General features: G+C 38.0%; 1 long non-coding RNA gene across 1 annotated transcript; it reads right to left on the bottom strand.

The window, feature by feature from the left end:
- Positions 1-48,349: 48,349 nt before the first annotated feature.
- On the bottom strand, positions 48,350-131,781 carry LOC128662258 (uncharacterized). The gene is made up of 3 exons (XR_008402730.1): positions 131,732-131,781; positions 48,580-48,678; positions 48,350-48,500 (listed from the first exon to the last, which is right to left on the bottom strand). It is a non-coding gene; the product is annotated as an uncharacterized LOC128662258 (long non-coding RNA).
- Between the last annotated feature and the right edge of the window lie 12,398 nt (positions 131,782-144,179).

Genomic DNA, 144,179 nt, shown 5'->3' with positions numbered 1-144,179 from the left:
ACTGTCCCATTAACTGATCTGTTTAATCAGTCACTATTAACAGGAGCTGTCCCAGATGATTGGAGAATAGCAAATGTAATACCCCTTCATAAAAAGGGCAGTAGAGAAGAATCTGGCAACTACAGGCCAGTTAGTTTAACTTCAGTAGTAGGGAAATTAATGGAAAGCCTCTTAAAAGAAAGAATTATGACTTACATAAAGACAAACAATTTAGAGGACCAAAATCAGCATGGTTTTACTTCAGGGAGATCATGTCAGACTAATCTAATTGACTTCTTTGATTATGTAACAAAAGTATTAGACAAGGGAGGAGCAGTTGATGTAGCATATCTAGATTTCAGCAAAGCATTTGACACCGTCCCACACAATAAACTTATTCACAAACTATATCTCCTTGGTCTAGATTCAAAAATTGTGAACTGGGTGGAATGCTGGCTTAAGGACAGAAAACAAAGTGTCTTAGTAAATGGAGTTCATTCAGCAGAGGGGGCTGTTACTAGTGGTGTTCCTCAGGGGTCAGTTCTGGGGCCTGTTTTGTTTAACATATTTATCTGCGATATCAGCAAAGGGCTACAGGGGAAAGTATGTCTCTTTGCAGATGATACAAAAATTTGCAACAGAGTGGATGTTCCAGGGGGGGGTAGACAAAATGAGAAGTGATATACAACAATTGGAGGATTGGACAAATGACTGGGGTCTAAAGTTTAACACAGCAAAGTGTAAAATAATGCATTTAGGGAAGAAAAATCCAAATGTTAATTACAGACTCAATGACACTTTACTGACTGTTACAGACGAGGAACAGGACTTGGGAATTATTATTTCAGATGATTTAAAACTTAGTAAACAATGTAGTAATGCAGCGAGTAAGGCTAGCAGAATGCTTGGATGTATTGGTAGAGGTATTTGCAGCAGAAATAGTAAGGTTCTTATGCCACTTTATAGATCATTAGTTAGGCCTCATCTTGAGTATTGTGTGCAGTTCTGGAGACCATATCTTCAGAAGGATATTAACAAACTTGAATCTGTGCAAAGGAGGGCTACCAAAATGGTACATGGTCTAAAAAATAAAACTTACCAGGATAGGCTCAATGACCTAAATATGTATAGCTTAGAGGAGAGAAGGGAAAGAGGTGATATGATAGCAACTTTCAAGTACATTAAAGGGTTTAGTAAAACTGAGGCTGTGGGTATTTTACATAAAATGGAAAATTCAAGAACAAGGGGTCATGAGCTCAAGCTAAAGGGTAGTAGATTCAGAAGTAATTTGAGGAAGCACTTCTTTACAGAAAGAGTGATTGATTTATGGAATAAACTTCCTCAAGAGGTAGTAGCAACAAACACTGTGGGGGACTTTAAAAATGCATGGGACAAGCATAGGGCTATCCTACGAACTAGATAAGTTTATACTGTTAGGTAAGGTCGGGCAGACTTGCTGGGCCTATGGCTCTTATCTGCCGTCAATATCTATGTTTCTATGTTTCTATATGTTTCTATCTGAATCACAAAAGAAAAAATTTGGGTTCAGTGTCCCTTTAACGCCTGTTTTCGGTTAAACCCTTTTTAAATTTGTGTTTTTTGATAAAAGCGTTTAGGAGAGCTGTCTAAACCTCTATACCACTTAAATGAAAGCCAAGCAGAATGACACATCCCCTTATCCTCTGAGGGGAACTGGAATGGTAGAAATGTTGTGGAGGTGGGAGAGGGAAGGGGATTGTCACACTGTTTGGTCTATGTTTGGATTCTGTAGAAATCCGTAGGTAAATTTATACAATTTATAATAATAAAATTAGATAGATTAGTGTTTGATGTGTTTACTTGTTTAAATGTATAATGAACATTATATTTAGCTGTATTTTTTGGTGTTACAGATTTTTATTTATTATAGCTCATTTCTTTTACCATTTTTTTTGTTCTTCCTATTAAATTAAGATTAAAAAAATAGGGCTAGATTATAGGTGGAGTGCATAATATTGCTTCTGCGAAACGGAGATTTGCTCTGCACTTTGTAAAGCCAACACACGCAAATGTGCGCTGGTATTACAAGTTAGGTGCAATGCAAACACAACCTCACGTTTGCATTGCACGGAAGCTTTGCGCTCACAAGACCACACTTCCATATGCTCCAATGGAAGCCTCGTTCACATGCTGTGAGACACTAGCGCAGCAAAGGGTGTAAATCACACAGAGATGGGCAGCAGATTGTAAATATATCTGTAGATTAATATATCCATATATATTTATACAACAATATAGAATATCCCCACACATTCTATATGGGGTATTTTATATTGTTGTGTAATATTTAGGCTCCTTGTACTGGAGGGAATTAACTGTCCAGAGCATAAGTTGCTATCCTTGGTTATAATTTACATATTTATTTATGTTTTAATATGTGTATATACACATATTAACACATAAATATATATGTATATACACATATTAACACATAAATACATATGTATATACACATAAATATATATGTATATACACATATTAACACACAAATATATATGTATATACACATATTAACACATAAATACATATGTATATACACATATTAACACATAAATATATATGTATATACACATATTAACACATAAATATATATGTATATACACATATTAACACATAAATATATATGTATATACACATATTAACACATAAATACATATGTATATACACATATTAACACATAAATACATATGTATATACACATATTAACACATAAATATATATGTATATACACATATTAACACATAAATATATATGTATATACACATAACACAAATATATATGTATATACACATATTAACACATAAATATATATGTATATACACATATTAACACATAAATATATATGTATATACACATATTAACAGATAAATATATATGTATATACACATATTAACAGATAAATATATATGTATATACACATATTAACACATAAATATATATGTATATACACATATTAACACATAAATATATATGTATATACACATATTAACACAAATATATATGTATATACACATATTAACACATAAATATATACGTATGTATATACACATATTAACCCATAAATATATATGTATATACACATATTAACACATAAATATATATGTATATACACATATTAAAACATAAATACATATGTATATACACATATTAACACATAAATACATATGTATATACACATATTAACACATAAATATATATGTATATACACATATTAACACATAAATATATATGTATATACACATATTAACACATAAATATATATGTATATACACATTAGCACATAAATACATATGTATATAGACATATTAACACATAAATACATATGTATATACACATATTAACACATACATATATATGAATATACACATATTAACACATACATATATATGTATATACACATATTAACACATACATATGTATGTATATACACATATTAACATATAAATACATATGTCATCTAGATTGTAAGTTCCCACGGGAACAGGGCCCTCAACTCCCCCTGTATTTGTCTGTAAAATTTTGTGTCTTATCGTATTGTTTCTCCACTGTACTGTTATCCTTGTACCCATGGGCAGCGCTGCGGAATCTGTTGGCGCTTTATAAATAAAGAATAATAATAATAATAATAATAATAATATGTATATACACATATTAACACATAAATATATATGTATATACACATATTAACACATAAATATATATGTATATACACATTAACACATAAATACATATGTATATACACATATTAACACATAAAAATGTATGTATATACACATATTAACACATACATATATATGTATATACACATATTAACACATAAATACATATGTATTTACACATATTAACACATACATATATATGTATATACACATATTAACACATAAATACATATGTATATACACATATTAACCCATAAATATATATGTATATACACATATTAACACATAAATATATATGTATATACACATTAACACATAAATACATATGTATATACACATATTAACACATAAAAATGTATGTATATACACATATTAACACATACATATATATGTATATACACATATTAACACATAAATACATATGTATTTACACATATTAACACATACATATATATGTATATACACATATTAACACATAAATACATATGTATATACACATATTAACACATAAATATATATGTATATACACATATTAACACACAAATATATATGTATATACACATATTAACAGATAAATACATATGTATATACACATATTAACACATAAATATATATGTATATACACATATTAACACATAAATATATATGTATATACATATTAACACATAAATATATATGTATATACACATATTAACACATACATATATATATGTATATACACATATTAACATATAAATATATATGTATATACACATATTAATACATAAATATATATGTATATACACATATTAACACATAAATATATATGTATATACACATATTAACACATAAATACATATGTATATACACATATTAACACATAAATATATATGTATATACACATATTAACACACAAATATATATGTATATACACATATTAACAGATAAATACATATGTATATACACATATTAACACATAAATATATATGTATATACACATATTAACACATAAATATATATGTATATACATATTAACACATAAATATATATGTATATACACATATTAACACATACATATATATATATATATGTATATACACATATTAACATATAAATATATATGTATATACACATATTAATACATAAATATATATGTATATACACATATTAACACATAAATATATATGTATATACACATATTAACACATAAATACATATGTATATACACATATTAACACATAAATATATATGTATATACACATATTAACACACAAATATATATGTATATACACATATTAACACATAAATACATATGTATATACACATATTAACACATAAATATATATATATATACACATATTAACACACAAATATATATATATATATACACATATTAACACATAAATACATATGTATATACACATAAATATATATGTATATACACATATTAACACACAAATATATATGTATATACACATATTAACACATAAATACATATGTATATACACATATTAACACATAAATATATATGTATATACACATATTAACACATACATATATACGTATATACACATATTAACATATAAATATATATGTATATACACATATTAACACATAAATATATATGTATATACACATATTAAGTATAAAAAGGAGTAGAGCCACTGTTTAGATAAATAAAATGTCTTTTATTGAACCAAGTTAAAAATTCAGAGAACAGCAGGAAACATCCCAACAGAAAGTAGGTGTAGCACAAATGCTGACATGTTTCAGCCCTCAGGCCATAATCATAGCATGCAGTGCTATCAAGAGATGTGTCTTAAAACAGGTAACATGATACCTGATTGGATACAATTAAAAATGGGAGTAACACCTACAAATCTTAACAAAATTTATGTTTAAATCTTTTATTGGTTTTGAACATAGATAATACAGGAAAATAAGTCAATAAAGCATATCAATATAAATAAGAGCATAAACACAGGTCCTGAAACCTCCACAAATATCCGTCTTCTAGTAAAGACATCTATTCAAGACCTAATATCTATAAGACGATATGCGAAAATATACAAGAGTATAAAGAAAACAAACGAGAAAGAGGTAAGAAGAAAAAGAAAGAAGAAGACCCAAAGAATAGGTGGAACTACATCTATCAATTTCTAGCTCATAGGTATGTTACCAAGTTCCTACCTAATATGGGATAAATGAGAGAGTTTAAATAGAGTGGGAAAAGGTGAGGTGGGGTGTATAGGAAAGAAGTAGAAAAGGAATGAAATAGAATAGGGCTCCCGGACTCCCTCACCCCCCCCCCGAACATTGCGGCTTATGGGTCTTGTGTTGCTACTGAATCTCTGCGGGGTTTATGTAGCTAAATTACTATTAAGTGTCCAGTAAAACCAGACTCTCTCAAACTGGGTTTGAGTATCTAGAATTTTAGAAGCAGATTCATACATACGGTATGTCAGGTTCAGTCTATTCCTCACCTCCTCCCACGTCGGGGCCTTCATTTCCAGTATCTTGCGATACTCATTCTAGTGACCGTACAACCTATCTTAATAAATGTGTTTATCTGTTTGTTGTATTGCGGTAACGGTTCATGTAGCAAGGCTTGTATCAGTTTTAGTAGTATTTGATCCTCTAAGATCACACTTAGGAGGGAGGATAATTGAATCCATATAGGTTGTATTATGGCGCAGTCCCACCACATGTGAAGATATGAACCCACTTCCCCACATCCTCTATAACAGAGTCTATTGTTTGCGATAGTCATGTGATAGGTTTTAGTCGGGGTTAAATACCACCTATAGATAGTCTTAATAGTGTTTTCTCTTAAATCGGCGCTTAGAAGGCCAAAGCATGCTGAATGTAGAATTTCATCCCATTCTTTTTTAAGTTTGTGCGTGTTTAAATCTTTTTCCCAGCGTAAGATTATTGAAGGTTTAGTAGAGTTATTTTGGGATTGAATCTCCACATACAGTCTGGATATCATCTTTTTGGGTCTGTGAGCTGATTTCATTAAAGACTCTATGAGTGAGAGGGTATGGGTCTCAGCTGATCTAATATAGTGTTGAATACCAGAGTTGACTTGGAGGTATTGAAACCACATCAACTTTAGAGGTGTTATTTGAGTTTGGATTTGTGTAAATGTCTTAGGTTTTCCCCCTTCCAACCAATCTGCGACCCTGTAAAGTCCCTTATTTGCCCATTTATCCACCATCAGCTGGATGTCAGAAGAGAAGAGATATCTAATTGGACGCATGGTCGATTGTGTAGAAGATAGTTTGAGTTGTTTACTTACTAGGGACCATAGGTGTATGGTGTGGTCAGAGATATGTGAGCGATAACTAACTTGTGTTATGTCTGTCGGTTGTTTGCACCACAGTATATCATCAGTGTGAGTGGATCCCCTTAGGTCTGCTTCTAGTTTGGGCCAGAGGACTAGTTTTTCCCTTCCCCCCAAGATTAATGTTTATGCTAGTCTCGCCGCTTTGTAATATTCAACTATATTGGGAGCCCCTATTCCTCCCAGACTCTTATGTTTTGTTATTAGTGTGGATGTTATCCTAGCCATTTTCTTCCCCCTAATAAAAGTTCCACCTGCATCTTTTTCAAGTCTGAGATCGGGACCTCAATGGGGAGTGTCCTAAATAAATATAATAGCCGGGGCAGAATCGTCATCTTTACTGTTGCAAGCCTGCCCAGCCATGAGAATGCATGCATCCTCCACTTAGTCAGGTCTTTCCTAATGTTTTTATATATGACTTCATAGTTATGTTTATATAATTGATTGACTAGGGGGGTTAAGTAAATCCCCAAGTACTTGAGAGAGTGTGCGGGCCACTTCATATCAAAATTGGCTTCAATTAGTTTTTTAGTGTGTTGTGGGAGTCCTAATGATAATGCTTCACATTTGTCGTGGTTAACTTTGTATCCTGAAATTTGGGAGAATTCTTCTAGGGTTTTGTACAGATTGGGTAGGGAGATTAGTGGTTTAGTCAGTGTAAGTAAAATGTCGTTAATTTGTATTCCTGGTCTTTAATCACCACTCCCGAGATATCTACTGTCTGTCTAATTTTGGCTGCCAATGGTTCTATACACAACGCGAAAATAAGGGGCGACAGGGGGCAACCCTGTCTTGTACCGTTTAGGATAGGGAAGGATTTAGATTTGTATCCTGATATGGATACCTGGGCCGTTGGTATAGAATAAATCCTTCTCAAGGCTGTGATAAAGGATCCCTGAAATCCCATCCAACGTAGAACTGCTATCATGAATTTCCAATCTATTCTGTCAAATGCCTTCTCTGCATCCAACGAGAGGAGCAGAGAAGGCATCTTGGTTTTTCCCGCATATTCTATGATGTTGATTAGCCTACGTACGTTGTCCGGTGCTTCCCTGTCTTTAACAAACCCCACCTGTTCCAGGTGGATCAATTTCGGCAAGATAAGTTTTAGGCGGTTAGCTAATATTTTTGTAAGGATCTTCAGATCCTGATTAATGAGTGAGATGGGGCGATAACTTGAACAAAGCTTGTGGTTTTTCCCTGGTTTTGGTATCACCACAATCCTTGCCTGCAAAAGGTCTTCTGGGATATCATGTCCCTCCAGAACACAATTACAGAAGTCTGTAAGATGGGGTACTAAAATTCCCTTAAATGCTTTATAGTATTCGCTAGCAAATCCATCTGGGCCTGCTGCTTTTCCTGACTTAAGGTCTCTAATAACCCTGAGAACTTCCATGTTAGTTATGGGGGTATTTAAGCTATCTAGGTCTTCCTGTGATAGGGAATTTAGTTCTGTCTCCTCTAGAAATTTCTCGGTTTGAGAAGCTACCTGTTGTGAGTGTATTACTTTGGTTCCGTCATATAGTTTCCCGTAAAAATCCACAAAAGCATTCACTATTTGTTGTGGTTGAGAGACTAAGGTGCCACAAGGAAGCATTATGGATGACACCGTGGATGCCCTGCATCTCTCCCTGAGTTTGTGAGCCAGAAACTTGTCTGGTTTGTTCGCGTAAATGTAGTATTGTGTATTGAGTCTCTGAATCGCTCTCATTGAGTGGTCGTTTAAAAGTTTAGCTAAATGTGTTCGTTTGGATTCTAATATGGGTAGTATGTCTTGCCTATGAGTTAGTCTATGTCGAGTCTCCAGGTCCTGTATCTCGTCATGAAGTTGTGAAAGTAGAGTTCTATTTTGTTTGTTGTGTAGTGCTTTTTCCCTAATAAGTAGCCCTCTGAGATATGCTTTATGCGCTGCCCATGGGGAAATGGGGTTTGATGTGGACTCTGTTGATGTCCCAAAATTCTGTGAGTAATGTATGAAGTCTCTCCCTTATCAAGGGATCTTTAATAAGTAGTGGATTGTAGGTCCATGTTCGTGTTCTAAAAGTATCAACAAAACCTTCAAGGTGTAAAGTGAGGACAGAATGGTCCGACCAGACACAGGGGTGAATTTTAGAGTTGCCATAGAGAGGTTGCAATATTTGGCTTGTATAAATGTAGTCTATTCTCGTGTATTGTTTATGAGCTGAAGAATAAAAGGTTGTGTCTGATGATTGTCCATATAATGTGGACCAAGAATCTATAAGTGAGTGTGGGGTCAAGTGTTCCTGTATGGCGTTAACTATTCTATTATGTCTAAGCTGTTTGGGTGATAATTTGGTGCCCTTATCAATATGTTTGTTCATTGTTATATTGAAGTCTCCCACTAGTATTATTTTGTGTTGGGACCAGTTGGTAAGTAAATCAGAGATATTTAGAAAAAAAGAGTGTTGGTTTTCATTCGGTGCGTATATATTACACAGAACCACATTGGAGTCTTGAAGACGGCCTTTGACTAAAATATATCTACCCTCTTTGTCTGCTATGGTGGATTCATGATCAAATGATAAGCTAGAATGGATCAGTATCGAAACTCCTCTTTTTTTAGAATCTGTAGTGGCATGATAGTGTTGTGTGAAATGTTTGGCCCAATATTTTGGAATAATAGCTTGTGTAAAGTGGGTTTCTTGGAGAAATATGATATTTGCTCCCAAGTGTTGGTATTGATTCATAGCAGTGCGTCTTTTGACATTAGAATTTAACCCTCGAACATTATGAGATATCAAATGAATCTGGGGTATCATGGATATGTTGTGGTGGGGGTGCATAACATTACCAGACTAGCTATAAACCGCTGTGATTTCTCTGAGGTTGCATGGGTCTCATCGCCAGGAGGGGGAGTGTGGTTGTCTCTTAGCAGAGGGGGGAGAAGATAAGCCCCAGGGCCCTTGGGAGATGGAAAAGATAAAGTTAGAGCAGAAGAATAGTACAATAGATAAAAGAAACAATAAAATAAACAATAATACAAGTATAAAACAAACTTATGCCCGTCTCGCGGGTCCTTTACCAGCACAGAATCTAACATTCCTATGCTAATGGTGATAAGGCTGCCTGCATATTAATATATCTAGCTTTGATAAGTCAGCATTGTATAAACTTTTCAAACTCTGTTTAACACTAAACATTACAACAATAATTCTGTTCAGTCCTTGTCAGGGATAGGTTTCCCTTGTGTGACCTTTATAAGATCCCTGCCTAGGAGTCTAGGGGTGAGGATATTTAGCAAAAGTTAACTTGTCAAGAGATTAATCTCTCCGGTAGTCCTGGGTAAACCTTGTGTAAAAGGCCTCCTGGTCTTGGGGAATTAACTCTCTGGTAGTGAACATCCACCTATCCTGGAGGTGAAGTTTAGAGGTCTTATTTCTTTGTTCCCTTTCGGTTCACTTTTGTCCATTTAGCTTGCTTGGTGGGGCCCGCTTGTTTTGATGGTTGGTCTTCTGTGGGGATGAGGGGGACTCCAGTCCTAGGAGTTTACACGTTTGGTCAGTTTCTTCTGGCTCACGCACTGTAAAGGTTTTGTTGTCTTTCAAGATATATAAGGCGAAGGGGAACCCCCACTTATACTTGATTTGATGTTTTCTCAAGAGGGAAGTGAGTGGTCGTAAGGAGCTTCTTCTTTGAAGTGTTCGAAGGCTAAGATCTTGAAAAAATTGTATTACAGTCCCTTGAAATTTGAATGTTGGCTTGTTCCTGGAGGCTTGAAGTATTTTTTCCTTATCCTGGAAAAACGACATCTTGATGATGACATCTCTGGGTGGTGCCTCTCCTTTAGGCTTTGCCTTTAATGCCCTGTGTGCCCTCTCTATGTCATATTCTGATTCTTCTGGGTCTCCGGTGATATTATTGAATAGTTGTTGCAAATATGTATGTAGATCTGGACTAGCGATGGACTCTGGAACTCCTTTGAGTCTGATATTGTTTCTGCTGGATCTATTTTCTAGGTCATCGACCTTATCCTGCAGATCCGCAATGGACTGTTGTTGTGTTTGGATAGTTTGGGAGGACGCTGCTAGCTCATCTGTAATAGTGTCATTTTGCTCTTCCAGAGCATCTATTCTGCCTCCCAAATCAGCTAAGACAGATCGTATGTCTGTAAGACTAGAGGTTACAGCATTATGCATAGAGTCAATTTTATCCCATAACTTTTCAAAGTTGTTAGTGAAATCTTGCTTAGAGATTAGGTTTTTAAGGTCAGCTTTTGTCACTGGATGCTTGTCCACATCTATGGTGGGGGTACAGATTCAGTTTCTGAGTCTCCTGTGTCCTCCATTGCTAGTGATTCTGAGGTCTTAGATTGCTTAGAGGGTTTAAAAAAAGGAGCTCACTGTTGCAGGTTTGAGTAGCTTTTCTCCCCTAGGTGGTTTTCTAGCTGACATAATAGCCAAGGTAAAAAGCATAGGGATAGCCTAGTACCAGATTCAAAGTCCCCAGTACAGATTCTATAAAGTATTCGTATGGCGAAGTTATTAGACCTTGGAGAGTTCAGGAATTAGCTAGTAAAATTAGGTGAAGGGGTAGCTCAGCATAATTCAATATCACCAGCACATTTGTATGAATTAATTGAAGCTCCAGCTCCTATTATATGTCAAATCTGTCTTTTCTTTTTGTCCCCTCCTCTGTGTATCTTTTATCCACCTCAGTCTGATCTGATATATACAGTCACTTTTATACTTTAGGGTAGTTTTGCCCTCTCCAGGCCTCTATAAACTTAGATGGTTTAAACTTCTTAGCGACTTTTCCCAGGGTATAAAGTATCAACCTCTTTTCATTCCTTTATATAACTTTCATACAGCAAATAACTCTATGATGGGTGTATCCCCATCCCCACTCAGGTATCAGTTAGACCCCCTCACACCCTCCGGTGTTAATATGGCGGCTCCATGTGTTACCACAAAAGTTCACAAGTCTTTGTAATCACATCACCTGTCTTGCCGCTTTATTATTTATCTTTTTTCGCCCCCCCAGGTTTTTCTCCTATGTGCTGCGTATCGCGGCTTTCACCCGCTCTGCTCCATTATGTCATTCCGCTTTCGCGGCCTACCTGGGAGTTCTGTTGGGGCCGGAGAGAAGCAGCTTTAGAAAACCTCCAGCGCTCAGAGTGCCTCACGTGTGTAGCGCGTTATGGATCGCGGCCCCTCTAAATGTGAGTCTATGGATGAGATCGTAGGGCATGTGGTGCTTTCATTGAGAGACAGGGTGAACTACTGGGACTTGCGCCTCCTTCCCTGTATGTTGATTTGGCGCGAATATCTTGGATAGAGTAGCAAAGTGTAGAAAGCTTCCCTATAGTTTGCGAGTGTCACATATTTCTTTTGTGCCGGTTAAGACACTCTTGCAGCTTTAAAACTGTAGTCTTGGCTTGTAGTATATTGTTATAATACTGGCTTTTTAGTATTTGCAGCACGGAGCTTGGAAACTAGGCAGCCATTTCCAAGCTCAGTCAGGCTCCGCCCCCCATCTTAACAAAATTTAAAGGGACAGTTCACCCAAAAATGTTCTCACCTTTAAACTGTTCCTAATGATTCATTTTACCTGCTGGAGTGTTTTAAATTGTTTACAAGTAGCTTCTTTACCCCTAATTTGGTATTTGAAATAGCTGATTTTGCTTGTGGTTTCCCAACCTATACTGAAAGTTTCTATACTGGAGTATATTCTATTGAATAGCCTAAGTAAACACAGCCAGCAGAAGAGATTACACTCTCAGTGGGGGCAGGATAGTTAAGTAATAAAATGATAATGTTCCATTGTCCTTTCTAAGTATTGAGCTTTGCTTTACAAACAGATATAAGATAAGGAAGCAAGTCTGTGTGAATACAAATGATAACATAATGAGATCTGATATTACCTGAAGCTCAACCCATTGTAATAGGCTGTGGTTTAAAAGCACTAAACCAGCTACTTCATATACACAAATAAACCGAAAAATGCAATTTCTCATACATTTTATACTCTGCAGCTGGTATAACAAGTCATTGAAAATACATTCATATAAAAAAATTTTTACAGTGTACTGTCCCTTTAATTTAACCCATGAATGCCTGATGCCAAAGCTAAACATTTTTCACCAAAGGATAGAATAGAGAATAGAAAGAGAAAAAGAAAAAGAAATTGTGCTAATATTAAAGGGACATGAAACACAATTTTTTTCTTTCATGATTTAGAAAGAGCATATAATTATAAACAACTTTCTAATTTACTTCTCTTATCTAATTTGCTTTATTCTCTTGATATTCTTTGCTGGAAAGCATATCTAGATATGCTTAGTAGCTGTTGATTGGTAGCTGCACAGAGATGCCTCCTGTGATTGGCACACCATGTGCATTGATATTTCTTCATTAAACGATATCTAAAGAATGAAGCAAATTAGATAATAGAAGTAAATTGGAATGCTGTTTAAAATTGTATTCTCTACCTTAATCATGAAAGAAAATTTTGGGGTAAAGTGTCCCTTTAACAGTGCAGACCATAACATAATAGCATCAAATATTGATATTATGTCAGTTTTGAAATGTGAAGCAAACATCACTGAATTAATGCACATAATAAATACCAAGGATATGAGAATGTACATGTTCATTAATTCAGTGATGTTTGCTTCACATTTCAAAACTGACATAATATCAATATTTGATGCTATTATGTTATGGTCTGCACTGTTAATATTAGAACAATTTATTTTTCTTTTTCTCTTTCTATTCTCTATTCTATCCTTTTAATTGTATCCAATCAGGTATCATGTTACCTGTTTTAAGACACATCTCTTGATAGCACTGCATGCTTTGATTATGGCCTGAGGGCTGAAACATGTCAGCATTTGTGCTACACCTACTTTCTGTTGGGATGTTTCCTGCTGTTCTCTGAATTTTTAACTTGGTTCAATAAAATACATTTTATTTATCTAAAAAGTGGCTCTACTCCTTTTTATACTTGATTACCACCAGTCTACAGAGCCACTGTCTTTACCTGCTTTGCTTTACCTGGCGCTGGGCTCTGCAGCGTCTCCCCCCTGAAGACAACGTCACGTTTGACATCACCGCATTCGACAACCCGGAAACCACATGCGGCACAGAAGGACTCACGCCGGAAGAACAAGCTGAGTGCAGCTGCCGAGGACGCTCTCGGTCCGTGGGATACGGTTAGTGCCCGGTGAATGAGATCAGTGCCTGCTTTGGGACCAGAGGTATGTGAAAATGAGGAATATGTGATATCTTCTATCAAGGCTATATATGGAAGGCCAGTGTGGGATTATCCCATAGTTATTTAACGGTCTGCAGTTTGTGGCAATTGGAATCTTACAAAGGGGGGAGGGATACGCTCCCATAAGTCCCAGTAGGAGACTTTATTCTCTGTGTATATTAAATTATTTATATAGATTGCCTCCACTGTTTGCTCTACGCTCTGTGTTACTTGTTATACACATATTAACACATAAATACATATGTATATACACATATTAACACATAAATATATATGTATACACACATTAACACATAAATATATATGTATATACACATAACACATAAATATATATGTATATACACATATTAACACATAAATACATATGTATATACACATATTAACACATAAATATATATGTATATACACATATTAACACATAAATACATATGTATATACACATATTAACACATAAATACATATGTATATACACATAACACATAAATATATATGTATATACACATAACACATAAATATATATGTATATACACATAACACATAAATATATATGTATATACACATAACACATAAATATATATGTATATACACATATTAACACATAAATATATATGTATATACACATTAACACATAAATATATATGTATATACACATAACACATAAATATATATGTATATACACATGTTAACACATAAATATATATGTATATACACATATTAACACAAATATATATGTATATACACATATTAACACATAAATATATATGTATATACACATGTTAACACATAAATATATATGTATATACACATATTAACACATAAATATATATGTATATACACATATTAACACATAAATACAGATGTATATGCACATATTAACACATAAATATATATGTATATACACATATTAACACATAAATATATATGTATATAAGCATATTAACACATAAATATATATGTATATACACATTAACACATAAATACATATGTATACACACATATTAACACATAAATATATATGTATATACACATAGTAACACATAAATATATATGTATATACACATATTAACACATAAATACATATGTATACACACATATTAACACATAAATATATATGTATATACACATATTAACACATAAATATATATGTATATACACATATTAACACATAAATATATATGTATATACACATAGTAACACATAAATATATACATATATACACATATTAACACATAAATACAGATGTATATGCACATATTAACACATAAATATATATGTATATACACATATTAACACATAAATATATATGTATATAAGCATATTAACACATAAATATATATGTATATACACATTAACACATAAATACATATGTATACACACATATTAACACATAAATATATATGTATATACACATAGTAACACATAAATATATATGTATATACACATATTAACACATAAATACATATGTATACACACATATTAACACATAAATATATATGTATATACACATATTAACACATAAATATATATGTATATACACATAGTAACACATAAATATATATGTATATACACATATTAACACATAAATACATATGTATACACACATATTAACACATAAATACATATGTATACACACATATTAACACATAAATATATATGTATATACACATATTAACACATAAATACATATGTATACACACATATTAACACATAAATATATATGTATATACACATATTAACACATAAATACAGATGTATATGCACATATTAACACATAAATATATATGTATATACACATATTAACACATAAATATATATGTATATAAGCATATTAACACATAAATATATATGTATATACACATTAACACATAAATACATATGTATACACACATATTAACACATAAATATATATGTATATACACATAGTAACACATAAATATATATGTATATACACATATTAACACATAAATACATATGTATACACACATATTAACACATAAATATATATGTATATACACATATTAACACATAAATATATATGTATATACACATAGTAACACATAAATATATATGTATATACACATATTAACACATAAATACATATGTATACACACATATTAACACATAAATATATATGTATATACACATATTAACACATAAATATATATGTATATACACATATTAACACATAAATATATATGTATATACACATAGTAACACATAAATATATACGTATATACACATATTAACACATAAATATATATGTATATACACATATTAACACATAAATATATACGTATATACACATATTAACACATAAATATATACGTATATACACCCTCCATCTTTCCTGCCTTGTCTTTAAGAGCCTTTCTGGGAAGCTCGCACCCTACCTGAGCAGAATGCTCTCCCCTGCTATTCCCACCTCCTATAACCTCCGATCCAATACCAGCACATTATTTAGCTTGCCTCAATACAAAAAGAAAGCAGCTCGATCCTCCCTTTCCTACAGAGCGCCACAGTTATGGAATGACCTCCCTCACACTTTAAAAACTTCCCCAAGCCTAAAATCCTTTAAGAGATCCCTCTATACATATCTCAAAACAGAATGCTCCTGTCATGGTTGATTAAATATTTCATACCTGCTCTATGTTAAATGTTTGCATCTATTGTGTATTATTATTGTTTTTGTATTTTATTGTACCCTATGCAATGTTTTGTGATCCCAGGACATACTTGAAAACGAGAGAAATCTCAATGTATCCTTCCTGGTAAAATATTTTATAAATAAATAAATAAATAAAATATTAACACATAAATATATATGTATATACACATATTAACACATAAATACATATGTATATACACATATTAATACATAAATATATATGTATATACACATAAATATATATGTATATACACATAAATACATATGTATATACACATATTAACACATAAATACATATGTATATACACATATTAACACATAAATACATATGTATATACACATATTAATACATAAATATATATGTATATACACATAAATATATATGTATATACACATAAATACATATGTATATACACATATTAACACATAAATATATATGTATATAAGCATATTAACACATAAATACATATGTATATACACATATTAATACATAAATATATATGTATATACACATAAATATATATGTATATACACATAAATACATATGTATATACACATATATACACATATTAACACATAAATATATGTATATACACATATTAACACATAAATATATATGTATATACACATATTAACACATAAATATATATGTATATACACATATTAACACATAAATACATATGTATATACACATATTAACACATAAATACATATGTATACACACATATTAACACATAAATATATATGTATATACACATATTAACACATAAATATATATGTATATACACATATTAACACATAAATATATATGTATATATTTATATGCATATATATTTACAGGGAACACACAGTTCTCATAGAACGCTATGTAAAGGCACTTTACACACCCGCCAACTTTAACCTCTCATAACTGCTTTTTTGCAGTTCTTTTATATCATGCCATTTAAAAACACTTTTACTAGAATCATTTTTGCCAGCGGAAATAAATTCACCTAGATTACGAGTTTTGCGTTAGCCTTAAAAAGCAGCGTAGAGAGGTCCCAACACTGGTATTACGAGTCTTGCAGGTACAGGTGTACCGCTCACTTTTTTTCTGCGACTCGAACATACCGCAAATCCACTTACGTTAATTGCGTATCCCATATTTTCAATGGGATTTTCCCAACGCCGGTATTACGAGTCTTGGAAAAAGTGAGCGGTAGACCCTCTCCTGTCAAGACTCCTACCGCATTTAAAAGTCAGTAGTTAAGAGTTTTATGGGCTAACGCCGTAACATAAAAGTCTTAACTAAAGTGCTAAAAATTACACTAACACCCATAAACTACCTATTAACCCCTAAACCGAGGCCCCCCCACATCGCAAACACATTTTTAAACCCTAATCTGCCGAACTGGACATCGCCGCCACTATAATAAATATATTAACCCCTAAACCGAAGCACATCCGCCTCGCAAACACTAGTTAACATTTATTAACCCTTAATCTGCGTCCCTAACATCGCAGACACCTACCTACATTTATTAACCCCTAATCTGCCGCCCCCAACGTCGCCGCCACTATATTAAATGTATTAACCCCTAAACCTAAGTCTAACCCTAACCCTAACACCCCCTAACTTAAATATAATTTAAATAAATTGAAATAAAATTACTACAATTAACTAAATATTTACAATTAACTAAGAATTCTATCAGCCAATCGGAATTAAGGTAGAAAAAATCCTATTGGCTGATGCAATCAGCCAATAGGATTGAGCTTGCATTCTATTGGCTGATTGGAACAGCCAATAGGATGCAAGCTCAATCCTATTGGCTGATTACATCAGCCAATGGGATTTTTTCTACCTTAATTCCGATTGGCTGATAGAATTCTATCAGCCAATCGGAATTGAAGGGATGCCATCTTGGATGACGTCACTTAAAGGTACCATCATTTAGTCATCTAATTAAGACAGAAGAGGATGCTCCACGTCAGATGTCTTGAAGATGGACCCGCTCCGCTTCGGATGGATGAAGATAGAAGATGCCGTCTGGATGAAGACTTCTGCCCATCTGGAGGACCTCTTCTTCCCGGCTTGGATGAAGACTTCTGCCCGTCTGGAGGACCACTTCTGCCCGGTTGAGCTTATATCCTATTGGCTGTTCCAATCAGCCAATAGAATGCAAGCTCAATCCTATTGGCTGATTGCATCAGCCAATAGGATTTTTTCTACCTTAATTCTGATTGGCTGATAGAATTCTATCAGCCAATCGGAATTCAAGGGATGCCATCTTGAATGATGTAATTTAAAGCACCCGTCATTGTTCCAGTAACCGTCGGATGAAGAGGATGCTCCACGTCGGATGTCTTGAAGATGGACCCACTCCGCGCCGGATAGATGAAGATAGAAGATGCCGCCTGGATGAAGATTTCTGCCCGTCTGGAGGACCTCTTCTGCCCAGCTTCGATGAAGACTTCTGCCCGTCTGGAGGACCACTTCTGCCCAGTTGGGTGAAGACGTCTCAAGGTAGGATGATCTTCAAGGGGTTAGTGTTAGGTTTTTATTAAGGGGGATTGGGTGGGTTTTAGAGTAGGGTTGGGTGTGTGGGTGGTGGGTTTTAATGTTGGGGGGGTATTGTATTTTTTTTACAGGTAAAAGAGCTGATTACTTTGGGGCAATGCCCAGCAAAAAGCCCTTTTAAAGGATCTTTGTAATTTAGTATAGGGTAGGGATTTTCATTATTTTGGGGGCCTTTTTTATTTTATTAGGGGGATTAGATTAGGTGTAATTAGTTTAAAAAATTGTAATTATTTTATTATTTTTTGTAATTAGTGTTTGTTTTTTTGTACTTTATTTTATTTTATTGTAATTAATTTAATTTAATGTAGGTAATTAATTTAATTATAGTGTAGTGTTAGGTGTAATTGGAACTTAGGTTAGGTTTTATTTTAAAGGTACTTTTGTATTTATTTTAGCTAGGTAGCTATTAAATAGTTAATAACTATTTAATAATTATTGTACCTAGTTAAAATAAATACAAACTTGCCTGTAAAATAAATATAAACCCTAACGGCTAGATTTAGAGTTCTGCGGCCAAAGGGGTGCATTAGCTACGAGTGCTTTTTCCCCCCCGCACCTTTTAAATACCGCTGGTATTTAGAGTTCACAGAAGGGCTGCGTTAGGCTCCAAAAAGTGAGCGTAGAGCATTATTTACTGCCACTGCAACTCTCAATACCAGCGGTGCTTACGGACGCGGCCAGCTTAAAAAACGTGCTCGTGCACGATTCCCCCATAGGAAACAATGGGGCCGTTTGAGCTGAAAAAAACCTAACACCTGCAAAAAAGCAGCGTTCAGCTCCTAACGCAGCTCCATTGTTTCCTATAGGGAAACACTTCCTAAGTCTGCACCTAACACCCTAACATGTACCCCGAGTCTAAACACCACTAACCTTACACTTATTAACCCCTAATCTGCCGCCCCCGCTATCGCTGACCCCTGCATATTATTATTAACCCCTAATCTGCCGCTCCGTACACCGCCGCAACCTATGTTATCCCTATGAACCCCTAATCTGCTGCCCCTAACCCCCGCCGACCCCTATATTATATTTATTACCCCCTAATCTGCCCCCCCAACGTCGCCGCTACCTACCTACAATTATTAACCCCTAATCTGCCGACAGGACCTCACCGCTACTCTAATAAATGTATTAACCCCTAAAGCTAAGTCTAACCCTAACCCTAGCACTCCCCTAAGTTAAATATCATTTTATCTAACAAAATAAAATAAATCTTATTAAATACATTTTTTCTATTTAAAGCTAAATACTTACCTGTAAAATCAGAATCAAGTTCAATCCGATTGGCTGAGCCGATCAGCCAATCAGATTGAGCTTGCATTCTATTGGCTGTTCCGATCAGCCAATAGAATGCGAGCTCAATCTGATTGGCTGATCGGATCAGCCAATCGGATTGAACTTGAATCTGATTGGCTGATTCCATCAGCCAATCAGAATTTTCCTACCTTAATTCCGATTGGCTGATAGAATCCTATCAGCCAATCGGAATTCGAGGGACACCATCTTGGATGACGTCCCTTAAAGGAACCTTCATTCATCGGGAGTTCATCGTGGAGGAAGGATGTTCCGCGTCGGCGGGATGGAGATGGAACCGGAAGAAAGAAGATTGAAGATGCCGCTTGATAGAAGACTTCAGCCGGATGATGGACCTCTTCAGCCCCCGCTTGGATGAAGACTTCAGCCGGATGATGGACCTCTTCAGCCCCCGCTTGGATGAAGACATCGCCTGGATAGGAGGAAGACTTCGGACCCTCTTCTGGACGGATCGGTGATACCCGGCGTGGTGAAGATAAGGTAGGAAGATCTTCAGGGGCTTAGTGTTAGGTTTATTTAAGGGGGGTTTGGGTTAGATTAGGGGTATGTGGGTGGTGGGTTGTAATGTTGGGGGGGGGTATTGTATGTTTTTTTACAGGCAAAAGAGCAGAATTCATTGGGGCATGCCCCGCAAAAGGCCCTTTTAAGGGCTGGTAAGGTAAAAGAGCTTTTCAATTTTTATTTTAGAATAGGGTAGGGCATTTTTTTATTTTGGGGGGCTTTGTTATTTTATTAGGGGGCTTACAGTAGGTGTAATTAGATTAAAATTGTTGTAATATTTTTATAATGTTTGTAAATTATTTTTTTATTTTTTGTAACTTAGTTCTTTATTTTTTGTACTTTAGTTAGTGTATTTATTTGTAGGTATTTGTATTTAATTTATTTATTGATAGTGTAGTGTTAGGTTTAATTGTAACTTAGGTTAGGATTTATTTTACAGGTAATTTTGTAATTATTTTAACTATGTAGCTATTAAATAGTTATTAACTATTTAATAGCTATTGTACCTGGTTAAAATAAATATAAAGTTGCCTGTAAAATAAATATTAATCCTAAAATAGCTACAATATAATTATTATTTATATTGTAGCTATATTAGGGTTTATTTTACAGGTAAGTATTTAGCTTTAAATAGGAATAATTTATTTAATAAGATTTATTTTATTTCGTTAGATAAAAATTATATTTATCTTAGGGGGGTGTTAGGGTTAGACTTAGCTTTAGGGGTTAATACATTTATTAGAGTAGCGGTGAGGTCCGGTCAGCAGATTAGGGGTTAATAATTGTAGGTAAGGTAGCGGCGACGTTGGGGGGGGGGGGCAGATTAGGGGTTAATAAATATTATGTAGGTGTCGGCGGTGTTAGGGGCAGCAGATTAGGGGTACATAGGGATCATGTAGGTTGCGGCGGTGTGCGGTCGGCAGATTAGGGGTTAAAAAAATTTGATAGAGTGGCGGCAATGTGGGGGGCCTCGGTTTAGGGGTACATAGGTAGTTTATGTGTGTTAGTGTACTTTAGAGCACAGTAGTTAAGAGCTTTATGAACCGGTGTTAGCTCAGAAAGCTCTTAACTCCTGGCTTTTCTCTGCAGCTGGAGTCTTGTCGTTAGATTTCTAACGCTCACTTCAGCCAAGACTCTAAATACCAGCGTTAGAAAGATCCCATTGAAAAGATAGGCTACGCAAATGGCGTAGGGGGATCTGCGGTATGGAAAAGTCGCGGCTGGAAAGTGAGCGTTAGACCCTTTCCTGACTGACTCTAAATACCAGCGGGCGGCCAAAACCAGCGTTAGGACGCCCTAACGCTGGTTTTGACGGCTAACACAGAACTCTAAATCTAGGCGTAAGATAGCTACAATGTAATTATTAGTTATATTGTATCTCACTTAGGGTTTATTTTATAGGTAAGCATTTAGTTTTAAATAGGAATAATGTAGTTAATTGTAGTAATTTTATTTAAATTTTTTGTAATTGTATTTAAGTTAGGGGGTGTTAGGTTTAGGGTTAGACTTAGGTTTAGGGGTTAATAACTTTATTATAGTGGGGGCGGCAGATTAGGGGTTAATAAGTGTAGTTAGGTTGCGGCGACATTGGGGGCAGCAGATTAGGGGTTAATAAATATAATGTAGGCATCGGCGATGTTGGGGGCAGCAGATTAGTGGTTAATACATATAATGCAGGTGGCTGCGGTGTCCGGAGCGCAAGATTAGGGGTTAATAATATAATGCAGGTGCCTGCGATGTCGGGGGCGGCAGATTAGGGGTTAATAAGTGTAAGATTAGGGGTGTTTAGACTCAGGGTTCATATTAGGGTGTTAGGTGTAAACATTCATTTTCTTTCCCCATAGGAATCAATGGGGCTGCGTTAAGAGCTGAACACTGCTTTTTTTCAGCCGGCTCTGCCCCATTGATTCCTATGGTGAAATCCTGCACGAGCACGTTTAGCCAGTTCACCGCTACCGTAAGCAGCACTAGTATTGAGGTGAGATGGGGAGCAAAATTTTGCTCTTCTCTCACTTTTCTGTGGCTAACACCAGGTTTAAAAATCCCGTAATACCAGCGTTGTCTGTAGGTGAGCGGTGACCATAAACTGCTCGCTAGCCTTACCGTCAAAACTCGTAATCTAGCCGAATGTTAATATGTTTCTACTTAAAATTTAAATGCACCCATGCATTTTAATTTTCACCTTTCAATACCTTTAACATGCAGTTCATCATAGGAGGTGGATTTAGCTGTTTTGTCAACAGTTATTTTAGTTTAATACTACTGCTTTTTATTAATTATTTTAATATTAGTTATACAGTTATATTTTATTATTGAAAGGACACAAAAGGACACCAAGCAGAGTGACACACCCCTTTTTCCTCTGAGGGGTATTGGATTGGTGGTGGGATGGTGTCAAAGGAGAGAGCAGTCAATTGTCAAACTGTATCTTTTGGTTCTTTGGAAAGAGTAGGTAATCTTAAAAAATAGTAGCAGAAGTAGTAATATTTTAATATGTGTCCTCTATTAATCCTTTAAACCTGTTTTTTTGCATCCCGAAATAGCGGGGGTCTCGAAGCCAGAGGCAAGACCGCACTATTATAACCTCCCTCACTCCTGCAACCCTCGTGAAATAGCGCTATTAAAAAAATGCCCCATTGAAAGACCAGTTAAAGGGACACTGAACCCAAATTTTTTCTTTCGTAATCTAGATAGAGCATTGAATTTTAAGTAACTTTCTAAATTACTACTATTATCAAATTTTCTTCATTCTTTTGGTATCTTTATTTGAAATGCAAAAATGTAAGTTTAGATGCCGGCCCATTTTTGGTGAACAACCTGGGTTGTTCTTGCTGATTGGTGGATACATTCACCCACCAATAAACAAGTGCTGTCCAGCAACTGAACCAAATAAAATAGCTTAGATGCCTTTTTTTTCAAATAAACATAGAAAAAGAAAAGAAGAAAAATTGATAATAGGAGTAAATTAGAAAGTTGCTTAAAATTGCATGCTCTATCTGAATCACAAAAGAAAATATTTGGGTTCAGTGTCCCTTTAAGGTGTTTATTTTGTAAATGATAATGTAGCCTTTAAATCTCTGATAGATTTATTTTTACTTAATTCTATTTTTATAAATCATTTACATATTTTAAGTTGTCTGTATATATTATTGTAGGTGTATATATACTGTATATATATATATATATATATATATATATATATATATACATACATATACATATACATATATATATATATATATATATATATATATATATATATATATATATATATATATGTGTTTGTGTGTGTAAATACTGTCTATTTTGTTTACCTTGCTAAACGGGTTTTAAAAATTGCTTACTTAATTTCAAACATGAGGAGATTATTGTTTTCTCCTTTTTTATTAATCTCCTCTTTTGGAATCAATATTTATCTGAATTTTATTAATACTTTTTAAAAAAATAATAATGTTATATTGGTGTAAATCTGTAGTGATTCTGAGAGGAAACTAATCATGTAGCAAATTTCCTCACCCATTTTTTAAGGTTTTTTTTTTTATTTTTGTAAACTAACTTTGTATGTTTTAATATTTTCTAAACAGGTCTCTTTACTCCAGCTTCCAAAGAATTTTTAAACAGAACTGTTCTTCAAACCCTGGAATGGAGAAAGAGGTAAACTATTTTATTTACCATCTCTTTTGTGTTTAACTGTTTTATTTGTGTTATTTTGATAAAAGCATTTAGATATGTTATATATTTTGCTAAACTGACTTTGTATGTTTTTTTTAATATTTTTTAAACAGGTCTCAAGCTTCTCAAGAAGTTATTGATAGAACTGTTCTTCAAACCCTTGGACTGGAGAAAGGGGTAAGCTATTTTATTTTCCATCTCTTTGTGTGTGTTTTTTTGTAAAAGCATATAGGTATGTTTTATATTTTGCTAAACTGACTGTATATTTTTAAAAATATTTTTAAACAGGTCTCGAGCTTCTCAAGAAGTTTTATATAGAACTGTTCATCAAACCCTTGGAATGGAGAAAGAGGTAATCTATTTTATTTACCATCTCTTTTGGGTTAAATTCTTTTGTATTTTTTGATAAAAACATTTACATATATTTTGTCAGGCCCCCTAACCCTTGCAGGGTTCAAAGCCTCTGTAGAGGGCTTGCTGTCTGCACATTTAACAATCAAAAACAACAACATTTTAAAACAAAAGTTAACATTTTATTGGTTGAAACATTTAAAGCATGGATGTCTAAGTTTTTAATCAAATCATGCAATATGAGATTTTGAATGACAAAGTAAGTACACATTTTCACACTTTGTTTAAGGTTACAACCTTTATGAGATCAGAAGCCAAATGGAAAGCCAAATATTATTAAGAAACTTCTGTTTTGCTTTTATTTCCCAACACGAGAAACAAGTAATGCCTTTAAAAAAAAAAAAAATGCAAGTAGAGCATTGTGAATGTAAGAGCCACCACAGTAAAGTGTCAGGACTGTGCCAAAAATATAACTGGTTTGTGACCTACTAACAGAACTGAATGGGCTGCCTTTTGTCTAGAGTTACCACTTGTAGTTCAAGCCAAACCTGAACACTTTTGCATTGCAAACAGCACAACAAAAAACATTTTTTGTACAGGCTATGCATAACACTAATACACAAACTCGCACATAGGCATTCACACTCTCAACCTTTTTGGAGGTGGTTTTCCCGCAACCAAGTAAGCCTTACGAATAGTCTGATTTAGCCATGATGCCGAGGCCACAGCTGTAGACTTTTGACCTTTTCTGGAACCTGAAAAGAGGACAAACAAGCTAGAAGTCTGTTTAAAGTCTTTAGAAGCTGGAAGATAGGATTTTTGAAGTAGGAGGATTTTGTGGATTTTGAAGTAGTTTGTGGAGGATAAGAGAAGGTGAGACCCTAATGAATGAGGGCATTTGGGGCTGAGAGATTTACCTGTGTGAGTACTGACATGCCATAATTGAGGTATTCTTGGAGAAATTATGCTGAAGTCTTCCCTGAGTGAAGATGGAAGAGGGGTACTGGGTCTCAAATCAGATCTGATATCTCCCAATAAATAATTTTTTATAAAAAATAATAAAATCTTGCGTGCAGTGCTCATCTCTCAACCTCTCTTCTTGGAGGCCAAGAACAAACGGAGTAGGGTGAGGAGGTGGGCGGGACTAAAGCTCTTGTGAGGGTTCTTGACCTCCTCCCAGTGGCAGGAAATATATCCCACATCTTATGGACACCTATGGACTCTCCTCATTTTACAAAATAAATATACCTACCTAGCCTGTGTGAGGTGACAGCAGAAATTGGGGTATCTAGTTACCAGCCATGACAATGCCATGTGTGAACTCACACAGCAGGCCTTATACACATTCACAATAGCCACTCTGTGCCTGTGTGCTGCTGCTAGGCCTTAAATAGTTGTGCTTCTTTTCGGGATACATTTGGTCATGCTCTTCTTTAAAAATATTGCCAAAATACACTGCTGCTCTTGTTGCTGCTGCTGCTCCTCTTCCTCTGATGGTGCTATGTCCCAATGGCACCACCAAAATTCTTAATGCATAATAGTCTGTCAGTCTTACTAGAATATTGTTTTATGGATGTTCTAATACCATATCACAGCTCTGTTTGTCTCCTGCCTAACTCTCTTCAGCGCACAGGAGACAAATGGAATTGTCATAGTGGTGTCTTGCACCTGATGCTGGGGTATCCTGTTACAAGCCAGGAAAATGCTGCATCAGTCTACACAGGTTAACTGACAAATATATCTCAAGTTGACATTTAATTTGTTATGCTAGCAGGAACACGTACACAAATTCAGCTTTTATATTAATTGTGACTATGTTCAGTGTATTGTAATGCTCGTGGGATATTCCACTACCAGACCAAACTTGGCCAGTAGTCTTCTTATCCCGGCGTCAAGCTGTAATGATAGGGAATATCCCAGAGCAGAGAAAGTTCACAAAATGAGGTAAGCGGTACTCACAATAGGCAGGGTAGTCTTTGGCGGCAATAGGTAGGGAATCCAGCGGTATGGCAGTTCAAGGGTAAACCAATAGAGGGACCGGAAACAGGCAGGAGTTGGCAACAAAGGAAATCCAATAATTACAGTTCAGGAATAAACCAATAGAATGGTCAGGCAGGCAGAGTTCGGTAACAGTATGCCAATCCAATGGTTTAAGGGTTTATCAGGCAGAGTGGTCAGACAGGCAGAGTTCAGCAACTGTATGGCAATCCAGTATTTTAGGGTTAAGCAAGCAGAGTAGTCAGACAGGCAGCGTTCAATAACGTTATGAAAATCCAGTACTTTAGGGGTTAAGCAAGCAGAGTAGTCAGACAGGCAGAGTTCAATAATGTTATGGAAATCCAGAATACAGTAAAAATCACACCCAGGGGCACATTAAGTAACACCTATACTTGGGCAGTGATAGGTAGAAAGTGAGCAACTTACATAGGTGCAGGACTTGCGCCACAGGAGATCCTGACCAGCTTCAGAATGAAAGGAGCGTGCAGCGATGACATCACCGCAGCACGCACACAGGAGCCGACTCTACCCTAGGCAACGAGCAGAACAGCAGGCGCCGCGTCCCTAGCAACAGCTAGAGCAGCACAGCGTGAAATAGCTCTCCTCTCAAGGGTTCCCTCCGGGAACCAGAGTCGGCCTCAAAGGATGAGCAGCATGGAATCTGGAGACCAAAGATGGAGCATGCACATCACGGGAAGGAACCCAGGAACAATCCGCCACAGAGTAGCCCTTTTAATGTACCAGATACTACAATTGTCTGCGCCTGTATCTAGAGTCCAGGATCTTAGCAACCTCATATTCAGGGTAACCACGGACCAGGAACAGAGGAGGAGGAGCTTGGAGCCAGTTATATCTATTCTTGATGTAAGGCTTGAGTAGTGAGATGTGGAAGACTAGGTGTATGCACAGGGTTTTAGGCAAGGCCACTTTGTAGGCAACAGTAGACAGTCTTTGTAAGGACCAATAAACCTAGGCCCTAATTTGTGACTGGGTTGACTTAGATGAATATGTCGAGTAGAGACCCAAACACGTTCACCTACCGAGATGGCACGTACAGAAGCTCTATGATGACCAGCAAACCGCTTGTATCTAGAGACAGCTGAACGTAACAGAGCGAATACGTTGCCAATGAGTGGTGAGATTAGTAACATGTTGGTCTGCAGCAGGAACCCCTGGGGACTGAGCAGAAAGAGGGAAGACACAAGGTTGATAACCTGCTGTGGCTTGAAATGGAGAACATCTTAGAGAAGAGTACCAATGAGTGTTCCTTGCCAGCTCAGCTAGGGGTAACAAATCAGACCAGTTGGTATGGAGAGAATTAACAAAGGTTCTAAGATAGGCCTCGTTATCCTGATTTACTTTCTCAGTTAGCCCATTAGTCTGAGGATGGTAGCCAGAAGGCAAGGAAACAGTGGTTCCAATCAACTTGCAAAAGGCTCTCCAAAAGATAGAGATAAATTGTGGACCTCTGTTGGAAACAATATTCATGGGAACTCCATGAAGTCGTACCACATGCAAGAGAATCACAACCCAGATAACCGTATGATGGTCAGAAGGAGGGAGGTCCACAATGAAGTCCATTGTTATGTGTGTCCATGGTTGTTTGAGAATGGACAATGGTTGGAGCAAGCCAAGAGGCAAGGATCGGGGAGTTTTGTTGGCAGCACAAGTTATGCAGGCTTTCAAATAATCCTGAGCGTCAGACTTTATAGTAGGCCACTATACATTTCTGGAAAGAAGCTTAAAAGTCATAAAACCTAGATGTCCTGAAAGTTTACTATTATGAGCCCAGGAAAGCAAAGGAATGCGTTGGTTCAGAAGTACAAAAAGGATATCAGGAGCCACGGGGCTTCAGGAGGCTTTCTAGACTAGGCACGTTGCAGTCTTTGAAGAAGGGTGGTGTTCAGTTGAGCAAACACACAGGAGGAAGGTATGATGTGTTCAATAGGAGCTTTAGAGGAATCACCAGAGTGAGGAAACTGACGGGAAAGGGCATCAACCTTCTTGTTTTTGGTCCCAGGAAGATAAGAGACCACAAAGTTAAAACAGGTAAAGAACAAGGCCCACCTGGCCTGCCGAGGATTGAGTCGATGAGCAGTCTCTAGGTAAGTCAGATTCTTGTGGTCAGTGATAATCTAAATGGGATTGGCGGTGCCCTCTAGCCAATGACGCCATTCAGTCAAGGCCATCTTAATGGGTAAGAGTTCACGATTACCCATGTCGTAATTCCTCTCTGCAGGAGTAAAGCGTTTAGAGAAAAAGGCTACAGGGTGCAACTTGGAGGTTAAAGGATTCCTTTGGGTTAGAACTGCTCCAGCCCCTATCTTGGAGGCATCAACCTCTAAAGTGAACTGTAGGTCAGGATCAGGATGGCGGAGCACAGATGCAGAACAAAAGGGTTTTTCCGACAAGAGAAGGCATTTATGGCTTCAGGAGGCCAATGTTTACATTCTTTGTTCCGTTTTGTCAATTCAGTGAGTGGAGCGACTGTTTGGGAAAAATTCTTTATAAACTTGCAGTAATATTTGGAGAACCCCAAGAATCTCCGTCATTCCTTTAATGAAGTGGGTTGAGGCCATTCCAGAACTGCGATGAGCTTAACAGGATCCATGGAAAAACCCTCCTTCAAGATGACATAACCAAGGAACTGGATCTGAACTTGATATAACTCACATTTTTCTAGTTTGGCTACCAGAGAATTGTCTCTAAGATGTAGAAGTACCTGTCTCACGTGTTTATGATGCTCCTCAAGGGTGGAAAAGAAAATAAGAATATCATCCAGGTAGACAATGAGGAGGTCACGGAAGACATCGTTGACAAATGCCTGAAAGACTGCAGGGGCATTACACAGCCCAAAGGGCATTACGAGGTATTCGTTCGTAATGCCCTGATTTTGTGTTGAAGGCAGTCTTACATTTGTGTCCTGGGAAGATACGAATCAGATTGTATGCCCCACGTAGGTCCAGCTTGGTGAAGTAGCGAGCATTCTGAAGTGAATCATACAGTTCAGGGATCAAAGGAATGGCATAGTGATTCTTGATACTGATGTTGTTTAAGGCCCTGTAGTCGATACAGGGTCTGAGCCCACCATCATCCTTACTGATGAAAAAGAAACCAGCCCCAGCAGGAGAGGAGGAAGGGCGAATGAAACCTTTAGCTAGGTTCTCTTGGATGTACTCCTCCAAGGACTTGGTTTCAGCTTTGGAGAGAGGATAAGTCCTCTCTTTAGGAAGTGAGGCTCCGGGAAAGAGGTCAATTTTGCAGTCGTAATAACGGTGGGGTGGCAATCACATCAGGCAGGAGTGGAAGCAGGAGGTACCCTAGGAGGCCAATTGTCCCTGAGCCCAGTCGAACTGTGGATTGTGTATACGAAGCCAAGGAAGACTAAGGATGACAGGCTGTGCTGGGGAATGAATTACCTCAAACTGCATCTGTTCGGTATGAAGGACTCCCACAGTCAGGGTCAGGGGTGCTGACTCGAAATAGATTGACCCTGAACCAAGGGGAGTGCCACCCAGAGTAGTTATTTTGAGGCAATGTATTTTCTGCAGAAAAGGCAACCCATCCTGAATCATAAAATGGTGATCAAGAAAGTTTCCAGCTGCCCCTGAATCAATGAAGGCTTGAGTGTGGACAGAATTCTAAAGGTCTAAAGGAAGGTAAGGGTAACAAGTTCCAGGATCTGAGAGGAGTGAGGGGGCTTAGTAGTGATCATGCTTAGAGGTACCCCAGTGTTATCCTCTAAGCATTGGCTTTTCCCAGCTGAATGTCACAATTCTTTAGTTAGTGGGAGTTAGAACCACAATAAAAGCATAGTCTCAATATCCTTCTTCTCTGTCTTTCAGACTCTGTGGGTTTGAAGAAGGAGAGATCCATGGGTTCCTTTACTGGGGTAACTGGAGGGGTAGAAGATAGTGCAAAGACCGGACGAATAGAAGGACGGGAGGGAAGGATTCTCCGAGTTCTGTCTCTCTCAGCTTGTCTCTCCTGGAAGAGTCTAGACTGATACAAAGTGTTATAGAAGTCATCCAAGGAAGAAGGAGCATCAAGATAAGTATGTTCATCTTTGATGCATTCATGCAGACCTCTCCTAAAGGCTGCCTTGAGAGTACTGCCATCCCAACTGGTCTCACGTGCCAAGGTGCGAAACTCAATGGCATATTGTGCCACAGTTCTATTGCTCTAGCGGAGATCCAGGAGAGAGTACTCTGCAGCAGAAGTACTGCCAGAAGTCCCAAACACGATAATGCAGAAATTAAAGCATCAGCATCATTCAGTAGTGGAGCGTTCTGTTCCAAAAGGGGGAGACCCAGGCTAGGGCCTTGTCTTTCAGTAAGGAAATGATAAAGGTGACCCTTGACTGATGAGACTGGAAGGTGTGAGGATCATTGTGAAAGTACAGCCTGCACTGGTTAAGAAAACCCCTACAATCAGTAATACCTTCATATTTGTTAGAAAATGGTATCCGGGGTATACTTCCAGAAGCAGGGGAAGAAGTTGCAGTACTAGGAGTAGAGACTGGTGGTACAACAACAGGAGTGGTATCCTTTACTGCAACTAGTGAGGAGAGTTGAGCAGTTATAGCCTCTAGTTTGGAATCCACACTCTGCAACTGTACGGTATGGGTTCCCAACATCTGTCCTTGAAGATAAACCGCTCTTGCTACCTCTGGCCCAAGTATAATGTAATGCTTGTGGGATATTCCACTACCAGACCAAACTTGGCCAGTAGTCTTCTTATCCTGGCGTCAAGCTGGAATGATAGGGAATATCCCAGAGCAGAGTTCGCAAAATTAGGTAAACGGTACTCACAATAGGCAGGGTAGTCTTTGGCGGCAACAGGTAGAGAATCCAGCGATATGGCAGTTCAAGGGTAAACCAATAGAAGGACTGGAAACAGGCAGGAATCGGCAAAAAAGGGAATCCAATAATTACAATTCAGGAATAAACCGATAGAATAGTCAAGCAGGCAGAGTTTGGTAACAGTATAGCAATCCAATGGTTCAAGGGTTAAACAGGCAGAGTGGTCAGACAGGCAGAGTTCAGCAACTGTATGGCAATCCTGCATTTTAGGGTTAAGCAAGCAGAGTAGTCAGACAGGCAGAGTTCAATAACAGTATGGCAATCCAGTACTTTAGGGGTTAAGCAAGCAGAGTAGTCAGACAGGCAGAGTTCAATAACGTTATGGCAATCCAGTACTTTAGGGGTTAAGCAAGCAGAGTAGTCAGACAGGCAGAGTTCAATAACGTTATGGCAATCCAGTACTTTAGGGGTTAAGCAAGCAGAGTAGTCAGACAGGCAGAGTTCAATAATATTATGGCAATCCAGAATACAGTAACAATCACACCCAGGAGCACACTAAGTAACACCTATACTTGGGTAGTGATAGGTAGAAAGTAAGCAACTTACATAGGCGCAGGATTTGCGCTATGGGAGCCAGCCAACTCTACCCTAGGCAACGAGCAGAACATCAGGCACCGGGTCCATAGCAACAGCTAGAGCAGCGCTGCGTGACATGTATTACATTTAATTTTTTTTAACTCTTCTTACTATTAACCTCCCTTACACCCCGCCCCATATCCTTTTTCTTACTAATCCTCCTTTCATAACCTTTTTTGTTTTGGTCCTCAACCACCCATCCAAATAACATGGCTAAAGCTTTGATGGGGCTTAGGTGCTCATGTGAGAGGTACATTCAAAATTGAGTTAGCAGCTAGCTAATGCCAGTAATATATAACTTAAAGGGATATGAAACAACAATTTTTTCTTTCATAATTCACATAGAGCAGGCAATTTTTAAGCAACTTTCTATTTACTCCTATAATCAATTTTTCTTCGTTTTCTTGGTATCTTTGTTTAAAAAGCATGAATGTAACTTAGGAGCTGGTATATTTTTTGGTTCAGCACCTTGCTAATTGGTGGCTAAATGTAGAAAATTTGATAATAAGAGTAAAGTAGAAAGTTGCTTAAAATGATATGTTCTATCTGAATCATGAACGAAAAAAATTTAAATCGGATAAGGATTGGGTTAATAGTAACACAAAAATCCTTATTTTTTCTAAATTCTGCAACTCAACAATTTCGTTAACAAACAAATTTTAATAGACAATTTTGGACCAGGTTACCAGTGGTGCACTAGCAGTTATGCTTGAGTGAAAAGTGGTTTATCTCAGGTGTTTGCATGCATGAGCGCAATCGTGATTTAAGCTTCAATAATTACAGTGTCCCCGGCTCTCTGGTTAACTGTTTCGCGAAATAAAAAGTGTCACAAAACACATCAAATATACATTACAAAGTACAGTGACATTTATAATAACACTATATAATTAACATTATTAAAAAAAAAATATTGCACAAAAAAGTTCTAAGGGCTTAAGTGTTAGAAACATTGTAAGGCTTTAACATAGACATACATACATATACAGGGGCATATTTATCAAGCTCCGAATGGAGCTTGATGCCTGTGTTTCTGGCGAGCCTGCAGTTATGAAGCAGCGGTCACAAAGACCGCTGCTCCATAACCTGTCCGTCTGCTCTGAGCAGGCGGACAGACATTGCCGGAAATCAACCCGATCGAGTACGATCGGGTTGATTGACACCCCCCTGCTGGCGGTCGATTGGCCGCGAGTCTGCAGGGGGCGGCGTTGCACCAGCAGCTCAGGTGCAATGCTGAATACGGCGAGCGTATTGCTTTGCGTATTCAGCGAGGTCTGTCGAACCTAATCCACACTGTCGGATCAGGTCCGACAGATCTTGATAAATATGGGCCACAGTCTAAAGATGGATATGTATGTACATATATATTTATATATATATATATATACATATATTTATGTGTTTATATGTGTGTACATTTGTATTTATGTATTTTTATGTGTATGTATGTATTTACAGACATACTTACACATATAAACACATAAAAACATTTGTGCACATATATAGACAGACATAGAAGTACATTGGAGCCCTTTCTTGGCAGTTAAGTAGATGAAAACATGTAAAATATTTTTTATGCAATATTCATATTTAATAAAATATTATTTACTGTAAATACTTTACATTCCAATGTTCTGCTCATATCAGAATATATTCTATGTATTTTAAAATAGATATTCCTATATATTTCTGTATATATCTATACATATAAATGTCAAAAAACGAAGTTAAAGCAAATGGTGCCAATAGCGGTAAAAATGAATTTAATTTGTGTAGTCACACAATTAAAACATGGGGGTAATACAAAAGAACAAATTAAGCAACAAAAATGAGCATGAAATAGGTTGCTGACATGTTTCGGCACACAGCCGTAATCATAGCTAAAGAGTACACCTGTAACCAAGTTTAAGTACCCTACCTCTGATTCTAATTGGTTAAAAACAAGGATGCTCAAATTAACTCATTGATGGAACAAGTTAGTAAATCCAATCATGGAACTAAGAGAATAACCTTATTTTATAATATAAGTGGCTGATGTTCAAACTTGAACTAAAATAACACTCTGCCAACTCCCTATACTGACATATTATAACCAATAGATAGAAAACAGTGGTTTACTTGATATTTTATATTTTATTCTATAGTTACCAATCTTAGTTTTGATTGGATATATATATAGAAATATCTATCAAAAGTACATATAAAGATCCATAAGAATCTAACAAGTACTATAGAAAAATATATATGTGGTATAGGGAATTACTGATAGTAGGGAAACTTAGAAAATACTTTAAATGAACCCTATGTAAAGATCTCTTTACTTAAAAACATGATAAATATGTGTTGTTGAATATAATAAGTCTATCTCTCATAATTAACAACTATAGATAAGATTATACTAATCAATAGATAGGTGTTCTTTTATTTGTTTAAAAAGAACACAATTTAATTTTAAATAAATAGAGAGAAGATATTATTACTTCCAATAATTAATTAAATCATATTCAGAGTTCATACCTTGGGGAACTCTTGTCCCAAGTTTAAAAATCCAAAACATCTCCCTCTTGCCCAGCATTTTGTCCCTATCACCTCCCCTTGGAGGTGTATTCACCTTTTCTATGGCTTGCCAGCGAAAGGTAGATAGGGATTTATTATGTTCTTTAGCAAAATGCTGGACAAGAGGGGTAGTAGCTGTGCCTGAGCTAATGGTAGATAGATGGTTTCTCATCCTTTTGTTTACGTCATTTGAGGTGAGACGTACGTATTGTATGGAACATTCAATGCATGTGATAACATAAATCACATAAGGAGTAGTGCAATTCAGGCAGGATTCTATCTGGAATCTCTCACCTGTGCTCATGGATTGAAAGCTGTCAGTAAAGAGAGCAAATTCGCAAGGTCTGCAAGATCTCTTTCCACACCTGAACATACCTTTATGTTGTAACCATGTACTCTTTGATTTGTTTTTAGAAATACAGGAGGGTGACAGGATATTGCCCAAAGTCTTACACTTTCTGTAAGAACATTTCAAGCCTATGTCTACACTCTCTGTTAGATGATCATCAGCAGCCAGTAATTTAAAGTGTTTCTTTACAATTCTACATATGTCACCATATTGGGCACTGTATTCAGTGACAAAGTATGACCCTTTTGCCTTAGATGTTTTAATATGGTCCTGTTGTGTCTTGTTGCTCAAAAGTTTTTTCCTGTCTAGTCTCGCTACTTGATACTCTGCTCTATCAAGAACTTTGTCTGAGTAACCTCTCTATTTTAAACGTTGTCTCAATTCAATACTTTGCCTGACAAAAGCTGCCTCCTCTGTACAGTTTCTCTTAAGTCTAATGAACTGTCCCTTTGCAACCGCAAAAGGAACATGTGGTGGGTGGCAGCTTTTAGCATGCAACAGTGTGTTCCATGTGATTGGTTTACGATATGTGTCACATATTATTGAACCATCATTATTTCCTTTTATATTGAGGTCCAAAAAGGAAATGTTTTCAATGTTGTGTTCAAAGGTAAATTTTAAACCCAATTCATTGTCATTAATCTTAGTGACAAAGCTCTCAAGTTCTCTTACAGTACCTTTCCATATTAGAAGAAGGTCATCTATGTATCTCCTGTAAAACACAATATTAGCCTTAAATGTGTTTTGATCTCCAAAGATGTGGGACAGCTCCCACCATCCCATATAGAGAATGGTGAATGATGGTGCAAATTTCTCGCCCATTGCTGTCCCACATCTCTGGAGATAGAACTTCTCTTCAAACTTGAAGTAGTTGTGTGTTAGGAGATACATAGTGACCCTCTTAACAAATTCAATAAGTTCTTCAGAAAAATCTGTGAAGTTGTTCAAAAAGTACATAATGGCCTCAACGCCCTTTTCATGTGGAATTGAAGAGTAAAGAGAGGTTACATCTATTGTAACCCATCTATAGGTCTCTTTCTCCCACTTTTCACTTTCGAGTAAGTTGATTGCATGCTTAGTATCTATCAAATAGCTATGCAATTGAATAACCAAAGGGTTGAACATTGCATCAAGCCACTCTGAAAGGTGCTCAGATATAGAGCCAATCCCACTTATGATAGGACGACCTTTTACATCCTCCAAACTCTTATATACTTTTGGTAGATGGTGGAAGATGGGCACAACTGGGTATTTAACAAATAGATAATCTCCCGTGGATTCATCAATATAAAGGTATAGATATGTATTGTACCAAAATACCTTCAGATTTATATATAGAAATCCGTTTTTAAGAATAAATAGTATTTAAGAATAAATAGTACATATTCTGCTATGTGAAGAACATTGGAATGTGAAATATTCATATTTTCATGTTGGGTTAGCACACAAGGAAAAACTTTTTACTTTCAAATTGTAATACGAGCGCTACCCAACGTGTACAAAAACCTTACCTCTAGCAGAGTTAGCTCGCCAGCGGGAGCGTTAAATACGGATTCACTTGTAATCTGGCCCTTCTTCTGAACCTAAATCAAATAAGTAATGAAATTTACCCAAAACTGTTATTTTATTTTTTTATTTTTTTTAAATCTGAACAAATGATTCTTCTAAAACAACCTTTTGCCAGTGCACTTCTTTGTTGGCATGTCGTTTCTTTGGTACCTTTTCATTTCGAAAGGCACCTTTTGCTTTAACCATGGACCCCCAATGAAAGATTCCAAATCATTAATCTCTGCACAAATAAGAGAGCAAAGAGCTCCAAAAACATTTTTAACCCTACCCAATCTGACTCCAGACCAACTAGCCTACATTATCCCCAATCACATCTTTAACCCACTAGACAACCTCCGCAAATAACAGCCCTCTACAAATTCTCCCTATTGCAATATACCCCTCCCCAAATATGTACCCATCAAAACAATCCTCAAACACCCACCCACCCTCCAAAAAGACACTAACAAAACCTTACTTTGCATAGTTTTCCTAGAATGATTTTGTGTCATGTAAAATATAGAAACAAAATATTTATTTTAACAATAATTAGTAGAGATGAGCACAGGTGAAAAAATTTGCTTCATATGATAGATTAACTTCAGATTTTTCAAAACTTTTGGTTTGGCCGAATTTTGTTCTTGTGGGCGTTCGTTTGGCCAAATTTTAGATTCAGATTTATTACTGTTATTTCTAATGGGAACATGAAATTAACAAAAATATTGCATTGTAGAATTTGAACAATTAAAAGAACATATCTTTCAATGCTAACAGAACATACAACTCATTGATTGAATTTAAGTCAATAACTAGCTCACAGAGGTAAAGAAGTCAAACAACTGCACATTCCAATAGCTGTAGTTAAAGTGATTGAAAATATCTGAGCTTCCCCTTGTCTCCCTCCTCCCTATGCTTGGTTAATATGACTAAAATCCAACATTTAGTACTTAACTGGTTGTCCCTAACCAATAATCTATTCAGCTGTTATTGTACTGGGCAAATCGCCAAATCGGCATACTGTACATTCCGACTAATTTTGTATTTTCTGAAGCCGAATGCAGATCTCTAATGATTATTGAGTGTATTTTTAGCCCGTAAGAATGTTCAGCAATTTCTGGTATACGTTAATACATATAAAACTTCAAAAATTTAATACTATGGTAAGATTGGACAGGGATTGATGGACACATGGAAGGTAAGAGGAAAAGCAGCGTCACTCTAAGTTCATGGACGAAAAACTGCAAACGCAATACAATCACAGCAAGGGCTCTCACTAAGGCAACGTGACGCTAATGTGCGCCATGACACTGTAGCAAGGTGCCCACCAATCAGAGGATACAGGCCGAACCAGTCATAACATACAACAGAAGAAGAAAAGGGCAGCACTCCATGAATCAGGATACTTAAAAACAGTCTTTAATGGAACAAATTAAAACCAACACAAAAAGTACAAAAACATGGACGGAGGGGGAGGAGTCCTTATGCGTTTTGTGCTATGCAGCCCTTAGTCATAGGATCAACAATGAAGACATAAGTGGTCAGACCCCCTGTACATCATTACAAACAAAGGAGATGATTAGCCAAATAATATAGCCCCCCTTTCTGGTACCTTTGTGGGCACCAAATGGCACAAACAAAAAACAAATCGACTTGGTCAAACAATCATTCGTTCTTTATCTGTTTCATCCAATAATGTACATTGTGTGTATTTTTTAGAGCATTAGAATGTTCAGCAATTTCTGCTATATGTTAATACATAAGAAACTTTAGCTGTTTAGTAGCAAAATGCACATAGGCATCAGGATTTCTTTATTATTTTATGTTTATGATGACATTTAAAAATGCATGCTACAAAAGGCAAACTTTTTAATGATTGTATTACATTTTATAGTGACATATAAACTAAATGAAAACATTCTAATAGAAAGCTAACTTTTTGTGAATAAACAAGACAAAAACTTTTATAGATAAAAACATATTACAGTAATGCCTAAACCATAGTATGGTCACCTTTAAAAAAAAAAAAAAATAGTAGATCTGATATAATTCTGAAGACCACATCCCCAGGAGGATATAAATATATCAATGATATTAAAAAAAGACAGCAATGACAAACTATAAAATGGCAAAAAAGAAATTACTTTAAGACCTTAAAGGGACCTTAAAGGGACAGTATACACTCATTTTCATATAACTGCATGTAATAGACACTACTATAAAGAATAATATGCACAGATACTGATATAAAAATCCAGTATAAAACTGTTTAAAAACTTACTTAGAAGCTGTCACTTTGGCTCTGTTGAAAAGGTAGCTGGAAAGCCCACTGCAAGTGGCAAATAAGACACTCCCCCCTCCTCCCCCTTCTTTTGCATATGAAAAGACCCTTTACACAAACAGGAGCAAGCTGGAGTAGGTAGTCGAGCGTATTCACATAAAACTTTGGGGCTTGGTTAGGAGTCTGAAAATCAGAGCAATGTTATTTAAAAATAAGCAAAACTATCCATTTAAAAAACAAACAAACAAACTTTATGGGCTATATAAATAGATTATCTACAAAACATTTATGCAAAGAAAAAATGAGTGTATAATGTCCCTTTAAGTTCATTCTTTTACAGGTATATATGCAAAGTATAAATCAACAATGAAGCACTGATTTCCAAAAGACCTACATACAAAACACATGTTTTAAAAGCAATCAAAATGGTTTTAAAAGCAAGCATGTTTTAAAAGCAAGCAAAACACTACACATTGTGTTAATGTTTATATTATCTTTCTCAATTATCAACAATTATGACTAACTGTAAATCAGTGTGTTCACTACTTTTAAGCAAGCCCTATTCTCTGAATAACAGTCATTATTTTTAGGATAAAAATCCCTCGCCTGCCGCTCATCTCTTCTTGCGTCAGCAATGACGAATTCGGCTTCCTCCAATCATGGCTTCCCCCACAGAGCAAACATTGCCTGAGGCCATGCTGTGATTGGAGGAAGCCGGATTCATCATTGCTGATGTAAGAAGAGATAAGCTGTGGGCGGGGGAATTGCAAGAAGAAAAGATAAATATTTTAACAAAAACACTGAAATGTAAACTTTCATGAATGAAAGTGCCCCTGTTTTTAATAGTATTTTAAAAAATTGGGCACTCATTCGTGAAAGTTTACCTTCACTTTAATTATTTAACCCCTTCACGACCGAGGACGTGCCAGTAACGTCCTACAAAAAAATACCCTTCGTGACCAAGGACGTTCCTGGCACGTCCTCTGGGGTTTCAAGCGGTGGAAGCGATCCTGATCGCTTCCAGAGGCTTTTATTGTATTGTAGTGATGCCTCGATATTGAGGCATCCTGCAATACCATTTTCTTACACACTGATGCAGAGAGAGCCACTCTGTGGCCCTCTCTGCACCGGTAGCGATGGTGCCAATCGTTGGTGGGTGGGAGCCTTAGCAGGGAGGTGGGTGGGCGGCCCATTGCTACCTGGCATCCGGTTCCTGTATGTACAATGTGCACGCCGGGTGCCGGGAGCTGTTTGCAAATAATCTCAGTGAGAAACCTAAAGTTTGTGAAAAAGAGAAAATTTTTTTTTTATTTGAACGCATTTGGCGGTGAAATGGTGGCATGAAATATACCAAAATGGGCCTAGATCAATAATTTGGGTTGTCTACTAAAAAAAAATATATATACATGTCAAGGGATATTCAGGGATTCCTGACAGATATCATTGTTCCAATGTAACTATCGCTAATTTCGAAAAAAAAAAAAAATGGTTTGGAAATAGCAAAGTGCTACTTGTATTTATTTCCCTATAACTTACAAAAAAACAAAGAACATGTAAACATTGGGTATTTCTAAACTCAGGACAAAATTTAGAAACTATTTAGCATGGGTGTTTTTAGTGGTTGCAGATGTGTAACAGATTTTGGGGGTCAAAGTTAGAAAAAGTATGTTTTTTTCCATTTTTTCATCATAATTTATAAACATTTTTATAGTAAATTATAAGATATGATGAAAATAATGGTATCTTTAGAAAGTCCATTTAATGTCGGGAAAAACTGTATATAATATGTGTGGGTACAGTAAATGAATAAGAGGAAAATTACATCTAAACACAAACACAGCAGAAATGCAAAAATAGCCCTAGTCCCAGACAGTCAACAAATGGAAAAGTGGCCTGGTCATGAAGGGGTTAATGTATGTGGAATTCAGTTTTGAAATTAATGGTCTTCTTTACTGTGATCAAGCAAAGACTCTGATTTAAGAGAAAACTGAGACTTAATATAGCATTATAAAGAAAATGGGCTACTGTAGATTAATTGACAATTGTAAGGCTGCTGAGGTGGCCTCATTATTAAAGTGAGATCATATTAGAAATTAATAGAGATGCACTTACATAGTAGATGAGGTTAAAAGAAAAGTTCAAACTATACAGAGAATACCTGATTTACAATAAAGAATCTGACAATTGAACTTACAATACACTGACCCATTTAACACAATCAATTATATCCCAGAATTCTGTTTTTAGATAGAAATATATCCAATTGATTTTTAAATGTATCTGAAGTATTGGCAGTCACTACATAATTAGACAAAATGTTTCACAATTTGATTGCTCTTAGTGTGAAAAAAACATTTACATTGCTGGAGATTAAGGGGACGATTTATCAAGCCCCGTATCCATCATAATGCATCTGTTTCCGGGCGAGCCTTCAGGCCAGGGCCGGACTGGGAATCAAAAGCAGCCCTGGAAAATTTGTAGACCAGCCCTAAATGTTGCCGCGACCAAAGAATATACATGTCAGACAGTGGCGGCTGGTGAATTTTGAAGTTGGTGGGGAGCTAGACCCCACCCCTTGAAATTAAGCCCCGCCCATATATGACTTCTTCCATATCACTACAATGAATATATATATACAGTATATATATAAATATATATATATATATTTATACACACACCTCTATAAAGATGTCTATATTATAGTGATATGGAAGGAGCCATGTTTTATATATATATATATATATATATATATATATATATATATATATGTATTCGAAAAGGTGGATACAGCGCCTATATGTCCAGTATACTGTAGAGGTATGTAAGGCGTATGTATTATAACAAAAAAGAGAAAAGTAAAAAGTACATCAATGTAAAGTATACAATACTAAAAGAAAATAAAAATTAAACAATATCAAATATTATAATAAAAAATATATATAAACATACAACAAATAAATAATGAATGAGAGTCCAGCTAAAGATAGCATATCAAATATATGAACTTAAAAATAGTGTTCATAGAGGTCCTGGAGATGATATAATTCGTGATAAATCTCCAGGTGTAGTAATTATGTAGGTTATAGTTGGTATATACTACCCTTACCAGATATTACCTCAATCGAAATGAGGTAAGTATGCCGCACTGGGGGTAGATATAGATGATTGGATTTCCTCCTTGTATTCTGCTATGGTGCCTCTTGTGATGTTCGTTAACCTCTTGGAGTATGCAGGGATAAGTTTCTGAAGGTGAGTTGATCCCTTGTACTTCCTATGGGTTGATGGTTGGCCTCTTGGAGTGCTCTTTCTGTTCTGGTATTGACTTTCTCCAGCATAGAGATACCCAGGGAGACACAGAGAAAATATATAGTGTAATACTGTTTATTTGTTAAAAGAGCATAAAAATACACTTTATATTGCACTCACATTTGACAACCTCAGACAATATGAGGTATGTATATAGCATATATATTTAAAAGAATCTTTCCACAGGTTAGAGAGGGATGTGTAATCCCCAATCTTAAATGCAAGTCTCTTAAAGAATTTACGTGCAGCTGTGGTGTGTTCCAAGATAGATAGTACAAAATAAGGTGCCCACAATCATTTCGATTAAACAATATCAAATATTATAATAAAAAATATATATAAACATACAACAAATAAATAATGAATGAGAGTCCAGCTAAAGATAGCATATAAAATATATGAACTTAAAAATAGTGTTCATAGAGGTCCTGGAGATGATATAATTCGTGATAAATCTCCAGGTGTAGTAATTATGTAGGTTATAGTTGGTATATACTACCCTTACCAGATATTACCTCAATCGAAATGATTGTGGGCACCTTATTTTGTACTATCTATCTTGGAACACACCACAGCTGCACGTAAATTCTTTAAGAGACTTGCATTTAAGATTGGGGATTACACATCCCTCTCTAACCTGTGGAAAGATTCTTTTAAATATATATGCTATATACATACCTCATATTGTCTGAGGTTGTCAAATGTGAGTGCAATATAAAGTGTATTTTTATGCTCTTTTAACAAATAAACAGTATTACACTATATATTTTCTCTGTGTCTCCCTGGGTATCTCTATGCTGGAGAAAGTCAATACCAGAACAGAAAGAGCACTCCAAGAGGCCAACCATCAACCCATAGGAAGTACAAGGGATCAACTCACCTTCAGAAACTTATCCCTGCATACTCCAAGAGGTTAACGAACATCACAAGAGGCACCATAGCAGAATACAAGGAGGAAATCCAATCATCTATATCTACCCCCAGTGCGGCATACTTACCTCATTTCGATTGAGGTAATATCTGGTAAGGGTAGTATATACCAACTATAACCTACATAATTACTACACCTGGAGATTTATCACGAATTATATCATCTCCAGGACCTCTATGAACACTATTTTTAAGTTCATATATTTTATATGCTATCTTTAGCTGGACTCTCATTCATTATTTATTTGTTGTATGTTTATATATATTTTTTATTATAATATTTGATATTGTTTAATTTTTATTTTCTTTTAGTATTGTATACTTTACATTGATGTACTTTTTACTTTTCTCTTTTTTGTTATAATACATACGCCTTACATACCTCTACAGTATACTGGACATATAGGCGCTGTATCCACCTTTTCGAATACATATTTACTCTTACTGTCTAGGGCTTTACAACCCTCCCAGTATTTGTCTTATATAGCAGCCATTATCTCCTATAACCTTTCTGACCAGCGCCCACTACAGAGTAACACTTGTGTCAACTCAGGTTTCTGAGGAGACACATTTTACTTAATCCTACATATATATATATATATATATATATATATATATATATATATATATATATATATATATATATATATATATAAATATATGAGAAAACTTTGCAGACCACAGGGAGCAAGATCAAAATTTATCTATGTGGTCTCATCATAAAAGCAGGTATATAAAAATAAGATAACAGTAATATCCTCAGGATTACCTGAATTTACAATATCATTCTGACCATTAAATGAAGAGCTACAGAAATTAAATATAAAAAATTAGAACATCAGTTTATCAATTTATAGTATATCAGAGTGTATAAAACTGTGACTACCCTTCTAAAACAATGCTATGAAACACTAGGTCACTTGCTCACATAACGCATAGAGGATCCTTTTGCATCCTAAATGAAATAGGCACAGAAATCCATAGTAAAACAAACGTAAGACTGTCAGGTTGAGTTTCCATAAAGCATATATTAAAGTGGAAAACAAAGCAAGGATAGTAATAGTAGAAAGTCATTTTTAATAGAATGATGCAGTAAAGGCACTGGTATTCTTGTTCCCTCCTTAACACTTATACCTTCTATTGAAATAAAAGTCTCAGAGGGGAACTCTGTAGATCCTCTCCCCACACAAATGTACTTTTACCTTTTGACAGGCAAGTAAAGTGTGCTCCGTGTAGTGAAAATAGGAGGGAGGGAGATGACACACAGAACTGCTAGTACTGCTGTCAGCTTAGATTTACTGCTCCTTCCCTTCCATGTTTTTAGCTAGCCATGAGGACTGTAAAAAGCAGCTGAACTGCATTACAACCTATTAGCTGCTGACAGCTTCCTGCAGCAGAACAGATTGTTGTAACAGCCCTCTGCACGCTGTAGCTGCTGGCTGCATGGCAATTATGTTGCAGTCACTGCAGTGCACACACACACTACGGTAGTCTGTCTCAGTGCACAACCGCGTGTGTATATACTGCACACATTATTTGCATTCATAATCATGATGATTGATTCAGGGGCAGGGGGGCCAGGCAGGTACGGTGTGTGTGGTTCTGAGTGTCACTGTCTATTTACCTGCTCTGACTGCTACTCTCCACACTATACTGCTTCCGGCCCGGCCCACCGGGATTTTTCCCGGTATCCCGGTGGCCCAATCCGGCCCTGCTTCAGGCTTGCCGGAAACAGGAGTTAAGAAGCAGCGGCCTTAAGACTGCTGCTCCTTAACTCGTCCGCCACCTCTGAGGCAGCGGACAGCAATCATCCCGATCGGATACAATCTGGTTGATTGACACCCCCCTGCTAGTACCCGATTGGCCACGAATGTGCAGGGGGTGGCATTGCACAAGCATTTCCAAAGAAATGCTTGTGCAATGATAATACGCTGTCGGCATTTATCGATGTGAGGCGGACATGATAAGACAAAGGGGTAGATTTACCAATGTGCGGGCGGATATGATCCGGTGTAACGGATCATTTCTGCCGCACATCGATAAATGAAAATGAAAAAAGGAAATCCATCTTTCCAGACATCCGGCGTGGAGCGTCCTCTTCATATGGTCGCCACCGTACACTGAATCTTCAATGCAAGGGAGCCTTTACAAAAGCCTTTTCAAAATGGCATCCCTTGCATTCCTATTGGCTGATTTGATTTTTGAAATTCAAATCAGCCAATAGGATGAGAGGTACTGAAATCCTATTGGCTGTTCAAATCAGCCAATAGGATGAGAGCTACTGAAATTCTTGTGCAATGCCACCCTCTGCACATTTGCAGCCAATCGGCCACTAGCAGGGGGTGTAAATCAACCCGGTTGTATCCAATTGGGCTGATTGCTGTCCGCCGCCTCAGAGGTGGCAGACGAGTTAAGGAGCAGCGGTCTTAAGACTGCTGCTTCTTAACTAAAATTTCTGGCGAGCCAAAAAGTACGGGGGTTGATAGCAGCATCTGCTGCTTGGTAAATCTACCCCAATGAAACAACACAATACTAATGTTTAAACTTAGCAAGAGTTCAGAAATCAATATTTGGTGAAGTAACCCTGATTTTCAATCACAGCTTTCATGCATCTTGGCATGCTCTCCACCAGTCTTTAACATTGCTGTTGAGTGACTTTATGCCACTCCTGGAACAAAAATTCAAGAAGCTCGGGTTTGTTTGATAGCTTGTGACCATCCATCTACCTCTTGATCACATTCCAAAGGTAACTTTAAAGTTATTCCACTGCAAATGTTAAAGTTATATAGTCATTCCCAGTATTTGTTATGTTGTTTAATGCTCATGTTTTTTTGTAGGAAGGTTTTATCAGGAGTTTGCTATTTCTTCATTATGCAGTAGCCCCTTGCTTTTAAGCTGGTTGCACCTTAGCTTTTAGTTAGTTTTATTTTCTAGTTTGTATTCTTACTGTATCAGTGGCTTTTCTTGTTAAAATTTGCATTTTTAAATTAAAATTGGTTAAAAATAATAATAATATATACTCTAACATTGTTTTAGTATGCATATTAAAACATTAGTGCTAGATTACGAGTGGAGCGTTTTTTAGTGCTCCCGCTCGAGCAGAAAAAATTCAGTAGACAGAGGCTTTTTACGAGCGTTGGATAGCGTGTGTATTACAAGTTGAAAGTAAAAAGTCTGCATGCAAGCGAAACCCGAAGTGCGCTAAAAAAAACCAGTGACTATGTTAATGTATTCTCCCCATAAAAGTCAATGCAGAGTGCAGAAAAAAAAACAACTATCGCTCCTGCGGTAACCGGACAGGCTTTATGAATAGTTCACAACCCAATGTCCTTCACATACAGGATAATGTAATTTTTTATTGTAAATACATATTTATATATATATATATATATATATATATATATATATATATATATACGAATATATATATATTCTATGGATTATTTAGCATTTTTTACAGTATTTATAATAATTTTTTATTTTATTTTTTATTATTTTAAAAACACGCTTTAAGACTAAACCAAGTTTTCATGGGCACGTGTTACTTATATTTTACATTCCTATGTTCTTCCCATAGAAAAAAAACACATTTTTATTATTAAATATATATTTCTATGCATATCTGATAATGGTAATGTAAAATAGATATCTATAGGAATAAATATAGGTACGTATGTATAGGGTACTTGTAAAGCGCAGCTAATCAGCCGTAAGGGTCTCAAGGCGCTGCTCATTTTATCGACCTTGGAAGGATGAAAGGCTAAGTAAGTGGACCTCACCAGGGATCAAACCTGCAACCCTTGGGTTGCTACAGAGCTCAGCCACAGTGCATTAACATGCTGAGCTATCTGTCCAGCATTTTATAAATATGTATTTACAATAAAAATTATATTATCCTCTATGTGAAGAACATTGGAATGTGAAATATGTACAGCAAATATAGAGTAAAACATATTATATATATACACACATGCATACATAAACATAATTAGACATGTCTATATATATATATATATATACACACACTGTATATACATACTGTATTTATATGTTAAAATCCTTTGCAGCCCTTTATTTTGTCAAACACCTTATACCATATATATTTGAGCCCTTATAACTTTTTAATATTTTTTTAAAACTATTTTTATTAGACAGTGTTTGTATGAGTGTGACTGCACTTTTAAGTGTATTTATGTCGTGTTTAATTCAACTTTTTTCTTCCCCTACCCTTTATGTGAGCTCTGAAGTAGTGCTAACCCAACGAACGTAAATCTCGATTCTGCTTGAGCGAACGCATTTACTTTTAACTCGTAATATATGCGCTATATCCATACTGCTGCCTGCTCGCCATGAAGCTGGACGGACAAGGTTCAAGTTCATAGTCCTAGTACAAAGTACACTGTTTTGCATTTATCTGCTGCAAACAATTAGAGACAGATTTAGATTTAGCAGAGTCAGCTTTGAGAAGTCAGTAGGGTGCATTTCACGTTCTGAGAATTAGAAATTGCTCAATTTCTATATTTAAACTGAATGAAAAGGGGGAAAGTAAAGAATAAAAATATGTTGAAAAATCGTTTCATTATACATAACTAAACATGACTTAGATATTTAAAACCAAAGTGTAAAGAGACATTTTCTTGTTCTGTTTCTGGTACCATATTGATAAAAAGTGGCTTATTCCCAGCAAGCAATGAGCACACTCGTAGATTTAATACAGGCGCTTATTCAGATCATTACTGTTCTTTTCTGAAACATGTCCCTTCTTCTGTGACAGAGAGATTTTTTGATCCTTCTGATGTGTCAATCTGAAAATAAATACAGATATTCTGTAAAAACTGTGGTATAATCAGGCAGAGAGAAGAATGAAGAGAATAAAGAACTCACAATTCTTAGGGTAATCGGTGCAGTGTTACTGGACATCCCATCAAGTTTGTTTTTGCCGGTATGGATCTTCCTGAAAGCTTTGTAGTACTCCTGTCTCACCTATTTGTCACAGAAGGTTTGAGTATTACAATATAATTAAATAAAAAGACATTAAACACTAAGGGCCAGATTACAAGTGGAGCGCAGTTACGGCTCCCACTCGAGTGTTAACTGCGCTAGAAGTAAGCTTTTTGCACATGTTTTATGTGCTCGTATTATAAGTTGAAAGTAAACTGTTTTCACTTGCACGCTAACCCGACAGCCGCAACAAATCTAACTTAGAATATTGCACACACGATAACCTATTCTCCCATAGAAGTCAATGGATGTAATAACCTGTATCTGTGCCTTTAACATTATACTCCTCCCATCCTATGATGCCTACTTAAGTTTACTCCTACCATAACACAATGCTTGAATATTGGTAATTGTAGCTGATATCCTAAGCTCCTCTACGCATATTCTGATTAACTTCATGCTGTGTAAACCACTTTGTTGTGACGTGTCCAGTACGCCATAATTGCAAGCACGCTACCCCGCTTCAGCTCACGCTGCACTCTCAGCTTCTACCCCTACAAGCTGTGTCTCTCTGACCCGTTCCAGTTTGCCTTCGGATACTACAGTCCCTTGAAGTTTGTATTTGCTTCTCCCACACTGTCAGCTACTGCAATACTGACTGACTTCATGCTGTGTAAACCGCAAGTATCGCTAGATGTTTGTTTCCATACTCACCTGTTGTATGTTACGCTGCTTACACTGAGTTCTGCAGACATTTACCTTCTTCTTGAGACGTATGCATAGTCCTAACGCAAGTGCTAGTAACCAAATCTGTATCTACGCTTCTGCTAAACTTGTGCATTGTTTGTTGCCATCGACTTACCTGAAAGACTGTTTCATTACTAATTTGTACTTACTCCTGCTGCACCTGATATATTTGGATATTTCTTACCAGCTTGTTCATGTGATGTCAATACTGAACTGCCAGTATATATATAATTAAATAAAAAGACATTATAAACTATGGGGTCAATTTATCAAGCTCTGTATGGAGCTTGATGCCCCTTGTTTCCGGCAAGCCTTCAGGCTCGCTGGAAACAGAGGTTATGAAACAGCGGTCTAAAGACCGCTGCTCCATAACTTGTCCGCCTGCTCTGAGGTGGTGGACAGAAATCAACCCGATTGAATACTATCGTGTTGATTGACACCTCCTGCTAGCAGCCGATTGGTCGCAAACCTGCAGGGGGTGGCATTGCACCAGCAGTTCACAAGAACTGCTGGTGCAATGATAAATGCCGACAGCGTATACTGTCGGTATTTATCGATGTGCGGCAGACATGATACTCTACATTGTATCATGTCCGTCCGCACTATAATAAATATACCCCTACGGTCCACATTACAAGTGGAGAGCAATTACGGCTCCCACTCTAGCTTTAACTGTGCTAGAAGTAAGCTTCCTGCACATGTCGGGTTGCGCTCGTATTATAAGTTGAAAGTAAAATGTTTTCACTCACACGCTAACCTGACAGACACAAATAATCGAACATAGAATATTGCACACACGATAATCTATTCCCCCATAGAAGTCAATGGAGCAAAAAAAGTAACGAAAAAAACACCCTACTCGCTCACAAACCCAATTGCATATTCTTCGGTGTGCTAACCCGACATGAAAATATGAATATTTTTTTTTTTTTTTTTAATACTTTATTTATATCCAGCAATGTGTAATACAAAAAAAAAGAATACACAAGTTCGTCATTTTGCGCCTCGCAGGGCTCCTTATCATGCTTCACATAAAAGAAAATCAGACAAAGCTAACCGCTTTTATCTTGTTAACATTTCATAGTCAAACTGCTTTACACACAATGCTGGGTTTTTAAACATAATTCTTAAAAAAACCTTTTACCTTCAAGTTTACCCTGCTGCACATACCAACAACAAAAACAAAAAGAAAAAAAGAGAGAAAAAAAAAAAAAATATAAATATAAATAAATAAATAAAAATTTTTTTAGAGCTAGTCCCTCTTCCCCTTTCCCCCCGGTCCCTACCACTACGCCATCCTCTCTCTTACTTCACCCCACTGATAGGGTATCTTCTCTTCACATATCAAAGTCTGGAAAGCTAATGAATTTCTTAGCGGGGCTATAAATTGTTTTTGTATCTCAATTGGCCATTCTACAATTATTTTGAGCCATTTATTGAAATATTTTCGGAGATTATGCTCCAAGGCAAGTTTTTTGTCGTATATTTCTGCTGCCATTTGTGTCCTTATCAGTTTTGTAAATTCCACCATCTTTGGGGATTTTTTAAGTTTCCATTTTCTTAAAATTAAATTTCGCGCTGCCATAATAGAAGTATTAATTAATTGTTTATCTCCTGGCCTTATCTGTTTTTGGTATAATAAAAAGACAACCTCTGGATTAAAGTCCATCCGTATTTGAATGTATCTATTGAGCCAATAGTTAATTCTTCCCCAAAATTGTCTGATCTTGGGACATGACCAAAAACAATGCAAAAGGTCCGCCCTTTCCGCATTACATTTATAGCATCCCAGACTCAGGCCCTCTGCTGCCCATTTGTTAATTCTGTCTGGAGTAAGATAGTAGTTATTCAGTATTTTCCAATGAGCTTCCCTCCAGCTAACTATTGGGGTGGTCTCTGTAACTACTCCTATACTCTTCTTGATGTCCTCCTCTTGTATGTTAGGAAAGTATTTTTTAAATTTATCTCTTATCCCCGTCAAGTAATTGTCCCCCAGTTTTATAAATAGCGCCTCGTACCAATAAGATATTGCTCTAATCCCCCCCTTATAACGTTTAACACCTGCCTCTATTTCTCATAGCCTCCATTCCGAATTTGTCTCAGCTGTTAATGTTGTAATAAAGCTTCTAGCTTGTAGAAACGCAAAAAAGTTATTTGAGGGAAGCTGAAACTTACCCGCAATCTGGCTAAATAGTTGTATATTGTTTGTACCTTCCATTAACAGCTGCGAAAAATATGTAACTCCCTTGTTTTGCCATTCCCTAAATACTACATTATGCATGCCTGGTGAAAATGCTGGTGTTCCAATTATAGGTAAATATTGTGATATTCTATATTCTATCCCCAATACTTTACAATACTTTTGCCATGCCAATATTATATTTGAAAATGTCAACAACTGTTTGATATTACCAGGCAATTTTCCATATGAGTGGTGTAGGACGGCTTTCAGATTAAAGGGGGCTATCAACTCCGACTCTATATCATAATATGTGATATATTGCGCCTCCGTTAACCAGTCTATTGCATATTTTACCATGGTGGTCCAATTGTAGTATCTTAAATTTGGTAGAGACATACCACCATATTTTTTGGGTATAGTTAACCTGTCTGTCGCTATTCTGGGTCTCCCTTTTCCCCAAAAAAACTTTGCACATGCTTTGTTATATCTAAGTAAATCCTGCTTAGGAATAAACAATGGTAAATTTTGTAATAAGTACATTAAACGCGGAAAAAAGATAGCTTTGATTACCATAACTTTAGCTGAGAGGGAAAGGAAAAGCAATTTCCATCTTTGTATTTCGGTTTCCAACTTTAAAAAAAGCTGCGTATAGTTCAGGGTGTACCACATATGAGGGTTATTTCCTAGCTTAATTCCTAGGTATTCTATAGTAGTCACTTCTCTAAATGGATGTTTAATATAACTTCTTTTAGTCTTATTTAGCCATAAAATCTCAGATTTCTGGGTGTTGATCTTATACCCCGTAAATTTACTAAAACAGTTTATTATTTCTAGACTTTTTGGGATATCTGTCTTTGAATCGCTTAAGAACAGCATGATGTCATCTGCATAGAGTGATACGACTATTTTTTGTTTACCAAGATTAATCCCCCTTATCTCTTTTCTCAAATAAATTGCAAGTGGTTCTAATGAAATATTAAAAAGTATTGGGGATAGCGGGCATCCTTGCCTAGTACCCCTTTGAAGCGTTATATACGGCGTGAGTGCTCCATTTACATAGATTTGTGATCTGGGCATTTTATATATTAGTTCAATTATATTGACCATATTGCCAAAGAACCCAAACTGCTTTAGAGAGGTCATCATGTGATCCCAAATTATCGAATCAAATGCCTTCTCTGCATCTATAGTTACTAAAGCCATATCTGATTTGCATTTGCTATCTGTTTTATGTAATTTATTGTAGTAATGCTCAATTGTTAATAATACTCTACGAATATTTCTGGCGGCATTTCGCCCTGGCATAAATCCCGTCTGGTCTGGATGGATAATGTCCCCAACTACCTTCTTAAGCCTATCTGCGATAATAGCCATTAGTATCTTATAGTCATTATTAAGTAGAGATATGGGTCTGTATGAACCCATATCTTCTTTTGGTTTGCCTTTCTTATGAATCAAGGTCACTATCGAATCCGTAAAGTATGGTGATTGTTTTTGGTTATGCCCAAAATATAGGTTAAAAATTTCACACAAAATTCCCGCCAGGTCTGGTTTCAGTATCTTATAAAATTCGGCAGATATTCCATCAGGGCCTGGAGCTTTCCCTGATTTCATTGCTTCAATGGCTATGTTTACTTCCTCAATGCTTATTTCAGTATTTAATTGTATTGCTTTCTCTCTATCCAGCTTAGGTAAAGTGATTTCTTTCCAGAACTTCTCTTTTGCCTGCACATCTACTTCCCCTTGTGCGTAAAGTTTTTGATAATATTTATGAAATGCGTCCTGAATTTCAGTCGCTTTCGTATAAGTGTTATTTTTAACTTTTATCAGAGTACAAAGATTTTTGTTTTTCCTAACCTCCCTCATTTTGGCCAAGTGCTTGGCTGATATTCCTTGGATGCCTTGCCAGTAATTCCTGTTTTTAATATCTTCTAATGCCCATTTATTGTTCAAAAACAGCTCTCTCTCTGCTTTGGCCCTCACATATTTATCCCAGGATACCTTATTGGGGATTAAAATATACTTTCTGTATAGGTTTTTGAGTTGGTTCGCTAGTTGTACCTCCCTAGCTATCTGTTTCTTCTTTCTTTCTGATCATATACTGTTTAATTTCCCCTCTCAATACGGCTTTACCCGCTTCCCAGAAAATTTCTGGTTTGTGTCTGTATCCTTGATTCAAATCAGCATACTCCTGCCATCTTTGTGTCAGCCAGTTACGAAAGCCTAAATTATTAACCATATACCCAGGGAATCTGAAAGTGTTTGCATTTGTCTGCTCTGATACACGTAATATCAATTTAAGGGATATAATTGCATGATCCGATAGAATAAAGTCTAAAATTTCCGTTTCAATATCAATTTGCAATTTTTTTTCTTCTATTAGAAACATATCAATTCTAGAGAAGTTTTTATGCGCTTTAGACTCACAGGAATATTCCCTCGTATCTGGATGTTGGGCTCTCCATATATCCTTAACTCTTAAGGTTTTACAAAATTCTCTGAAAAAACTAGCCTCTCTTTTATATTTACTAGCGCTTTTCTTTTGTCTCCATCTGTCTACTTCTGGGTATAGGGTCATATTGAAATCACCCGCCAGAATTAAATTCTGGTCTAAATAAGGAATTAGTTTATCTTTAAGTTTATTCCAGAATTCCTTATCAAAGCTGTTTGGGCCATAAACATTGCAAAATGTCCACCTCTTAGAATCTATTTCTATTTGAGCTATTAAAAATCTGCCTTCAATGTCTCGTTCTGTCTTTATTATATTATAAGTTAACCTGTTATTTATCATTATGGCGACGCCGCCTTTCCTTGTTATGCAGGGAGTCGCTATTATCTCAGCTACCCACTTGGGCTTAAGTTTAGGAATTTCATTTTCTCTTAAATGGAGTTCTTGTAAAAGAATTATATCAGGATTACATTTTTTAATAGTCTTTAAAATACCTTTGCGTTTCATTGGGGAGGTGACACCTCCAACATTCCATGAAATGCACTTCAGAATATCTCCCATATCACCTGTATTTTAATTTCTGAGTAGAGAGAGACAGGAGGGAGGGGGAAGAAGAAAAAAAAAGCAAAAAGAGAAGGAAAGAAAAAAAAAAAAAAAAAAAAACCCCGCCCAACTTAATCTAAAATAAAACCCTAACCATACTGATCTTCTTATTCTGTTAGCCATCAGTATATTCATTCATGTCTTCATTTAAACCTGTTATGTGTAGCCCAGAGGAGCTAGATAGTTATCTCATTTTTAATACAAAATAGCTTTGCTTCTTCTGGGGAGTTTAACACTACCTGCCCTTCCTTTCCTTCAGTGATTATTTTCGCAGGATATCTTAGATTCGCTTTCATCCCTGCCTTAATCAGTCCTGAACAATAAGGGGACATTTCTTTTCTCTTGTTAGATGTATCTACTGAAAAATCCTGGAACACTAATATCTGTTTACCACCTATAATCAATGGGTGACATTTTCTATATTGCCTCATGATTGTTACTTTGTCTTGAAAATTAAGGTAGCGAATCGTGATCATTCTAGGTCTATTTTTAGTATCCGTACCCGCCCTGTTGGGGCCGGTACGGTGTGCTCTCTCTACTGCTAATTGTCCCCCTTGAGCTGTCATACCTAAGGTGTGTGGCAGTGTCTCAGAAGCAAATTGCAAAAGGTCACTATACTCAGGTGTTTCAGGTAGGCCTACCACTCTCACGTTGTTTCTTCTTGACCTGTCCTCTAGGTCCTCTACTTTGTTTTGTAAAGTTTTTATAGTGTCTGTAAGTTTCCGTGTGATCTCCTCCTGGTGGATATATGTATCCTCCAGCTCAGAGACCCGCGTCTCTACTTCTGTCAGTCTGTTTGAGAATTGCCTGATCTCAACAGTGAGACCAGACAGTTCCTTTTTAATTACCTCAAATTGTGGGAGTAGTAGATCAACTATTTGGTTGTTCGTAATTTGTGTGTCTACAACTCTCTCTCCTGTCTGATGTGACTCTGATGCTGTTTCTACCATTACCTCTTGTACTGTTTTATTACATTTTTTGTCTTTCCTTGGTGGCATGGCTGGGGATCTAGGTTTGATATTTGTTACGTATTTTTCCATTAGTTTCTGGGTTCTAAATACCCCCAGAACTTCTGTGCAAATTCAGTGATCGGCTTGAAAGAATCCAAGCGTGCTTATTATTATGACTCCCTATTGGAGAAGAACACAAAAAAGGAGAAAAAAAAGTGACGGAGAGGAAAAAAAAAAAAAAAAAAAAAAAAGGGTGTGAATGTGAAAACAGTGCACACACTCAAATAATATACCAAGTGTCAAAATTCATTAAAAAGTGTCAACCAGTGCTAAGTGCCTCTAAGAGGACTGATTATTTTTTATCTCTTGTCCCTAGACCTCAATACCATCAAAGAAGTCTTGCTTCTTTTAAATTCAAATATCTATTAATTAAACCTCTTAATTTCGGTTTCAACTTTCAGTACTTATACTACTTCTTTCTCTTGCTTTTGTTAGGTAGATTACTCAGTCCTATTTTCAAGTGGCTAATTTTCAAGTCAATATATATCAACAAACAGCTTTTAGGTCCACTACGTTAAGAGACTGCATGAACACCTTTAGCTTTTCTATATAGCTACTCTTTCAAACTGAAGACCTTTATTACCTTTATTACTTAATTTATTTTATTGTGCTTATAGTGCATTTGAATTATAAATGCTCACAACTCTATATGTATCACCTATCACCTATGGGTATATGTATTTCAGGGGTTGTAACGGACCGGAAGCACTTTCTGGACCTTTGCCTGCCGTCTTTCACTATTATATCACCTTAATATTACAGATCCGTTGTGTATATAAACATAAGCATAATATCTCCAATACAGTTGTTATATTTAGCCCCAAGACTGCTTCTTGGGTTAAATTTTAAAGTGATCTTTTCCAGCTTATATATACATTCTGTTTCCAAATGATAGGTCACCCAGTCAAACATTCAGCAATACATTAACCAACAATATTCAGCCAGCTCATACCCTGAGCAGTTGTATGTTACTAGAGTGCTGCCTATATAATGCTTTAGGGCTGACTTGCGAGTTCAAAATTAAGAAAAGAACAACTTTACTCATATATACATAATTGCCTGCCGGACAAAAAGAAAATTTGTTACTAATATGTTAGAATGTCCTTCTGTTACATATAACCAGCGACTAATGTCCAGCACATGTGCTTGCCTCAGGAAAAAAAAAAAGCCTTAAAAACGAAATACACGTATAACCGTGTTGTTGTGAGCTTCTGCTAGATATGCTCTATAGGCCTTGAAGTTTTCAGATACTTCTGTAATATACACTCTATGGCCAAACTGTTTTCCGCTTATGCTTTAAGGATGTTACTTAACGTCACTTGTAGCCACCAATAAACACTTTTCCCTTCTTTTTGGGATTATTAACCCTTCTTAGAACACATGTCCTCTGGACTTTCTTGTCAGAGCAAGCTTGTTATGATGGTTCCAAGATTTTTTTTCTCCCACAAGTACCTGGCTAGCTCTACTGACCCCGGCAGCAAAAGAGAAATATAGAGTTCTGCGCCGTGCACAGGCTTATACTTGCGGTTATCGATAGTCCTTCGGTAGCTCTCTCTCCAGATTTGGCTGTTTACTGCTGCACCACAAAGCCACACTTGTCGTTAGGGGGGGGGGCCGGCCTGCTCAGGACATCTCCCGAACTTGCCCGCCTCAATCACCGCAGCGTGTCACTCTTTGCAGCTTTGCCGTGTCTCAGCTTTTCTTCTTTTTCACCAGCTGCCCACTGTATATCGACTCCCAGCTTTGTATCGGCTCTTAAAGCATTCCACTTTAGCCTTGCTGCTTGCAGCGTATCTCCTCTGAGAAACCGTCTCTGCTGGTCTTTGCTGTCAAATAGTATGGCTATTGTCGGTACCACCCGACCATGGTGGTAACTTAGGACCTCCTATCTGCTCCGCCTAGGCTTTCTCTTCCCAGGGCGATCTCTCGTGTCAGACCGCCAACAGAAGCTCAGAGCTGGGGAGATGTAACGTTAGAGCTCGGTACACAGAGCTCAGAGCGTGCGTGTCTTGTCTCACACTCCTCCCACCGGAAGTCGAAAATATGAATATTTTACATTCCAATGTTCTTCACATAGAATAATATGCTTTATATATTTAGAAATAAATATTTCTACATATATCTGATGTTTTTGCACAAATATATACGTTTACCTATACCTATAGATATACTGTATATATATATATATATATATATATATATATATATATATATATACACACACACATGATTATATATAGGTATGGATATATACAGATATATATAGGAATATCTATTTATAAAAACATAGAACATATTCTGTTATGTGCAGAACATTGGAATGTAAAATATTTACAGTAAATATACTCTATAACACTTTATTATATATGAATATTGCATAAATGTTTTTTTTCATGTTTTAATCTACTTAACTGCAAAGGGCTCCAATGCAATTAAATACATATGTATACATATAAAGACATTCATATATATGTGTTTATATGTGTTTTTATGTATTTACAGACATATGCAGTGTAAACATGTAAACATATATATATATATATATATATATATATATATATATATATCCATCTTTGGACATGTATATGTATGTATCTCAAAGTTAAAGCCCTTAGCCTGCCTTTTTTTTTCCTCTAACACATGAGACCTCATATATTTGAGCCCCTATAACTTTTTTGTGCAATATTTTTGAATTAGAATGTGTTCATTTTGTATAAGAATGTGTTATTATGAGTCTAAGTGTACTTTATAATGTCATTTTGCATTAGAATGTGTTGTTATGAGTGTAAGTGTACTTTATAATGTCATTTTGTATAAGAATGTGTTGTTATGAGTGTAAGTGTACTTTATAATGTCATTTTGTATAAGAATGTGTTATTATGAGTGTAAGTGTACTTTATAATGTCATTTTGTATTAGAATGTGTTGTTATGAGTGTAAGTGTACTTTATAATGTCATTTTGTATAAGAATGTGTTGTTATGAGTGTAAGTGTACTTTATAATGTCATTTTTTATGTGTTTTGTGACACTTTTTTGTTTTGCAAAACAGTTAACCAGAGCTCTGAGTTAACAGTAACCCGATGCACGTTAACTTCAATTGCGTTCAAGTGATCACATTTACTTTCAACTTGTAATACGAGCATAAACACCCGACACGCGCAAACACCTACAATAAACCCTTTATCGCTTGTGTGTAACGGTTAGCGCTCCACTCGTAATCTGGCCCTAAATAAATGCTTTTTTTTACCGCAGTTGTTTATCAATAGAAAAACTCCAGCCATTATTTGCCTTATTTAAAGGAGCCAATCTGTGCTTTAGACTGCAGACATCAAGGCTAGCCTTGATCATAATGTTGATATAAAGTACATTTCTTTGCATTTGTTATCAGGTAAACCCCATTAGGGATATATGTAGCAGGGTTGCATTTTAAAGTGATGGTAAAGCACAGCGTTTCAAAATTGAGGTGATGTATTCCACCTCTTGGCTAATAGCTGTGCCAGCCATATGGAAAATAAATAGTTTTACAGTGGGTGGCCGAAGGCGCTTAAAGGACCAGTAAACACAGTAGATTTGTAATCAACAAATACATTATAAAAATCAAATACGATCGGGTTGATTGACACCCCCCTGCTAGCGGCCGCGAATCTGAAGGGGGCGGCATTGCACCAGCAGTTCACAAGAACTGCTGGTGCAATGATAAATGCCGACAGTGATGTGCAGCAGACATGATCGTTATATGGGATCATGTCCGCTCGCACCATAGTAAATAGGCCCCTAAATTTGAACTTCAAATGAGTAGTAGATTTTTTGCTGACAAATTTCAAAGTTATTTCTATTTCCACACCCCCTGTATCATGTGACAGCCATCAGCCAATCACAAATGCATATACGTATATTCTGTGAATTCTTGCACATGCTCAGTAGGAGCTGGTGACTCAAACAATGTAAATATAAAAAGACTGTGCACATTTTGGTAATGGGAGTAAATTGGAAAGTTATTTGAAATTGCTGCTCTATCTTAATCATGAAAGTTTAATTTTGACTTGAGTGTCCTTTTAATTTAGGAATAAGGTTGTAGCAAAATTAAGGCACTTTTTTTTAATACTTTTTGGCACTTTTTTTTAATACTTTTTTTTAAAACTTCATGACAGAAGGTCCCTTTTATTTATAGCACTGGTAAATCCTAGCATTTTAGAAATGGTAGGATTTACAATCACTTGAAATTCTGAGAATTAAAAGACTCCTCAATTTTCAGAGCTAAATTAAATGAAGAGGGGAAAGTATATTGCAAAGTTGTTTCATTACACATTACTAAAAACTTTATATAAAAATCTGGTGTTTACTGTCCTGTTAATATTTCCTTGGATGATGATGGAGGCTTATTCTGGGGGATTTATGGGTGGAGTTGCATTATATTAGGGGTAAAAGGTGGATGAAACTGGGCAGAAAACCAGTGGAGTTTTTCTATTTTAACCAGTGGTAGTATCATGTTTTTATCACATACAAAACCTTGTAGATCAGTGGATTTCCATATGGGATAATGAGATAGGGAGTCTATTTGTGGTTTAGAACAATACATTTTCTTCTTCTATCCAAATACTCAGGATAATAGCCCCCTATTTTGCTTTGGGTTTTATGATAGTTTGGTATATATTTTTGCAATGGAAAAATAGTGTCATTTTGAGTTATAGAATATGTATTAGTTTTAAGAACAACATTTGTTTTTTAAATTATTTTATAATTATTGGTTACAAAGAATCACTATTTTGAATATATGTCAAACTGTTGGGTTAACTTTTACAAACAGATTTCTCCAAAAAAAGAATATACATAATACACTAAGGACAACCAGGAACAGGGCAAAAGAGGATAAGTGCAAAAATTATGCACAGCCCTGAAGGGGTTAACATAACCTGCAACCTCTCACAGACTAAAGGCCAAATTACAAGTGGATCGCTAAATATCACTTTTGTGAAAGCGATATTCGTTCTTTACTGAGTAATACCAGCGCACGCCAATGTACGCTGGTATTTCAAGTTGAGAGCATTGTGAATGTGAGCTTGCGTTCGCATTGCTGAGAAGCATTGCACTCACGAGAGCAGGCTACCATAAGTTCTAAATGGAGCCTTGTTCTCAAGCCGTGTCTCTTGCGAGACACAGCATGAGAACTAACGCAGCGAAGGGGTTTAGTCACGCAGTGATGGCAGCAACTTGTAAATATATATGTATATGACTATATACATATATATTTATGTGTTAATATAGGTATATACACATATTAACACATAAATATATATGTATATAAGCATATACATATATATTTACAGGGAACAAACAGTTCCCATAGACTGCAATGTAAAGACACTTTTCAGTGCTGTTTTTTTTCTAACACCCCACACCCTCCTGATTGCAGTTTTTTTTTTATTTAAATGCTACATTTTTAAAAAAAGTAAGAAAAAGAAAACTAACACTTAAAGGGCCATTATACACTCATTTTTTCTTTGCATAAATGTTTTGTAGATGATCTATTTATAAAGCCCATAAAGTTTTTGTTTTTTTTAAATGTATAATTTTGCTTATTTTTAAAGAACATTGCTCTGATTTTCAGACTCCTAACCAAGCCCCAAAGTTTTATGTGAATACCGTCAGCTACCTTCTCCAGCTTGCTGCTGTTTGTGTAAAGGGTCTTTTCATATGCAAAAGAAGGGGGAGGGGGGAGTGTCTTATTTCCCACTTGCAGTGGGCTTTCCAACCACCTTTTCAACTGAGCTAAACTGAAAGCTTCTAAGTACGTTTTAAACCATTTTATACTGGATTTTTATATCAGTATCTATGCATCTTATTCTTTATAGTAGTGTCTATTACATGCAGTTATATGAAAATGAGTGTATACTGTCCCTTTAAGTTTGGGGGGAATTTGGGGAACATTTATAAAATGAACCAAAGATCTGATCTGATATAATTGTTTTTTACTCCAGTAATGTTTCCTTGTATATTTGTACATGCCATTTCTAATTAAATCTAATTAAAAAGTGCTTCATATAAACACCTATACATTTATTGTTTTCTTTGGTATTTGTATGTGTTTTATATATACTTTCTTTTAGATAATCTAAGTACTGTATATAAGAATAACAGTTGTGATATATTTTAATAGAAAATATATTTGCTAACATTCTGTATCACCACAATTGTTTTATTATTGCTAATTGCTTGTCCATATTTTTTTATGATTGGTTCCCTATGGTTACTAGATTACATTTTCACTTTTTATGACTGTCTCCATGGTATATTAATTCTATTTTGAAGGCACAGTGCTGTTTTATGATTCTCAAGAGTGTTACTATGAGTGCTATGGTAATTATACCTTTCCACATTATTTACATTTTATAGGAACCAAATACCCTGACAATGCAATCTCAGCAAAATAATCTCACCTCTTATCCCAGTTCAACTTTAGGAAATGTATGACAGTGGCAGGACATAATATAATGCATAAATTACATATGATTAATAAATTATTGCTTACGTTTCAATTTCTACAAATGTGCTTGAAAATGTTTATGATCACATAATTTCTGCTAAAAGTGCAGATGAGCTAATTTTGCAATAGAAAAATAATTGCTCCTGAACATTCTATTATTTGAGGCTGATAAAATGTATTAATTAATCTACTAAAAAATGCATTACAAACATCATCTGAGGTTAAAGGGACAGGATTTTTTTCTTTCATTATTTAAACCTTTCCAATTTACATTATCTCATTTGCTTCATTATTTAGGTATCCTTTGTGAAAAGCATATGCTCAGGTCCTGGGTGCTATTTGTTTATTGGTGGCTGCACAAATAAAATGTACAGCCACCAATCAGTAAATAGCACTGAGGTGCTGAGCATACCTAGCTATGTTTTTCAACAAAGGATACCTAAATAATGAAGCAAATTAGATAATAGAAGTAAATTGGAAATTTGTTTAGAATTGTATGCGCTATCTGAATCATGAAAAAAAAAATGAGATTCCTGTTTGTGGACTATGGAAATAATACCCATATTGAATATATAGGCCGAAAAGATTGTCTGGGGTTGCTGTGTTCCTTGTTCAGAAGAGGAATTGCCTGGTATTTCGGAGCTGGACTGACCGTTATAGGCGGGATCAGACTGATATACTACAGGAAAGTTCTACTCTGTGAAAAGCATTACTGGGCTAAAAGAAGCTGCACCCAGGTGGTAAATCGTCATAGAACAGGCTAACAATGGTATTGAGTTGGTTGTTCGTTCCTGTGAGTGTGCTTCTCTCTGTGTGCACATTGAAGATATAAATAACAATAAAAATAGTATCAGCAGGTGATTAATGAAAATTACATTTTAAATAAAACTGGTTGAAACATTTCTGGGTAATGTAAACAAGAATGGACAAAGTTATTAATGGCATATACATATATAAATATATATATATATATATATATATATACAGTATACAGTGGGGCAAAAAAGTATTTAGTCAGCCACCAATTGTGTAAGTTCTCCCACTTAAGAAGATGAGAGAGGCCTGTAATTTTCATCATAGGTATACCTCAACTATGAGAGAGAAAATGTGGAAACAAATCCAGACAATCACATTGTCTGATTTGGAAAGAATGTATTTGCAAATTATGGTGGAAAATAAGTATTTGGTCAATATCTAAAGTTCATCTCATTACTTTGTTATATATCCTTTGTTGGCAATGAAAGAGGTCAAACGTTTTCTGTAAGTCTTCACAAGGTTGTCACACACTGTTGCTGGTATGTTGGCCCATTCCTGCATGCAGATCTCCTATAGAGCAGTGATGTTTTGGGGCTGTCGCTGGGCAACATGGACTTTCAACTCCCTCCAAAGGTTTTCTATGGGGTTGAGATCTGGAGACTGGCTAGGCCACTCCAGGACCTTGAAATGCTTCTTACGAAGCCACTCCTTCATTGCCCAGGCGGTGTGTTTGGGATCATTGTCATGCTGAAAGACCCAGCCACGTTTCATCTTCAATGCCCTTGCTGATGGAAGGAGGTTTGCACTCAAAATCTCATGATACATGGCCCCATTCATTCTTTCATGTACACGGATCAGTCGTCCTGTTCCCTTTGCAGAGAAACAGCCCCAAAGCATGATGTTGCCATCCCCATGCTTCACAGTAGGTATGGTGTTCTTTGGTTGCAACTCAGCATTCTCTCTCCTCCAAACACGACGAGTTGTGTTTCTACCAAACAGTTCTACGTTGGTTTCATCTGACCATATGACATTCTCCCAATACGCTTCTGGATCATCCAAATGCTCTACTTCAGACGGGCCCGGACATGTACTGGCTTAAGCAGGGGGACACGCCTGGTACTGCAGGATCCGAGTCCCTGGCGGCGTAGTGTGTTACTGATGGTAGCCTTTGTTATGTTGGTCCCAGCTCTCTGCAGGTCATTAACTAGGTCCCCTGTGTGGTTCAGGGATGTTTGCTCACCGTTCTTGTGATCATTTTGACCCCACAGGGTGAGATCTTGCGTGGAGCCCCAGATCGAGGGAGATTATCAGTGGTCTTGTATGTCTTCTATTTTCTAATTATTGCTCCCACAATTGATTTCTTCACACCAAGCTGCTTGCCTATTGCAGATTCAGTCTTCCCAGCCTGGTGCAGGTCTACAATTTTGTTTCTGGTGTCCTTCGACAGCTCTTTGGTCTTCACCATAGTGGAGTTTGGAGTGTGACTGTTTGAGGTTGTGGACAGGTGTCTTCTATACTGATAACAAGTTCAAACAGGTGCCATTAATACAGGCAATGAGTGGAGGACAGAGGAGCCTCTTAAAGAAGAAGATACAGGTCTTTGAGAGCTAGAAATCTTGCTTGTTTGTAGGTGACCAAATATTTATTTTCCACCATAATATGCAAATAAATTCTTCCCAAATCAGACAATGTGATTGTCTGGATTTGTTTCCACATTTTGTCTCTCATAGTTGAGGTATACCTATGATGAAAATTACAGGCCTCTCTCATCTTCTTAAGTGGGAGAACTTGCACAATTGGTGGTTGACTAAATACTTTTTTGCCCCACTGTGTGTGTGTATATATATATATATATATATATATATATATATATATATATATATATATATATATATGTAAAAAGGAAAAACAATTATAGCACTTAGTGGTTTTCAACGTATGACTATAAATCAATGAGACTCAAGGAGGTCCTGTGATGCTGCCCGAAAACCTGACAAAATATCAATAGGGGCCCCCGCCACTAAAGGTATACTGTCAATAGGTAAGAGACAAATGGCTTGAAAGAGTTGTTACAGGCAGGTGCAGGACAGGGCCCATCTACAGTCTAAAACTGAAGGGCAATCAGTACATGTAAGTACAGTATCACAAGCAACATAGGATGTCTATATATATATATATATATATATATATATATATATATAAAAAACAACTTAGGTGAAATAAAATATATAGGAATCAAAATGGGGATAGTGCCACAATAGATCTATATTCTGCACTAATGGTTACCCTCTCAGACAACCGTGGTGGCAGTATAATATTTCCAAATTCTAGAATAAACCTCTAGTAAAGGATTCTTAAAAGTTCAAAGTATTAAATTCATATACAATGATACAGTTATAGGTGTCATTTACGATAAGACCACAAAGGGATTGGAGCCACTGATTAAAGGACCCTCAAAAGTCCCAAAAGAATGATCTATATAAGGACAGTCTCATAGTTCCCAAGTGGAGAAAACTTGAATCCAAATATCAGGTAAGTTGGTGTGCCCAAAAGACCAGTAGTAATAGGTGAACTTCCTAGGAAGACATTTGGTGAGGTTTACGCTTCTGGGACTGTTATTTTGATCCCGTATATGGACTGTTTTATGCAAAATTTTCTCTACATTCCTAAATATTTTATTTCACCTAATTTGTTTTTTATATATATATATACACATCCTATGTTGTTTGTGATACATGTACTGATTGCCCTTCGGTTTTAGACTGTAGGTGGGCCCTGTCCTGCGCCTGTAACCACTCTTTCAAGCTATATATATATATATATATATATATATACACACACACAATTAAATTAATTACCTAAACTAAATACAATTAAATACAATTTTAAAAAAAAAATCTAAAGTACGAAACCCCCCACTAAATTACAGAAAATAATAAAATAATTACAAGTTTTTTAAACTAATTACACCTAATCTAATCCCCCTAATAAAATAAAAAAGCCCCCCAAAATAATAAAAAGCCCTACCCTATACTAAATAACAAATAGCCCTTAAAAGGGCCTTTTGCGGGGCATTGCCCAAAAGTAATCAGCTCTATTACCTGTAAAAAAAGTGCAATACCCCCCCAATATTAAAACCCACCCACACACCCAACCCTACTCTAAAACCCACCAAATCCACCCTTAATAAAACCTAACACTAACCCCTTGAAGATCACCCTACCTTGAGAAGTCTTCACCCAGCCGGGCCGAAGTCCTCAACAAAGCTGGGCAAAGTGGTCCTCCAGATGGGCAGAAGTGTTCATCGAAGCCGGCCAGAAGAGGCCCTCCAGATGGGCAGAAGTCTTCATCCAGGTGGCATCTTTTATCTTTATCCATCCGGCGTGGAACGGCTCCATCTTCAAGACATCCGACGGGGAGCATCCTCTTCCAACGAAGTCCAACTGAAGAATGAAGGTTCCTTTAAATGACGTCATCCTAGATGGCGTCCCTTCAATTCCGATTGGCTGATAGAATTCTATCAACCAATCGGAATTAAGGTAGAAAAAATCCTATTGGCTGATGCAATCAGCCAATAGGATTGAAGTTCAATCCTATTGGCTGATCCAATCAGCCAATAGGATTGAGCTGGCATTCTATTAACTGATTGGATCAGCCAATAGAATGCAAGCTCAATCCTATTGGCTGGTTGCATCGGCCAATAGTATTTTTTCTACCTTAATTCCGATTGGATGAAGACTTCTGCCCGTCTGGAGGACCTCTTCTGGCCGGCTTCGATGAAGACTTCTGCCCGTCTGGAGGACCACTTCGCCCCCGGCTTTGTTGAGGACTTCGGCCCGGCTGGGTGAAGACTTCTCAAGGTAGGGTAATCTCCAAGGGGTTTAGTGTTAGGTTTTATTAAGGGGGGATTGGGTGGATTTTAGAGTAGGGTTGGGTGTGTGGGTGTCGGGTTTTAATGTTGAGGGGTATTGTACTTTTTTTTACAGGTAATAGAGCTTATTACTTTGGGGCAAAAGGCTCTTTTAAGGGCTATTTGTAATTTAGTATAGGGTAGGGCTTTTTATTATTTTGGGGGCTTTTTTATTTTATTAGGGGGATTAGGGTGTAATTAGTTTAAAAAACTTGTAATTATTTTATTATTTTCTGTAATTTAGTGTTTGTTTTTTTTTCTTTCGTACTTTAGATAATTTTTTTTAATTGTAATTAATTGTTTTTAGTTTAGGTAATTAATTTAATTATAGTGTAGTGTTAGGTGTAATTGTAACTTAGGTTAGGATTTATTTTACAGGTAAATTTGTATTTATTTTAGCTAGGTAGTTATTAAATAGTTAATAACTATTTAATAACTATTCTACCTAGTTAAAATAAATACAAAGTTGCCTGTAAAATAAAAATAAATCCTAAGCTAGCTACAATGTAACTATTAGTTATATTGTAGCTAGTTTAGGGTTTATTTTACAGGTAAGTATTTAGTTTTAAATAGGAATAATTTATTTAATGTTAGTAATTTTATTTAGATTTATTTAAATTATATTTAAGTTAGGGGGGTGTCAGGGTTAGGGTTAGACTTAGGTTTAGGGGGTTAATAACTTTAATATAGTGGCGGCGACTTTGTGGGCAGCAGATTAGGGGTTAATAAGGGTAGGTAGGTTGCTGCGACATTGGGGGTGGCAGATTAGGGGTAAATAAATATAATGTAGGGTTCAGCGATGTTGGGGGACAGCAGATTAGGGGTTCATAAGTATAATGTAGGTGGCGGCGGTGTCCGGAGCAGCAGATTAGGGGTTAATAATATAATGCAGGTGTAGGCGATGTCAGGGGCGGCAGATTAGGGGTTAATAAGTGTAATATTAGGGGTGTTTAGACTCGGGTTCATGTTAGGGTGTTAGGTGTAGACATAAAATATGTTTCCCCATAGGAATCAATGGGGCTGCGTTAGGAGTTTTACGCTGCTTTTTTTTAAGGTGTTAGGTTTTTTTCAGCCGGCTCTGCCCCATTGATCCCTATGTGGAAATCGTGCACGAGCACGTTTTACCTGCTTACCGCTAACATAAGCAGTGCTGGTATTGAGGTGAGATGTGGAGCTAAATTTTGCTCTACGCTCAATTTTTTGCGGCTAACACTGGGTTTCTAAAAACCTGTAATACCAGCGTTGTCTGTGGTGAGCGGTGAGGGAAAACTGCGCGTTAGCATGGCACAGCCTTAGAGACAAAACTTGTAATCTAGGCGAATGACTTTGAACAAGCTGCTACTTCTCTGAAGCAGAAGTTCTATAGTAGGAACTACAACAAAAGAACTGTGGACAAGGCTTATGAAAGGGTCAATATTGTAGATAGAAACGATTTGCTTATAACAAAAAACAAACAGAAAACAACAAAAAATGGTGAAATAACAACCTCACCTTCAAATCAGACACCAAGGTTTATAACCATGTACAGTAATGGAACCAAAGATATTGAGAAAATATTAAGCAAGCATTGGCATATTTTAAAAAGGGATCCCATATTGAAAGAAACACTACCTGAAAAATCCAAAATAATTTACAAGAAAAATATAAATTTTAAGAATATATTGGCACCAACCAAATTAAAGACAAACAAAGCACAGAAAAAAGAAAATTGGCTAACAAACAAAACATAAGGATTCTATAAATGTAGTAGAAAAAATTGTTTATGCTGTAAACATGTCAGTAAGAGCAAAGAAGAAAACAGATGGATTATTGATACAGAAAATAATAAATATGAAATAGAAAGTTTTATGAATTGCAAATCCCAATATGTTGTATACCAATTAACCTGTAGTTGCAATAAAGTCTATATTGGAAGGACGAAGAGAACCCTAAAAACAAGATTCCTTGAACATATAAATAATATCACCAGTGACGAACCTGAATATGGTATAGGGACACATTTTGAGGAATTTTACAGCAAAAATGAAAAAGATGTAAAAATAAAAGCCATTGAACATATACCATATATAGAAGGAGAAAATAGACTGCTACAACTGAGAAAGAAAGAGACCTACTGGATTTACAAGCTAAAAACCAGAAAACCATACAGACTAAATACAGACATAGACCTAGCAGCCTTCCTTTGACCTCTTTTTATTTGATCAAATTTTTTCATTATTTTAATTTTTAACTTTTGATTTTTATATTTATATATAATTTAAGTTAAAAACAAAAACAAAAATTGTTATCATAATTTTAAATTTTTTTTTATATTTTTTTCATTTTTCACAACCATCTTTTGTAACAACCCACTAGGCATTTTTGAATATATTACTTTTGTATAAGCGATTTTTAAAGTGGAAAATTGTTATCCTAGATATAAAAGAGTATAATATAGAATAAATTATTCTTCCTTTCAAAGTCCCTATAACTTACTCACTTAAAGTAACAATACACAAAAAATAAAAACATATATGTCCCTTTAGACACTATTTGAAACCACACATATTTTGAAACTACATCATTTGAAACCACTGCTTTGAAACAATCACTCCAATTGGGCAAATAAGCCTTTCATTAATTGCATAGGGCTTTAACACCCTCAGTCTTTGATTATAACCAATCAGGCTATATAAGGGCCATTAGGATAGCACTAGATTACAAGCCTCTGAAGAAGTGAGCTGATACGCTCACGAAACACGTAAGGCACGTGACGCTCGTTCGTGACGTCACTTCCGGATATCCAATTCACGCCGCAGGGCTCTACACGCCGAGCGGTGAGTACAGCAGCCTCCAGCTCTGTATATACTTTTTGCAGATATATTTTTTATATATTTTTTTCTGTAGCACTCATTACGAATCACGAATAGGCTAGTACAACAGCCTCCAGCTCTTTATATTATTTGCAGACACCACTTTTTTTAGCCACCCAGTTTTAGCAAAAATTTTTGAATAGGTTTTTTCTAACAAGCATACACATTCATTGTTAAATTGTTTCATACTCATTGGTATTATCGCTACTTACCAATTCCGGATTCAGTAATAGCCCAGCTTTTTATATACATGTTTTATAACTTTTAGGATTCACATGAATCTCGAATGAGAGCGTTTTTTAATTAATTATTTTCAATCATCTTTGTTATTTCACATTATTGGTTCTCTATATAGGAACCTAAAAATTACATAAAAACTAAAAACAAATTATTAATTAGGTTCATATTCACTTATCAATTTTATTACTATTTATCTTGTTCTTTAATTCCTCTTGAATACATAAAATATATTAATATATTCTTGTATCTTTTTAAACCTTTTTTATTAATTTTTGTCAAATTATTAATTTTTGACATTTTTTAAAGTAACTTATAATAAAATTATATTTTTAAACACCCAATACATATACACATATCAGCTCATATTAAATAGAATAACCCCTTCTATCCTCCCTTCGTCCACATATACCGAGTGGAATTGGAAGGGGGGGTCCTACAATATAGTTTCAGTCACTATCAGACTGCCTGGGTGTTCCACGTCGTTAATCACTGGTCCCTGTGATCACACAGGTGAGTGAATAAAGTGCATTATCGCTGCAACCTCAATTCGGTTTTACTCACTTGGATACATGTATTTTTCCTTAGTATCTTCTCTACATGCACATGAGGAATTATCATTGTAAGTGCTATTAGAAAACCCCTCTCTACAGAAAACCCTTTTTCTCACTAAGGATTTGGCACTGACATTGTGCAGGTAGAGGGAATGCTGAGATAGCAGGAAACACTACCAGCCCAGCAGGGTACAGAGGAGGAGCCAAGCACTTAATCCTGGCTGCCGTGGCCATGCACAGAGAAGGAGCAGTACCCTTCACCTGCCTAGGGCAGCAGTTGTATGGTGCTATAAAGCTAATGAGGTTAAAAAAACCCACTGCTAAGCTAAAGAATCTAGGAGTGGTGGATATGTTAAGATATTTAATTAACAACTGTAAGACATTATATACTACAAATCGATTTATACTTTAATATTTAATATTTATACAATATTAAAAGATAGCTATAACCATATCATGCTACTTCTTTATCTGTTACCCCCCTTATGCTGAAGTAAAGAAAAACTGAAAATCTGCTCTGTTAGTGGATCCTGAGGACTAGAATTCAGGGCCACTGCTCAAGAGTTCTGTGAGCACCTGAACATCCTTTGCAAGAAGGAAGCCAATGTCTCCCACGATATTTACGACTATTCTATTCAGCTATAACTTCAGTTTTCATTCACTCTCCAAAACTGAATTGAAAGAATTAAAATGCTTAAATCTTCATACTTCCTAAACATCAGGAACATTCTTCTTTGTTGACTGATATGTACTCTTTAGCCATCATTGGGCCAGATTGATAGTGGCGAGCTAACTGTTTTGCGAAAACGATATCGGGTTTATAACGGCTGTTTGCATGCGTCGGAAGAAATGCTCACATTACAAGTTGAAAGTAATTGTGAACGCAATCGCAATTTACGCTACGATTGCCACAACCTTAGAGCTCTGGTTAATTGTTTTACACAAAACAAAAAAGTTTCACAAAACACCTCAAAAATAGATTTAACATTACAGTTAAACTCATAATAACACTACTAAAAAATATTTTTTAAAAATATTGCAAAAAAAAAGTTATAAGGGCTCAAAAATAGGAGGTCTCAGGTGTTAGGAAATAAAAGGCAGGCAAAGGGCTTTAACGTAGAGATACATACCCCACCTTATGTCTCTGCACCCTAAACCTATAGACTGTGAGCTCTCCGGAGCAGGGCCCTCTTCCTCCTGTGCTAGATTTGTTTAGTCTTGATATGTTTTGTATTGTATCACAAATCTTTGTCGTTGTATACCCCTATCATTGTACCCAGCGCTACGGAATTTGGCGGCGCTATACAAATAAATGATAATAATAATGATAATAATACATACATGCCTAAATATGTATATGTGTGTGTATATATATATATATATATAAATAAAACATATTCTGTTATGTGAAGTGCATTGGAATGTGAAATATTCATATTTCCATGTAGGGTTAGCGCACTTGAGAAAATGGGATTGGGTTTGCTGGTGGGTAGGGTCTTAGGTTTTTCCCCACTTTTAGAACTCCATTGAGGAGAAATTACTGCAATTAATCTTAATTATAAAAACCAATGCAAATCATAATCTCTATTCAGACCATGAGGATAAAGAGTATTCAGGAATTAAATCCACTATACTTCCCTCTTTTTCAACTTAAGTTCCCTGTTTCCTCATCCTCCCGGGTTTACGTATATTTTCTATAACCTGAAAGCAAAGCACACTAATTGAAAGCCCAATTTTTACAAAATGAGTAGAGACAGGCAGGGTCATACCTCTTGAACTAATGTTTTATCTTCACTAAAACCATCCTTCGTGTCATCTCACCTATATAATGAAGTCCACATAGGCACTTGAGAAGGTAAATAACTAACGGCTAGATTTAGAGTTTTGCGGCCAAAGGGGTGCGTTAGCTACGAGTGTATTTTTTCCCCCGCACCTTTTAAATACCGCTGGTATTTAGAGTTCACAGAAGGGCTGCGTTAAGCTCCAAAAAGGGAGCGTAGAGCATAATTTACCGCCACTGCAACTCTAAATACCAGCGGTGCTTACGGACGCGGCTAGCTTCAAAAACGTGCTCGTGCACGATATCCCCATAGGAAACAATGGGGCAGTTTGAGCTAAAAAAAAACCTAACACCTGCAAAAAAGCAGCGTTCAGCTCCTAACGCAGCCCCATTGTTTCCTATGGGGGAAACACTTCCTAAGTCTACACCTAACACCCTAACATGTACCCCGAGTCTAAACACCCCTAACCTTACACTTATTAACCCCTAATCTGCCGCCCCCGCTATCGCTGACCTCTGCATATTATTTTTAACACCTAATCTGCCGCTCCGTACACCGCCGCAACCTACATTATAGCTATGTACCCCTAATCTGCTGCCCCTAACACCGCCAACCCCTATATTATATTTATTAACCCCTAATCTGCCGCCCCCAACGTCGCCGCCACCTACCTACAATTATTAACCCCTAATCTGCCCAATGGACCTCACCGCTACTATAATAAAGTTATTAACCCCTAATCCGCCTCACTCCCGCCTCAAAAACCCTATAATAAATAGTATTATCCCCTAATCTGCCCTCCCTAACATCGCCGACACCTAACTTCAAGTATTAACCCCTAATCTGCCGATCGGACCTCGCCGCTACTCTAATAAATGTATTAACCCCTAAAGCTAAGTCTAACCCTAACACTAACACCCCCCTAAGTTAAATATAATTTTATTCTAACGAAATAAATTAAATCTTATTAAATAAATTATTCCTATTTAAAGCTAAATACTTACCTGTAAAATAAATCCTAATATAGCTACAATATAAATAATAATTATATTGTAGCTATTTTAGGATTAATATTTATTTTACAGGCAACTTTGTATTTATTTTAACCAGGTACAATAGCTATTAAATAGTTAATAACCATTTAATAGTTACCTAGTTAAAATAAATACAAAATTACCTGTAAAATAAATCCTAACCTAAGTTACAATTAAACCTACCACTACACTATCATTAAATAAATTAAATAAATTAAATACAAATACCTACAAATAAATACAAATAAATACACTAAATAAAAAAAGAACTGTAACAAAAAATAATTTACAAACATTATTAAAAGATTACAACAATTTTAAGCTAATTACACCTACTCTAAGCCCCCTAATAAAATAATAAAGCCCCCCAAAATAAAAAAATTCCCTACCCTATTCTACATTTAAAAGATACCAGCTCTATTACCTTACCAGCCCTTAAAAGGGCCTTTTGCGGGGCATGCCCCAAAGAATTCTGCTCTTTTGCCTGTAAAATAAAAATACAACCCCCCCAACATTAAAACCCACCACCCACATACCCCTACTCTAACCCACCCAAACCCCCCTTAAAAAAACCTAACACTACCCCCCTGAAGATCTTCCTACCTTGAGTCGTCTTCACTCAGCCGAGCCGAATTCTTCATCCAAGCGGGGGCTGAACTTGAATCTGATTGGCTGATTCAATCAGCCAATCAGATTTTTCCTACCTTAATTCCGATTTGCTGATAGAATCCTATCAGCCAATCGGAATTGAAGGGACGCCATCTTGGATGACGTCCCTTAAAGGAACCTTCATTCGTCGGGAGTTCGTCGTGGAGGAAGGATGTTCCGCGTCGGCGGGATGAAGATGGAGCCGGAAGAAAGAAGATTGAAGATGCCGCTTGATAGAAGACTTCAGCTGGATGGAAGACCTCTTCAGCCCCCGCTTGGATGAAGACTTCAGCCGGATGATGGACCTCTTCAGCCCCGCTTGGATGAAGACTTCAGCCGGATGATGGACCTCTTCTGCCCCCGCTTGGATGAAGAATTCGGCTCGGCTGAGTGAAGACGACTCAAGGTAGGAAGATCTTCAGGGGGGTAGTGTTAGGTTTTTTTAAGGGGGGTTTGGGTGGGTTAGAGTAGGGGTATGTGGGTAGTGGGTTTTAATGTTGGGGGGGGGTTGTATTTTTATTTTACAGGCAAAAGAGCAGAATTCTTTGGGGCATGCCCCGCAAAAGGCCCTTTTAAGGGCTGGTAAGGTAATAGAGCTGGTATCTTTTAAATGTAGAATAGGGTAGGGAATTTTTTTATTTAGGGGGGCTTTGTTATTTTATTAGGGGGCTTAGAGTAGGTGTAATTAGCTTAAAATTGTTGTAATCTTTTTATAATGTTTGTAAATAATTTTTTTATTTTTTGTAACAGTTCTTTTTTTATTTTTTGTACTTTAGTTAGTGTATTTATTTGTATTTATTTGTAGGTATTTGTATTTAATTTATTTAATGATAGTGTAGTGTTAGGTTTAATTGTAACTTAGGTTAGGATTTATTTTACAGGTAATTTTGTATTTATTTTAACTAGGTAACTATTAAATAGTTATCAACTATTTAATAGCTATTCTACCTGGTTAAAATAAATACAACGTTGCCTGTAAAATAAATATTAATCCTAAAATAGCTACAATATAATTATTATTTATATTGTAGCTATATTAGGATTTATTTGACAGGTAAGTATTTAGCTTTAAATAGGAATAATTTATTTAATAAGATTTAATTTATTTCGTTAGAATAAAATAATATTTAACTTAGGGGGGTGTTAGTGTTAGACTTAGCTTTAGGGGTTAATACATTTATTAGAGTAGCGGCGAGGTCCGGTCGGCAGATTAGGGGTTAATACTTGAAGTTAGGTGTCGGCGATGTTAGGGAGGGCAGATTAGGGGTTAATACTATTTATTATAGGGTTTTTGAGGCAGGAGTGAGGCGGATTAGGTGTTAATAACTTTATTATAGTAGTGGTGAGGTCCGGTCGGCAGATTAGGGGTTAATAATTGTAGGTAGGTGGCGGCGACGTTGGGGGGGACAGATTAGGGGGTAATAAATATTATGTAGGTGTCGGCGATGTTAGGGGCAGCAGATTAGGGGTACATAGGGATAACGTAGGTGGCGGCGGTGTGCGGTCGGCAGATTAGGGGTTAAAAAAATTTAATAGAGTGGCAGCGATGTGGGGGGACCTCGGTTTAGGGGTACATAGGTAGTTTATGGGTGTTAGCTTTATGAACCGGCGTTAGCCCAGAAAGCTCTTAACTCCTGGCTTTTCTCTGCGGCTGGAGTCTTGTCGTTAGATTTCTAACGCTCACTTCAGCCAAGGCTCTAAATACCGACGTTAGGAAGATCCCATTGAAAAGATAGGCTACGCAATTGGCGTAGGGGGATCTGCGGTATGGAAAAGTCGCGGCTGGAAAGTGAGCGTTAGACCCTTTCCTGACTGACTCTAAATACCAGTGGGCGGTAAAAACCAGCGTTAGGACCCCTAACGCTGGTTTTGACGGCTAACGCAGAACTCTAAATCTAGGCGATACTCTGGTTGGCATGTAAAAAAAAACTTTAATTCTTATTTGTTTCATTTTGTCGTTCTGTGCTACAAATTTCCCCTTAATTATTCAATTACATTGCACACAATGTAAACATGGATAATTGATCAGATACAAATGACCTGTGCTATCATCTGCTCTAACCAAAGTATCCCTAAGATATCTCACCCTATGACAAGAGGGTATTTGTGACAATTAGAATGCTCTAATATCTGGATTATACTGAGAGAATAGATAGAGAAAAGAGGTTTAGTAAGGGCGCTAATAGCTAAAGATACTATGTGGATTTATTAAGTGTATATATGTGATAAGAGTTAAAAGTATCAAAAAATGTGTAAAAAACATACAGTTAATTTATGTGTAAAATACAGTTTATGTAAGTCATGTAAACACAGCAATAAATCCAATATAATACAGATAGGTCCTAACAATACCATACCAATCAAAGAACTTATAAGATGCTCACACAAAGGTATTATCTATGTCCTAAAATGCACTTGCAATCTTTTTTATTTTGGAGAAACTAAGAGAACTCTGAGAGATAGAATCAGGGAACATCTCAATAATATAGAGAATGGAATGGAAGACACACACCTCTATCAACATTTCAAAACCACACATAAGGGCAACACAAAAGATCTATCCTTTTGGGGTATATACAAAGTAGAAAAACACTGGAGAGGCGGGGATATACAGAAGAAACTGCTCCTTAAAGAGGCAGAGTACATCTTTAAATTCGACACGCTATTCCCCAAAGGGTTAAATTCAGAATTGGACATCTCACCATTTCTTCTAGATTAAAGAACGTATTTTTTAGTGCACGTATTTTTTAGTGCACCCTTAACCTAACAATCCTATTATATGTTTCTCCACATCTCCACCTATCCTTAACATAATAGGTTTAAATAAATTGAATTGTCTTAAGGTAACACGACAATGAAATTGTTTTAAAATAAATTGGTCTGGAATATGTTTGGTCAAACTTGTGATAAATATTATGATAGAGCAATGTATTAGGAGCAAGTGCAAACCATGGATACCACCTTAACTAGGAGATTTCTTTGAACCAATGAGACACTGGATACACCTATTAAAGAGAGGAGTCAAACAGTCAGAATCATTCTTGATAAAGCTCCTAGAGGGAGTGAAACGCGTAGAAGCTAAAGACTGTATCCTTGACTCCACCATCGTTTGAACTGAATGAACCAACCCGGGTTGATTGTCAACAAAAGACATTGAAATTATATATCATCGGAACCTGCGTGCTTAAAAGCACTAAGTGCAGGAAAATTTCTTTCATTCAAACACACCTCTGCTGACCGGTACAAGCAAGTATCAGAAATAAGAAGAAAATTGTACACCTTGTATCGGATGCAAAAAGGTATCCTGAAACTGGCTAAGCATTGATTGGCGGACGCAAGGCGGGCCCCCACACATTGGATGTGACGTCAGACGCCAGCAACACGAGGACACTATCGGAGGAACCGAGCTGCAGGATGCACAGGATACCCTGCTATAGCTCACGTATACGATAAGGTACAATTTGTATGGGAGTCGCAAACTGCAATCTCAAACCATTAGCAAAATAAGTTTATGGGACATCTCTCTTGGTTCATATATATGGACATGATAATTATCCCTGAAAGTTTGCTTTGAAACTAATACAAAGGTCTGGTATATTTTGACAGAAAGATACAACTCTATACAAACATTTTTTATGCACAGCTCTGCTTTAAGCTCCATCTTCTTTCAAAGTTTTTATCCAGTTGGTAAACGAATTTTAAATGAAAGTATGTAAGAAATTTTATGAACTTTAAAATACTCACGGAAAGTTTGGCAAACTGCCTAGTCACATTACATGTGATATTTCTGAGTGACCAACATAAAAAGTAGCATACGAATATTCTCTAATAGTACTACTTGCTTTTTATCTTATCTTTTATTGATTTATTTTTTCTGTATTTTTGTCTGTTTTTAAATTCTATTGATTTGTACTAGAGACGTCTCTATAAGTTCTTTAATCATATTGTAACCAAATAAACTGTATTTTACACATAAATTAACTGTATGTTTTTTACACATTTTTTGATACTTTTAACTCTTATCACATATATACACTTAATAAATCCACATAGTATCTTTAGCTATTAGCGCCCTTACTAAACCTCTTTTCTCTACACATTACTTTTAGATTGAAGGATCTAAAAACACTGTAAGGAGTTTGATACTTTATTCCACCAGCGCACTATTTACCTACACTTTTGCACTTGAGAGAATAGATACCAATGTTTCTTCACAATCCTATAAAATTCCTGGCTTACATCACTATATTCAGTCCTGAAAATGATCCTATGGTCCTGAGGTTATTTTCTTTTTTGCACATTGCCCCTGATCAAATATTTAATAAAGGATGTTATCCATGTTTACATTGCATGCAATAGTGAGACTTAAGAGTCATGAAGAATAGTTTTAGTGAACATAATACACCTATTAGTTCATTTTGTGCAAATTAGTCAACTTCACTTTCAGGTTATAGACCATATAGCTAAACCCAGGAGAGGGGGGAACAGTGAACTTAAGTTGAAACAGGGGGAGGTATGGTGGATACAATTCATGAATACTCTTTATCCTCATGGTCTAAATATAGATTATGATTTGCATTTGTTTTTATAATTATTTTAAATTGCAGTAATTTATTTGTACCACTAGATGTTGATATTGCATCATTTGTAAATAATGCTGTGACATGTAAAGGTTAAAAGCCTTGAGTAAATGTGAGTAATTTGATTGGACAAATGATATTATTTTACTATTTAATGTACACTTGTGTAATTGGGCATGACTAAGGACCATGTAGGCTCGAAACATCGCTTTTCTTACTGTCTCAGGATGTTGGTTTTTCTCCAATAAAGATTTTGCTATTTTTACATAAAGTCGTGCTGTCACATACTCTTATGGGAGTACATGCAGTTTTGAAATTTGCAGATACTCCAGAATGACTTGAAAACAAGGAATAAAAGTAAGAGGTGCTGTACTCTACCCTTGTTTATCAGGTAAGCATGCTTTTTTTTCCTTTCATCAGATGGTGAGAGTCCACGAATCATCACATATGGGAATCTCTATCCATGCAGTGAAGTCCATGAGCTCACCATGAAATATAGAAGGACAAACAGTGAAGACAGTTACTGATCAGGCACTCTGGCCCACAGAACGTTCTTACCAAAGGCTGCCTCAGAAGAAGCATTTATGTAAAAATGATACAACTTTGAAAAGTGTGCAAAGAAGACCAATTAACTGCTTTAAAAATCTGGTCAAAAGAAGCCTTTTTACAATAGGCCCAATTAGTAGCAACTTTTCTAGTAGAATGAGCAGTAATGCGCTCAGGAGGAGTCTTATCCCCAACCAAATATGCCATACGAATGAAATACCAAGCAGCTAAAGTAACAGACATAGCTTTCTGTCCTTTGCAAGGCCCAGAAAAAAATAACAAATAGAGTTTGAAATAGTTTTTGGCTTCCACTTTATATTTGAAAATTCTCAACATCCAGATTGGGAAGAAGTCACTCCTTAGAGTTCTTCGAAGCTAGTCAAAAAGAATCAAGCACATATCCATAGATACAACCTTATGAAGATATAAATAACTGGTACAAAGAACAGCCTTATCCTGATGAAAGTCAGAAAAGGAGATTTGCAAGACAAAGCTAAAAGATCAGCAATCCTTCTGACAATATAAATAGCAAAAAGAAAAGGGAACTTCTAGGATAAAAGCTAAAGGTCTAAACTATGCATATGTTTGAAGGTAGGAGTTGGAAGAACTTGCAAAAACAGATTAAGATTTCAAGGAGGAGAAACTGGAAGACTAACTGGTTTCTCCAGCAAGTTCAGGTTGGTGCAATTAGAATTGCTGAGGCTTGTTCTTGATAGATTTTGGCTATCACAACACAATTGAAAGCAGTGGCAGACTTACTGCAGGAGCCGTTGGTGCTGTGGCACCGGGGCCTTGAGTGCAAGGGGGGCACATATAGCAGTAGGCTGTATGCTGTTTGATTTGTAGGGGGGTTTTTTTGTATTATTTTTGTTACCAGGAGAGGAGCTTTAACCTCCAAAGCGGCCTGAGCTGTTAATTCAGGGCCGGCACATGCAGGGATCAGGAGCACCTGCAGGGGGTGAACTGCTGCACTTCCCTTGCTCTCCTGGCTCTATTTTCATACAGTGTTAGAGTTCTAGAATCTCCCCTAGGACCTCACCTTTCCAGAAGCCTGACTTTGTATGCGGTTCTACTGATCAATCAGGCATTCCAACCCTTCCCAGGGATTTGCCAGTTGTGTTTGTTTAACAATCTAAAAGTGGTTTTAACAATCATATCCAGAGAAAACACATACACATTCACATTTTTTTAACAAAACACATTCAATCAGTAGCATTCATAAGACAAAAACAACAAAAAGGTTTTGTTGAGCAGTTGAAGCAGGAGCTGGGTTATGTATTGATAGCAGCACTAAAGTAACATCACTCTTCATTTACTATCACAATACTGTTAATAATACCGGCATCATTTGATAAAAAAAAGTATACCATTTGCCTGCAATGTGTATTAAAAATAATCATGTTGTTGCATTTGTTAACTAATGCAGACATATGGCATATTTGTAAAAACTAAATGCAAGAAATGGCTTTTTATAAACACATAATGCAGGCACAAAATGGTACCTTTGGGGACGGGCAAGAAAATGTCTTGCATCAGGGCCCTCTGTTCATTAGGTCCGCAACTGAATGAAGGAAACATTTAATCATGTTGAACAAGTCCCCTCCCATTTTAGCCATTATGCTACTACATATGGGTCGAAATATGAAGCCCAAATTAGGCAAAACAAATAGATATACACATTAAATAAAAACAAAAATTATGTCATGTAACAAATTTGCATCCACCCCCTAAAGGGGCGCCATTAGATGAGCCTAGTCTGCTTCTATTTGTAGCTCTGGCCCTGGTTTTTTGGGCTGCAGTAATTATGAACTAGAAATATATATTTAATTTACATTTTTTTTATGCATGAAAGTACTGTATATTCCTTTTCAATAAATAAAATGCTTAGTGGTTTGGTTTCCATTGGGGATGTTTTTGACCAGCTGGCATTAAAACACCTTTTGGTAAAAAAAAGTAACACCATCAGGTTATACAACTGGCAGATTTTCATTTTGCACTCACCAAACTATGCTCCCATTCAAAGCTATTTGGCCCAAAAAAAAACAATACGTTTAGCTCAACAATAACTTGAGCCAGAAGTCCATCAAATTAAACCTATACAGATCCTAATGCATTTATAATAAACAAGTTGTAAATTGAACTTACATTAATAAAATAAGAAAGCCAGCAAGTTAAACACAAACAATCATGAATTCTGTTTTTGCCTCAGAATAAACTCTGTATATGGGCCTTGTATAATATCTATAAAGTAATAATATCACCCCCCCACTCAAGTTCTCCTTTTTTCTAGAGTAAGCAGGAACAGTTTGATTAACCTCTCCTCATAGTCTAAATCCTCTATTCCCCTTATTAGTTTTGAGGCCATTCTCTGAAGTTTGTTTAATTATGCAATGTCTTTTTTTTAAACTGGTCCCCAGAATTGCACCCCATACTCAAGGGATGTCTTACCAGGGATTTATATAGTGACAGAATTATGATTTCCTCCCCTGCATTCATGCCTCTTTTAGTACATGCTAATATCTTATTAGTCTTAGAAGCCACTGCCTTGCATTGAGCATTTATTCTTATCTTGGAAACAATCGGCTAGATTACGAGTTTTTGTCGGTAAGGCTGTGCGGTGCTAAAGCTCCTTTTTTTCTTACCACTCACTTACCTGGTATTACAGGTTTTCTGCAAGCCGGCGTTAGCCTCAGAAAAGTGAGCGTTGAGCAAAATTTAGCTCCACATCTCACCTCAATACCAGCGTTGCTTAAGTCAGCGGTAAGCTGGCTGAACGTGCTCGTGCACGATTTCCCCATAGGAAACAATGGGGCTGAGACAGCTGAAAAAAAAACTAACACCTGCAAAAAAGCAGCGTTCAGCTCCTAACGCAGCCCCATTGTTTCCTATGGGGAAAATACATTTTATGTTTACATATAACACCCTAACATGAACCCCGAGTCTAAACACCCCTAATCTTACACTTATTAACCCCTAATATGCCACCCCCGACATCGCCGCCACCTGCATTATATTATTAACCCCTAATCTGCCGCTCCGGACACCGCCGCCACCTACATTATACTTATTAACCCCTAATCTGATGCCCCCAACATCGCCGAACCCTACATTATATTTGTTAACCCCTAATCTGCCCCCCAACGTCGCCGCAACTATATTAAATGTATTAACCCCTAATCTGCCGCCGCCAACGTCGCCGCCACTATAATAAATTTATTAACCCCTAAACCTAAGTCTAACCCTAACCCTAACACCCCCTAACTTAAATAGAATTTAAATACATCCAAATAAAATAACTATAATTAAATAAATTATTCCTATTTAAAACTAAATACTTACCTATAAAATAAACCCTAAGCTCACTACAATATAACTAATAGTTACATTGTAGCCATTTTAGGATTTATTTTTATTTTACAGGCAACTTTGTATTTATTTTAACTAGGTAGAATAGTTATTAACTATTTAATAACTACCTAGCTAAAATAAATAGAAATTTACCTGTAAAATAAACCCTAACCTAAGTTACAATTACACCTAACACTACACTATAATTAAATAAATTACCTAAACTACCTACAATTAATTACAATTAAATAAAATAAACTAAATTACGAAAAAAAACCACTAAATTACAGAAAATAAACTAATTACACCTAATCTAATCCCCCTAATAAAATAAAAAAGCCCACCAAAATAATAAAATTCCCTACCCTACCCGACGGCCGACGACTGAATGACTGGTCCTTTAAGTGACGTCATCCAAGATGGTGTCCCTTGAATTCCGATTGGCTGATAGGATTCTATCAGCCAATTGGAATTAAGGTAGGAAAAATCCTATTGGCTGATGCAATCAGCCAATCGGATTGAAGTTCAATCTGATTGGCTGATCCAATCAGCCAATAGGATTGACATCGCATTCTATTGGCTGTTCGGATGAAGAGGATGCTCCGCATCGGATGTCTTGAAGATGGACCCGCTCCGCTCCGGAAGGATGAAGATAGAAGATGCCGTCTGGATGAAGACTTCTGCCGGTCTGGAGGTCCTCTTCTGCCCGGATAGGATGAAGACTTCGGACCATCTGGAGGACCACTTGTGCCCGGCTGGGTGAAGACGTCTCAAGGTAGGGTGATCTTCAAGGGGGTAGTGTTAGGTTTTATTAAGGGGGGATTGGGTGGGTTTTAGAGTAGGGTTTGGTGTGTGGGTGGTGGGTTTTAATGTTGGGGGGGTATTGTATTTTTTTTTTTACAGGTGAAAGAGCCGATTACTTTGGGGCAATGCCCTGCAAAAGACCCTTTTAAGGACTATTTGTAATTTAGTATAGGGTAGGGAATTTTATTATTTTGGGGGGCTTTTTTATTTTATTAGGGGGATTAGATTAGGTGAAATTAGTTTTAAAAAATTGTAATTATTTTTTTATTTTCTGTAATTTAGTGTTTGTTTTTTTCCGTAATTTAGTTTATTTAATTTAATTGTAATTAATTGTAGGTAGTTTAGGTAATTAGTTTAATAAAAGTGTAGTGTTAGGTGTAATAATAACTTAGGTTAGGGTTTATTTTACAGGTAAATTTGTATTTATTTTAGCTAGGTAGTTATTAAATAGTTAATAACTATTTAATAACTATTCTACCTAGTTAAAATAAATACAAAGTTGCCTGTAAAATAAATATAAATCCTAAAATGGCTACAATGTAACTATTAGTTATATTGTAGCTATCTTATGGTTTATTTTACAGGTAAGTATTTAGTTTTAAATAGGATTAATTTATTTAATTGTAGTAATTTAATTTCGTTTTATTTAAATTATATTTAAGTTAGGGGGTGTTAGGGTTAGGGTTAGACTTAGGTTTAGGGGTTAATATATTTATTATAGTGGCAGCGATGTTGTGGGTGGCAGATTAGGGGTTAATAAATGTAGGTAGGTGTCAGCGATGTTAGGGACGGCAGATTAGGGGTTAATACAATTTAACTAGTGTTTGCGAGGCAGGAGTGCGGCGGTTTAGGGGTTAATACATTTATTAAAGTGGCGGCGATGTCCGGTCGGCAGATTAGGGGTTAAATAATTTTATTATAGTGTTTGCGATGTGGGGGGAGGCCTCGGTTTAGGGGTTAATAGGTAGTTTATGGGTGTTATTGTACTTTTTAGCACTTTAGTTAAGAGCTTTATGTTCCGGCGTTAGCCCATAAAACTCTTAACTACTGACTTTTAAATGTGTTAGGAGTCTGGACAGGAGAGAGTGTACCGCTCACTTTTTCCAGCGATCATAATACCGGCGTTAGGAAAATCCCATTAAAAAGATAGGATACGCAATTGTCGTAAGGGGATTTGCGGTATGCTAAAATCGCAGGGAAAAAAGTGAGCGATACACCTTTACCTGCCTGACTTGTAATACCAGCGGGCGTTAAAAAGCAGCGTTAGGACCCCTTAACGCTGCTTTATAAGGCTAATGCAAGACTCGTAATCCAGCCAAATAAGTACGCCTTAATAATTTTCCTCCTCTATTTTGCTAAGTTTCTTCTCATTTAAATATTAGGTACCCTGCATATTTTATCTTCCAAAATGTAGAACATTACATTTACCAGTATCAAACCTCATTTGCCATTTACAAGCCCATTCTTCCAATTTTTGTAAATCCCCTTACAAAGTAATTACATCCTTTTCTGACACAACTTTTATCATCTGGAAAAATAGAGATGTTTCTATTTAATTCTTCCACAAATTCATTAATAAACATATTAAAAAGAACAGGGCCCAGTACGGATCTTTGGGGTATATTCCACTAATTACTGTTGACCAAAAGTATGAGTATGAGCCATATACTAAAACTAGTTGCACCCTGTCTTGAATTGATTTATTTTACTTGTATAACCATGTATTGTGTGTTAATGTGTATATTTATTTAGCAAAGTTTTAAAGTTCTCAATTTAGCCTCTGTCCCTTTGTCCCACAATATGCTATTTAAATATTTAAATTTTACCAGTCATGCTTCTTGCATTTGCTGTCAAATATTTAATTTTCACGAGCTTTGTGTGTTGTTACTTGGTACTCTTCCTTTGTAAGTTTGTAATGTGGCATTTGTAAGTTTGTAATGTGCAACTCCCCTTAGAAGTAGCAAATGCCTTTAATAGTTATTTTGTCGGATGCTCCACCACCCTGATTGACAAACTAATAAATGACACGCATCCTGAAACTACAAATGTGGATCAGGCCCCACTAAATCAGCAAAGACCCAATATACAGAAGTTCAATTTTAGACCTGTACCCATCAAGGTCGTTAAGAAACACCTTGATAATCTAAAAATGAAAAAACCAGTCTGGACCTGATCAAATCCCAGCAATGCTGTTGAAGCTCAGTGCTCCGGCAATTGCTAAACCCGTCACAACCCTAATTAATGAATCCTTGGTGTCTGGATACATACCCAATCTTTGGAAAACTGCAAGAGTAGTGCCTATCCATAAAAGTGGGGAGTTAAACTTGGTTTCTAATTATCGTCCTATATCTTTGCTCCCAGTATTGTCAAAAATCTTAGAAAAATGCGTCCATACGCAACTATGTGAGTATTACCAGCAATCTAACTATCTGACCCCTGATCAATCAGGTTTTCGCCCGAATCACTCCACTACAACTGCCCTCCTAAAAGTTTGCAATGACATCCAAACTGGCATGGAACAAGGAGACCTAACTGGAGCTATTTTCCTTGACTTTGCAAAGGCCTTTGACACAGTAGACCACGACATACTACTGCTCAAACTAAAAAACTCAGGTATTGGTGATCGTCCGCTAACCTGGTTTCGATCATATGTATCGGATCGATCACAATATGTCTCCATTTCTGACAGTGACTCCCTCCCTCTCCCGGTCACGTGTGGTGTTCCCCAAGGATCCATTCTCGGCCCCCTACTATTCACATTATTTATAAATGATCTGCCTAATGTCTGCAAATCCTCAACTGTACACATGTACGCAGACAACACAGTAATCTATGCAAACAATTCCGATCTGCCGCAGCTTGAAGCAGTGCTCCAAGACCAATTCACAGAGGTAGAAAAATGGATCTCAAAAAACAAACTCTTCCTAAACACTGACAAAACTGTCACAATGATCTTTGGAACGGGACCTAAATTACACAAATTACAAAATTCCCATCTACGCATCAAAACAAAATCCAATTGCACGCTGACCGCAGTCCACTCTTTCAAATACTTGGGTATGTTGTTAGATCCCAATCTATCTTTTGGCCTCCACATAGAAAAACTTGCATCTAAACTTTACCCAAAACTAGGTGCCCTGTACCGAAACAAATCCTGCCTCAGCCCTACAGTAAAGGAAAAGATTGTACAGCAAATGCTGATGCCTATCATGGATTACGGGGACGTAGTATACGCACCTGCACCGCAAACTCACCTTAATAAACTTAATACATTGTATAACTCGTTCTGCCGCTTTGTGCTACAATGTAACTACAGGACCCACCATTGTGACATGCTAAAAGAACTAAACTGGCTGTCGCTGGAATCCAGACGCACCCTCCATCTTTCCTGCCTTGTGTTTAAGAGCCTTTCTGGGAAGCTCCCACCCTACCTGAGCAGAATGCTCTCCCCAGCTATTCCCACCTCCTATAACCTCCGATCCAATACCAGCATATTATTTAGTTTGCCTCAATACAAAAAGAAAGCAGCTCGATCCTCCTTTTCCTACAGAGCACCACAATTATGGAACGACCTCCCGCACACTTTCAAATCTTCCCCAAGCCTAATATCCTTTAAGAGATCCCTCTCTACATATCTCAAAACGGAGTGCACCTTTCATGGTTGATTAATTACCTGTTCTATTGTTAAATTTTGTATATATTGTGTATTAATATTGTTTTTGTATTTTATTGTACCCTATTGTATCAATGCAATGTTTTGTGGTCCCAGGACATACTTGAAAACGAGAGAAATCTCAATGTATCCTTCCTGGTAAAATATTTTATAAATAAATAAATAATAAATGAATAAATTTGCTAAGTGTACCCATCTGTCATCCATGCCTCGAGATCTTCCAGATGCATCATCTACTATGTTTGGACTGACACTCCTCCCCTTCCCCAGTTTAAAAGATTATCTAAATGTGCTAACATCCTCTCTAGTGATGTCGCGAATCTAAAATTTTCGGTTTGCGAACGGCGGACTCGAACTTCTGGTATTGTTTGCGAACCCGCGAACCGCGCGAACTGCCATTGAATTCAATAGGCAGGCGAACTTTAAAACCTACAAGAACTCTTTCTGGCCACAATAGTGATGGAAAAGTTGTTTCAAGGGTACTAACACCTGGACTGTGGCATGCTGGAGGGGGATCCCTGGCAAAACTTCCATGGAAAATTACATAGTTTATGCAGAGTCTGCTTTTAACCCATAATGGGCCTAAATCAACTAACATTCCCAAATTGTTTGCAATAACGTGCTTTAAAACATCAGTTATGATGTCGTATCTATCAGGTAGTGTAAGGGTTACGGCCGCATCACAGTGACAGAGCAAACTCCAAGTGTTACGCACCGCAATCAACCGCAAACAGTCCACTTGCACAACCACGAGATAGATAGATAGATTTGATAGATAGATACATAGATAACATAGCTCAATCGATGCAATATACATATGATCGATACACTGTACATAGCTCAATAGATGCAATATACATTCGATCGATACGAATTACATCGATCAATAGATGCAATATACATTTGATAGATACGAATGTTATCGAATCAAAGATGCAATATACATTTTATAGATACGAATGACATCAACCAAAATATGTAATATACATTTTATAGATACGAATTACATTGATCAATAGATGCAATCTACATTTGATCGATACGTTTGATAGTTCGATCGATTTGATATATAAATAAATGGATTTGAAATATATATAATTTCCCTGACAGAGTATAACAATAAGACATGTGGTCTGTGACCCGTGGTGTGTTAAGTAGTAATATTCTTAACATTTTACTACAACCTGTTACTCCCCCTATCAGATGAGGTCTATATGGCCTTCATTTGTGGAACCGAGAGATGGAAGAAGATGATTGTTCTGTCCTCCTACTTCAAATTTGTCAGAAACACAAGTGGCTGTCTCAAAACATCATGGACAGAAGATAGATTGATAGATAGGATAGATAGATATACATAGATTGATAGTTAGATAGAATCGATAGAAGAGAAATAGATAGATTTGTTAGATATATAATTACCCTGATAAAGTCTAATAATTACACAATACCAAAAGCAAAATGAGAGGGTCAGTACATAAACAAGGTAGATGATGCAAAGAAACTTTTTTCCTTTCATACACCGCAGCAACTTAAGCTACAGCGTACCCAGAGCAAGTGTACATTTCAATCTGTATGCAGTAGAGATAATCAAAAGATACAGTCTCACCTCTGCTGACTTCCACCCGGGGAGCTTCTAAATTTCAGCAGGATCCTTGTAAGTAGAGCCGGTATCATATACACCTCCACCTTAATCTGTATCTCCGTATCTCGTCCACCGCTACCCGGCACTTTTCCAGAGGCACCGTGCTTCCGCGCCCACCAGGGGGCGTGTCCAAGTTACAACAGATGATCCTCCAACCGGATAGCTTAGACAGGTACCACGTGCGCCATCACTCAAAACGCCTCCACTCGGAATCCTCCAATCCTCAGGCTGCCTTTCGTTGCGCCTCTTTGTACGGACCAATACTGGGGCTCCACTGGTTTTTCAGCGTTTAATGCTCAGTGTTCAGCGTAGTGGTATTATTGTATGCTCTGGGGATAATTTGCAGCATGCAATGCAGGGACACTAGCGCTCTCAGGGCAAGGAAATCCACCACAAAAGAAAAACATAGAGCGCTAGCGTATATATAAAACATAACCTTTATTTTGGTTATTTAAAAAACAGGACATATAGTCAATCAAAAGGACAGAGATGGGATACCTCTGGCTGGCAGGCTTACGCGTTTCGGCAAAGCCGTAATCATAGCATACTATGCCAGCCACAGGTGTGCTTTATATACAAAATTAGAAACAACACCATTGGTTAAAAGGACATGTCATTTAAAACAACAATACGCCCAGAGAAATTTGCATTTAACCCCTTACATTTCGGAGGTGAAAGAACAGATTTTATCCTTAATAACATTATGAGTCCATGTAGGTATTCTTGAAACATATGAGGTTATTCACAATAAATCAATCGTTCACCATAGACGTTATATAAATACTTATGTTTGCTACCTTCAGATCACAGTCACAGCTTATCACGTCCTATTCATAGCCTATAGTAACGGCCTTCTGTTTAAATAAATTATAAATCTAATTACATAGTACAAATGTGGGCTATCGTCACTAGTAACGGTCTTCCGTTCAAATAAATTATAAATCTAATTACATAGTACTAATGTGGGCTATCGTCACTGAGGCTAAAAAAGGTGTGAGTATAGTGGTCTCAGGATGTGTCAGTCGGATATGGGGGGGGAGGGAGGGGGGGGTTTGTGTGTTTAATGTATTATTGAGGGGTGCTATTTAATATTTTATAATTTTATAAATTTTATAAAAAAAAGATGAAATCGGGGTAACCTTATTCCCAATAGTTTATAAGGTCGAACTCTGAGTTCAGGCCTTTAGGTATTCTGGTATCCATTTTTAGGATCCACAACATTTCTCTTTTAGATAAAGTTACTCCACGGTCACCCCCTCTTTTTGGTCTAGGAACCATATCTATTGGTTGCCATGAAAAACAGGTGAGATCCTTTTTATGAACCTGAGCAAAATGATGCACTATAGGGGTAGTCGCTTTGCCCTTTCTAATGGTAGACAAGTGCTCAATAATTCTAGTTCTAATATCTCTAGTGGTGAGCCCGATGTACTGTTTTCCACATACCGTGCAGGTTACACAGTAGATGACAAAGGTAGAGGTGCAATTGAGACAAAAATTAATCTCGTAAGTCTTCCCTGTTGTAGTAGAGGTAAAGTGTTCTGACACAGTTAAATAATCACATGCTCCACATCTTGAACTTCCACATTTATAGGAGCCTTTACAACTGAGCCAGGCACTCCCCTGGGTGATAGTCTTTGGTAAGACTGTTGGGGACAATATATTGCCTAAGCTCTTGTTTCGTCGATATGAGCATCTAAGCCCTTCCTTGACACATTGTGTAAGTCTATCGTCCGCTATTAGCATACCAAAATGGTATTTGACGATTCTACATACTTCCTCATACTGTGCACTGTACTCAGTGACAAATGTAACTCCCTTCTGGGTCTTCCCATTTGTCTGGTTTGGTTTGTCTCTTAACAAATCACGTCTGTCCATTCTATCCACCTCCCTCTGTGCCCTATTTATTATCTTTCTAGGATAGCCTCTCTGGGATAAACGTTTTCTTACTTCCATCATTTGGTTGGCACTCTCATTGGCCTCGGAACAATTCCGTTTGGCCCTTATGAGTTGCCCCTTGGCTATAGCATACGGCACATGTCTGGGGTGGCAACTCCTTGCATGTAATAGTGAGTTGCCTGATATAGGTTTTCTGTATAGGCTTGTCTCAATCCGACCATCAGGAGTCCCACTCAGTACGACATCCAAAAAGTTAATTTTGGTCCTTTGAATTTCACTTGTAAATTTTAGACCAATATCATTGTCATTGAGTTTCCCTAGAAACTTTTCCAAATTATCAAGGCTGCCCTCCCAGATGAGGATTAGATCATCTATAAAACGGCGGTAAAAGGTAATGCAACCATGGAGGGGGTTCTTATCTCCAAAGATGTGGGACAGCTCCCACCAACCCATGAATAGGTTGGCGTAAGAGGGGGCAAACTTCGCCCCCATAGCTGTCCCACATCTCTGGAGATAGAACACACCCTCAAATTCAAAGAAATTGTGAGTTAACAAGAACTCAGCCACTTGTAGTACATATCTCTGAAAACCTTCAGTAAGGGAGGACCAACCCCTGAGGAAGAATGACATAGCTTCCAATCCCTTTGAATGGGGAATGGAAGAATAAAGGGCTGTGACGTCTATGGTGACCCACTGGTTATTCTCCTCCACCCATGCAACATCCTTTATCAGATTCATAAGATGCTTGGTGTCCCTGAGATAGCTCGGGAGGGCTTCAACAAATGGATGTAAAATCATGTCCAGCCATTGGGACAAGCGTTCAAAGAGAGACCCTATACCACTTACTATAGGTCGTCCCCTCACATCTGTGAGGGACTTATGCACCTTAGGTAGATGATGGAATACTGGAGTGACCGGATGTTCCACAAATATATATGACATAGTGTCCTGATCAATAAAGCCATTTTCCATTCCATCATCCAAAAGGTGCATAAGTTCCCTCTTGAACCGGCTTGTAGGGTTCGTGGTCAAAACTGAATAACATTGTCTGTCATCCAGTTGGCGCATTGCCTCATTGACGTATTGCGCCCTATTCATTACCACCACTGAACCACCCTTGTCTGCATTTTTTATGACCAGATCATGGTTATTGGCCAGGGAGGACAGCGCTTCCCTTTCAATTCTATTCAAATTATTTGAAGTATTGCGGCCAGCAGAGTCTGCCAAGAGCTTGAGGTCACGCTCCACTCTTTTATAGAAATTTTCAATTATATTCCCCCTACTTTGTATTGGGTAGAATTTAGAAGGAGGTTTTAAACTTCTTGCTTTGCTAGTGCTTTGCAAAGTTTCAAGTCCCTCACTTTCTAACATAAGAGTGTTTAGTGAAACCAAGTCACATGATTCGGGAAAGCTAAGATCAGTGTTCAAATTGGTGGTGACCCATTTGGTACCCTCCCCTTCACAAATAGACATAGTATCATTGCCTGAGAAATGACCTTTTAATGTTACATTTCGGATTAACCGATTTACATCAATGATTGTATGAAAGAGATTAAAATTCATGGTTGGTACAAAGCCCAAACCAAGACTTAATACATGTATCTGGGCATCTGTTAACACAGTATCTGAAAGATTTATAACACATGTCATTTGTATTTTGTTTGATTCCTCGTTTCCCTCAACCTGTATCCTGGCTTCTGTTGGCCTCTGGCCCTCCCCCCTCTGTCTGGATTGCTCTGGGGCAAGGAAAAAACCTGTTGCAAATGTTCTTGCCCAATATCTGGGTTAGTGGATTTAGCTAGTCTGCCCCTTGGTTCTGTTAATACCTTGGCTGGTTCACTAGCTTTATATTTGCTTCCTGTCTCCCTTTGTCCATTATTCTGATTAGAAATTGTATTCATGTGTGTTGTTGTATGAACATTTGTGGGCTCAACCTGGCCATTTTTTAGAATGCCTCTCGGTGTTGTAGTCTCATCCCCACTAGCACTATCTCCTGACTCTGCCTCAGTGTCGGAAAAAGTCACTTGAGTCTGTCTCCTACCCCTCCTATTGCGTCTCCCTCTACTAGGTTCTGTTGTCTGCGAACCTGAGTTCGTCTTGTCCGGTTCCACACATAAACTGAGTCTGTGTCATAGTCTGTCTGGTCGCGTATGTATTTATTGTGTTTAGTATCAATAACTGATTTCTTAACCTCAATAATAGTGTTTCTTAAAACCATGTCAAATGGGCAGCGCTCGAGAGGTCAGTTCTAAACATGCAGGGGGACTTTAATATGGACAATGCTATGGTCACTCAGTATTTTTCATTACAACCGATAGAGACTGGAGGTGAACCGGATACAGAACTGTCCAGGATTTTCTCAACTGACAAAGCTTATTCCTCTTTAGGGGAACTCTTTGATGATATGGAAAAGCTTAAAATCAGAGAAATAAAGCTACAATGGGACATTTGGTCTATGAATAAATATATTGAGTTGTGTATTGTCCCAAGAGGATTACGAATTAATAAGTATCCTACATTTGATACAAATGACTCTGAATTTATAAAAGCTTGGAACATGATATTAACAGAATGTTCTGTGAGATTAATGTTACTGCTTTGTGAACATAAAACAAAAATGTTGTCTTGTGTTAGAGAAAACATATGTGAAATACAAACAGAACTTAATTCCAGAAGAAATGACATAGATTATGGTAGATTTGACATGGTTTTAAGAAACACTATTATTGAGGTTAAGAAATCAGTTATTGATACTAAACACAATAAATACATACGCGACCAGACAGACTATGACACAGACTCAGTTTATGTGTGGAACTGGACAAGACGAACTCAGGTTCGCAGACAACAGAACTGTAGTAGAGGGAGACGCAATAGGAGGGGTAGGAGACAGACTCAAGTGACTTTTTCCGACACTGAGGCAGAGTCAGGAGATAGTGCTAGTGGGGATGAGACTACAACACTGAGAGGCATTCTAAAAAATGGCCAGGTTGAGCCCACAAATGTTCATACAACAACACACATGAATACAATTTCTAATCAGAATAATGGACAAAGGGAGACAGGAAGCAAATATAAAGCTAGTGAACCAGCCAAGGTATTAACAGAACCAAGGGGCAGACTAGCTAAATCCACTAACCCAGATATTGGGCAAGAACATTTGCAACAGGTTTTTTCCTTGCCCCAGAGCAATCCAGACAGAGGGGTGAGGGCCAGAGGCCAACAGAAGCCAGGATACAGGTTGAGGGAAACGAGGAATCAAACAAAATACAAATGACATGTGTTATAAATCTTTCAGATACTGTGTTAACAGATGCCCAGATACATGTATTAAGTCTTGGTTTGGGCTTTGTACCAACCATGAATTTTAATCTCTTTCATACAATCATTGATGTAAATCGGTTAATCCGAAATGTAACATTAAAAGGTCATTTCTCAGGCAATGATACTATGTCTATTTGTGAAGGGGAGGGTACCAAATGGGTCACCACCAATTTGAACACTGATCTTAGCTTTCCCGAATCATGTGACTTGGTTTCACTAAACACTCTTATGTTAGAAAGTGAGGGACTTGAAACTTTGCAAAGCACTAGCAAAGCAAGAAGTTTAAAACCTCCTTCTAAATTCTACCCAATACAAAGTAGGGGGAATATAATTGAAAATTTCTATAAAAGAGTGGAGCGTGACCTCAAGCTCTTGGCAGACTCTGCTGGCCGCAATACTTCAAATAATTTGAATAGAATTGAAAGGGAAGCGCTGTCCTCCCTGGCCAATAACCATGATCTGGTCATAAAAAATGCAGACAAGGGTGGTTCAGTGGTGGTAATGAATAGGGCGCAATACGTCAATGAGGCAATGCGCCAACTGGATGACAGACAATGTTATTCAGTTTTGACCACGAACCCTACAAGCCGGTTCAAGAGGGAACTTATGCACCTTTTGGATGATGGAATGGAAAATGGCTTTATTGATCAGGACACTATGTCATATATATTTGTGGAACATCCGGTCACTCCAGTATTCCATCATCTACCTAAGGTGCATAAGTCCCTCACAGATGTGAGGGGACGACCTATAGTAAGTGGTATAGGGTCTCTCTTTGAACGCTTGTCCCAATGGCTGGACATGATTTTACATCCATTTGTTGAAGCCCTCCCGAGCTATCTCAGGGACACCAAGCATCTTATGAATCTGATAAAGGATGTTGCATGGGTGGAGGAGAATAACCAGTGGGTCACCATAGACGTCACAGCCCTTTATTCTTCCATTCCCCATTCAAAGGGATTGGAAGCTATGTCATTCTTCCTCAGGGGTTGGTCCTCCCTTACTGAAGGTTTTCAGAGATATGTACTACAAGTGGCTGAGTTCTTGTTAACTCACAATTTCTTTGAATTTGAGGGTGTGTTCTATCTCCAGAGATGTGGGACAGCTATGGGGGCGAAGTTTGCCCCCTCTTACGCCAACCTATTCATGGGTTGGTGGGAGCTGTCCCACATCTTTGGAGATAAGAACCCCCTCCGTGGTTGCATTACCTTTTACCGCCGTTTTATAGATGATCTAATCCTCATCTGGGAGGGCAGCCTTGATAATTTGGAAAAGTTTCTAGGGAAACTCAATGACAATGATATTGGTCTAAAATTTACAAGTGAAATTCAAAGGACCAAAATTAACTTTTTGGATGTAGTACTGAGTGGGACTCCTGATGGTCGGATTGAGACAAGCCTATACAGAAAACCTATATCAGGCAACTCACTATTACATGCAAGGAGTTGCCACCCCAGACATGTGCCGTATGCTATAGCCAAGGGGCAACTCATAAGGGCCAAACGGAATTGTTCCGAGGCCAATGAGAGTGCCAACCAAATGATGGAAGTAAGAAAACGTTTATCCCAGAGAGGCTATCCTAGAAAGATAATAAATAGGGCACAGAGGGAGGTGGATAGAATGGACAGACGTGATTTGTTAAGAGACAAACCAAACCAGACAAATGGGAAGACCCAGAAGGGAGTTACATTTGTCACTGAGTACAGTGCACAGTATGAGGAAGTATGTAGAATCGTCAAATACCATTTTGGTATGCTAATAGCGGACGATAGACCTACACAATGTGTCAAGGAAGGGCTTAGATGCTCATATCGACGAAACAAGAGCTTAGGCAATATATTGTCCCCAACAGTCTTACCAAAGACTATCACCCAGGGGAGTGCCTGGCTCAGTTGTAAAGGCTCCTATAAATGTGGAAGTTCAAGATGTGGAGCATGTGATTATTTAACTGTGTCAGAACACTTTACCTCTACTACAACAGGGAAGACTTACGAGATTAATTTTTGTCTCAATTGCACCTCTACCTTTGTCATCTACTGTGTAACCTGCACGGTATGTGGAAAACAGTACATCGGGCTCACCACTAGAGATATTAGAACTAGAATTATTGAGCACTTGTCTACCATTAGAAAGGGCAAAGCGACTACCCCTATAGTGCATCATTTTGCTCAGGTTCATAAAAAGGATCTCACCTGTTTTTCATGGCAACCAATAGATATGGTTCCTAGACCAAAAAGAGGGGGTGACCGTGGAGTAACTTTATCTAAAAGAGAAATGTTGTGGATCCTAAAAATGGATACCAGAATACCTAAAGGCCTGAACTCAGAGTTCGACCTTATAAACTATTGGGAATAAGGTTACCCCGATTTCATCTTTTTTTTTTATAAAATTTATAAAATTATAAAATATTAAATAGCACCCCTCAATAATACATTAAACACACAACCCCCCCCCCCATATCCGACTGACACATCCTGAGACCACTATACTCACACCTTTTTTAGAATACCTACATGGACTCATAATGTTATTAAGGATAAAATCTGTTCTTTCACCTCCGAAATGTAAGGGGTTAAATGCAAATTTCTCTGGGCGTATTGTTGTTTTAAATGACATGTCCTTTTAACCAATGGTGTTGTTTCTAATTTTGTATATAAAGCACACCTGTGGCTGGCATAGTATGCTATGATTACGGCTTTGCCGAAACGCGTAAGCCTGCCAGCCAGAGGTATCCCATCTCTGTCCTTTTGATTGACTATATATATGTCCTGTTTTTAAATAACCAAAATAAAGGTTATGTTTTATATATACGCTAGCGCTCTATGTTTTTCTTTTGTGGTGAAAGTCTAATAATTAAACATGCGTTCTTGGACCCAACTAGGTTGTGTTAAGTAGTACTATTCTTCGCACTTTCAGCCCTGTAACTCCCCCTATTGGTGGAGGTCTATATGGCGGTTATGATTACCCTGACAAAGTATAACAACAAGACACACGGTCTGGGACCCATGGTAATTTTGTTGTGTTAAGTAAAACTTTTCTTATCACTTGAATCCCTCTTACCCCCCCTTTTGTTGGAGCTCTATATGTCCTGCATGATTAGCCAGACAAAGTATAATAATAAAACATCTGGTCTTGGACCCATGGTAATTAGGTTGTGTTTAAGTAGTACTATTCTTATAACTGTAATCCCTGTTACTCCCCCTATCAAGGGACGTCTATATGGCCTGCATGATTACCCTGACAAAGTATAACATCAAGACACACAGTGTTGGACCCATGATAACTAGCTTGTGTTAATTATTACTTTTCTTAGCACTTTAATCCCTGTTACCCCCCCTATCGGGGGTGGTCTATATGGCCTGCCTGATTACCCTGAAAAAATATAATAATAAGACATGCAGTCTGTTACCCATTTTAACTAGGTTGTGTTTTAAGTACTACCATTCTTAGCACTTTAATCTCTGTAACTCCCCCTATTTGGTGAGGTCTATACGGCCTGGATGATTACCCATACAAAATATAATAATAAGACATCTGCTCTTGGTCTGCGACCCATGGTAACTATGTTGTGTTAATTAGTAATGTCCTTAGCATTTTAATAGCTGTTACTCATACTCACCCTATCGGTGGAGGTCTATATGGCCTGCATGATTACCCTTACAAAATATAATAACCAAACATATGCTCTGGAACCCATGGTAAGTAGGTTGTGTTAAGTAGTACTGTTCTTTGCAGTTTAATACCTGTTACAACACCAAATGGTGGCAGGTCTATCTGGCCTTCATGATTAGCTGCACCCAAACCCCCAAAAAAGCCGAGTGGTCTTAGACTAACACCCATGGCTAACTCGGTTGTTTCAATTAGTACTATTCTTAGCACTTTCATCCCTGTTACGGGTGGTCTACAAGGCCATCATGATTAGCCGAACAAAATACTACAATCCAACCTTTGCTCAGTCTTCATAGGCCCTTCATTGGCTGTATTTTGATAGTACAGTTCTTATTATTTTTATAGCTGATACAACACCGAATGGTGGCAGCTCTATATGGCCTGCATGATTAGCCGCACCCAAAACAAAAATAAATCCAAGCGGTCTTGGATTAACACCCATGGCTAACTCGGTTGTTTCAAGTAGTACTATTCTTAGCACTTTCATCTCATCATCCCTGTTACTTCCAGGACTCTCAGTGGTGGTCTACATGGCCATCATGATTAGCCTAACCAAATACTACAATCCAACCTTGGCTCAGTCTTCATAAGGCCCTTCATTGGTTGTATTTTTGTAGTTCTGTTCTTATTAGTTAAATAGCTGATACAACACCGAATGGTGGCAGCTCTATATGGCCTGCATGATTAGCCGCACCCAAAACAAAAATAAATCCAAGCGGTCTTGGATTAACACCCATGGCTAACTCGGTTGTTTCAAGTAGTACTATTCTTAGCACATTCATCTCATCATCCCTGTTACTTCCAGGACTCTCGGTGGTGGTCTACATGGCCATCATGATTAGCCTAACCAAATACTACAATCCAACCTTGGATCAGTCTTTATAAGGCCCTTCATTGGTTGTATTTTTGTAGTTCTGTTCTTATTAGTTAAATAGCTGATACAACACCGAATGGTGGCAGCTCTATATGGCCTGCATGATTAGCCGCACCAAAAATAAAAATAAATCCAAGCGGTCTTGGATTAACACCCATGGCTAACTCGGTTGTTTCAAGTAGTACTATTCTTAGCACTTTCATCTCATCATCCCTGTTACTTCCAGGACTCTCGGTGGTGGTCTACATGGCCATCATGATTAGCCTAACCAAATACTAAAATCCAACCTTGGCTCAGTCTTCATAAGGCCCTTCATTGGTTGTATTTTTGTAGTTCTGTTCTTATTAGTTAAATAGCTGATACAACACCGAATGGTGGCAGCTCTATATGGCCTGCATGATTAGCCGCACCCAAAACAAAAATAAATCCAAGCGGTCTTGGATTAACACCCATGGCTAACTCGGTTGTTTCAAGTAGTACTATTCTTAGCACTTTCATCTCATCATCCCTGTTACTTCCAGGACTCTCGGTGGTGGTCTACATGGCCATCATGATTAGCCTAACCAAATACTACAATCCAACCTTGGCTCAGTCTTTATAAGGCCCTTCATTGGTTGTATTTTTGTAGTTCTGTTCTTATTAGTTAAATAGCTGATACAACACCGAATGGTGGCAGCTCTATATGGCCTGCATGATTAGCCGCACCAAAAATAAAAATAAATCCAAGCGGTCTTGGATTAACACCCATGGCTAACTCGGTTGTTTCAAGTAGTACTATTCTTAGCACTTTCATCTCATCATCCCTGTTACTTCCAGGACTCTCGGTGGTGGTCTACATGGCCATCATGATTAGCCTAACCAAATACTACAATCCAACCTTGGCTCAGTCTTCATAAGGCCCTTCATTGGCTGTATTTTGGTAGTACTGTTCTTATTAGTTTAATAGCTGATACAACACCGAATGGTGTCAGCTCTATATGGCCTGCATGGTTAGCCGCACCCAAAGCCAAAAAAAAGCCAAGGGGTCTTGCACTAACACCCATGGCTAACTCTGTTGTTTCAAGTTGTACTATTCTTAGCACTTTCATCTCATCCCTGTTACTTCCAGGACTCTCGGTGGTGGTCTACATGGCCATCATGATTACCCTCACCAAAATATAACAACAATACGTGCGTGCAGGGAACCATGGTAAGGTTACTTCCTTTCGCAAAATCGAGTATAACAGTTGCAGGCAGAGGTTCTGACCCTGCATTATGGCTGCACCTCTCCGTAAAAGAGGCATGCGTTACAGAGTCTGTGGGCATGTATGCAAAGAGCTGGCCTGCCTAAAAAGAGGAGCAAGGCTGTACAGGTTGTTCTCCTTCAGCCGTTTTATACGCTGTCCCACGGCCACGACCCTCAACAACCACAACAGAATGAAACACCACATATGCCATCCTTTTGAACAACAGAGTACAGGTATGGCATTGATTTTAGTTACACGGCGATATTTATTATGAACCGTGAAATTGAAAACAAAAACATGATTGGACACCCAGTACAGTACAGGTCGTTCTCCTTCGGCCTTTTTAGAATAGTGTTCCGGACCCCCAACAAAAACAACAGCAGGAAAGAGGACATATGGCATCCTTTTGAACAATAGATGACAGGTAAGGCATCGATTTTAGAAAGCCATAGATAATTTGTTTGCAACTGTGAAATAAAAAAAAACATTGATTGGACACCCAGCACACTTCTTTATCCTTAGGCCTTTTTATAAGAGGCTCCCGGAGCCTCAACAGAAACAACAGCATGAAAGAGGACATATGGCATCCTTGTGAATAATAGATTACAGGAAAGGCATTGATTTTAGAAACACAGAGATAATTAGTTGCAACCGGGAAATCTAAAAGAACATTGATTAGACACCCAGTACACTTATTTATCCTTAGGACTTTTTAGCAGAGGCTCCAGGACCCTCAACAAAACCAGCAGCAGGAAAGAGGACATATGGCATCCTTTTGAAAATTAGATTACAGGAAAGGCATTGATTTTAGAAACCCGGAGATAATTTGTTGCAACCGGGAATTTGAATCAAACAAATGATTCGATGGACACCCAGTACACTTCTTTCTCCTTAGGCCTTTTTATAAGAAGGTCCAGGACCCTCAAAAAAAACACCAGCAGGAAAGAGGACGTATGGCATCCTTTTGAACAATAGAGTACTGGTACAGCATTGATTTTACAAACCCAGAGATAATTTTGGTCAAATGTGAAATAGAAAAAAAAATTGAGTGGACACCCAGTACACCTCTTTCTCCTTAGGCCTTTTTATAAGAGGGTCCAGAACCCTCAAACAAAATACCAGCAGGAAAGAGAACATATGGCATCCTTTTGAACAATAGAGTACTGGTACGGCATTGATTTTAGAAACCCACAGATAATTGTTTGGAAAAGTGAAATAGCCCCAAAAACCATGCTTGGACTCCCACTCCAGGTCGTTCTCCTTCAGCCTTTTTATAAGAGGGTCCAGCACCCTCAACAGAAACAACTGCAGGAAACACCACCACATATTTCATCCTTTTGCACAAGCGAGTACAGGTATGGCATCCATTTTAGAAACCCAGAGATAATTGAGAGGAACCAGGAACATTTTTCTAAAAATTTGATGGGGCACCCATTACAGGTCGTTCTCCTTCAGCCTTTTTATACCATGGGCCACGACCCGCAACAGGCAAAACAGCATGAAACACCACATATGCCACCCTTTTGCACAATAGAGTACAGGTATGGCATAGATGGAACACGGAGATAATTTAGAGCAACCAAGAGACGGATAAAGATGATTGGTCGGTCCTCCTCCTTCAAATTTGTGGCATTTTGCATTCAATTTAATGGTCCACCAGATATGAGTGGTGTGCTAAGTTGTACTATTCGTAACAGTTTAATCACTATTGTTATGTGCCTTATTTTTTTATTTGAGTTTTGTACCCACAGAGCTGCAGTAGAGGCCAGAAAAATTAGGAATGTATAAATGACTGAAAAATTTGGGTATTGTTGTAGCAACTGCTGTAGCAGCGGCCAGAAAAAATGATGTTTGTAAAACATTTATAAAGTGCCCTAAAAGCTTGTGGCTTGAACACTAGTTGTTGGCGGATAAGTCAAGCAAGTCCTCCGGCTTTATAACAAAAAAAAAAGGCCATAAATCATAAAAGGAAAACCAAATAAAGTTCTGAATCAAGGATATGTCTGTGTCCTCTGGATGAGTTTTTCAGCTTGTTAGCATTCCTCACCTCAGTGAGATCCCATAAAAAAGGAAACAGAAAATTGCAACATAGTGTGAATCTGTAATGGCACTTTGAGGAAGTAGTTGTTTTGTAACAAATGACTACTCACATTTGTTGGAGCTTTCCACTAAGCTCAAGGATATGCGCACTCCCACTTTATACTGATGGGAAAACAGTACACTAGGCAAAACTTGGATACAAATTTATTTTAAAATATATAAAAGCGTCACATAAGCCTTGATAACAACACAATGTAAGGGTACAACAGCAGCTATGCTGTAAAAAATGCTTCAAATCGCCAAACTTGCAAAGAGGTAAATGGATCAGCAGGAGTGTGACCGCTGAAACCAAAACCTTTTTAGTAGCAAGACAATAGCGCTAAGCCCCCAGGTGTCCTGGCTAGTGTAGAGACGCAATAAAACTCAATATAGAACAGTTCAGTTCCGACGAACGTTTCGCTGGTATGCTTTGTCAAGGAATGTCAAAGCATACCAGCGAAACGTTCGTCGGAACTGAACTGTTCTATATTGAGTTTTATTGCGTCTCTACACTAGCCAGGACACCTGGGGGCTTAGCGCTATTGTCTTGCTACTAAAAAGGTTTTGGTTTCAGCGGTCACACTCCTGCTGATCCATTTACCTCTTTGCAAGTTTGGCGATTTGAAGCATTTTTTACAGCATAGCTGCTGTTGTACCCTTACATTGTGTTGTTATCAAGGCTTATGTGACGCTTTTATATATTTTAAAATAAATTTGTATCCAAGTTTTGCCTAGTGTACTGTTTTCCCATCAGTATAAAGTGGGAGTGCGCATATCCTTGAGCTTAGTGGAAAGCTCCAACAAATGTGAGTAGTCATTTGTTACAAAACAACTACTTCCTCAAAGTGCCATTACAGATTCACACTATGTTGCAATTTTCTGTTTCCTTTTTTATGGGATCTCACTGAGGAATGCTAACAAGCTGAAAAACTCATCCAGAGGACACAGACATATCCTTGATTCAGAACTTTATTTGGTTTTCCTTTTATGATTTTTGTTATCACATTTATTTCACATTTTTTTCTTTGTGATATTCGGTATATTTATTGTAAAAAAAAAAAAGGCCAGCCTGTGTACCAGTTGTAGCCCAAGCCAGCTCATCTCATCATCAGGCCTTTTTTATTCAAATGTATCGCCCAATGTCAGTCCCTTCGGGATCCAGCCCTCATTCATTTTTATAAAAGTGAGATAGTCAAGGCTTTTTTGACCTAGGCGACTTCTCTTCTCAGTGACAAAACCTCCTGCTGCACTGAAAGTCCTTTCGGACAGGACACTTGAAGCGGGGCAGGCCAGAAGTTCCATTGCAAATTGGAATAGCTCAGGTCACAAGTCCAGCCTGCACACCCAGTAGTCAAGGGGTCCATCGCTCCTGAGAGTGTCGAGATCCGCAGTTAAAGCTAGGTAGTCTGCTACCTGTCGGTTGAGTTTTTCTCTAAGGCTGGATCCCGAAAGGCTCTGATGGTGCATGGGAGTTAAAAAGGTACGCATGTCCTCCATCAACAAGACATCAGGAAAGCGTCCTGTCCTTGCCGCCGTGGTCGTGGGAGGAGGAGGAGGATTAATTTCATCTCTTCCACTGTTACATTCCCGTGGTGCTGTGACATCACCCTTATACGCTGTGTAAAGCATAGTTTTTAATTTATTCTTAAAATGCTCCATCCTTTCCGACTTGCGGGAATTTGGTAACATTTCAGGCACTTTATGCTTATACCGGGGGTCGAGGAGCGTGGACACCCAGTACAGGTCGTTCTCCTTCAGCTTTTTTATACGAGGGTCCCTCAACAGGCACGACAGCATGAAAGAACCCATTTGAACAAGGTTGGATGCCGAGCTAATCATGTCCCGTTCCTCCTCCTCACTGATCTCACTGATGGTATCTTCTTCCCCCCAGCCACGTACAACACCACGGGTACCAGAGAGGTGACAACAACGAGCACCCTGGGATGCCTGTTGTGCACAGTCTTCCTCCTCTTCCTCCTCCTCAAAGCCACATTCCTCCTCTGACTCCTCTTCCTCACAATCCTCTTCCTGCGTTGCCGCAGGTCCAGCAAGCGATGCTGATTCGGCTGTTTGTGGGGGTGATGGACACCACAACTCTTCCTCTTCATGCTCATCTACTGCCTGATCCAGCACTCTTCGCAGGGCAGGCTCCAGGAAGAGAACAAATGGTATGATGTCGCTGATGGTGCCTTCGGTGCGACTGACAAGGTTTGTCACCTCCTCAAAAGGACGCATGAGTCTACAGGCATTGCGCATGAGCGTCCAGTAATTTGGAAAAAATATCCCCAGCTCCCCAGAGGCTGGCCTAGCACCCCAGTCATACAAATACTCATTAACAGCTTTTTCTTTTTTGAGCAGGCGGTCAAACATTAGGAGTGTTGAATTCCACCGTGTCGGGCTGTTGCAAATCAAGCGCCTCACTGGCAGGTTGTTTCGACGCTGGATATCGGACAAGTGCGCCATGGCCGTGTAGGAATGCCTGAAATGGCCACACACCTTCCTGACCTGCTTCAGGACGTCCTGTAAGCCTGGGTACTTATGGACAAATCGTTGTACAATTAGATTACACACATGTGCCATGCACTGCACATGTGTCAACTTGCCCAATTTCAATGCCAGCTTTTGTTCTGTCTCAGCTGAGTGCATCTCTCTCTTTTTATTTATGCAAATTGCTCTTGGGTCTCCCTAAGAGTAAAAGGGGAAACCTGACGTGGACTCCTTGCACACATGCCCTTAGAGAGATGCGACTGCACCTCACTGACGAGGCCCACAAAAGGCCGAAACGATCGTCTGGGGTTGTTGTTTTCTCTTGTTCAGAGAAGAATTGCCTGGTATTTCGGCGCTGGACTGTGATTGGGCAGGGTCAGACTGATATGCTACAGGATATTTTTTCTCTGTGAAGGGGCATAGTGTGCTAAAAGAGTATGCACCCTGAGTGACACACTATAATAAAATGAACAGGCACGGAAGTTTTTCCAGCTTTTGTTCTGTCTCAGCTGAGTGCATCTCTCTCTTTTTATTTATGCAAATTGCTCTTGGGTCTCCCTAAGAGTAAAAGGGGAAACCTGACGTGGACTCCTTGCACACATGCCCTTAGAGAGATGCGACTGCACCTCACTGACGAGGCCCACAAAAGGCCGAAACGATCGTCTGGGGTTGTTGTTTTCTCTTGTTCAGAGAAGAATTGCCTGGTATTTCGGCGCTAGACTGATATGCTACAGGATATTTTTTCTCTGTGAAGGGGCATAGTGTGCTAAAAGAGTATGCACCCTGAGTGACACACTATAATAAAATTAACAGGCACGGAAGTTTTTCCAGCTTTTGTTCTGTCTCAGCTGAGTGCATCTCTCTCTTTTTATTTATCCAATTTCAATGCCGCCACCAAATTACTTTCATTGTCAGAAACAACCTTGCCAATCTCCAGTTGGTGCGGAGTCAGCCACTGATCCACCTGTGCGTTCAGGGCGGTCAGGAGTGCTTGTGCGGTGTGACTCTCTGCTTTCAGGCAAGTCAACCCCAAGACGGCGTGACACTGCCGTACCCGGGATGTAGCATAGTACCTGGGGAGCTGCCATAGATGTGGAGCAAGACGCAGAAGTTGAAGAGGACTCAGCCGAGGAAGAGGTTATGGAAGAGGATGGAGTAGGAGGAGTAGAGGAGGTAGCAGCAGGCCTGCCTGCAAGTCGTGGCAGTGTCACCAACTCTTCTGCAGAGCCACGCATTCCATGCTTGTCAGAAGTCAGCAGGTTTACCCAATGCGCAGTGTAGGTGATATACCTGCCCTGACCATGCTTTGCAGACCAGCTATCCGTGGTCATATGGACCCTTTCCCCAACGCTGTGTGCCAGACATGCCATAACTTCCTTTCTCACAACAGAGTACAGGTTTGGGATTGCCTTTTGTGAAAAGAAATTTCTGCCAGGTACCTTCCACTGCGGTTTCTCAATAGATACAAATTTTTTGAAAGCATCAGACTCCACCAGCTTGTATGGTAAAAGCTGGCGGGCTAAGAGTTCAGACAAGCCAGCTGTCAGACGCCAGGCAAGGGGGTGACTTTGAGAAATTGGCTTCTTCCGCTCAAACATGTCCTTGACAGACACCTGACTGTGGGCAGATGACCAGGAACTGCTACGTAAGAGAGACTGAGTGGAGGATGGTTGAGAGGGGGCAAGGAGGACAGCACTGGTTGACGTGGCTGAAGATGCTGGAGCAGGAGGAGGAGGGCGGCTTTCACTTTGTGTGCTGCTTCTACTCATGTGTTCTTCCCATCAGCGTTTGTGATGGGAGACCATGTGCCTTCGCAAAGCAGTTGTACCTAGGTGGCTGTTGGACTTCCCACGACTCAGTTTCTTTTGGCACAGGTTGCAAATGGCTTCGCTGTTGTCAGAGGCAGACACACAAAAAAAATGCCACACTGCTGAGCTCTGCGATGACGGCATTCTGGTGGTGGCAACAGCATGCGTTGATGAGCGTCGGCGTGCTGTCTGGCTGACCCCTGGTGATGATGCATGCTGTCTGACTGTGCCACTAGCTCCTTGAGACGACCTCCCCATGCTTCCAAATCGTCTCCTCCTCCTCCTCCTCTCTGTCTCCCCATCTGAACTTTCCCCCTCTTCTTCTTCTCTTCTAGCAGGCACCCACGTGACATCCACCGACACATCATCATCATCAACCGCTTCACTTGTATCTGAAACATCAAGAAAGGAAGCAGCAGCGGGTACAACATCATCATCATCATCACACCGTACCTCCATGTCGGTAATACTGCCTGACTGAGACTGATCACTATTATCTACATCATCTGTCAATGATGGTTGCGCATCACTCCTTTCTTCCAAATGATGTGTCAATAACTCCTGTGACAGATCAAGTGAAGCAGCTGTGGTGCTAGTGTTGGTGGTGGCGACAGGCGGAGGAGTGGCACTGGTCACTTGAGACCTGCCCAAAGCACAGCTGGACGTAGATGGTGCGTCAAGGGTAGGAGGACTAGCAGCGGAAGCTGAAGAAGATTGGGTGTCCTGTGTTAGCCATTCAACTAGGTCCTCCTCAGAAGTTTTCGCGACCCCCTGGCACCCGGCATCTGAACAATGTGCATATTTGTAGGGTCTAAAGGAATCACTGCACCACAACCACGACCACGGAACCTGTGGGGTGGCCTGCCTCTGCCTGTCATTTTTTTTTTTAAATGGACACTAACAATATTTTTACACCAATTGAGTGGTGGCACTGTGAAAGTGGGCACAGTATACGCTGTGAGACTGACAACAACAAAAAAGACAGATGTTTTAAAAATCACAAATTGTTAATTTTTTAAAATATTACAAGTACTGTAACAACAAATATGATTGTTTGTCACTAGTTGGCAAATGGGCCTGTCTGGCACACACGCTGGGAGAAAGGAAACTGCAATTCAATGGCACTAGGAGACTGAAGAATCACAGTCAAAACAGTTATGATTAACAAAAATTCCAATCCTGTTACAATAAATATGATTGGTGGCACTAATTGGCTAGTTGGGACTGGCACACAGGCAGGCAGGCAGGAGGAAAATGCAATTCAAGGGCACTAGTAGACTGCAGATTGACAGTCAAAACAGTGATGATTGACAAATTTTGCAATACCGTTAAAAGAAATATGATTGCTGGCACTAATTGGATAGTTGGGCCTGGCACACAGGCTGGCAGGCAGTAGAAAAGTGCAATTCAATGGCACGAGCAAACTGAGGATTAAGATCAACAATCAAATTTTTTTTAATTTTAATTAGTAACTATACTGTAACAACAATTATGATTGGTGTAAATAGTTGACAAGATGGCCTGGCACAAAAGGCTGGCAGGCAGGAGGTAAATGCAATTCAAGGACACTAGGAGACTGAATACTGACAGTCAAAACAGTGATGATTGACATTTTTTGCAATACTGTTAAAAGAAATATGATTGCTGGCAATAATTGGCTAGGTGGGCCTGGCACACAGCAGGCTGCAAGGCAGGAGGAAAGTGCAATTCAATGGCACCAGCAAACTGAGGATTCACAACAACTATTACCAAAAATTTTAATTTTTAATTATTAAGAATACTGTGACAACAAATATGATTGGTGTAAATATTTTTCAAGTAGGCCTGGCACACAGGCTTGGAAGGCAGTAGAAAAGTGCAATTCTAGGGCACGAGCAAACTGAGGATTAAGATCAACAATCAAGAATTTTTTAATTTTAATTAGTAACTATACTGTGACAACAATTATGATTGGTGTAAATAGTTGGCAAGATGGCCTGGCACAAAAGGCTGGCAGGCAGGCAGGAGGTAAATGCAATTCAAGGACACTAGGAGACTGAATACTGGCAGTCAAAACAGTGATGATTGACAATTTTTGCAATACTGTTAAAAGAAATATGATTGCTGGCAATAATTGGCTAGGTGGGCCTGGCACACAGCAGGCTGCAAGGCAGGAGGAAAGTGCAATTCAATGGCACCAGCAAACTGAGGATTCACAACAACTATTACCAAAAATTTTAATTTTTAATTATTAAGAATACTGTGACAACAAATATGATTGGTGTAAATATTTTTCAAGTAGGCCTGGCACACAGGCTTGGAAGGCAGTAGAAAAGTGCAATTCTAGGGCACGAGCAAACTGAGGATTAAGATCAACAATTAAGATTTTTTTAATTTTAATTAGTAACTATACTGTGACAACAATTATGATTGGTGTAAATAGTTGGCAAGACGGCCTGGCACAAAAGGCTGGCAGGCAGGAGGTAAATGCAATTCAAGGACACTAGGAGACTGAATACTGACAGTCAAAACAGTGATGATTGACAATTTTTGTAATACTGTTAAAAGAAATATGATTGCTGGCAATAATTGGCTAGGTGGGCCTGGCACACAGCAGGCTGCAAGGCAGGAGGAAAGTGCAATTCAATGGCACCAGCAAACTAAGGATTCACAACAACTATTACCAAAAATTTTAATTTTTAATTATTAAGAATACTGTGACAACAAATATGATTGGTGTAAATATTTTTGAAGTAGGCCTGGCACACAGGCTTGGAAGGCAGTAGAAAAGTGCAATTCTAGGGCACGAGCAAACTGAGGATTAAGATCAACAATCAAGAATTTTTTAATTTTAATTAGTAACTATACTGTGACAACAATTATGATTGGTGTAAATAGTTGGCAAGACGGCCTGGCACAAAAGGCTGGCAGGCAGGAGGTAGATGCAATTCAAGGACACTAGGAGACTGAATACTGACAGTCAAAACAGTGATGATTGACAATTTTTGCAATACTGTTAAAAGAAATATGATTGCTGGCAATAATTTGCTAGGTGGGCCTGGCAAACAGCAGGCTGCAAGGCAGGAGGAAAGTGCAATTCAATGGCACCAGCAAACTGAGGATTCACAACAACTATTACCAAAAATTTTAATTTTTAATTATTAAGAATACTGTGACAACAAATATGATTGGTGTAAATATTTTTCAAGTAGGCCTGGCACACAGACTTGGAAGGCAGTAGAAAAGTGCAATTCTAGGGCATGAGCAAACTGAGGATTAAGATCAACAATCAAGAATTTTTTAATTTTAATTAGTAACTATACTGTGACAACAATTATGATTGGTGTAAATAGTTGGCAAGACGGCCTGGCACAAAAGGCTGGCAGGCAGGAGGTAGATGCAATTCAAGGACACTAGGAGACTGATTACTGACAGTCAAAACAGTGATGATTGACAATTTTTGCAATACTGTTAAAAGAAATATGATTGCTGGCAATAATTGGCTAGGTGGGCCTGCCACACAGCAGGCTGCAAGGCAGGAGGAAAGTGCAATTCAATGGCACCAGCAAACTGAGGATTCAAAACAACTATTACCAAAAATTTTAATTTTTAATTATTAAGAATACTGTGACAACAAATATGATTGGTGTAAATATTTTTCAAGTAGGCCTGGCACACAGGCTTGGAAGGCAGTAGAAAAGTGCAATTCTAGGGCACGAGCAAACTGAGGATTAAGATCAACAATCAAGAATTTTTTAATTTTAATTAGTAACTATACTGTGACAACAATTATGATTGGTGTAAATAGTTGGCAAGACGGCCTGGCACAAAAAGCTGGCAGGCAGGAGGTAGATGCAATTCAAGTACACTAGGGCCTAGATTTGGAGTTTGGCGTTAGCCGTGAAAACCAGCGTTAGAGGCTCCTAACGCTGGTTTTAGGCTACCGCCGGTATTTGGAGTCAGTGATTAAAGGGTCTAACGCTCACTTTTCAGCTGCGACTTTTCCATACCGCAGATCCCCTTACGTCAATTGCGTATCCTATCTTTTCAATGGGATCTTTCTAACTCCGGTATTTAGAGTCGTTTCTGAAGTGAGCGTTAGACATCTAACGACAAAACTCCAGCCGCAGGAAAAAAGCAGGAGTTAAGAGCTTTCTGGGCTAACGCCGGTTCATAAAGCTCTTAACTACTGTACCCTAAAGTACACTACCAACTATAAACTACCTATGTACCCCTAAACCGAGGTCCCCCCACATCGCCGCCACTCGATTCAATTTTTTTAACCCCTAATCTGCCGACCACCACCTACGTTATACTTATGTACCTCTAATCTGCTGCCCCTAACCCCGCCGACCCCTGTATTATATTTATTAACCCCTAACCTGCCCCCCACAACGTCGCCGCCAGCTACTTATAATAATTAACCCCTAATCTGCCGACCGCAAAGCGCCGCCACCTACGTTATCCTTATGTACCCCTAATCTGCTGCCCCTAACACCGCCGACCCCTATATTATATTTATTAACCCCTAATCTGCCCCCCTCAACGTCGCCGACACCTGCCTACACTTATTAACCCCTAATCTGCCGAGCGGACCTGAGCGCTACTATAATAAAGTTATTAACCCCTAATCCGCCTCACTAACCCTATCATAAATAGTATTAACCCCTAATCTGCCCTCCCTAACATCGCCGACACCTAACTTCAATTATTAACCCCTAATCTGAAGACCGGAGCTCATCGCTACTATAATAAATGGATTAACCCCTAAAGCTAAGTCTAACCCTAACACTAACACCGCCCTAACTTAAATATAATTTAAATCTAACGAAATTAATTAACTCTTATTAAATAAATTATTCCTATTTAAAGCTAAATACTTACCTGTAAAATACATCCTAATATAGCTACAATATAAATTATAATTATATTGTAGCTATTTTAGGATTAATATTTATTTTACAGGCATTTTGGTAATTATTTTAACCAGGTACAATAGCTATTAAATAGTTAAGAACTATTTAATAGTTACCTAGTTAAAATAATAACAAAATTACCTGTAAAATAAATCCTAACCTAAGTTATAATTAAACCTAACACTACCCTATCAATAAATTAATTAAATAAAATACCTACAATTACCTACAATTAACCTAACACTACACTATCAATAAATAAATTAAATACAATTGCTACAAATAACTACAATTACATAAACTAACTAAAGTACAAAAAATAAAAAATAACTAAGTTACAAAAAATAAAAAAATATTTACAAACATAAGAAAAATATTACAACAATTTTAAACTAATTACACCTACTCTAAGCCCCCTAATAAAATAACAAAGACCCCCAAAATAAAAAAATGCCCTACCCTATTCTAAATTAATAGAGTTAAAAGCTCTTTTACCTTACCAGCCCTGAACAGGGCCCTTTGCGGGGCATGCCCCAAGAAAATCAGCTCTTTTGCCTGTAAAAAAAACCATACAATACCCCCCCCAACATTACAACCCACCACCCACATACCCCTAATCTAACCCAAACCCCCCTTAAATAAACCTAACACTAAGCCCCTGAAGATCTTCCTACCTTGTCTTCACCATCCAGGTATCACCGATCCGTCCTGGCATCCGGTGCTGAAGAGGTCCAGAAGAGGCTCCAAAGTCTTCCTCCTATCCGCCAAGAAGAGGACATCCGGACCGGCAAACATCTTCTCCAAGCGGCATCTTCGATCTTCTTCCATCCGGTGCGGAGCGGGTCCATCTTGAATCAGCCGACGCGGATCCATCCTCTTCTTCCGGCGTCTCCCGACGAATGACGGTTCCTTTAAGGGACGTCATCCAAGATGGCGTCCCTCGAATTCCGATTGGCTGATAGGATTCTATCAGCCAATCGGAATTAAGGTAGGAATATTCTGATTGGCTGAAGGAATCAGCCAATCAGAATCAAGTTCAATCCGATTGGCTGATCCAATCAGCCAATCAGATTGAGCTCGCATTCTATTGGCTGATCGGAACAGCCAATAGAATGCAAGCTCAATCTGATTGGCTGATTGGATCAGCCAATAGGATTGAACTTGATTCTGATTGGCTGATTCCATCAGCCAATCAGAATATTCCTACCTTAATTCCGATTGGCTGATAGAATCCTATCAGCCAATCGGAATTCGAGGGACGCCATCTTGGATGACGTCCCTTAAAGGAACCGTCATTCGTCGGGAGACGCCGGAAGAAGAGGATGGATCCGCGTCGGCTGATTCAAGATGGACCCGCTCCGCACCGGATGGAAGAAGATCGAAGATGCCGCTTGGAGAAGATGTTTGCCGGTCCGGATGTCCTCTTCTTGCCGGATAGGAGGAAGACTTTGGAGCCTCTTCTGGACCTCTTCAGCACCGGATGCCAGGACGGATCGGTGATACCTGGATGGTGAAGACAAGGTAGGAAGATATTCAGGGGCTTAGTGTTAGGTTTATTTAAGGGGGGTTTGGGTTAGATTAGGGGTATGTGGGTGGTGGGTTGTAATGTTGGGGGGGGGTATTGTATGTTTTTTTTCACTGGCAAAAGAGCTGATTTTCTTGGGGCATGCCCCGCAAAGGGCCCTGTTCAGGGCTGGTAAGGTAAAAGAGCTTTTAACTCTATTAATTTAGAATAGGGTAGGGCATTTTTTTATTTTGGGGGTCTTTGTTATTTTATTAGGGGGCTTAGAGTAGGTGTAATTAGTTTAAAATTGTTGTAATATTTTTCTTATGTTTGTAAATATTTTTTTATTTTTTGTAACTTAGTTATTTTTTATTTTTTGTACTTTAGTTAGTTTATGTAATTGTAGTTATTTGTAGCAATTGTATTTAATTTATTTATTGATAGTGTAGTGTTAGGTTAATTGTAGGTAATTGTAGGTATTTTATTTAATTAATTTATTGATAGGGTAGTGTTAGGTTTAATTATAACTTAGGTTAGGATTTATTTTACAGGTAATTTTGTTATTATTTTAACTAGGTAGCTATTAAATAGTTCTTAACTATTTAATAGCTATTGTACCTGGTTAAAATAATTACCAAGTTGCCTGTAAAATAAATATTAATCCTAAAATAGCTACAATATAATTATAATTTATATTGTAGCTATATTAGGATGTATTTTACAGGTAAGTATTTAGCTTTAAATAGGAATAATTTATTTAATAAGAGTTAATTAATTTCGTTAGATTTAAATTATATTTAAGTTAGGGGGGTGTTAGTGTTAGGGTTAGACTTAGCTTTAGGGGTTAATCCATTTATTATAGTAGCGATGAGCTCCGGTCGTCAGATTAGGGGTTAATAATTGAAGTTAGGTGTCGGCGATGTTAGGGAGGGCAGATTAGGGGTTAATACTATTTATGATAGGGTTAGTGAGGCGGATTAGGGGTTAATAACTTTATTATAGTAGCGCTCAGGTCCGCTCGGCAGATTAGGGGTTAATTATTGTAAGTAGCTGGCGGCGACGTTGTGGGGGGCAGGTTAGGGGTTAATAAATATAATATAGGGGTCGGCGGTGTTAGGGGCAGCAGATTAGGGGTACATAGGGATAATGTAAGTTGCGGCGGTTTACAGAGCGGAAGATAAGGGGTTAATAATATAATGCAGGGGTCAGCGATAGCGGGGGCGGCAGATTAGGGGTTAATAAGTGTAAGGGTAGGGGTGTTTAGACTCGGGGTACATGTTAGAGTGTTAGGTGCAGACGTAGGAAGTGTTTCCCCATAGGAAACAATGGGGCTGCGTTAGGAGCTGAACGCTGCTTTTTTGCAGGTGTTAGGTTTTTTTTCAGCTCAAACAGCCCCATTGTTTCCTATGGGAGAATCGTGCACGAGCACGTTTTTGAGGCTGGCCGCGTCCGTAAGCACCGCTGGTATCGAGAGTTGCATTTGCGGTAAAAATGCCCTACGCTCCTTTTTTGGAGCCTAACGCAGCATTTTTTTGAACTCTCGATACCAGAGTTAATTTTATGGTGCGGCCAGAAAAAAGCCTGCGTAGCGTTAACAGCCCATCTACCGCCAAACTCCAAATCTAGGCCTAGGAGACTGATTACTGACAGTCAAAACAGTGATGATTGACAATTTTTGCAATACTGTTAAAAGAAATATGATTGCTGGCAATAATTGGCTAGGTGGGCCTGGCACACAGCAGGCTGCAAGGCAGGAGGAAAGTGCAATTCAATGGCACCAGCAAACTGAGGATTCACAACAACTATTACCAAAAATTTTAATTTTTAGTTATTAAGAATACTGTGACAACAAATATGATTGGTGTAAATATTTTTCAAGTAGGCCTGGCACACAGGCTTGGAAGGCAGTAGAAAAGTGCAATTCTAGGGCACGAGCAAACTGAGGATTAAGATCAACAATCAAGAATTTTTTAATTTTAATTAGTAAATATACTGTGACAACAATTATGATTGGTGTAAATAGTTGGCAAGACGGCCTGGCACAAAAGGCTGGCAGGCAGGAGGTAAATGCAATTCAAGGACACTAGGAGACTGAATACTGACAGTCAAAACAGTGATGATTGTCAATTTTTGCAATACTGTTAAAAGAAATATGATTGGGGCGGAGCCGGCCGGGAAAGAACATGGCCGCAACTAACTGAAGCTCCGGCTACATCCACTTGATATAAGCACAGCTAAGGGGGCTAAAGCATAGTAAATGGGCATGAAATAGCGTGCCATAACCTCTACAACAGGGGGACTAGTGTGGAGACCGAAAGCAGCCGTATAATCGGCGGAGAAACCCAAACTGCAACGGTTCCTAGCAGAGGCCTCTCGGAATTACCCACGTGGCAAGCAGCCTCTCATGGTTAGAGAAAGACCGACAACTTGGAACGGACAGAGCAGTGCACTTACGAAGGTACCCTCAAACACCGGCCTTCAAGATAGTGATTGCTGCCGCCAGCCGAATTGCTGTCACGACGCCACAGAACCCGATACAGGGAACGAGCCGCATGGTAACGCAGGTACAGAAACAGCTCTGTAGTAAACAGGAGAGAGCAGCAGCGACACCAAAAACTCAGTAAGTCGAACATCCTAACTTCATATTAGTCTATTAGCTTCATATGCAAAGAGAGAGGCCCTGCACACTGAACGAACTACTAGTTAAAGGGACATAAATCAAAACCACACAATACAGACGGAGCTAGTCGTCACACGCATAAGAAACTAGGCCCTGGGGATATAATCTCCGCAGAGACACATCAATACTATACTCTAAGGGATATATAGAGGAAAGGGCCGAGAACTTCAAAGAAAAGACATCGTAAGGGCCCCCGCTAAGGTCTACATTATTGTTAATACTTTATGTTAATATTGCCATATGGCTACCAGAAAACAGAAGCCTGACAAGCAACTGAAAACTACAACCCCTGGTGGGGGGAAATTAAATGCATTCTTTAAGCCATTCGATAATGTAACTGCACTTTCTGTGGAAACTGCACAATTAGACATGTCAGATCTCACGGGTCACGCTACTGACCACACACCTATAACACGGGCAGACCTTACCCTATTACCCACCAAAGATGACCTAAGCACATTTATGACTCATGTCAGCAAGGCAATAAAGGACGGTTTAGCTGAAGTTAAGAGAGATGATAATGCACTGGGCCACAGAGTATTGCATTTGGAGGAGCAAGCAGAGGAATACACCAGAACCACTGATGACATGAGTATAGCACTACAACAACAGAACACAACAATATTGCAACTGCAATCCCAAGTCGAAGACCTTGATAATAGAGGCAGACGCAAAAACCTGAGAATTAGGGGAGTGCCAGAGGAAATTACACCACCACAAATTCCATCATACTTACAAAACCTTTTCAAATTTCTACTAGGCCTCGGCAAAGATGACATGATATCTTTGGACAGAGCACACTGTGCCCTTAGACCCAAACCATCGCCATCGGCACCCCCTAGAGATATAATATTATGTTGCCACAAGTTTGCAGATAAGGAAAGAATCATGCTGGCGGCAAGGAAAAGTTCCCCACTGAGATTCGGGGAGGACTCTCTACAGATCTTCTCAGATTTGAGCCCACTAACAATAGCAAAGAGGAAGGAAGCGAGATACCTTACATTGCATTTAACAGACTTAAATATACCCTATAGATGGGGTTTCCCCTTTGCTATAAAAGTCATTAAGGACAATAAAACCTACACATACAAAGACCCTGAAGATCTAGAATCATTCTGCCAACAGCTTGATATCCCGCAACCCAAGTTGCCTTCAATAAAAGATCTCATCACGGATAAACCTTCACAAAAGAAAACTCTGAAAAATAATCAACAGTCAGATTGGTCAACAGTACCGAAGAGAAGAAGAAACAACACCACAGCTTCACAGGCCCAATCGGAAGCTGACTCTGAACCAACATGAAGGGAGTACTTTATTTCCTTTTATATGTGACTTTCACTGGATATAAATCCCCATTAGAGTTTTGAACAAGGACTGTTGTGGGAATGTCCACCCAAACTTAAAGACTCTAGTATTTAGCACAAAGCCCCAATAGATTGCTTAGCGACTTGCGGAGATCCCCCCCTTCTCCGCCTTCTCAGCCCTATACCCCCCCTCCAATTTATAAGCTAGCCCCCATGATCACAACAAGTACCCTAACATAATATCAAGAACGGATAGGCATAATAGATGCCTTTCTCCCCCTACTACTCTTTTCTCCCATCCCCTCTCAATGGAAATAAGGAAATCCATTCCCCTAACCCCCCCATTATCGTGCCCCCCCCTAACTGCACAATGATAGTACATAGTACTCTACGACACCTGGAATGTTATTGTTATTGTAGTTCGATACTTTTATCATTGTTGATTTGCTTACATGTTTTGCTTATTTATTTCAGTTTTGGAACCACCATCCACTCTTTCTCTTTTTTCTGTGTCACTTTCGGAGAACGGAAAACAGCCCTCTCATCTACAACTCTCCTTCACTTTTACCTATGCTGTGCTAGTAGAGTATTACAACCCAAGCTACAGATGATCCTCTTGAGGGTAAGATCACAATGTTCACTAATACACATACTCCAACATGGCTGATCCAGTAGTAAACATTATATCGCAGAATGTGAAGGGCCTCAACTCACCTACGAAGAGAGCGATTGCACTGCGCAGCTTAGCTAAGCATAAAAATGCAATTATATTCTTACAGGAGACACATTTCATAAGAGAGTCAGAACCTAAATTCCACTCAAAAGAATTCACAGCAAGTTATTACAGCTCAGACAAAGTTAAAAAAAACGGGGTATGCACCTTAATACATAAAAACATACAATTCCAACTTAACAAACAGATAGCTGATACAGAAGGCAGAATACTGATCCTAACAGGTTTACTGTTCCACCAACCTGTGACGTTAGTAAATGCTTATGCCCCTAATGGCAAGAAAGCCCAATTCTTCCAGACACTACAGAACCTAGTAGTAGAAAATAAAATCGGTACCCTCATTTTAGGAGGGGATTTAAACATCGCTCTAAACCCTACACTGGACGCCTCCTCTCACAGACCAACAGCCCAAACACGACCTCCTAATATAGTATACAAATTCTTAACGCATTTAGGCTTACTTGATACATGGAGATTAAAACACCCGTCACAACGCAACTACACCTTTTTTTCCTTCCCCTGGTCAGTGTACACTAGAATCGATTATATCTTCATAGATAGAAACCATCTCTCTTTACTTAAAGACGCAGACATCCAGCCAACCCCTTGGTCAGATCATTCTCAAGTTAGCGCCCAACTACAATGGCCCGATCACCCAACGACCCCCTATATTTGGAGAATGGACGATTCATTATTACATCAACCAGACACAACTGACGCTTTGGCAGCCTCACTAAAGGAATACTTTAGTATTAACGCTACACCAGACACTTCTCCACACACGTTATTGGAGGCTCACAAAGCGGTACTCAGAGGCCATTGCATTAAACATACTTCCTATAGGAAGAAGAGGTACAACCAGACAATAGATGCCCTGACTACACAATTAGCCGGCTTGGAACTCTCCCACAAAAATTCTCCGAAAGACAATACATTACTAAAAAGGGTGACAGACATCAGACAAGAACTCAATAAAATACTCTTGAAAGAGGCCCAGAGACGAGCATTAAATCTTAAAAAAATCTACTTTTTCGAGGGCAATAGAGCAGGTTCGCTCCTAGCCAGAGCCCTAAAAACCCAGACACTAAAAGCACAGATACATAAGTTAACAACCCCTGACAAGCGGGATATACTAGACAGTGAAGGTATAGCTAACCACTTTAAAGAATATTACGCTAAGTTATATAACCTTAGCAAAGACGACACACCCGAACACCTAGCGCAGATGCGGGCATACATTAACAAAGCAGACCTTCCTTCTTTACAACCAGAGCAACGCAAAACACTAGAAAACCCAATAAGCTTGTTAGAGGTATTGTCTGCAATAAAAGATTTACCTACAGGTAAAAGCCCGGGACCAGACGGTTTCACAAATATATATTATAAGACTTATAAACACATCCTAGCCCCACACCTACTCAATTTATTCCACACATTGGAGACTGAGGGCTCTTTCCCGCAAGACATGTTGTCGGCACATATTTCTGTAATACCTAAACCCCAGAAAAATCCAACAGACCCCAGTAGTTATAGGCCGATATCCCTCCTAAACACGGATATAAAAATTTTAGGCAAAATCCTAGCAAAAAGAATCAATGTAGTACTGCAGTCCCTAATACACACGGACCAAGTGGGATTTGTCCCGGGTCGGGAGGCGAGGGACAATACAATAAGAGCTCTGACTTTAATATCATACGCAAAACATAACAAAATTCCATCAGCCCTCCTGGCGGTGGACGCCGAGAAGGCGTTTGACCGCATAAATTGGAGATTCCTTGAAGAGACACTAAAGGCGATAGGATTTGGGCCACACATGATTTTACGCATACTTAGCTTATATACTAGCCCCACTGCTAAAGTTAAGGCAAATGGAATGCTGTCAGATCCCTTCCAAATTCGAAACGGCACACGTCAGGGTTGCCCCTTGTCACCCATACTGTTTATCTTAACAATGGAGGTCTTTGCAGCCCATATTCGAAGTAACAATGAGATACATGGTGTAAAGATAGGCCCTCACGATTTTAAAATTGCATTATACGCTGACGACGTACTATTCACAATTACCGACCCACATCACACAGTACCTATGATCTTAAAGGAAATTAACACCTTTGGCCGGTACTCGGGTTTCTTGATAAACCCGCAGAAATCAGAGATACTAAATGTCTCCATGACCCAGGCTGATTTCCTTAATATTTCAAACACTTGCCCAATGATTGCCCGGGACAGGTCCATAAAATACTTAGGGATACATATCTCCCCCAACCACACACAACTATTTAAAGAAAATTACACCAAACTTTTATTAACAACGCAACAAGATCTTCGCACTTGGTCTTTAAAACCAATTTCCTGGTGGGGACGCACACAATGCATTAAAATGACCACTTTACCCAGGATATTGTACCTACTTCAGGCGGTGCCCATAGCTCTTCCCAAATGGTACTTAGCTCAACTCCAAAGACATATAAACGCCTTTATTTGGGGAAAAGGTAAACCTAGGATTAACAAATCCAACATGTACAGAGCCACAATAAATGGAGGACTGGGGCTACCAGACATAACAGTATATTATAACGCAGTCACTCTACAAAGAATCCTAGACTGGCACAGAGCAGGTGACTCGAAAGCCTGGGTATCCTTAGACTCTAACATCTTTAGAGTCCCTTCAGTGGGCGCTCTTTGCTGGGTGCCTAAATCTTTACGGCCCCCACAGTGTTACGATTTAACGATTCATAAGCATGTTTTTGACTCATGGGATAATATTAATCTTCACCAGACGTATCTTACTGGAGCTCGCTCTCCTCTTTTTCCCATACCACTGAATGCTGAGATGATAGGAGGGTTAGATAAAGGACAACAGAGACTAACTGAATGGGGATACACGGTGCCACTAAAAGAATTCACGCTTCATGGGAAGTTGGCGGGGAGAGAAAATTTGTGTACAGTAGCAGGGGGACGATATTCTAACTGGCTAAAATATTCTCAATTACACCATTTTATATACACCTCACCACACCAGAAAGACTTTCTGAGGGAACTGACCCCATTCGAAACTCTTTGCACGAACACAACCCCGCTACGGCACTCGCTGTCCTTGACACGCAAACTTATACAAATAGAACACACACTCACACTCCCCTCATACACAACCAAATGGCACGAGGAATTGGGATGTGATCTGAATGGGAAAGACTGGAAGAAGATCTTTCAAAACACAAAAAAGTCGTCATGCTCACCCCAAATGCTAGAACTTAATTTTAAAGTGCTAATGAGATGGTACCTAACCCCTTCACGCATACACTCCATCTACCCAGAGGCAGGCAGCAATTGCTGGAGAGGTTGCCCTACTAGAGGCCAATATTTACATATGTGGTGGGATTGTGATGTAATTAGACCACTCTGGTGCGAAATAGAAATTTTTTATAGGCAGATACTGACCGAGGAATTTGAGCTGACACCCAGAATAGCGCTACTAAATGACCTCCCCCCGTTCCCTTGCAAATTGAGACTTAGACTATTACAAATAGGCATTACAAGCGCTAAATCCATAATAGCATTTCACTGGAAAACACAGCACAGGCCAACACTATTAGAATGGATTAATAAGGTCACGGACATGCTAACACTCGAGGAATATGGCTACTACAAAAGGAAACAGATTGGCACTTTTGCAGACATCAAATTTCTTTGGGAAGAATTAACTACACGATAGACTCCCTTACTTAGGTCAATAACATAGAGTACCTTCTCTCTGTACCTCCCGATCCCTCTCTCCGTTTCCTCCTACTTCTCTTGCTGACACTTATTTCTGGGGATTTCCCCCTTGGAAGGAATGGTGGTTCCAAAGTTTATAGTTAAGTTTACCGTTACAAAGTTATGAATAAAAAAAGAAAATTTTTTTTTTAACATGGAGCAACGAACTTACACATCCATATGTTAATCTCATCCAAGCCAACACATTTGGAGAAGATTGTAAAAGATTATATTTATGTATTTTATGTATTTGATGACATTCATTTTTTCTTCCATGTTCTGTATATTTTTCTTTTATTTGGATGACAATAAAGCTCTTTGAAAAAAAAAAAAAAAAAAAAGAAATATGATTGCTGGCAATAATTGGCTAGGTGGGCCTGGCACACAGCAGGCTGCAAGGCAGGAGGAAAGTGCAATTCAATGGCACCAGCAAACTGAGGATTCACAACAACTGTTACCAAAAATTTTAATTTTTTTAATTTTAATTAGTAACTATACTGTCTGTGACAACAATTATGATTGGTGTAAATAGTTGGCTAGACGGCCTGGCACAAAAGGCTGGCAGGCAGGAGGTAAATGCAATTCAATGGCACTAGGAGACTGAATATTTGCAGTCCAAAAAATTATTATTTTTATTTTTTTATATACTGTTACAAGAATTATGATTGGTGCCACTAATTGGCTAGTTGGGCCTGGCACACAGGCTGGCAGATATGAGTCGTGGATGGTAGGTAGGGCAGCAATTTAACACAGTATGCTGTGTAAGTGACAAAAGCACAGGCCTGATAGAAAATTAAGTTAGATTACACTAGCAAAATATTTTAAAATTTTAGATTTTAATATTAAAATTATGTTAAGAAGTGCAATGCACATATGAGTGGTCGCACTGGCTGGCTGCTATGTAGGGCAGCAATTAACAACAGTATGCTGTGTAAGTCAGATAGACAGTTAGACACAGGCCTGATAGAAAATAAAATTAGATTACACTAGCATAATGATTTAAAGACTTTTTTTGGGGAATTTAAAGAAAAAGTTAAGCACATACATATGAGTCGTGGCTGATAGCCTTGGAAGGGCAGCTATTAAAAACAGTAGGCTCTGTAAGTCAGATACACACACGCCTGATAGAAAATACTATTAGATTACACTAGAAAAATGATTTAAATTATTTTTTTTGGGGGGAAATTAAAAAAAGGTTAAACACATATGAGTCGTGGCTCATAGACTAGGGAGGGCAGCAAGTAAACACAGTAAGCTCTGTATGTCAGCAAAACACACAGGCCTGATAGAAAATTATATTAGATTACACTATCAAACAAATTTAAACTTTTTTTTTTTATATTTAAATTAAGGTGAAGAAGATATGAGTGCTGGGTGGCTGCCTGGCACAGACCAATTAACCAAAAGACTGAAAAAAATGAGGTATATTAATGCTGAGTGAGCCTGACAGACACAGGCCTGATAGTAAATGTAATTAGATTACACTAGCAAAATATTTTTATTTTATTTTTTTTAAATTTAAAATAATGTTATAAACGGATATTAACACTGGTGGCTGGCACAGAGCAATGAACCAGAGTATATGCTGTGTGACACAGGCCTGATAGAAAATGAAAAAAAATTACACTAGCAAAATAATTACATTTTTTAGTTAGTTAAATTTAAACTAATGTTGTTAGGGAGATATCAGTGGTGGCAGTAATCACAGCATATGCTGTGAGCCTTAAACACACAGCCTGAAAGCCAGGCAACTGCTAATAAAAAAAAAAACGGAAAAAAAAAAAAACGGCACGAAATATAGCCCTAAAAAGGGCTTTTTGGGGTGCTGTGCTTGCAGCAGAGATGAGTGGAGTCCTTCTGGACTGTAGTGGACACTAAATACACTAGCCTAGCTATGTTTTTCCTATTAATGTCAGGAGCAAAAACACAACACGTCCTCTCATTAAGAAAGCAAGGTCGTTATGAGTCTAAAATGGCGGATTCCGAGTAGCTGGGAGGGTCTGTGAGGGAGTGTCTGATGTTGATTGGCTCTAATGTGTCAGACGGCTGTGACATAAAGGGTCAAAGTTTCCTCAATGATGACACATAGGGGCGGAACGAACATCGCCATGTGTTCGCCCACAAACGCGAACACGAACAAGCTATGTTCGCTGTGAACCGTTCGCGGGCGAACAGTTCGGGACATCACCTCCCCCAATACAACTGCAAACATATAATAATGGTGCAATCCATTCTTACTGTACAAATTGTACCCAAGTGAAAAGTCAGCCCAGTTCTCTAAAAAGTCAAGCCCTCATATTAACTCGACCTTTATAACCAATAATGGACTTACTGGGTTAGCACATGGCACTGGTAATAATAATGGGAAAAAAATTACTACCTTGGTGCGTAAAGAATCAATAAAATTAGCGGTATCGCACTTTCCATAATGCTGCCATTACAAGTTACTGAAAAACCTCCTTGTGCTGTGTGATATGGTGCGATAAGCTCCATACCGCACAAAAGCCAAGGGCTGAGTTTACATGCTCGTGCACACTTTCCCCCATAGACATCAATGGGGAGAGACTGTTAGAAAAAATCACATGGAATTATGGAATGGCAAATCTCCATTACACAACCCCATTTATGTCTATAAGGGAAAATAAATTTACATTTAAACCTAACACCCTAACATAACCCCCTAGTCTAAACACCCCTAGTTCGCCGCCCCCGGCATCACTGACACTAAATAAAGATATTAACCCCTAATCCGCCGCTCCCCGACATTGCCGACACTAAATAAAGATATTAACCCCTAATACGAGACTCCCCGACATCGCCAATGCTAAATAAAGTGATCAACCCCTAATCTGTCGCTCCCCAACATTGCCGATACTAAATAAAATTGCCACCCCAACACCTAAATAATTGAATAACCCCTAATCCGCCGCTCCCAGACACTAAATAAACCTTTTAACCCTTAAATCGCCGCCCCCCACATCGGAACTAATAAATAAAGCTATTAACCCCTAAACCGCCAGACCCACACATCGCAAAACAATTTATTAAAATATTAACCTTTAAACTTAACACCCCTAACTTTAAATTAAAAGTTACAATATAACTATCTTAAAATAAATAAAAACTTACCTGTGAAATAAAAAAAAACTAACATTAAACTATAAAATAACCTAACATTACTATTCTAATAAAATAAAAAAAAATACCAATTAAAAAACCTAAATTACAAATTTAAAAAAAACCTAACACTAACATTACAAAAAAATAATAAACACGGGGGCGTGTCCGACCATCGACCAAGATGGCTGCTTGTTTAACCTTGTCTGACTGTGGGAGCTGATAAAACTGCTGTTTGTCTCTCCAAAAGCTTTCAGACCTTATTCTTTTTACAAGAACTGTGACAAGTATTACTACTGGAACAGGTACATGTGACATTTGTATATCAATAAGATTAAAGGGCCATAATACCCAAATGTTTAAACACTTGAAAGTGATGCAGCATAGCTGTAAAAAGCTGATTAGAAAATATTACCTGAACATCTCTATGTAAAAAAGAAAGATATTTTACCTCAAAAGTTCCTCAGTAGCCACCTCCCATTGTAAAGGATTTCTAAGCAGCATTTTAGTGTGTTTGTCCTGGGACATCTGAAGGGACTAGCATCGTGCACTCTCATATTATTTCACCAATCAGGTAAAGGAAGCTTACTATGAAATCTCATGAGAGTTAAGTCAAATCTCATGAGATCACAGTAAGAGTTCATGACCTCAGCACTGCTGATGCTGATTGGCTGCTGTTCATTTCTTCATTTTTTTAATTTTTTTACCTGCAGCTGGGAGCAGCTGAGTATAACTTTTTACACAGAACTTACTCTGCTGAGCTGAGGAAATTGTGAGGTAAAATATCTTTCTTTTTTACATAGAGATGCTCAGGTGATATTTTCCTGTCAGCTTTTTACAGTTATACTGCATCAGTTTCAAGTGATTTAGCATATGAGTATTATGTCCCTTTAAGCAGCCCGGAATAGAGAAGGTACGCAGCAGAGGCCTGGGAGCAGCCTATACTTTTCTCTACCCCCCATCACTCTGATTAATCAGTATATCCAGCTAGTTGTGCTGAAGTAAGAACACCTACTAAATAGGGACTATTTGCCTAATTCTTCTATCGCTCATCATGGAGTACATCTCGCAGTTACTGCAGACCATTTTTGCAGAATTTAAAGTAGCTGCGATTGGGGCCTTGAATTGCATACTCCAGCTTCCTCAATCTGAAAGGATGAACCATCCGGAGCTCATGACACTACCTCCAGAAGAATCGGTACTTGTGGAGTCATACCGGCAAGTCAGAAGTTGCACTAAGCTGGCTAGCTCTGGCCTGACCCTGGGGGCTGCGGCCGTCCCTCAGGAAAGGGCCACTAAACATCTTCCATACAGAAGTGCAGAGTCAATGGATCTACTAATGCAAGCTCTCTCAACATGCACATTTACCTTACCGGAATTGAGAGTGCAGGAATCTTGGTGTGAGCCGATATCCAACGATCATTTATCTGCCTGGAAGGCAGTTATGGAGGTGGCACATGCGGGGCTCTGGACAGGAAATAGATGCTAACGCAATTTCATTACTGAAGCCCCGTGGCCAAGAGGTGGAGGAGACAGAGGACATCCTTATAGTTTCCACTGCCTGTTGCCTCAGGATCGGAGTGGGGTGAGAAGGCTTGGACTCAGTAAGATGGGCTTGGGACATCTAGTGCTTATTGCTACAGCTAGCCCTTTTGCATTATTATACATGGCAGCCACTTTAGCATGTGTCCCTGCTTAACGCGGTCTTTGATTTGTGTTCATGTGTCTAGAGAGCTGGGAGTTTAAAGCATTGTATGAGCCTACCACAGCTTCATAAAGACGCAACTTTGTTTTTTTTTATTTATTTCTTCCCAGACTTATGTTACCTTAGTTAGAAGATGATTTCTGGGAAAAATGTTAATGTTTTATATGTTCTCACTTATGCTGTTTATTTACAAGCCCTCTGTAACGTTAACTGTAGTTAAGCCCACACATAGATGCCTTGTATAATGGTAAATACTAGATTACACTACTATAGGGGACTGAGAAAACCTACAGATTTGGTGTGACTTTCCCTTTCCCCCTATGGTGTATTATTCTGACCAGATAGGTATAGAGAGTTGTACATACCATAACAGCATGTGCTATATGAGACAACAGTTGGTTGGGCTTCTCCTTGAGCATGATGATATTTTGTTTTATATGAACATTGTACTAATACCCATATTTAGGCAAAAGTCTTTGCAGACTATAGCTCTATAGGTACTACCACTTCACACAATATTTGCGTGACTACCAGGTCTATATCCTTCACACAATTGCCACAACTACTTTGATACCAAGTGATGTCCTTATAAGTCAGCAGAATATGTATGTAATACTTTTTTTAAACATAATATTCAATAGTTCATTGGTGGTTATTGGGTAGTGAATATGACGTTGTTCATAACGTTATACAATTGCCGTAGAATTATCTCTATTAGTTACAATTTTTTTTCCCAGGACCACTACTACTGTACAGTCCTTTGCTGCTACTTGTGTGTACTATAGAGTTACGGATTAGACAAAATCTTGCCTTAAGTTAGAATGCCTTTAATCTTTACAGTTGGTTTGCTTAATTACGTCTAAATGTTATATAAGGTCTTGCGAAAGATAATCCCAATCACCTATGACCAAGTCATACTCTGATTACTAATAGTTAATTCATCTGCCGCCTGGGTTGAGGGCCCGTGCCCGGGTGGTAGGGCCAAAGTTGTATAAGATATGGGTATATAGACGTTAAGCTTCTTTCCTGGTATACCAGAGCCGTACCCTAACGTTAAATCTACATAAGCCTTCTATACATAGATATGTGACTTTTTGTTCTCTACTAGAGTGTAGGATTAAATAACATTATTATTGAAATGACATGCTAGAGGTAATAGTTGTCTATATGTATGCATAATTTTTTTTTTTAAAGTTAGTTGGTTATGCCATGTTTGATAAGTATGGGTTGATGCAACGGTCTGTTCTGACATGATGTATTCTGTTTTTTGAGTTATACTTATTTATCCCATAATTGTGGGGAATTATAGCATAGTACTAAATCATAATCTTAATTAGCCATATAATATCTTTAATTTGACAACAGATGTATTAATCTACAAGCTTCGTCATCAATATTGCCTCTTCTCCCCCCCCCCCCCCTCACTCATATAGTTTGCTTGGTAAACTAAGGATATTTGTCCTAAATACTACCCCTTTGAAACTATAAATTTCAATATATTCTATTAGTCTATCATTTATAGCCCCCTCCCTATCCGGTATGTGTAAATATATGTGCAAACACAGCTACATAAGCCAAAAAGTGGTCCTATTTGATTTAAGTTTTAGTTTCTAGTCTTCCTCTATCTACTGACTTACATTGTGTTTGGTCCACAAGAGGCCATTTGAGACTTGAGAGGATTTTCTCTATATTTCTTTTTTCTCAATAGAGGAAAAATCAGGTTTAATTTTTGTATACATGCAGCTGTAGTGGATTTATTCTCTGATTAACATAAATGTTGGTTTATACCCAAATGGTGCAATAGTCTATGATATTCAGCCTTTTGTCTATATATTTCAGCATATCTATGTCGCCTGTATTACCATGTGATATGCCACTTCATTTTTAATACTACTGTAAGTGTATATTACTTTTTCTGTTGTTATTGTATATAACCTCAATAAAAACTTATAAACTATTATTATAAAAAATAAATAATAATAAACACTTAATTATGAAAAATAAAAAACGAAATTATCAAAAATAAACACAATTACACCTAATCTAATAGCCCTATAAAAATAAAAAAGCCCCCCAAAATAAAAACACCACCTAACCTACAATAAACTACCAATAACCCTTAAAAGGGCCTTATGTAGGGCATTGCCCTAAGTTAAACAGCTCTTTTACCTAGAAAAATAATACAAAGTCCCCCCAACAGTAAAACCCACATCCAATCAAACCCCCCAAAATAAAAAACCTAAGTCTAAAAAAAACTTACGCTAACCATTGCCCCTAAAGGGGCATTTGTATGGGCATTGTCCTTAAAAGGGCATTCAGCTCTTTTACAAGCCCAAAGCCCTAACCTTAAAAAAAACACCCCAAAAACTAAAACTAACCCCAGAATATCTACTCATGGTTCCTGAAGTCTGGACATCCATCTCCATCCAGGCGGCCTTTAATTTAGTGTTTTGCGATGTGGGGGGTCCAGTGGTTTAGGGGTTAAGAGGTTTATTTATTAGTTGCGATGTGGGGGGGGGGCAGTGATTTAGGGGTTAATAGGTTTATTTAGTGTCACAATGTTGGGGGCGGCAGATTAGGGGTTAATCATTTTATTTAGTGTCAGCGATGTCGGGAAGAGGCGGATTAGGATGTACTAGATGTATTTAGTGTTGGTGATGTGGGTGGGCGGCGGATTAGGGGTTAATAGATTTATTTAATAGTCGCAATGTGGGTGGGCGGCAGATTAGGGGTTAATAGGTTTAATATAGTGTTTGTGATGCGGGAGGGTGGCGGTTTAGGGGTTAATAGGTAGTTAATGGGTGTTAGTGTACTTTGTAACATTTTAGTTATGAGTTTTGTGAAACATTTGTGTTTCGCAAAATCCATAACTGGATGGCGGAATGGATAGTGTCGGTATAGGCTGTAATGCAAGCATTTTACCCGGACCGCACAACTTGTAATACGGAGCTATCGAAAATCCTGCACTTAAACTTTTTTTGCGTGCGAAATGGACGTTGTGTTACAGGCTAAAATGCTTGCGGTATATCTATACCTCCGCAACTTGTAATATGCATTACCGGCCATTCCACGCGCAATGGCCAATTTTTCAGTGGTTTAGTCGAGACTGTAATGCAAAACTCCTAATCTAGGCCTCTGTCATTAATACTAATATGCACCATGACTGTTTGTTAGAGGGTCTTGATCTAATCCAAGTATCAATAAACTCCACAGTTTGCCTAACATGAGCCAATGGAAGATAGCAAACTGTTCTATTGATGCGACCCGGATGACAAATTATACTACCTACGTTCCTTAAAATAGAGCCTCCTACAACCAACATCTGTCTTGGGCCCAGACTTGTATGCCCCTCTTCCGTGACTGGAAGACTGTTCACTGGGTTGTTAGGCAGAACAGCCCTCTTTGCCACCCCTGAACCAATATCCTCAACATCTTCACTCAGTCTTGCAAATCTATTGGGGTGTACCAGCTCAGAGCTTGACTGTCTATTCTGCTTACTCCTACCGTCACCTCTAACTGGAACCCACTTACTTCCCTGAGTCAACTCCATACCCACTGCTAGAAAAATGAACAACCTGTTCAGTTATATCCATTTCCCTTTCAAGTGTTTTAATATAATGCAATGTGTTCCCCCAGAACTCTAATATGAGCTTCTAGAAAGACAATATGCTTACACTTGCCACAAAATATGATCCATAAAGTGACTGCTCCAGTGATGCAAACATCTGGCAAGTTGTGCACCAAATGAGATTCTCACACATACTAATACACACACATACTAATACAGGTTTAATCTTATAAATATAAAAAAATAAGTGTAAATAAAACAGTTAAATATAAAGTTGTATACAGATATGTGTAACTAGGGAGATAATGAAAATATTTTACATTACATTCTTATGCACATTAAAGAATATCTCAGAGGGATTTTAAAAGAGATATTCGCATATAGATCTCGAGATCATATTCATATACAGGGAGTGCAGAATTATTAGGCAAATGAGTATTTTGACCACATCATCCTCTTTATGCATGTTGTCTTACTCCAAGCTGTATAGGCTCGAAAGCCTACTACCAATTAAGCATATTAAGTGATGTGCATCTCTGTAATGAGAAGGGGTGTGGTCTAATGACATCAACACCCTATATCAGGTGTGCATAATTATTAGGCAACTTCCTTTCCTTTGGCAAAATGGGTCAAAAGAAGGACTTGACAGGCTCAGAAAAGTCAAAAATAGTGAGATATCTTGCAGAGGGATGCAGCACTCTTAAAATTGCAAGGCTTCTGAAGCGTGATCATCGAACAATCAAGCGTTTCATTCAAAATAGTCAACAGGGTCGCAAGAAGCGTGTGGAAAAACCAAGGCGCAAAATAACTGCCCATGAACTGAGAAAAGTCAAGCGTGCAGCTGCCAAGATGCCACTTGCCACCAGTTTGGCCATATTTCAGAGCTGCAACATCACTGGAGTGCCCAAAAGCACAAGGTGTACAATACTCAGAGACATGGCCAAGGTAAGAAAGGCTGAAAGACGACCACCACTGAACAAGACACACAAGCTGAAACGTCAAGACTGGCCCAAGAAATATCTCAAGACTGATTTTTCTAAGGTTTTATGGACTGATGAAATGAGAGTGAGTCTTGATGGGCCAGATGGATGGGCCCGTGGCTGGATTGGTAAAGGGCAGAGAGCTCCAGTCCGACTCAGACGCCAGCAAGGTGGAGGTGGAGTACTGGTTTGGGCTGGTATCATCAAAGATGAGCTTGTGGGGCCTTTTCGGGTTGAGGATGGAGTCAAGCTCAACTCCCAGTCCTACTGCCAGTTTCTGGAAGACACCTTCTTCAAGCAGTGGTACAGGAAGAAGTCTGCATCCTTCAAGAAAAACATGATTCTCATGCAGGACAATGCTCCATCACACGCATCCAAGTACTCCACAGCGTGGCTGGCAAGAAAGGGTATAAAAGAAGAAAATCTAATGACATGGCCTCCTTGTTCACCTGATCTGAACCCCATTGAGAACCTGTGGTCCATCATCAAATGTGAGATTTACAAGGAGGGAAAACAGTACACCTCTCTGAAGAGTGTCTGGGAGGCTGTGGTTGCTGCTGCACGCAATGTTGATGGTGAACAGATCAAAACACTGACAGAATCCATGGATGGCAGGCTTTTGAGTGTCCTTGCAAAGAAAGGTGGCTATATTGGTCACTGATTTGTTTTTGTTTTGTTTTTGAATGTCAGAAATGTATATTTGTGAATGTTGAGATGTTATATTGGTTTCACTGCTAAAAATAAATAATTGAAATGGGTATATATTTGTTTTTTGTTAAGTTGCCTAATAATTATGCACAGTAATAGTCACCTGCACACACAGATATCCCCCTAAAATAGCTAAAACTAAAAACAAACTAAAAACTACTTCCAAAAATATTCAGCTTTGATATTAATGAGTTTTTTTGGGTTCATTGAGAACATGGTTGTTGTTCAATAATAAAATTAATCCTCAAAAATACAACTTGCCTAATAATTCTGCACTCCCTGCACATATCTCACCATAAATCGATATATCAATCAAACAATCATTACATATATAGAGAAATATTTATTTATAAATAAATAGAACATATTCCATTAAGAAAACATTTTCGCAATATAAAATATTTGCATATTAATGTACACTTTTCAAAGAGAAAACGTCATGAGCTTTGTGCAACAGATTAGGGTTTTAGTTTTTGTTCCCTTCTACAGTATTTGTCTTCTCCATTAACTTCTATGGGGAATACGTGAACGCGCACGCAATTTGGCTGTTGTGATTACGCGGCTTAACACGCATGCAAAGTAAGTTATTTTTAAATTCGTAATTGCTGCAAAAAAAATTGCGAAAAAGCCATAACTCGTGCGGGGTTTTCGCAATGGATTTGCCTTGTGACTTGTAATCTTGCCCTTATTGTTTAAACTCTTCACTTACATAGAGAATATCACTTGGATAAACAAATTTCCTGGTTTTCAAGATGGGATTAGTGATAATAACCATTTCAAATACTGTATCCTACATGTTTTAAAAGTGCTCTATATGTGGCCTAGTGTACTAATAATAGCAGCTAATCAAATCATCATCTGAAATAACCATCTGAATGAATACATTTGGTTGCAGTGTAACACTTAGAATATAGATGTAAATAAGGTCAAGCATGATATCACCTGCCGATCAAGCAAGCAGTGCACAAGAAAAATAAAGACTCCCTGAAGACTGTTGAGACCAGTGAAGATATAAGAGAAAATCCAGGATGTCTGTCCAAATTGGAAATACCCAAAAATCCAAGTACAACCCAATATGATGAGCTGGGACAGTGCCTTAAATGTTAATAACCTGTGGAAAATAAAAAGAGTATAACTTAAAATCTGTAGGTTTACATGTTTGTTACAGTCATAAACTAACACTGATTCCCAAACATATCTTTAATTAATCAGGATAGGATTTATAGGGTCAGTCTACACCAGAATTGTTATTGTTTATAAAGATAGATAATTACCTTTATTACCCATTCCCCAGCTTTGCATAACCAACACAGTTATAGTAATATTATGTTTTACCTCTGTGATTACCTTGTATCTAAGCCTCTGCAGACTGCCCCCTTATCTCAGTGCTTTGGACAGACATGCAGTTTAGCCAATCAGTGCAGAATCCTAAATAACTCCATGGGAGTGAGCACAATGTTATCTATATGACAGACATTAACTAATAATGTCTGTGAAAAATTTTCAAAATGCTCTGAGCTAAGGGGCGGTTTTCAACGGTTTAGAAATCAGTTTGAGCCTACCTAGGTTTAGCTTTTCAAAAATACCACCAAGGGAACAAAGCAAAGTTGATGATAAAAGTCAATTGTAAAATTGCATGCCCTATCTGAATCATGAAAGTTTAATTTTGACTAGACTGTCCCTTTAAGGGTATAGGCACCTGAACAGATATTTTGTTTAAGTGGCATAAAATTCCAAGATTTTTGTGTGGTGTTGCAATAAATAAATGAACAGACATGCTGAAAGCTTTATGACTAGATTAACACTTGCAATCTACTTCCATTAACAAAAATACTTCTTCCTGTTTTTCATTGGCCTACGTACATATACTGTGAGGTCTCCATACATACTCAAGTTTAGAAAGCTGGCAGTGGTGTGAATTGCGCCAGTGAAGGCGTAATTTGTGTCATACAAGTCACTGTTGACTCTCTGAGAAGGTGTAGTCTTTAATTACTGGTGAAGGGGTCCTCCCAGCATGTTGCTTCTTTTTAGAACTGAAAAGCACCCATGCACATTTCTATCTCTTTAAACTTCTGATTTATACCATAAAAATGTTTGACTGGAATCGGTTTCAGAGGCTGTTATGTTTTTACAGGATCACTAGGAATGGGCAAATGCTTTGCAAGATTCGAAAAATGAAATTAACTTTAAAACATTCGTTTGTTCGTTTCGAATTTCAAATGTTTGTACAACATTCTAACATTTTGTTTAATTTTATAGTTTTCTAATGCTTTCTTTAAATGTAATATTTGATTTTAAATTTTTATAATAATTCAATTAAAATTATGCAATATTCAAATTCAAATTGTAATAATATTTATAATGTTCTCTTTAATTGTAATATCCGAATTATGCAATATTCAAAATAGAAATATGCAAATTGATATATTTGTATGTATTATGTATACATTTACTATATTCTCTACCACATGAACTATTGAACTTCTGAATAGTATTTGTTAAATCAAATGTTACATTCGAAATTTCGAATGTGGATATTGGATCTTATTAAGAACATTCTTAAAAAAACAAAAGTAACATTAAAAAAAAACAAAAGTAACATTTAAAAAACGTTACCATTTAATTACCGAATTTTATGGGATTTTTATTTTTATCAACACAGGACTATTCGTTTTTTCCAAACGAATTACATTTTCAGCACATTCACCGATCCCTAACGCTGACCCTATAAAATAATACCGTCTCTGCAACATGATGGTTTCCAGGATGCAAATTATTTTCTACGTGAAACTTGTAACAGATTACATGAATCTCAATGATTAACTGAATTTCATTTTGTAAGGTTCGGAAGCTGATGTCACTGACCCAGAAATATTAATGAGCATAAATTGGCATTATACTCATTTTTGTTATCAATATGAAATAGTAGCATGTTTGGTATCTTTTTATTTTACATAAAACAAAAATGTGCAGCAAAACCTTTTGAAATTTAGTTTTAAAATGACACTAAAATAGCTGTATTAGGGCTTGTCTCCATTAAGCTGCAATTGAGTTTTCACAAAGGTCATAAAACCAAAAAAACTGCTATTGGAAGCCATTACGCTTATCGATAGTTTACAATGTTGCGTTTTCCATCATAACCGCCAGCAGCTGAAAAATAATTACACAGGCCATAGAAAATAATAGAAGCCAAAAAGATCAAATTTGCATCAGGTTTCCATTAAAAGCGCAAACAGTCAAAACAGTGTTACAAGCTGTCAAAAAGATCTCACACATTGTGGCAAGCTCAGCTTGGTGTAAAAGAGGTAAAATAAGCTTTTTGAGGCCTCTTTTCCATTGAGATATTAAAGTTTTCAAACAATGCAAGTGTTTCACTTTATACATTTATTGTTATTTGCAATATTTATTGCTGGCCCAGGTATAGGACTTGGAGTTATGTTCCTATTTAAATATTAATATGTATTTATATTTAAAAATATAATCAAGCACATATCTCCATAATTCCAACTAGGCCTAGGGCAGCACTAAATATTACATATACCAATAAGTTAAAAAATGTAATAAAGCGAAAAAAACAGAATTTATGTTTACCTGATAAATTTCTTTCTCCTACGGTGTATCCGGTCCACGGCTTCATCCTTACTTGTGGGATATTCTCATTCCCTACAGGAAGTGGCAAAGAGAGCACACAGCAGAGCTGTCCATATAGCTCCCCTCAGGCTCTGCCCCCCCAGTCATTCGACCGACCGTTAGGAGAAAAAGGAGAACCATAGGGTGCAGTGGTGACTGTAGTTTGCAAAAATAAATTTAAACCTGACCAAATGCCAGGGTGGGCCGTGGACCGGATACACCGTAGGAGAAAGAAATTTATCAGGTAAACATAAATTCTGTTTTCTCCTACATTGGTGTATCCGGTCCACGGCTTCATCCTTACTTGTGGGAACCAATACCAAAGCTTTAGGACATGGATGAAGGGAGGGAACAAGTCAGGTAGCCTAAACGGAAGGCACCACTGCTTGTAAAACCTTTCTCCCAAAAATAGCCTCCGAAGAAGCAAAAGTGTCGAATTTGTAAAATTTGGTGAATGTATGCAGTGAAGACCAAGTCGCTGCCTTACAAATCTGTTCCACAGAAGCCTCATTCTTGAAAGCCCATGTGGAAGCCACAGCTCTGGTGGAATGAGCTGTAATTCGTTCAGGAGGCTGCTGTCCAGCAGTCTCATAAGCCAATCTGATGATGCTTTTCAGCCAGAAGGAAAGAGAGGTAGCAGTCGCTTTCTGACCTCTCCTCTTACCAGAATAGACAACAAACAAGGATGATGTTTGTCTGAAATCTTTAGTTGCTTGTAAATAGAATTTTAAAGCACGAACCACATCAAGATTGTGTAACAGTCGTTCCTTCTTAGAAACTGGATTAGGGCACAGAGAAGGAACAATGATTTCCTGGTTAATATTCTTATTAGAAAACACTTTTGGAAGAAAACCAGGTTTGGTACGCAAAACAACCTTATCTGCATGGAACACCAGATAAGGTGAATTACACTGCAAAGCAGACAATTCAGAAACTCTTCTAGCAGAAGAAATAGCTACCAAAAACAAAACTTTCCAAGATAGTAACTTAATATCTATGGAATGTAGAGGTTCAAACGGAACCCCTTGAAGAACTGAAAGAACTAAATTTAGACTCCATGGAGGAGCCACAGGTCTGTAGACAGGCTTGATTCTGACTAAAGCCTGTACAAACGCCTGAACATCTGGCACGGCTGCCAGACGCTTGTGTAACAAAACAGACAGAGCAGATATCTGTCCTTTTAAGGAACTAGCTGATAGACCTTTCTCCAATCCTTCTTGGAGAAAAGATAGTATCCTTGGAATCCTAATCTTACTCCATGAGTAACCCTTGGATTCGCACCAGCAAAGATATTTCCGCCATATCTTATGGTAAATTTTCCTGGTGACAGGCTTTCTAGCCTGGATCAGAGTATCTATAACTGATTCCGAAAACCCACGCTTAGCTAGAATCAAGCGTTCAATCTCCAAGCAGTCAGTTGCAGAGAAACTAGGTTTGGATGTTCGAATGGACCTTGAATTAGAAGGTCCTGCCTCAAAGGTAGCTTCCATGGTGGAACCAATGACATATTCACCAAGTCCGCATACCAAGTCCTGCGTGGCCACGCAGGAGCTATCAGAATTACCGAAGCCTTCTCCTGTTTGATCCTGGCTACTAGCCGGGGGAGAAGAGGAAACGGTGGAAAGACATAAGCTAGATTGAACGACCAAGGCGCCACTAAGGCATCTACCAATGTCGCCTTGGGATCCCTGGACCTGGACCCGTAACGTGGAACTTTGGAGTTCTGACGTGACGCCATCAGATCCAGATCTGGAATGCCCCATAGTTGAGTTAACTGGGCAAAAACCTCCGGGTGAAGTTCCCACTCCCCCGGATGGAAAGTCTGATAACTCAGATAATCCGCTTCCCAGTTGTCCACTCCTGGGATGTGAATTGCTGATAGATGGCAGGAGTGATCCTCTGCCCATTTGATGATCTTGGATACCTCCCTCATCGCCAGGGAACTCTTTGTTCCCCCCTGATGATTGATGTACACTACAGTCGTCATGTTGTCCGACTGAAATCTGAAGGAATTTGGCCTCCGCTAGTTGAGGCCATGCCTGGAGCGCATTGAATATCGCTCTCAATTCCAAAATGTTTATCGGGAGAAGAGATTCTTCCCGAGACCATAGACCCTGAGCTTTCAGGGACTCCCAGACCTAAGAGGCTGGCGTCGGTCGTGACAATGATCCACTCCGGTCTGCGGAAACTCATTCCCTGAGACAGGTGATCCTGAGACAACCACCAGAGGAGTGAGTCTCTGGTTTTCTAATCTGCATAATCCCCATTGCACTGTTTGAGCATGCACAGTTGCAATGGTCTTAAATGAATTCGAGCAAAGGGAACCACGTCCATTGCCGCAACCATTAGTCCTATTGCCTCCATGCACTGAGCTATGGAGGGTTGAGGAATGGATAGAAGAACTCGACAAGTGTTCAAAAGTTTTAACTTCCTGACCTCCGTCAGAAAGATCTTCATTTCTACCGAGTCTATTATTGTTCCCAGGAAGGGAACCCTTGTGAACGGGGACAGAGAACTCTTTTTTATGTTCACCTTTCACCCGTGAGACCTTAGAAAGGCTAGAACAATGTCCATATGAGCCTTTGCTTTGAGAAAGGACGACGCTTGTATTAAAATGTCGTCTAGGTAAGGTGCTACTGCAATGCCCCTTGGCCTTAGCACCGCTAGAAGGGACCCTAGCACCTTTGTGAAAATTCTGGGAGCAGTGGCTAATCCGAAGGGAAGAGCCACGAACTGGTAATGCTTGTCCAGAAAGGCGAACCTCAGGAACTGATGGTGATCTTTGTGGATAGGAATATGCAGATACGCATCCTTTAAGTCCACGGTAGTCATATATTGACCCTCCTGGATCATTGGTAAAATTGTCCGAATGGTTTCCATTTTGAATGATGGAACTCTGAGGAATTTGTTTAGGATTTTTAAATCCAGAATTGGCCTGAAAGTTCCTTCCTTTTAGGGAACTACAAACAGGTTTGAGTAGAAACCCAGTCCTTGTTCTGCTGTTGGAACTGGGTGTATCACTCCCATTTTTAAAAGGTCTTCTACGCAATGTAAGAATGCCTGTCTCTTTATCTGGTCTAAAGATAAGCGAGACATGTGGAACCTTCCCTTTGGAGGAAAGTCCTTCAATTCTAGAAGATACCCCTGAGAGACAATTTCTAGTGCCCAGGGGTCCGGAACATCTCTTGCCCAAGCCTGAGCAAAGAGAGAAAGTCTGCCCCCTACTAGATCCGGTCCCGGATTGGGGGCTAACCTTTCATGCTGTCTTGGTAGCAGCAACAGGCTTCTTGGCCTCTTTACCTTTGTTCCAGCCTTGCAATGGTTTCCATGCTGGTTTGGGCTGGGATGCGTTACCCTCTTGCCTAGTGACTGTAGAGGTAGAAGCAGGTCCGTTCCTGAAATTGCGAAAGGAATGAAAATTAGACTTATTCTTAGCTTTGAAAGGTCTATCTTGTGGAAGGGCATGGCCCTTTCCCCCAGTGATATCTGAAATAATTTCTTTCAACTCTGGCCCGAATAGGGTCTTACCCTTGAAAGGAATATTAAGCAATTTTGTTTTGGACGACACATCCGCCGACCAAGATTTTAGCCAAAGCGCTCTGCGCGCCACGATTGCAAAACTAGAATTTTTCGCCGCTAATTTAGCTAACTGAAAAGCGGCATCTGTAATGAATGAATTAGCCAACTTCAGGGCGTGAATTCTGTCCATGACTTCATCATAAGAAGTCTCCTTCTGGAGCGAGTTTTCTAGTTCCTGAAACCAAAAAGACGCTGCAGTGGTTACAGGAATAATGCAAGAAATTGGTTGAAGAAGAAAACCTTGTTGAACAAAAATTTTCTTAAGTAAACCTTCTAATTTTTTATCCATAGGATCTTTGAAAGCGCAACTATCTTCTATTGGTATAGTCGTGCGTTTAGCTAGTGTTGAAACTGCCCCCTCTACCTTAGGGACCGTCTGCCACGCGTCCCTTCTGGGGTCAACAATGGGAAACATTTTCTTAAATATCCGCCACCCTCTTAGGTATCGGAAACGCATCAGTGTGTACTGGGACCTCTAAGAATTTGTCCATTTTACACAATTTTTCTGGGACCACCAAAGGGTCACAATCATCAAGTGTAGCTAGGACCTCCTTAAGTAGGGCGCGGAGGTGTTCTAGCTTAAATTTAAATGCTATGGTATCAGGCTCTGCCTGCTGAGAAACTTTTCCTGTGTCAGAAATTTCTCCCTCAGACAGGCCCTCCCTCACTGCCAAGTCAGATTGATGTGAGGGCACTACAGATAAATTATCCTCTGCGTCTGCTTGCTCATTTTCTGTATTTAAAACTGAGCAATCACGCTTCCTTGGAAAAGCTGGCAGTTTGGATAAAAATGCTGCGAGAGAATTATCCATTACTGCTGCTAACTGTTGCATAGTAATAGCAATTGGTGCGCTAGATGTACTGGACATCGCTTGCGCGGGCATAGCTGGTGTTGACACAGAAGGAGGGGATAGCGGGCTATCCTCACTACCTTCAGCTAAAGAATCATCTTGGGCTACATCTTTAAGCGTGATTGTATGGTTCTTAAGCTGTTTGGACGCTATGGCACACTTCACACATAAATTTAATGGGGGAACCACCTTGGCCTTTAAACATACAGAACATAGGCTATCTGAACGGTCAGACATGTTTGACAGACTTAAACAGAACTTCAATGCAATAAAAATTATTTTTGACAAAAACGTTACTGTGTCTTTAAATAATAAAAGTGTACACTTTATTACTGAAACATCAAAAAAACATCAAATAAACATCCGATTTTAATGAAATTTTCACCACAGTGTCTTAATGCTTTGAAAAGATTGCACACAAATTTTCAGACCAAATAACCCCTTAATGCCCAAACCGGAGCTAATAACAGCAGTTAACCGGTTAAAAACACTACAGTACAATGCCACAGCCTCTACTGTGGCTTTTACCTTCCTTAGGGATTATTTAAGTAGGAAATAAGCCTCTCTGAAGTCCTTTCTGATGTCTCTGGACTCCCCACGTGAAGCTGCATGAACTGCCTAGTCAAACAACTGCGCAATTGAGGCGCGAAAATGAGGCCTCCTCCCTCTTCATTCTAGAGTGGAGGGGCCTTTCTGACTAGATTAGGTGTCCAAATAAGTGCCAGGCGCAAATTAAACCCCAAAAGTGTTTTAAAGTCTGAAAAAACACCTTATTTATACTGAAAACATGCTAAAAAGCAATCGATTAAGTGCACAATAGTGTCAACCAGCATAGAGCCCTTAATATAAGCCATCATTTTAAACAGAGTCTAAGAAAAATGGCTTACCTATCCTTGAGGGAATTTCTGACAGTTTTCTAGCATTACATGGTCTTGTTAGAAAAATGACTGATCATACCTGAAGCAGTTAAGCCTGCAAACTGTTCCCCCCAACTGATGTTCTCTGGTATTCAACAGTCCTGTGTGGGAACAGCAATGGATTTTAGTTACTGGTGCTAAAATCATATTCCTCTCAGCAGAAATCTTCATCACTTTCTGCTTAGAGTAAATAGTACAAGCCGGCACTATTTTAAAATAACAAACTCTTGATAGAAGAAATAAAAAACTAAAACTAACACCACATACTCTTTACCACCCCCGTGGAGATGCTACTAGTTAGAGCGGCAAAGAGAATGACTGGGGGGGCGGAGCCTGAGGGGAGCTATATGGACAGCTCTGCTGTGTGCTCTCTTTGCCACTTCCTGTAGGGAATGAGAATATCCCACAAGTAAAGATGAAGCCGTGGACCGGATACACCAATGTAGGAGAAAAGTGTTTTTTCATTACATATAACATTTTTCATTTCATTTCATTTTTAATTAATTAAATTTATTTTTGTTTCTCCCTAGAGGTGATCAAAGATAAGGAGCACAGACCTTAAATGTAAATGTTATAGTGTAAGGTCGGTTTACCATTTCAACAAACTTGTTATGGCTTGATTTTCAAGAAATCCGATGTTAGATGGAAGCGTTAACACAACATTAACTTACACCTACACAACCGACTGCACACATTAAGCAATATTTTTTAATGGAAACTGGTACTAAAATGGAGACATAACCTTTTTTGGCTGTCAGCCGCTTTAGTAGTTTATGGTTCCATTTTTACTGACTCAATGGAAACAAACCCTTAGTTGTGTATTTTCTACTAATGCTCATTGACTGATAGATGTATTGGTTGATATATATTCCCTGCTGATGCCCATTGGTTGATATGTATTTCCTGCTAATGGTCATTGGTTGATAGGTACTGCCTACTAATGGTCATTAGAAAGAATTATTAGAACGTGCACTAATACTGGCTTGTTCTTTATATTTAAAGAGAGATGTTACTATGTTTTCCTATCATGCATATGAATTAGCAGCAGTAAATAACATTAATTCATGTACTTATTTTACATTAAAAAAAGGTTTAAAGGGGCAGTAAAGTCAAAATTAAACTTTCGTGATTCAGATAGCGCATGCATTTTTAAACAACTTTCCAATTTACTTTGATTATCAAATTTGCTTTGATCTCTTGGTGTTCGTTGTTGAAGATTGAATCTAGGAGCTTAAGAGCATGTATGTGTCTATAGCAGTCTATGGTAGCAGTATTTGTAACTATGTATAACATTGCAAACACTGCTGCCAGAGTTCACTTAGGATTAATTTTTAACAAAGGATACCATGAGAACTGAGCAAAATTGATAATAGAAGTAAATCAGAAAGTTGTGAGTGCTAATGATGGCTCTGAGCCGTCACAGAGTTTCCCACTCTGGTGCTAATGATGGCTCAGAGCCGTCGCTAGCACTCTCCCACCTTGAGGGAGATCTGGGGGCTCCCACCCGCTCCTACCCAAGCGATCAGGCCTGTATAGTGATAGGCATCGCCGGGGCTCCACGTTTTGCGTGGTGACGTCACGCGCAATGACGTGATGACGTCACCACGCAACTTTAGTAACAAAATACAATGACAAGTATAGGGAAACGGGGCATGCTGCTTAGAAGCCTGTATCTCAGGCATCTAAGCAGCTACAGATAATCGCCTAACCTTTCCAATGGTATAAGTCTTGGGGATCTGAAAAAAAAAAAAAGTTAATTTTTAAAAAAAAGTTTTTTAAAAAAAACCTCAAATCAGCTTAGCACCCAGGTGGGAAAGACCTTATCACTCAAAGGGTTAAAATGGAATGTTCTATCCAATCAATTTAAATGTAATTTTACTGTTCCTTTTTAAGTAAATGCTGTATTAAAATGTATGGTAAACCAACAGGAAGTGTATGAATATTTCCATAGACTCCACAGCTCAGTGGCTGACACAAACAATCCCCACTTTAAAAAAGTTGCTTTATTTAGCACAGAAACATTGTTTGTTTTTAGGGCTTTTTAAAGAAAAAGAAAAAAAGCTCTAACACATTTTGAAATGTTTTCTTTTAGATCAGAGAACAGAGGATCATGACCCTTAAAATTAAAACATTAACTTTTTATTAGTGCTTAAAATGCTGCTCTTGCATATAGATGATATAGCATATTTTAGCAGAATTTCCAATTTAAGGAAGTTGGGGTTTATTTAAAAAAACCTCTAACCACACTTACTGTAATATTTATTTAGAAATGATTAATAAGTGTGCATTTTCTAGTATATTTAAAGGGACACTAAACCCACATTTTTTCTTTCGTGATTCAGATAGAGCATGCAATTGTAAACAACTTTCTAATTTACTCCTATTATCATTTTTTCTTCATTCTCTTACTATCTTTATTTGAAAAAGAATGCATCTAAGCTTTTTTGGGGGTTCAGACTCTGGACAGCACTTTTTTATTGGTGGATGAATGTATCCACCAATCAGCAAGAACAACCCAGGTTGTTCACCAAAAATGGGCTGGCATATAAACTTACATTCTTGCATTTCAAATAAAGATACCAAGAGAATGAAGACAATTTGATAATAGGATTAAATTTGAAAGTTGCTTAAAATTGCATGCTCTGTCTGAATCACAAAAGAAAAAATGTGGGTTCAGTGTCCCTTTAAACAATGCAGTCTATTCTAGACTGTTATGGGAGCTGGGTAATGTGGTTTGTATTCTAATCTCTATGGCCTAGATTTGGAGTTTGGCGGTAAAAGGGCTGTTAACGCTCCGCTGGCTTTTTTCTGGCCGCACCATAAAATTAACTCTGGTATCGAGAGTTCAAACAAATGCTGCGTTAGGCTCCAAAAAAGGAGCGTAGAGCATTTTTACCGCAAATGCAACTCTCGATACCAGAGTTGCTTACGGACGCGGCCAGCCTCAAAAACGTGCTCGTGCACGATTCTCCCATAGGAAACAATTGGGCTGTTTGAGCTGAAAAAAAAACCTAACACCTGCAAAAAAGCAGCGTTCAGCTCCTAACGCATCCCCATCGTTTCCTATGGGGAAACACTTCCTACGTCTGCACCTAACACTCTAACATGTACCCCGAGTCTAAACACCCCTACCCTTACACGTATTAACCCCTAATCTGCCGCCCCCGCTATCGCTGACCCCTGCATTATATTATTAACCCCTAATCTGCCGCTCCGTAAACTGCCGCAACCTACGTTATCCCTATGTACCCCTAATCTGCTGCCCTAACATCGCCGACCCCTATATTATATTTATTAACCCCTAATCTGCCCCCCTCAACGTCGCCGACACCTGCCTACACTTATTAACCCCTAATCTGCCGAGCGGACCTGAGCGCTACTATAATAAAGTTATTAACCCCTAACCCGCCTCACTAACCCTATAATAAATAGTATTAACCCCTAATCTGCCCTCCCTAACATCGCCGACACCTAACTTCAAACATTAACCCCTAATCTGCCGAGCGGAGCTCACCGCTATTCTAATAAATGTATTAACCCCTAAAGCTAAGTCTAACCCTAACACTAACACCCCCCTAAGTTAAATATAATTTAAATCTAACGAAATAAATTAACTCTTATTAAATAAATGATTCCTATTTAAAGCTAAATACTTACCTGTAAAATAAATCCTAATATAGCTACAATATAAATTATAATTATATTATAGCTATTTTAGGATTAATATTTATTTTACAGGCAACTTTGTAATTATTTTAACCAGGTACAATAGCTATTAAATAGTTAAGAACTATTTAATTGTTACCTAGTTAAAATAATAACAAAATTACCTGTAAAATAAATCCTAACCTAAGTTACAAATAAACCTAACACTAGACTATCAATAAATTAATTAAATAAACTACCTACAATTACCTACAATTAACCTAACACTACACTATCAATAAATTAATTAAACACAATTCCTACAAATAAATACAATTAAATAAACTAGCTAAAGTACAAAAAATAAAAAAGAACTAAGTTACAAAAAATAAAAAAATATTTACAAACATAAGAAAAATATTACAACAATTTTAAACTAATTACACCTACTCTAAGCCCCCTAATAAAATAACAAAGCCCCCCAAAATAAAAAATTCCCTACCCTATTCTAAATTAAAAAAGTTACAAGCTCTTTTACCTTACCAGCCCTGAACAGGGCCCTTTGCGGGGCATGCCCCAAGAAGTTCAGCTCTTTTGCCTGTAAAAGAATAAATACAATACCCCCCCCCCCCAACATTACAACCCACCACCCACATACCCCTAATCTAACCCAAACCCCCCTTAAATAAACCTAACACTAAGCCCCTGAAGATCTTCCTACCTTGTCTTCACCATCCAGGTATCACCGATCCGTCCTGGCTCCAAGAT

The sequence above is a fragment of the Bombina bombina genome, chromosome 6 (genome assembly GCF_027579735.1).
Source record: "Bombina bombina isolate aBomBom1 chromosome 6, aBomBom1.pri, whole genome shotgun sequence".
NCBI lineage: Eukaryota > Metazoa > Chordata > Amphibia > Anura > Bombinatoridae > Bombina > Bombina bombina.
The sequence above is the reverse complement of the archived record's forward strand: the minus strand, read 5'-3'. Positions and strand labels throughout refer to the sequence as shown.